This window comes from Phascolarctos cinereus, unplaced genomic scaffold, assembly GCF_003287225.1.
Source record: "Phascolarctos cinereus isolate Bilbo 61053 unplaced genomic scaffold, phaCin_HiC Scaffold_4;HRSCAF=312, whole genome shotgun sequence".
NCBI lineage: Eukaryota > Metazoa > Chordata > Mammalia > Diprotodontia > Phascolarctidae > Phascolarctos > Phascolarctos cinereus.
The window spans coordinates 104,110,124-104,254,302 of NW_027555847.1; the positions used below are offsets into that span (position 1 = coordinate 104,110,124).

General features: G+C 37.5%; 2 protein-coding genes across 2 annotated transcripts; both read right to left on the minus strand.

The window, feature by feature from the left end:
• Positions 1 to 14,085: 14,085 nt before the first annotated feature.
• Positions 14,086 to 89,609, minus strand: TMEM38B (transmembrane protein 38B). Its single transcript, XM_021002246.2, has 6 exons — positions 89,346 to 89,609; positions 61,594 to 61,750; positions 26,171 to 26,355; positions 25,146 to 25,233; positions 21,519 to 21,636; positions 14,086 to 16,109 (listed from the first exon to the last, which is right to left on the minus strand). Exons 1-6 carry the CDS (start codon positions 89,482 to 89,484, stop codon positions 15,909 to 15,911), a joined length of 888 nt encoding a protein of 295 aa, XP_020857905.1. The 5' UTR covers positions 89,485 to 89,609; the 3' UTR covers positions 14,086 to 15,908.
• Positions 89,610 to 134,242: 44,633 nt separating this feature from the next.
• Positions 134,243 to 134,604, minus strand: TAL2 (TAL bHLH transcription factor 2). The gene has a single exon (XM_021002204.1). It carries the CDS (start codon positions 134,602 to 134,604, stop codon positions 134,245 to 134,247), a length of 360 nt encoding a protein of 119 aa, XP_020857863.1. The 3' UTR covers positions 134,243 to 134,244.
• Between the last annotated feature and the right edge of the window lie 9,575 nt (positions 134,605 to 144,179).

Genomic DNA, 144,179 nt, shown 5'->3' on the forward strand with positions numbered 1-144,179 from the left:
AGCTAACCATCAAATCTTAATAACCATCAGAGTGGTCTCAAACTAGCACCCAACCCTGACTCTTCAGAACCATCAGCTTGGCTTCTCCTTTCCCTTTCATCTTAAGCAAAGTGGACAAGGAGTCTTACACACAGGGGAGACACACCAAGAGTAAGACAATAATTCCCCTCAAATTTTACAATCTAAAAATTTTAGAAACACAATACAATTTAACTTTTGTAATACAAACAATAAACTTCAGATAACATCAATTGCATTTCCATATTATCAAACACCTAGCCTTAGGCTCTTGTTAAATCTGAATTCAAATTCTTCTCAGCTCTTTTTCTTCTCTCTAACCATTACCCCTTTAAGTAAATGTAGGAACAATTGATCTAAGCATTGAGGAATCAAAGGGGCAGTCCCTTTATAGATAGAGATACAGAAACCCAAAAGAAAACAATAATGAAAAGTCCCTTTAAGATTCAGGAAAAAAGTCTTTTCTTATACAGCTGTCTGGCAGAGAACATCATCAGTGAAGTCCTCTGGTCCTTGGTATTTGTTCCAGCCATCTCCAGCACAGCATCTCAGCATCTTCTTCTTATCTTCTCGTAGGAACCAGCTTTCTGTCCATTCTCCTACAAGTGATCTTAACACAATTTTAAATTACCATTTCTAATCCTTATGACCCTGATCATTTTTACAAACTCAAAATTGGAATCATGGCCAATTAAGAAATTCACATGAGAACTCAGTGTCTCATACTTTACATTAATCCATTATTAATTTCCTCACCAGGGGGATGAGATTTCACTAAGGCATATCAATGTTTAACACAGTACATATAAAATCTTAAACTTTTAGTCATGCCTTGTTTCTTTGATGGCGTTTACAAAATAAACCACAAGCCATTCTTCTTTTAACATTATTAATTGTAACAAAACTTTAGACCAATATGATATTATCCAAATAACAAAAATAACATTCTCACAAGCCCCTAATTATCTCCATACCATTATCAAGAATTAAAGGACCCTAACTCAAAAAGGAACACACACAAACTGGAACACTAGTCCCAGTTCTATAGTAACCCAAGATGTTTCATTATTTATTATTTTAATAAATTTGTTACTGTACTTACAAAACCTAATTATAAAAACTAACTCCAGAATCAGTTGCTCAGACAGCCTTCCTTGATATTTATACCTGGAGTTAGACTCAGAAACAGTCAGTTGTTAGTCCCATTAAGTCTTTGAATAGCAAGTTCCAACAATCAGTTTAAAATATGACTATAATCTCACATTGCCTAAGGAACATCTCTAAAATGATCTCCATAGCTTGCATGCATTTCCACTCTTGTTCATAAAAGCTTACTAAGTTGATGCAAAAGTCCTTGAGTAACACAAATTCCAAGGTATTATCAAGAAACTGAATTCCTAGTTGTCACAGAATCCCTAAATATCACAAAATTCCTTGGTCAAAAAGGTGTTGTAATAAAGTCTCACATTGGTAACAGTAAGAGACTGACTACAGAAAAAAAAATACTACTGCTCTCAGAATTCTTTTAAACAAAGGGAACATCTCAAGGTGAGTCTTAAGCAGTTTGCATAAATTTCTGCACATGTTCTAGTTCTAGATAAAAATATTATTAGATTTCCCAGTAAGATAACACACACAAAAAAAGCTCATATCTTATACTGGCTACTTGCTCTGATCATAGAAACTTAGTATAGAAGGAAAAAGAGCAGGGACAGGTGACATATCAAATTATGACAGGATAAAACATCCTTAGCTTTGTTTAAATTCAGATAGAGTCACACTTCTCCAATCATGCAGTAGGTGTTTTTCCTCATAGCCAGACTCAGGAATAGTCAGGTGGGAAACATTCCTTTCCAAAGGAACACAATGGGGAAATTAAGCCAGGAGGATCCCATCCTAGATTGAGACTAAGATTGTCCCCGCTGCCTTTTCCCAAATTAGTCACATTTACCTCCACCTGTTACCAGTACAGAATCACATTCACTGGCATTTCTCTCAGATACTGATTTTAATGCAGACAACTATATCCAAATTCAAACTCAAAACTAGTTATAGTCCCAAGAGCCTTTTACCTCAAACAGCAAGTCTCACTAATCACAGCTTCAAGCCAAATACAGTTAATTTTGCTCTCATAGGATTGCAATAAGCAATAAAAATTTACCAGGACTCACATACATAAGAAATCTCACTTTACATCTTTTCTTCTCAAATTTAAACTTGTCCTGTACAAAAGCCAATCGTTAGAAATCATTTCTATCTATTGTCTTTGATGATCTTGCCCGAGGGATCTTGGCAAGTTTACAAAATAAGGGGGAATTGCCTGTACCCCAGAGAGGGCTGATATTGGTGCCACAATCCCTTTCTTTTCCACATACAATAATTAATTAACCATCTTAGGTTTTAGCATTAAAACAATAGCCCCAAATAACTTAGTTAACAATCTCACAAATTTCATAAATGATAACAAAACAATTTTAACTAAAAATTCAAATGCTCCAACAGCCAAATTTGTTCCTTTTTCTCTTTTCTCTAATTTCACAATTAATTTAACATTCCAGATTATAAAAGAAATTGCCCTTCCAGCAATTGACCCAAAAAAATCTTTCTTTCTTTCTAGACCCCTTCACCAGGTCCAGCAGTCTCCTGGGGCCACTCCCACCCCTACAGACTGGCTTCTTTTTTTTTCTATGCTCACCCATCATTGTCTTTTACTGGTCTGATAGCCCTAGACTACATCCAGATTCAGATTCTACCTCAATGCCATTCCCAATTAGGATACTTCAAAGCCTAGACTTCCCCAAGACCACTAGTCCCTGCCTTAAGAGACTGACTCAATCTACCCATCCCCCAACAAACCCGGTTGTTAGCCTTAGGAAAGAACCTAACAACATTTAGCTTGTATAAAAAAAATTGCTTTTCTGACAACACAGATGATACAGTTGCCTACCAAATTATACAATAAAGGAGTGAATTGTACCAACATCCCCTCACTAGACAGTAAATAAAACTTTCTTGGGGCCACATAGTTAATAAATTTCTTAATGCCAAATAACAGTATGTGCTCTTAAAATTATAAAAACATACATTTCCAAATTCAATACCCTTGGCCCTTTATAAAGGAATATTATCCACAAATTCATATATTTCTTCAATATTTCAGTCCCCCATTCATGTCCACTTTTTCTTGCAAAAGTTTTACAGTTTGGAATCACCTATTATAACCAAGTCAGTTTAAAATGTACTGGGCCAGTACTCTAACTACTACTTTTTGCTTTCCCTCCAGGTAGACACCTCTGGAGCTTAATAATTAATCAGCTACTACACAGCTTTCTTTTTTTGCATTTCTGAAGGGAGATAATTGAATCTCTCCCTCCCCCTCTCTCTTGCCAAACTACTTTTACAACTTTACTATGTATTCTGAATAATTCACTTTTTTCCCACTACTTTGTTTTAGTTTCTTTCAATTTACTTTAATAACATTTAAATTATGCAAAGCCACTTGACATAACAATACAAAAGTTTACCAATTTGCAGATCCTTACATTTTCCCAATTTACAATGTAATAAATTCTAAACATTACATTTCATTTTCTTGGCAGCTACCGAACCCAAACAAGAACTCGGCACAGCTCGCAGCTGCCCATAAATTACCTTTTGTTTGTGCTCTGGTACATAAAAACTTTTTCTCTTTTAGGTAAGGCAGGGAATGGTTAAAAACTTATTTAGCCTTCCTCCCTTTGATCTGATTTTTTTTTCCTCCTTCTCTCTCTCTCTTCTACATTCAACAATTTGGCCAAAATTGGAATGCGGTAGAGAGGAAGAAAATATTTTCCAACAACTATTCAAGAGTTCCAAATCTTTTTACTTTCAAAACCTCTATTCATACTATAAAGTATTTTCTCTCTTTTTCTTGTCCACCCCTCTAAGGCTGCTGTTACCAGGGAGGAAGGGGGGGAGAAACAAATTGGCTGCCTGACTGCAAAGGATCAGATTACACACAGACGCCCAATCATACCACACATACAAAGACACAAACACATAAATTAGACATATAACAAATTGCTGTAAAATTCTCAAATCATCAGATCATATTTAATCATTTTCTTTTATCTTCCCCTTTATATTTTGGTGGTTCATTCCAATTCTGGGACTGTTTCCTGGTATATCCGTGGTGCCACATTTAAACTGCTCATTACCCATTTTTAATTTTCTCAGGACTTCACCTTAGGCCCTCTCAGGTAATTTATTTAGGTAATTTATTCAGGACCTAGCCCTAGGCCCTCAGGGAAAGGTCTCGCCTTACTCCCTTCCCTCAGTCACCATGTGCTCACCTGTCAGCATCTCTCCAGGGATAATCCGTCCTATCCCAAAGACCCACAAGTTCTGGCACGTCCTCAGGTTCCCTCAGTCACCTGAGCGCTCACTTGTCAGTGTCTCTCCAGGGATCTCTCCAGGGATCTATCCCACAGACAAGTTCTGCAGGACCTCAGGTTATATGCATATAACTTACCTGCTTTCTCCACCGGCTGGAGTTTCACACTTGCACCACACTACCATTATCAGAGCTCTTTCTTTTATTTTCTTTTATTTTAAGTTTCTGTTACTCCGAGTTCCTCTCCTCCGGACTTCTGCCGCTCAGGAGGGAGACCAATCCCCAAGTCTGAGAGCCACCAAGAAAAATGGCTGGTGGGTGCCTGCTCTTGGCCCTTAGAGAGGGTCGACTCCTAAGAGGCTTATTTCCCGCCCAATGTACCAAACTGTGTGGGATGCCACTCAAATTAAAGAACACACAGAAGTATCCAAACAGAAACAGAAAATTAATTTATTATTATTATTTCAAACCTCCACCAGAATACTCTGATGAAAGGAGACACAGACAGAAGCAAAGGACCTGATTAAATACCCTAATGGGCAAATTCCCCACCTCCCACCAACTGGCCAATATTTGGCTCACATTCTCAATGTACCATAGAAACTGAAAACAAAACAATGAACACAATACACATATCTATATTTCTTAGTTTGCTGAAGTAATACCAAAGAAGCAGTTAAAGATGTGCAGTCAAGCTAGATGCTGTACTGTGTAGCCAGGTCACCATGACCGACAACAGGGGGGGCTTCTTCAGGAGTTTTAGGCTTGGCAAACTTTAACTACTTAACAATGGCATGGGGGGGTACTTGGGGTTGAATTCCCATAAATCAGGTGATTTCTAGTAAACTGAAACTTAGGCCTATCAGGATGCTATGCCTGCCTTAAGTCTAATACAATTTCTATTTATTCTTCTAAGAAGTTTTCACGGACCCCTCGTCCCACTCAGCCTTATCCCAAACCTTAATTACACTGAGGAGTCTTCACTGGGACATCCCATTCAAGAATTATGTATAAATGTTTAATATATAATTTTATATATGATATAATTACATATTGCATATAATTATATATAATATCATATATAAATTATATTATGTTCAAAATTAATGCCAGGTAAAGTACCTGGAGATATCAGGAGAGGTGTCAAATAGGAAGTGGAGCTTGAGCTAAGCTTTGAAGGTTTAAAAAGTGAGTCTGTTCTGGCCATAGGAGGAAAGGGCCAGAGATAGAAAAGGGAAAGTCATGTGGTAACAATAAGTAAGCTTGGACCTTGGACCCTAGAAAGCACGAAGGGAATTTCACACCTTAATTATTCCTCAGTAATAAGCCTGGAAAGGTAGATTGAAGCCAGGTTTATATTCTCTGAAGTTCCTTCCAGATCTTGGTCTTCCAATTCTTAAGAGTCTTTGTTTTATTTTATAAATTGAGGTAAAAGAATTATTTACCGACTAATGGAGCTTTAGTTCAATTTGTTTAATATCGAGATTCATTTTTATAATAATAAAGGAAAAACATGTGTAGCTCTACTTTGAATAATGCTGCCTTAATGGCTCAAACCTAGACGAATGAGGCACCATCAATTGACAAGGAATTATATTGATAATAAATATTGTCTTTCTCTAATCTGTGCAAATGCAGCTTAAATACAAATGACAGACATTATCATTTCACTTTGAAATAAAGTTTTCCTTCTACCCTATTGTATTTGCCTTATGGATAAAAAATAAAACCCTTCTTCGATTGACACGGCTTAGTCCATGTCATACCCCTCTGCTTCAGACTGCAGGGCCATGCTGCACACTACCAGAAAGCAGGTGTCAAGGCCCAAACTGCAGAGACAGCGAGTCCCAAGGGTCACAATGCATCTCTTTCAGTGCTGAAGCTGCCACACTAAAGACCGAGAATCATAGAAGCATGGACAATTAGGGCTGGGAGAAACCTTGGAGATCACCTAATGACTAACCCAGACTCTTCATTTATACATGGAGAGGGGCAGCAAGTCACCCTAGGGAACACAGTTTGAAAGCAGCTTCATCCAGTGCCAGGATCTATGCCAACACTCCTTAAAAATAGAGAATGATACAACTTTAGGATTGCCCCCAACCCTCCCAGGATCTCAGCTGTCACTCACTGCCTGTGGGACCTGGGGGCCATTGCTAATGATAAAAGCTAACATTTATTTATATAATGCTTTTACATTTGCAAAGTGCTTTACAAATAATTGTGTCATTTGATCCTTACAACCTGGGAGGTAGGTGCTATTATTATAATACTCATTTTTTTTTTTTAGGTAGGCAATGGGGTTAAGTGTCTTGCCCAGGGTCACACAGCTAGTAAGTGTTATATGTGTCTGAGGCCGGGCGGGTGCTCCATCCACTGCGCCACCTAGCTGCCCCTATTATATTCATTTTAGATAGGGAAATTGAAGTATACAGAATCTTTTGTCTGTTTGTTTGACTGGTTGGCTGGTGAGTTGGTTGGTTTTTTCAAGTGACATGCCTAGAGTTAAACAGCTATTAAGTGTCTGAGGTGAGTTCTGAATTCAAGTTTTCCTGACTCCAACGCCAACACTATCCGTTATACCACCTTTACTGCCTCTTGTCACTTAAGCTTGGTTTCCTTATCTGTACTTAAAGGTTGTATTAGATGACCTCTGAGGTCCTTTCCACCTCTAAATCTAGGACCCTATGATGTCTACACTCCACAGTAAAAGAGGGATTGCACTTAAAACCATTCCTCATGCTATCCTAAAGAGGACATAGTAGAATAGGACCACTTCAGGACGGAGACGAGAAAGAAAAGCTGAGGACCCAAGTTTACAATCTTTGAAGAAAAAGATAGTGGTTGGTAGTGGAGGAAAGTGAGTGGTCCAAGAATCAAAAGAGCTATATGTCAGCTGCTCTGGACCTGCCTCATCACCACCTGAGTGTCTGCGTCCACATCACAGGGTTGTCATGAGGAATGTTGGGCTACAAGAAGCAATAGGGTCCTGACTGCCTGAGGGAGGTGAAAGCCTTGCTTTATTTCTTCCTGGTCCGACCACATCTGGAGCACGATCACACCTAGGTGCCATGTTTTAGGAAGTATATTGACAGGACAGCCACCAACCCCACCTTGAGGCATGCCCATTCACAGATTGAGGGAGCCCTTCAACACCTTCCCCATCTCACCACTCCCCTGCTTTAGAGTGTGTGCAGGAAGGAAGTCTGCCACAAGATTCTAAGTACTTGCCTGGAAGAGGCCTGATAGTAGGAAATGGGACCCTTTCTTTAAAAAAAAAACAACAATAATTACCCTTCCACATTGGTAATTAATAAGTGATCAAATGGGTAACTTTTTAAAGATACAGCTTCTCATAGTTCTGGAAATCCCAGTAACAGAAATACTACAAAAGAAATTAAAGGAATAAAAATAAGTAAAGAGAAGATAAAACTATCCCTATTTGCGAATGATTTGAAAATCCCAGGGATTCAGCAATGATGTTAATTGAGATAATTAATAGTTTTCACGCACACTTGCAGGATACAAGATAAATCCTGAGCAGTCTGGAAGAAATGAGCCTTAAAGGGGCAGATAGGTGGCGCAGTGGACAGAGCCATGTACTTGGAGTCAGGAAGACCTGAGTTCAAATCCAACCTCAGACACTTGACACTTACTAGTTGTGTGACCCTGGACAAGTCACTTAACCCCATTGCCTAGCCAAGAAAGAAAGAAAGAAAGAAAGAAAGAAAGAAAGAAAGAAAGAAAGAAAGAAAGAAGAAAGAAAGAAAGAAAGAAAGAAAGAAAGAAAGAAAGAAAGAAAGAAAGAAAGAAAGAAAGAAAGAAAGAAAGAAAGAAAGAAAGAAAGAAAGAAAGAAAGAAAGAAAGAAAGAAAGAAAGAAAGAAAGAAAGAAAGAAAGAAAGAAAGAAAGAAAGAAAGGAGGCTTAGACCAATGCCTTAAATCATATCACCCAATACATTCTAAATATATATGTGACCTTAACATTAAAGACTGTGCTATTTAGGAATTAGAAGAGAAGCAGATTGTATGCCTCTCACAGCTATTGGGAGAAGGTGCATTCTTTATCTAAATAAGGGTAGAAGCAATTCTAGAATAAAGATAATTGGATAGAAGAAATTGTAAAGTTGCTATACAAACAAAATTAATATTCTAGGATAAGGAAGTGGTCAAGGGGGAAAAAATCTTCGTATCATATTTCTCTGATAAAGGGTTTGGTACATACCTACACATATGTGCATATATATGTATTAAGTATATGTAATGTGTTACCTATGTGAGTATACACATAAATATTCATGTGCATGTGCATGTGTGTTTGTGTGTCAAATCAAAATTCATTCTCCCATAAATTAGGGACGGATATGACCAAGCAGTTCTCAAAAGAATTGCAAACTATTCACAACTATATAAAAGAATGTTCTGGATCACTCATCATAAAGTAAATACAAATCAAAACAACCTTGACGTTTCACCTCACACCCTACAAATTGGCAAAGATGACCAAAGGTAGGAATGATCAATACTGGAAAGATTGTGGGAATATAAGTAAGTGGTGCATTCATTGTTGGTGGAGCTGTGAATCAGATCAACCATTTTTGAAAATAATTTGGAACTATGCAAATAAAGTGACTGAAATGTCCATAGCCTTCCATGCAGGGATTCCTCTACTAGGTAAATGGAATGCTGAAATAGTGAAGCCCCATCAGTGTAGGATCCCGCCCCATATTTCTTAGAAGCTGCCTCGCTGAGAAAGCAGAGTATCCCAAGTAGATCAGGTGACAGAGCCACATCCTGTTCACCGGATTCTATCCCTCCTCAGGCCCCCTCCCTAGTTGTTGAAGCAAACCATTCCCTGTTTTGGCCCTTTTTGTCCTTGGTGCTGGGGAGAAGTTTCCTTGTTTAGACTGTGAGCTCCAAAGCCCAGCCAATGGGAAGAAGAGCCAGTGGGTGGTTAGGGTCTACATGAACTTGCTCTGAGATTTAAGGGCCCACACACTCCCTTGCTGGCACCATCTTAAGCGACAGGGAGTGTGTCCTTTCTCATGAGAAAGCAATAAAACTCCTTTTTGCCTTTCTTAAGAAAAGTCTCTGATTATTACAAGGGGGTTCATAAATACCCCACACATAGGCTTATATGCCAAGAAAGTCACTGATCAGAACAGTCCCACATACACCCAAATATGTATAATGGCACTTTTTGTCCTAGCAAAAGACTGGAAACAAAGTTAGTGCCCATAGATTAGGGAATGGTTAAACAAATCACGGTCCGTGAATGTAACGAAACATTATTGTGCCATAAGAAATGACGAATGTGATAAATACAGAAAAGTATGGAAAGATCTACATGAACTGATGCAGAGTGAAAGAAGTAGGGCCAAGAATATGCACAATGACGATAACAAATGTGAACAGAAAGAACCAACACACACACACACACACACACACACACACACATCAAAAGTAAATGTTGCAAAACTATAAAGAACAAGAATGGCTCATTAGAAGAATATGAGAAGATATTCTTACTCTATCCCTTTGCAGAAGTAGACAGTCCGCAATACACTTTGCAGTTTCAGACTTTTTCCATATTTTGTTATTTTTGTCTTTAAAAAATGTTATTTGTAATATAATAGGCAAGACATCCATAAAAACATTAAAAAATAAAAACAAAATACAATTTTCCTCATCAGTCTATGAATACATGCTAATACTTCATGTGGCCAGCATAAATTTATCCCTTTTAAGTACTCTGGCTTTTTTTTTTAAACCATTTTGGATTAAAACCTTCATAAAATCTGTTACATTTGAGTCCTATTCTTTTAAAGCAGAAGTCACTGGACACAATTTAATCTTTTCATGATGCCTCAGGATCATTATTTATAATATTAAGTATATTAGGGCCAAATACAATCTTACCCTTTGGCCAAAATGGCCAAAAATGTACCAGGCCATTTTTTCCTGGTGCTAAATGGCCCCAGTACAGGAATGGCTTTGAGTTGTTTGCTTTTCAAAACATTTCTGTCTCTTTCCTTCTGGTCACTTCTTAACTAGAATAACTTCCTGCTTCTAGAATCCCCTCTCTTCCAATTGCTTAATCCCCTCCAGGCTAAGAACTAGATAGCCAAGCTTGTTAAAATTATGAGTCAACTAAGAATCAGTAAACTCTGAGGGAGTGCCTAAAGGGGGTTTCTTACGAATAATGTGGTCTTTATAATGTCAATTTTGGCTATTCAGGTGTTCCACTCTTAGTTTTTATTATGCTCTGCACAGCCAAGGCTGTTAGAAAAATGATAACTGGATTGCTGAGGTATTTTTATATGATAAAATATGCTACTTCTATTTATAAGCTAAATTTTGTTCCTGACCTACAGAGATGGTGAAAATGACCCCTTTGAAAAGATCACAAATCTACTGAAGCACTTTACCTGATGTCCAAGTTTCCTTTTCCATTGGGTCTTCCTCTAATGCCTCACTATGGAATGTGGATAAACTCAAGGTCTTATAGGCTGTGTTGGCAGATTACAGGCCTCACTAAATTGGAAAGCCTTCAAGCCTTGCTTTTCTGACAGACTCCATTATGTGTTTTCTGAGAACTAGCTAGGAGTACAGAGATTCACCAAAATTGGCTACCAATCACTCATTCTGGCCACAACTCACTAAACCATCCAGTAAGGTATGGAGGAGCTGCTATCTCTACGGGTTTAGGGTATGCCCACTCTAATGAAGTCATGAATTCTTTAAGTATTTAAATATTCATGTTACTCATACTGGTCCAACTCTTTTTGGTTGTTACCAAGATACCCCAAAGCTATGTACTAAATTCCAGGTGTGATCCAGCAGAGTTCTTTCTCTTTGTATGTAGCAGAAAATAGCACTGGCCTTTTCCGCTATCAAATTCCAAATATATCTAATGATCTGTCCATTCTGTCCTTTGGGCTTAATTACCACTTACCAGGTGTCTCCTAGATTCTGAATATTTGTGTTTTAAATCATTCTCTTCTAACTCTAAACTCACATTTTGCAAATAACACTGGTTCAGTCCTTTGAATTATATCTCCCACCACCAGTATTTCCAACACCCAGAGTCCTCCAGTACATTTCGGAAGATACTATCAAGCTACTTTGGTAGCTACTGCCAATGACGCTCGCTGTGCAGCATTGTCCTCTTTGAAGGCTACTTTGCATTTTGTATTTACACTATAGATCAGCAAATTTGCTGTCTTCACTGTATGTGTATATTGCTGTTTAAATTTTGCATATGTGTATAAAAAGGCTTAACCTAGGGATCATTTCTACAGAAATGTTTTGCGAATATAATTTTGTAGCACACTTTCAACAATTTTTTCAAATGAACCTTTTATTTCTTTATTTGGTCTTAAATGTAGCATCTCAGAAAACAAGACTCAAGAACTCTTTGGACATTGTTTCCATGAGCAGTCATTGCCAGTATTAACATTTCTGTTTAAGAGGTCAATTTTTTGATAGGGGAATGAGTATCACTTCTTTCTTCAGCAGCACATGCTAAATGTCAACTTAGTTTTAGTTAAAACTATTAGTCTTTAAAAATGGTTAAAATCGGGGCAGCTAGGTGGCACAGTGGATACAGCACCGTCCCTGAGGTCAGGAGGACCTGAGTTCAAATCCAGCCTCAGACCAAACACTTGACACTTACTAGCTGTGTGACCCTGGGCAAGTCACTTAACCCCAATTGCCTAAAAAAAAAAATTTTTTTTAAAGGTTAAAATTATAACTATTTGGATACATAGTTGTAATTATATCCACAGATAATTTTTTTTTGTCTACAGATAATTTCTACTTGGTACACAGAGTATTGGTTTTTTCAAAACATAAACATTTAACCATTTTTTTAATGCTCAAAAAAACATATTTTGGATAGTGATACAAATCGGCAAATTAAATATATACCTTAACAAACAAAAAGATAACGCCTACTTCTTCATTCAGCTCATTAAGAGTCAAATATAGTAATGTCTAAGACTAACCCCCTGTGATATCTAAACAGACAACTTCTTCCTTGGTGTATTATTACCTTTCCTTTACTAAGGTTTTTGGAAAAGGTTTCATGACATTATTTTTATGGAAGTCAAAATGAAATTTGAAGTCAAACCTAGTATCACTGTACAAAATGTTTTATAAAGATCCAAATACTATATCCTTTCCACTTTTGACTAGTAATTCTGTTCAACAGAGAGAAAAAGTGTTAAAGCTAATTAATTTGTATGTCCAAAGGGCTATAAAATTTCCTTATTTCTATCTAAGGCATCATGCTCCTCCCCGTCACCCAGATTTGAAACCTTAGCATCACCCTTGGCTCTTCAATTTTGCCCCTTGATGCATCCAATTATTTGCCAAATCTTATCTATTCTACCTCCACAACTCCTAACACTCTCTTTCTCTCCAGTGACATGGCCCCCATTCTAGTTCAGGCCCTCATCACCCCTCACTTAGACTACTGCAATAGCTTTCCAGTGGGGTCCTTGGCTCAGATCTCTCCTCTCCAGTCCATCCTCCACAAACTGCCACGTGATATTTGTTGGGTCTTTTGTTAGTTTTTTTGTTTTGTTTTGCTAGGGAATGAGGTTAAGTGACTTGCCCAGGGTCACACAGCTAGTAAGCATCAAGTGTCTGAGCACATGATATTCCTAAAGAACAATTATGACAACTTTAATTCCCTCCTTAAAAAGCATTAGTAACTTCCTATCACTTCTAGTATAAAATATAAACTTCTGACCTTTCAAGTCCTCCACAGTCTGGACCCAATCTACTTTTTCAGACTGATTCAGATTACTCCCCCTCATACTCACAGTCCAGCCATTTTGCTGTACTGTATTTGCTATTTATTTGCTATTCATCACATGGGACACCATCTCCTGACTCCAGGCATTTTCACATGCTATTCCGGATGCTTGGAATGTTCTTCCTTTTCATTTCTACCTCCACATTCTAAAACTCAGCTCAAACCTCATGTTCTGAAGGTCTTTCTGGCCTCCCCTCCAGTCCACTCTCATACCTTCCCTCTGAAATCATCTCCTGTAAAAAAATGTATAGCTCTTATCTGTATATAATTATTTGTATACTGTCTTACTCAGGATGAGAGTTCTTTGTGGGCACAGGCTGTATTTTTACCCTTCTCTGTATCCCCAGCACTTAGCACAATGCCTAGCACAAAATAAGTGCTTTATAAATGCTTGTTGACTAACAGGAACCCTTAGGATTCCTAGAGATTTACAGGAATACCGTAAGGGCCCATCTCGAGGGACACTCCTACGAGAAGCCTTGTCTCATCCTGCCCCCAAAGGGTTAGTGGTTCTTCCCATGGCCAAAATTATTTTGCATCTGTTCTGTAAGTACTCATCATTCTCTCTCCATCCCACCCACTCATCCCTGAGTAGAACATTTGAGCTTGCTGAAGGCAGGAAGTGACCTAGAAAACTGTCTAGTAGGTACTTGATAAAAGCTTGATGAACTGCATTCAGTTGTTCAAAGTCACACCAGCAGCATTGCCAGAATCTGTATTCCGGTCCTCTGATTTCACATTCAGCTCCTTTTACCCCACTGTGATTTGCTTGTGATCTAGAGAAGAGACTGGTAATGAAAAACCACCGAGATGCACAGAAGTGATTTCACACATTTAAAAAAAGAAGATGAAAAAGTCTTCCAGCATACCATAAGTGATGAATAAATTACTTTAATGTTAAAAAGTATGTATCTAATACAAACATAAAACAGCACACTGTCTGTTTCAGCTACAGTAATTCTGCAAACTTCAAGAATAGTTTTTAACACTTTGTCACACATAAACTTGGTGTAAAAATGACCAGGTAATATTTAGCCTGACATTTAGATCTCTTGTATTACTATGAAATGTTAAAACACTAAGAGTATCAAATGTTATACAAGACTCTTATTCAATGCTTTTTTAAAATAAAAAATACTAAAAATATACTTATCATTTCATGCATATCAAAAATCTGTGTTGTTCTTTTGCAAGTGTTCAAATCATAGAACCTGTAGTGTTGATTATATCTTGATAATAAAACATTCTGGCTATCTGTAAACCAGTTACTTGGATGGAATTTTAATGTTTCTGAGCTATCCAAAAATGCCCAGTACTTGTTAATCCTCCAACAGCAATAGGTCCACAGTCTGGGGACATGAAACCGTATCAGTAAGCCTCAAAGTGTTAACTAGCACTTGAAACTGCAATATAAAGCATGTAAATCTAACATTACTTCAAAAAAATTTTTTTTGCCAAAAAGGAATTAGATTTAATGCCATTATTCTGTGTTCAAATGGATTACTATGTGTTTTTATTGTTTTTGTTTGGGTATTTGGTCATAACCCAAAATCTAAGAGTTACTTAAAAAAAAATTGACATCTGGAGAGGGACATGCTACATTTTCACATGGAGGCAATTCATTTTAATTTAAATGATATATTTACCTGCATATTATAAACATTAGACTCATGAAAACTGGTTTTGGAAACAGGTAGTAAGGAATATTCACCTAAAAAAAAAGCCACAACAGAAAAGGATATCCAAAAGGGATTTTTTAAATTGCTATTTTAAAAATATGATGTACTTAAGGATTGGGATAACTCCTTTAAAATGACAACTACCACAATGTATTCAGCTTAAATTCTTTAGCCTTTCTTTGTCCTCAGTTATGTGAAATGTTGATAACAATTAATGATTTCTCCTACAGACAGTACAAATGTACTTTGTGAAAGAAAAGAAGGGACAAATTCTTAGAATGGAAAATATGAGATCAATAATTAATGAAAAAATCCCTGATTTATTTTGGAAGAAAAAAAAAGTTTGTTTTTTTTTCTTTTAAACAAAAGGTAGGTTTTAGCTAGGGACTCCACATCACTAATATCCAGTGTCAATAATATAATTACCTAAAATTTTAGATACATTTTATGGACAAGAGATAGAAAAATGTACCTGAAACAAACTGGTAATATAGTTTCAACTCATAATGTGAAATACCTTAGTAAAGTTTTATTCTCCCCCTTCATTGCTCCAATTAAATGACTGGCAAGCTTCCACACCTTTAAATTATAGAAGGTAATTAGCAGTGCAAATTGGAGGTATATTTCATATACAAATAAAAATGGTACATGAAAAACGCTAAGGAAAGTGAAAACTTTTTTTGTTATTTTGTAACTACCTTTTAGGTTTATTTTCCTAGCACTTGTAAAAATGTTAGCCTTATTTCATCAATATAAAACTATTAAAAATGATCACAATAGAATCTTTTACATTTAACTCAAAAAAACATTCTTACATGATACAAGAAATTACACTCTACATTGCCTCTTTTAAAGGGTTAATAGTAGCCCTCTCAAGCAGAAGGCAATACTTTTTGTCACCTGCATTTCCTTACATATCATCCTTTCTTCACATCATTTGCAACAGAAATATTTATCACAATTTGCGAGGTAAACAAGTAAGAAAATATTTTTGGCAACCCAGCGCTTGCCAAGTGAATTTATTCTGTCTTCTTATTATGTCTCCTCTTAGTTTCAACATTAGTTGAATAGTGTTGTGACCTTGTGCCTGTACCATTGAAAGATGATTTACACGGTACTGATGAAGTATCGCTCTGCCAAAAGCCAAACAGCATTCGACCCAGCATAATCTCAAAAGGAGTGAGGGGAGAAGACTCAGACTCAGTAAGCATCATGGCTATCTGAAAAAAACACAGTTAAATTTAAATTTCAATACAATATTTTGGTAGTTTCAATAACTGAAAAGAGATATGTAAAAATGATGCAAAATGTGTTTATTATAATCGACAACAGAAGATATAGTAAGAGCAAATATGTACTGAGTGTGTTGTGCACTGTATTAAGAGGCAAGCTCTAATTGGTGTGGAAGCACCATCAGAAGAGAGTACTGCCCGTGGATGGGAGAGATTGGGAGTAGCTATATGCCCTAAAGGAAGAGTAGGTCTTAGACAAGTGAAGATGCACACAACTGAGCAGGAAGACACTGTTGAGATAGAGAATTATAATTTTCTTATAAATGGATAGGTATAGTGTAAATGCTTGTGCAAATTATGTATTTTAAACTTTAAAAGTGAATAATTCCCCATAGTGCCCCTTATATTTGCTTACTTTTACAACTTTGTTAATTGATTTTATTTTATTTGTACACATACAGATTGAAAGGCAATGTGTTGCAGTGGATAGAAAGCCAGCCTCAAGGCAAAGAAGCCCTGTGTTCCAATCCCACCTTTGCCTCATACAGTCTGTGTGACCTTGGCCCAGTCACTTAACCTCTTGGGGCTCTTAAAAATATCTAACACAGTAAGTTGCAGAGAAGGTATAGCCCAAGAAGTTCCCTAAACCAATGGATTCACATTGCAGTCCTTATCCCTACAGACAGACTACAAAATTCAAAAGAAGAGAAAACATAATTTATACCAAGTACTCTACAGTTGGCAGAAAATGAATTACTCATTGGTCCTTAGGTGTCCCTGACTGATTCCAGGGTAGTTTCAGAGATGCTTGGGATAGGCCCGGGTATTTTCTGGACACTTGAAAATAGAGCTAGATTTATACTCAGGAGACTGTATGACCTACTTTGTTAGTCTTTAATATAGATTTTGCAAATGTGGATTTTTCAGCATATCAAATTTTTCTAAATTAGGATTCATTAGTCTACTTGCACTGCATTGCAGTTTCTCTTCCTCTTGAATGGGTATAGAGACAGCCCTCTGTTTTTCCATAGTTCCAGGTTTACTAATCAAACCTTTAGAATACCTCCTTTGAAGTCTAAGTTCTGGGAGAAAAATAGCCCTTGGATGCCTTCTTATAAAGAAGCTAGTTTAAATCTCAACAAACAATTTTTATTTTTCCCCACCAAATAAATTACTCCTAGTCAGGGTTCTGAAGAGAAGGGAGGCAGTTTCACTATATGTAAAGAGTAAAAGTGGGAAAAGTTATCTCCTCCTGATTGGGGAAAAATAGTTATATACTCTTTTGCTTCTTTGAAATAAAGGCTATAGAAAAGTTGAGAGCTAAAAGTAAAGTAAAGTTTCTTCTGGAGTAGCTGAGAGATATTAAAACAGTAGAAATCACCAGAAGTTAAACGAAGTTGCCCAGAGAACATTAGATACTCTCATGGTCTAGAACCTCAGGAACCAGCAAAAAGAACTCACAAGAGTCTGTACTCGACAGTAAGATGAACAGTATGAATCAGAAATACTTCAATCAGTTTGTGTGTAAGATTTGAATTGGAATAAACTATAAGCAAACTATTTAGGATTATCAGCAAGGTTGAATCACAGAATCTCAGAGTTAGAAGAGACCTAGCTCAGCACTGATATCAAATTACATAATTTGTTTTAAATGGTACTTTTTTGTTTTGCTTTTTGGTGAGGCAATCGGGGTTGAGTGACCTGCCTAGGGTGACACAGCTAGTAAATGTCAAGTGTCTGAGGCCAGATTTGAACTCAGGACCTCCTGACTCCAAGGCCAGTGCTCTATCCACTGTGCCCCTCACCGCCCCTAAATGGTATGTTAACAAAACTTTTAGATATTTTTTTTTGGTCTTTTGGCTAGGCAATGGGGTTAACTGACTTGCCCAGGGTCACACAGCTAGTATGTGTTATGTGTCTGAGACCGGATTTGAACTCAGGTCCTCCTGAATCCAGGGCCAGTGCTCTATCCACTGCACCATCTAGCTGCCCCTTAAATATTTAATTTCAATAAAGATCTAGAGATTATTTCAATTAAATTAAAATTTTATCTCTATAAAGATCTATACTATTTATAAATAGTGCATTAAAATTCAGTATTATAAATCAATGATGGAAAAGAGGTTATAAGGACTTTTGTTTAGAGCCATACATAAATTTTTAGTCTAAACATTTATCCTGTTCTTCAAACCAAATATCTAGGGTGCCACTCTATCTGGAAGAAAAATTCATCTTCACTGGTATTTTTTAAGGATTAATAAAATTTTAAGTTAAATGTGCAAACTCAAAGTTATAAAATGACAAAAACATGCCTCCCTCAAATTTTGGTGAGAATAAGAGATAATCAGAGGGGGAACATATAAGTTAGTAGGGTAGGAGGTTAATGTCCTTAATCTGTATTTTCTCCTCATTTGAAAATATTTTCTCCCATTTCTCAAAGAATAATATGGAAAAATGGTCTTGCTGTAATATAAGTGATCTTATCAACTCCTCTGGCATCAATAATTACTTCAAAGAATCTCAGAGCTGTTAAGGATAATCAGGGAACTCCAATTCAACATATAACAAAGAAATCCCTCCATAAAATCCATAACAAGTGATGGCTGGGAAACCTGTAGTGAAATGCAACTCTCTAATATTGAAGCAGCCCACTTTACTTTTAGATGGTTCTAATCACAAGGCAGTTTATATTAATCCGGCATCTCTCTCCAGCCCCTACCCATCACTCCTAGCTCTGCCTTTCTGGGACTACAGAACAGAGATCTTTCATTTGACAGTTCTTTAAATACCTTAAGATTATCACATTTGCTCTAAATCTCTTCTATAAGCTAAATATCCTCGGTGCTTTTACCTAATCCTCATCATCCTTTATGCAGGGGACTCTGAGATCTCCATTCTCCATTCCCAACCTGTCCCCAAAGCTTTAGTCCTACATTTCTAAATGGGAAAGGGGTATCTTGACCTGGATGTTCTGCTCGGACTTCAAAAAGGGAAAGATGGGCACACTATGGTGCAGTGTAAAGGGTGGTGGGTTTAGAATATGGCAGAGCTTAATTCTGTCACTGTCTCTGTATCCTTGAGCTAACTGCTTCCTCTCTCCAGGCCTCCATTTCCATATCTGTAAAATAAAGGAACTGAATAAAGTTCCTACCATCTCTAAATCCTATTAAAGAAAGGAAGAAAATACTCACATGTACAAAAAATTTGTAGCAGCTCTTTTTGTAGTAGAAAAGGATTAGAATTACCTATTAATTGGGAAATGGCTGGAGAAATCACTGTATTTAATAGAATATTACTGTAACATAATGAGGCAGCTAGATGGCTCAGTGGATAGAACACTAGGCCTGGAGTCAGGAAGAACTAGATTCAAATCCAGCCTCAGACACTTACTATGTGAGCTTAGGCAAGTCACTTAACCTGTTTGCCTTAATCCACTGGGGAAGGAAATGGCTAGAAAGACTTGTATGAACTGATTTAGAATAAAGTGAGCAGACCAAGGACAATTTATACAATAACAACTACATTGGGAAAACAAATAATTTTGATAGACTCAAGGACTCTGAGGAATGCAATGACCAGCCATGATTCTGAAGGACCAATGAGGGCATGCCACCCACCTCCTAACAGAGAGATGACAGACTCAGAAAGAAGAGTCTGACACATTTTTTGGAAATGGCTAATGTGGAAATAAGTTCTACTTGGCTATGCATATTTGTTACAAGGTTATGTTTTTCTTTTTTTTTTTCTAATGGAGGGAATAAAGGGAAATAAAAGAGACAATAATAAATCTATGTTCTAGGTACCAAGAATGACAAGAGATGAAACCCAAGTAGATGCCTACCAAAGTTCTTTTTAAAAAAGGAGGAAAGAGGCAGCTAGGTGGTGCAGTGGATAAAGCACTGGCCCTGGAGCAGGAGGACCTGAGTTCAAATCCGGTCTCAGACACATGATACTCACTAGCTGTGTGACCCTGGGCAACTCACTTAACCCCAACTGTCAAAAAAAAAAAAAGGATAGCTTTCAAGCCATGTTGTGAAGATTTTCTTATAGAAGATTTTTGGTAAAAGAGAGATGAGAACTGCACAGTAGAGATAAGAAGCTGTGGCAAGGAGAACACATGAAAAAGCCCATTCCCTCTTTGAGGTATCTGGAAGATGGCACCCAGAAAGGCAGGAACTACTGTGATGGAGTGTTGCATATAGCATCTGATGTGGTGTTCCTCTATCAGTGGATTTTGCTTAAGGGGTGTATCCAAAAATGCTCGCAATGTGAAAAAAAAAGAAGGCATCAAGAAACCTTCTTTTAAAGGGTTTATGATGTCTATCACTGGAAGGAAGACAAACAGACACACCACATTTTCCCAGTTCACCTAAATATGCCTTAAATGTTTAGAGTATTTGCATCACAGACCATATCAATGTAGAGATTAAAAAAGTCTTACGTCAATTGTTCCCTGCTGTTACATACCAAACAGTATAAAATACATTAATTTTTCAAGATCCCATAGGTATTTTTTTCAAAATGAGGAAGAGCATTTCTATTTAATTTGAGATACAATTGTGAAATTATTCTTGGTCTAGGCAAATTTCCTTACACTAAAATATACTTCCTGCTGATGAAGGATGAGGAATGATCATTCTTACAATTTACAAAAAGAGAAGCAGGTGATGGACTGGAAAGGGCACTAGATTTTCATTCATTCACTTAATAAACATTTTCTAAGTACCTACTACATGCAAAGGTACTGTGTTAAGCACTGGGAATACGAAAAACCTGTCCTTGAGAAAATTAAATTCTGTTGGAGAAATGCAACAGTTTTACTGCTAAGAAGACAACAAAATTTGTGGAGGTTGAGAGCGCTAACAACCAAAGCATTTTGGGGAGGGAGAATCTGTGTTCAAATCCCAGTTCAGTTAACTATCTGTACAACTTCTCTGAGTTTGAGTTTCTTCATCCATAAAATAAGAGCACTGAACTAGACAATCTCTAAAGTTCTGTCCATCTGGGGTCTATGATCCAATGGTCCACCCCCAAATGCTTCCTAGAGCTCCAGGGTTCTTTTTCCAAATGACAGCACATATGCCTGAATGAACCCAGCCCTGGGACACCACTGCCCTTTCCATAATAGGCAGTGTGTACCTGACCTGTCTCAAGCTACCCAGAATTCTTCTCTTCTGGTCCCCGCAAAAGCAAAAGGATATGAAGGGAAAGTAATGCTTTAAGAATGAAACTCTAATAACTGTCTCGGTGCCCATATTCAACTACCAATGTTCTATTGAGCTAGCTCAACCACAAAAAAATACTGCCGACACTTAAACTTCATGTAATTCTCCTAAGAAAGAGAACGGCTGATACAGGATTTGTAAAAATTAATTAAAAGGTATTATGGACTCTTACCTTCGTGACAACAATAAAAAAAGTGTAGCAGAACATAAGACTATGTTTTTCCATTGGCAGCTTCCCTGCGTGCTGTAATGTGAAGAGAACTGCTCCCACCAGACTTATCTTCACAGGGCTGAAAATAAAATTAATTTTAATTCAGTATATAATAATATATAGGTCATAAATTCATCCCAACCTTAAAGACATAGTTTGATAGTGTCAGACCAATAACTTAAGGGTAGAACTCAGATTTGTACAGCACATTAAGATTTCCCACGCTCTTTTCCCCAACACTCCTGTGAGACAAGTAGTGCAAGTGTTATCATCCCCACTTTATGGATGGATTCCCACAGGAGTGTCGAAGATAGCTTAATATTTTCAAAATTACCTTCTTGTCATATTTTTTATTTGTACAGAATTTTAATGATAGTACTATAATAAAATTTTATTTATCCATACTTGCAACTAAGGATAAACTCTATAAATAAGTAAAAATTACCAAAACTATGAAAATATCATATTGTATAAGCACTAAGTTATCCATATGTTTTATTACTCTGTGAAAATAATAGTTGGAATTGTTTTGTAATTTAGTCATTGAAAACTGAGAATATTAAGTCAAACAAAAGTTAGGTCTGGCCTACAGATCTTGAAGGCAGAAGTCCAAAATATTTGATGAGAAGGGATCAAGGTCTTTTGCAGAGAGAGACAGCATATGAGTTGAGCTAATTTCAGTACATGGCAAGGACTAGTTAGGAGTCTCTAGAAGCAGCTAAATATAAATCACAAAAGCGATTATTTGTAACTTAGTGTGAGAAGAAAGGTTTGATTTATTATTCTTAAATGAAGTGGACATTGAAAAATAATGTCTTTCTTTTGAAAAACTTCATTCATTTCAACATATCTCCACATCATTATTCCTTACAGCATCCACAGTGAACAGAATGTATCAATATACCTAATCCCTAATTTACAATTTTAGAAACAAATTAAGAAAACTTACATGATCTACCCAAGTTTCACATTATTAGTAGCAGACTAAGCACTGAAAGCACTGAAAAAACTATATGACATGGGGAAACAAAAGAGAACTAAGAATATTAAAATTTCAAACAATAATACTTTTATTCCAATTTAAAAATAAGAAAAAGGCTCATAGACTTTATTTTTCAACCAGAAGGGACCCACCCCAAATCTAAGAAATCTTCGTCAAAATAATTCAAGGACACTGACTTTAAGGAAAACAACATACTATTTCCCAAAAAATTTATATTTGTATATTTACATAAGGTTTTAGTCATCTTGAAGATCTAGCAGAATAAACAGAAAATGAATGGAAAAAAATAACTTTAAAAAATGCATTTGTGAGTCAGTAAATATAAAATTATAGTAAAAATCAAAATGTCAGTTGCCAAAATAAGAAATCAATAAAGCATAATATTTTTAAAATCGCTGATAAAAAGAAAACTTTCAATTTAGAAATAGCATTGCTAACATTTTTTGTCACCTTTTCTTACCAAAGACAACTGCATAAAAATGTAGGTCATGCTGAGATTACAGCTGATACTGTATCTTGAGTACTATTATTCATGCATTTTTTGGCAATCTCGATATACATTAATAAGTATACATATAGATAGCATTTTAGGCCTTAAGACTTCTTAGGAATGATTTAACTTTTCTTTTTTCTTACAACACTGACATTGGACTCTGAGAATAAAGCATATGATAAATACCATTAAAAAGAAGCATGATAGGTATACAATAAATTTATCTAGTGATATGTAGATATATTTAATTAATATTTAAGACTTAAGAACCAGATATATATACATACATATATCTCACTGGATAAATTTAATGTGTATCCTATCATATACTGTATACCTATATGTATGTATGTATGTATGTATGTATGTATGTATGTATGTAAGTAAGTATGAAACAACAATGGTCCAGTTATTTTGAGCAAGATAGAAACAACTAGTGCAGAATTATAAAATTACAGTAAATGGTTTTTTTTTTTACCATTTTGATGTTCAACGAATGTTAATTCTGCTGTTACATAATGATGCGTGACCACAGACTTTAATATTAATACAGAAACAATCACAAGTCATATCTTAATATATCTTACAAAGAACAGTAGAAATATACCAGGTTAGACTACCATTCCATAAATAAGAATGATGGTGATGATGCTGATGCTGATGCTGATGCTGATGACAATAACTCACATTTAAATAAGACAACATGGTATAGTAGAAAGAGCACTGGACCTGACGTTAGGAGACCTGGGTTTAAATCCCAACTCACATATTCTGACCTTGGGCATGTAATTTCACCTGAGTCTGCAAAATGGTTTTTAACACTGAAATGATTTTGTAAAACCTATTTACTCTGTCCATACATTTTTTAAGTTTATGAACTTCCATCTTATACTTCCTCACACTTCATTTTATTTATATTACAGAATCTTATTTTTTACAACTGTTTTCATTAGAAGCCCTCCACCACCTTGATTATTCTATAGTTCACTTCCTCTGAACCTTCTTCCTTCTTGGCATAAGGCCCCTGTATACATGACTTCATTTTCAGATGTACCCTAACCATGGTTAATGCCAGCAGGTGGCAGTGGAAAGAGCACTAGACTTAAGAACCAGCAAAGACTTGGATTCAAATGTCAGTCCTGACATTACCTGGTTGCACGACCTTTAAAAAGTCACTCAGCTTGTTTGAATCTGTTTCCTCATCCGTAAAACAAAGATAATGAAACTTGCAATACCTATCTCACAGGACTATAATGAGGAAAGCACCTGCAAACTTTAAAGTGCTATACAAACGTGACTTGCTTTTTTCTACTATTTCCTGATGATGTCCAATACGAGTTCTTTTGTCTGCAGCAGCACACTGGGCCAAAATCTTCAAAGAACATGTGACAATGACTCCAAGTTCCTTTTAATGGGTTCAAAATGACAGCTCAAACAACATCATTCTCTAAACACATTTTGGGTTATTTTTCTCCAGATACGTTCATGTATAATTGTTCACTATGAAATTCAACTGCCATTTTTTTTAAACCAATTCACAACATATTGTGATAACTGCTTGCTATTTAACTCATCAACTCAATATTTAACTATTGGGAGGGTTCCCTGGGTAACTTGTCATTGACAGCACTTACAAAAGTGCTTGGATGTCTTTATTTCCTATCTAGTGACAAAATATTCCCAATCCCATTGTAACTCAGGGGGGTTTATTTGTTTGTTTTTATTTTAACAAATCTTTTTGTAAAGCCTTCAAAAAATGTTTCAAAGACTAAAAAAGTTACTTTTTTCATAGATCTAGAATTGCTGCAAGGGACCTCAGAGGCATCCAGTCCAACCTCCTCATTCTGAAGATGAGGAACTGAAGCCTAAGGAGGTTACACAACATAGCAAGTCTCAGCTGTGGGATCTGAATCTAGGTCCTTTGACTCCAGGGCCAGTGCTGCTTCTACCATATCAGGTTGCTTCCTTACTCTATTTCCCAATAGCTATATGGTTTTAATACTTAAATTTCACAGGTTTAGATTTCTCAAATTCATGTCTAAGAAAGACATTCAATGATTCCAATAACAACAATATAGTTTCACCAACTTACTAGGACATCTTCAGCGATTTGCTCGTTTCAGGTTTCCAAGTCCCTCTTAGAAACTGCTCCAGATTTATGATTGCATTACTACCAGCACCTAAAACCCAGAAAGTAATGTTATTTAGATTTGGTTTATTGACATGATTAAGTAGAACCAAATGAAGATAATTCTATAACATCTTCCAGCTGAAAAATCTAATAAAAAGTTTCAAATAAGCAGGGTTAATTAAATCAGCATACAATTATAACCTAAAATTACCATACTTTCCAGATTATAACAAGATATCAAAAATTGGCCACTATATTAAGATCCTGAGAAAACTATAGTCTTGTTCTTTCACTGCCGTTAACACTTGCGTTTTATATTCCATTAGCAGGAGAAGTTAGGGCTACAAACCCAAATCTAAGCAGGGTTTTATAACTGACCAGAAAAACTGTCCAGATATTTCAAAAGGAAACTTCCCTATAAATCTTGTTACTTATTCCAATGTGTTCTATGGTCTAAAAATACGGAAAATTTATAATAATAAGTTATTTTCATTCATGCATGTACACTTATTCACCTAATGTGAAGTTGGAAGAATGTGCTAAATTAATTGTAACTCGAACATATAATAAAATTACAAAGTACCTGAGCAGAAAAACTGCACTGCTCCTATTAAAATAAAAAGTCCAAAAAGAAAATGCAATTTATCAAGGATAGTCCAATTTATATTACAGAAGAAATCAAGAATTTCAAGTGGTTCTAAATAATCGTTTCCCAATTATTATGTCACATGTTTAAATTGGCTTTATATCTAGCATTGAACCATAAATAGCTTATAGCTATGTGACTGTGGGGATTCCTAATTAAGTATGCCAATTTCCAAAATAAGATGACACTTTCATGTCCATAGAGAATAAGGAGTCTAAAAACAAAAATTTCTTATTTCTAAAACTTTCCCATTAATAGAGCAGGTGATTCCATTACTGTGACTAAAGGACTAATCAACAGTTCTGGTATATTAGGTAATAATTTATGACGTTAATATTACCTCGGGCCCATCCAACAGCTATCAACACCATCCAGGCATCTGTGTAATTGCTACTAGCATGTGTGATTCCACCTACGATTTTCCAAGTTCTGGTCACTTCCTTCATTCCTGTAGCCAAGAGTTTAACAGGCGGGAAACGATAGCACTCGGAAACTATGTCATATGGGCAATAAAATACAATATACCTGAAATAAAATTTTAAATATTTTATATGTGAATGGGGAAAGAAGCAGAAGAGAAATAAAAATACAATGTGTCATCATCAAGCAACATTTATTGAGTGCCCACACAGCATCTATTTGGAATTACAAAATAAATGGGGACATGGGACCTACCTTCAAGAAGCTTATAGAGGGGGAAATCTACCAAAAAAGCATTCAAACATACATAAAACAACAGAAATATAATATTGATATGGCCAGTCAAAGCTAGTTAATAACAAAAAAAATCATAATCCAATTGCATGGGTAAATTTTGAGTTTCTACAGATTTGATGTCTGACTGAAGACTATTATATGCACATGCATTGTGCTAGGTAATGAAAAAGATAAAAAATATAAAACATAGCTCTTCTCCTCTCAGATCTTACAAATTGTAGGGGAGGGGGCTAAGATGGCAGAGCATTAGGAAGTCCAGCTCTCTACCACAGCTCCTACACAAAGACCCAGAAAAGGTATCAAACAAAATCTGATTGGGAAATCCAAGGAAAAAAAAAATCAAAGTGATTCATTTTGTCAAGTCAGGTTGGCATAGTGAAAAAGAAAGTTCTATAGACACTGGGGATGAGGTCTGGCCAGGAACATGAGGCTGAGCAGAGCACTCCATTACCCAGCTCATTCCTGGAACAGGAAGCACAGGGCAGAAGAAGGTCCAAGGGAGTCCTTGAACTAGTATAACAGGATGCAAGACAGATGCCATCTGGCAACACTGACATTACCCAGTTCTTAGGATCCAAGTGGACTGAGACAAGGGGTCTGCATGTAGGGGCAGTGAAACAGTCAGTAGGCCTAAGTGAATAAGGAACAAGTTCAGGAGAGTTATTGTGTGGCTCCAATCCCAGGAGCACAACAGGGACTCAGTTCTACCCTTCAGCCCTGGCTAAAGTCTGCAGCACACTAGCCTGAGGAGATATTCTAGATCAAAGAGTCACCCTGAATCTGCAGAACCTCCCAAGAAGCCAACAGGAGCCAGCAGTATCTACTGAAAATGTCAACTGAGATCTTCCTCAGACCCAAATTTGGGTCAGGAACTCGCAGAGCTCAAAACCATGAGGGAAGTTAACAGGCTGAACTCCAGATTACAACACTTTGGGAGCACTGAAAGCTCACAGGTCCCATTCAGAGATATCTTTGAGACCCTGGAATAACATAATATTCAATGTCACAAGAAAGCAGCAGAAGAACTCAAGAGGACAAAAGCTCAGTCCAAACATCCTCCCAGAAGTAAGCAGAGCCCAGGTATAACATAAAGCCCAAAGTAGAGAATTAGGCTGAAAGAATGAACAATTAAAAAAATATATATTATGGCAACAGGGAAGATCAAGAAACAAACTCAGAAGAAAAGAATGATTCCGAAACATATACAAGCAAAGCCTCAAAGAAAAAATATAGTTTAGGTAACAATCCATCCAGAATTCCTGGAAGAGGTAAAGCAGAAATTATTTTTTAAAAAAAAAGCATGAGGGAGAGAAAAACAATGAGGAAAATTATCTCAAACAAATGGGGTACACAAAAATCTATACAACAAGGAGGAAGGAGTGGAGGGGGCAGGTGAAACTTGAACATTTCTTCCAACAATTAATATACTATGATTCATTCAACAAACATTTTTGGAAGCATACTATGTTAAAGACACTGGTACAGGCTTTGAGATATACAAAAATGGATAATAATCCTGGTCCTACACAGGACAGAGTTGTTTCTCATCCCACTAGTCATCAGTGCTTCTGGTTCTAGTTATCCATGCCTCCCTCGCTTAGCTTTAGAAGACTTAAAGTGGGCCTGAGCCAGTACAGTATCATATTTTGTCATTTGCTGTCAGCCAGCTACATTGTTGGGAATGTTGGTGGCTTAAAGATGAATTTCATTGTCACCATCATCAGCATCAAATACAATTGATTAAATGGTTATAACTGTGTGTTAGGGATGCCACAAAGCAAGTGACACTCACATGAACCTTGTCCTGGGTGAGGGTGGCACCTCCAAAGGATCAGGAGGAACAGGCAATAAAATAGGCAAATGCATAGCATGAGAATACAAAATGATATGGCTCTCTAGCAAATAACGTAATGTCAAAGAGCTACATCCTTCATTCTAGTATAGGGTCATGGAAGTTCTGAGCGTGCTAATTTCTGGAGTTGGGAGGGAGGTGTATAAACATCTTCACTCCTCTTTCTCTGCCTCCATATGGGATATTCAGGGAGAATTAGCACTTCTGGTGTGAGGGCTTACCAAGACATTTTTAGGGCTGCTCATTCACTTTTGGTGTCTACCTTCCCCCAACTCTCACCTGTGGCTCCAGGAAGCTGTAGCATACACAGCAGCCACACCCCAGTAAATTGTCTCAGCAGACAGGCTAAACTAGGTTGAGGGTAACCAACAGGGCTCAAACCTGTCAGTGAGTTAGAGGGATGTCTACCCAAGCATATAAAGACTTGCCCTGGTAGAATAAGTGGATGAGAACAATTTGTTCCAATGACCATGAAGGTGGCTGAAACAGGCACAGTGGAAATTAAAGATTCCAAAGTCATTCACTGCATCCCAGGCCATCACCAGTCATCTTGACTTTTGCCTTGTCACTGGACTTTGATGATTCTGGAAGAGAGAATGAGGCTGAAGACTCTCTGCAACTGTGCCTCACTAAAATCCAATTCATGTGCAAGTCAAGACATCAGCCATGATGTCATTGGTCCTCTTCAAAAACAAAGGACAAACAACAACTTTTCCCCACATTCTCCTTACTTCTAAACTTCCCTATTACTGTCAAGGGTACCACCATCCTCTACTCCCCCAGCCTCACCATCTAAATGTCATTCTCAATTCCTTATTCTTTCTCATCTCTCATACCCAATCTATTGCAAAAGCCTGTCAAATTTTACTTTTGTAATGTCTCTCAAATATGCTGCCTTCTGTCCTCTGATACACCATCATGGTATAGGTGTTCCTTCTTGTCAAACCTAGACTATACAATGGACAACTGGTTGGTCTGCCTATCACAAGAGTCTTTCCGATACTCTACCAGGGGTAGAGCCAATGTGGCAGAGTAAAGGCAGGGACTTGTCTGAGCTCTCTTCCAAAACCCTCCAAATATCTTTTAAAAAATGACTCTGAACAAATTCTAGTGCAGCAGAACTCATAAAAAGATAGAGTGAAACAAATTTCCTGCCCAAGACAATTTGGAAGGTCGGCAGGAGAGATCTGTTGCATCAGGCTGAGAGAGAAATGCAGTACAGCACAGGCTACCCTGGCAAGCCTGGAGCAGGCTTCAGGGCAACTGAATTGCTGGCAACAGTGACGGTTTCTGGACTTCTCAGCCTACAGACACCAGGGATAACTTAGAAGGTCAGCAGGAAGGCCCAGGGAATGACTGAAGCAGCAGCGGCTACTTCCCAGGGCTCTCAGTCCACAGACAGTAAGGGGGTCAAACAACTGGTCAGAAGGAGGTCTCTTTACCAGCACTGAGACAGGACTCTGTTGCTTTGCCCACACTCAGAGCAAGGTCCCAGCCCTGAGTGGCAGTCCCGGGAGAAGGAATAGCACTAGCATGGCAGAGCTGGCAGCCACAGTGAAGGGGGGGACCCTTCTCATAATTCAAAGACAGAAAAGAGTCCTTGTGGTAGTTCACAGACCAGAGCACAAGCCAGAAGAGTAGAAAATACCGCTCCTGAGATCATTCCTCCTTGGAAGAACAGAAAACTTTCAGGTCCCTAGAAGTATCTCTGAAAACAGCTGCTCCCCTGAAGCTTGGGACAGTGTGTACTTCACCCTGGAAACAGAGCCCTACTTTAACAAACAATTAAAAGTCAAGTAATAAACTGGGGAAATGAGCAAACAATGGGGGGAAAAAATCTGACTATAGAAAGTTATTTTGGTGACAAGGAAGATCAAAACACATACTCATAAGAAGACAGCAAAGTTAAAGCTCCTACATCCAAAGCCTCCAAGAAAAATATGAATTGGTCTCAGGCCATGGAAGAACTGAAAAAGGATTTTGAAAATCAAGTAAAGAAAAAAAAAGTAAAAGAAGTAGAGGAAAAATTGGGAAGAGAAATGAAAGTGATGCAAGAAAACCATGAGAAAAGAGTCAACAGCTTGGTGAAGGAGCCATAAAAAAATAAACACCTTAAGAAACAGACCAAATGGCAAGAGGCCCAAATGCTCACTGAAGAAAATAACTGCTTAAAAATTAGAATGGAGCAAACGGAAGCTAATGACTTCATCAGAAACCAAAAGAATGAAAAAAAAATAGAAGACAATGAGAAATATCTCATAGGAAAAACAACGGACTTGGAAAATAGATTCAGGAGAAATAATTTTAAAATTACTGGACTACCTGAAAGCCAAGTTCAAAAAAAGAGCCTACATATCTATGTCTTTCAAGAAATTATCAGAGAAAGTTGCCCTGATATTCTAGAACCAGAGAGTAAAACAGAAATTGAAAGAATCCACTGATTACCTCCTGAATGAGGTCCCAAAATGAAAACTGCCTGAAATACTATATCTAAATTCCAGAGCTCTCAGGTCAAGGGGAAAATATTACAAACAGCCAGAAAGAAACAATTCAAGTACTGTGGAGCCACAGTCAGGATAACACAAGATTTAGCAGCTTCTACCTTAAAGGATCAGAGAGCTTGGAATGATATTCCAGAGGGCAAAGGAGCTGGGATTACAACCAAAACTCACCTACCCAGAAAAACTGAGTATAATCCTTCAAGGGAAAAAAATGGAAATTCAATGAGATAGAGGACTTTCAAGCATTCTTGATGACCAAAGGTGAATAAGAAATCTGACTTTCAAATGTCAGATGAAGTCATCAGCTTCCATTTGCTCCATTCTAATTTTTAAGCAATTATTTTCTTCAGTGAGCATTCAAATGCCAGACTTAAGAGAAGCATAAAAAAAGTAAACAGGAAAGGGAAGTCATAAGAGATTTAATAAGGTTAGATTTTTTTTTTTACATTCCTACATGGGAAGATGATATTTGTTACTCATAAGCCTGTTCTCATTATTAGGGTAGTTAGAAGGAGTATATATAGACAGGGGTCACAGATGTGAGTTGAATATGAAGGGATGATATCTAAAAAATAAAATTAAGGGGTAAAAGAAGAACGTACTGGGAGAAAGAAAAAGGGAGAGGCAGAATGTGGTAAAAGAGGCAAGAAAAAGCTTTTACAGTGGAGGGGAGGGGATAGGGATACTCTCATCAGAATTGGCTCAGTGAGGGAATATCATACACAGGCTATAGGGTATAGAAATCTATCTTACCCTGCAGGAAAGTAGGAGGGGAAGGGAATAAAAGAAGGAAGAAAGGGTGATAAAAAGGAACACAGATTGGAGGAAGGGGTAGTCAGAAGCAACACACTTTTGAGGAGGGATAGGGCGAAAAGAGAGAACAGAATAAACAGGGGTAAGAGGAATAGGATGGAGGGAAATACAGTTAGCAATAGTTAACTGTGAAAAAAAAATTTGAAGTTTCTCTGATAAAGGCCTCATTTCTCTAACATATAGAGAACTATGTCAGATTTATAAAAATAAGAGCCATTCCCCAAATGATAAATGATCAAAAGATACAATCAGTTTTCAGATGAAGTAATCAAAGCTAGCTAGTGCCATATGAAAAAATATTCTAACTCACTACTGACTGAAGAAATGCACATTAAAACAATTCCAAGGTACTTACTACCTCATACCTCATATATTGGCTAATAAGACAGAAAAGGTAAATGACAAATGTTGGAGAAAATGTGGGGAAAATGCGACATTAATGCACTGCTGTTGGAGTTGTGAACTGATTCATCTATTCTATAAAACAATTTAGAACTATGCCCAAAGGGATATAAAACCATGTATACCCTTTGACCTAGAAATACCACTACTAGGTCTGTATCTCAAATGAGATAAAAAACAAAAAAGGAAAAGGATCTATATATAGAAAAATACAGCAGCTCTTTTCTGGGGGTAAGAATTAGAAACTGAGGGGATGCCCATCAATTGAGGAATGGCTAAATAAGCTGTAGTATGTAATTATGATGGAATACTATTATATTATAAGAAATGATGAGCAGGACGCTTTCAGAAAAACCTGGAAAGACCTGCTTGGGCTGATGCAAAGTGAAATGTACTGGGTACAAAATAACAGCAATATTGTAAGGTGATCAGCTGTGAATGACTTAGCTATTCTCACAATACAACAATCCAAGACAATTCTGAAGGACTTATGATGAAAAATGATCCACTCCCAGAGAAAGAACTGATGATGTCTGAACACAGATTGAAGCATACTTTTTAAATTTTTTCTTTATTTTTCTTGAGGTTTTTTTTTTGTCTCTTTTCTTTCACAACATAACTATTATGGATCTGTTTTGCGTGACTTTAAAAAAAAAAAAGTCTTTCCCACTCCAGTTCACCCTACACTCAAGCTACCAAAATGATTTTCTTAAAGCAAACGTCCAACTATGTCACTCCCATACTGAACTCCAGAGGCTTCCTGTCATCAATATCAAATATAAAATCCTCTGTATTTTAAATAAGTCTTTTATAACCTAGTGCCTCCTTAACTTCCCAGTCTTGCTACATCTTATACCCCTCCATGTACTCTTTAATCCAGTGACAGTGGCCTCCATTCTATTCTACAAACAAGACACTCCATCTCCTGACTCCGGACATTTTCAGTGGCTTTCCCCTATGCCTGGAATGCTCTTTCATCTCCACACCTCCAAATTTCCTCAGTTCCTGGATAAAATTCCACATTCTACAGGAAGGCTTTCCCAATGCCACTTAATTCTGGTGCCTTCTCTATATTATTTCCTATATTTCCTGCAGTCAATCAAATCAATAAATTTACTAAGTACCTACTAAGTGCTGGGGATATCTAAAGAGGTGAAAGGCCCTGCCTTCAAGGAGTTACAATCTAATGGGAGAAACTGCATGGAGCTTGTTTGTATACGTTGTCTACATGTTGTCTCTCCTCAAGAGTAGGAGCTCTCTTTTTCCTTTCTTTGTATCCTCAGTACTTAGTGTAGTGTCTGGCAGAGTAGGTATTTCATAAATGTTTAGCGACTGACTTCTGCTAAAGTTAAATAAAAAGTAGCAATTATCTCAGACAAAGCCAATAGCAAAACTAGACATGAGATAAACAGGAAAATTACATTTTGCTAAAAGGTACCATAGACAGTGATGTAGCATTAATACTAAATATATATGTCTGTTATGTCATAGCACCTAAATCCATAAAGGAAAAGGTAAATGAGGACAGGGAGAAGCTGTTATAGTGAGAGAATCAATTCATCCCTTTCAGACCTAGATAAATCTAACCAAAAAAGAAATGAAGGACCTGAATAGATTTTCATAAAAGTTAGATAGATCTCTGTGGAATATTAAATGGAAATAAAAAGGATTAGACATATTTTTCAGCTGTGAATTGTACCCTCACAAAAACTGACCACATATTAGGGGATTAAAAACCTCACAATCAAATGCAGAAAAGTAGAAATATTAAATGAATCTTTTACTGACCATAATGCAATAACAATGATATTAAATAAAGAACCTCTGAAGGAAAAATTACAAATTAACTTGAAACTAAATAACTTAATCCTAAAAAATGGGTGTGTCAAAGAACAAACACAAATAATACAAAATTGTATTCAATTCAAATTCATTCATATTTGGGATGCAGCCACAGCAGTACTTAGGGGAAATTTTATATCTTTAAACATTTTCACCAATAAAAAAGAGAAAGAACAGTTCAATGAATTGGACATGCAAGTTTTAAAAGCTAGGGAAAAAACCAACAAATTAAAAACCTTCAACTATACGCCAAAATAGAAATTCTGAAAATCAAAAGAGATTACAAAACTGGAAGCAAAAAAAAAACAACAAACCACTGAATAACTAAAACTAGGAACTGTTCTTTTAAATCACTAAAACAATATAAACCATTAACCAACTTGATTTTTAAAAAGAAAATCAAATTACCAATACGAAAATGTGAAAAAAAGCTAATTCACAACCAGAATTAAAAAAATTAGAAGCTATTTCTCCCAATTATATATCAATAAAACTGACACTCTAAATGATACGGCTTAATATTTACAAAAATATAAATTGCCCAGATTAACAGCACAGAATAGAGTACTTAAATAACTCTATCTTAGAAGTAGAAATTAAACAATCCATAAATGAACTCCCAAAGAAAAAGAAAAAATCCCAAGACCAAATGGATTTACAAGTAGATTCTATCAAACATCTAAAGAACAATTAATTCCAAAGACACAAAAATTGTTTCAGAAAAACTGGAAAAGGGATACTAACAAATTCCTTCTATTACACAAACTATGGTTTTGATACCTAATCTAGGAAGTCAAAAGAGAGAAAGGAAACTATAAATATCCCTAATGAATACTGATAAGATGTTAAATAAAATATTAGCAAAGTGACCATAGCAACATATGACAAAGATTTTAATCTTTGACCACAGTGTCCAGTTTGGATTTATGCCAATAATGCAGGACTAGTTCAATATTAGGAAAGCTATAAACATTACTGACCATTTTAGTAATGAAAAAAATCACGTCAACAGATGCAGAAAAGCTTTTGACAAGATACAACATCTATTCTGTTAAACACATAAACACATACACACATAAGAAAGCATTGGAATAATGGAAGCTTTACTCAATATGATAAATAGTATCTACCTAGAACCAAGAGTCAGTATTATCTGTAATGGGGATAAACCAGGGACCTTTCCAATAAAATTGGAGTAAAAATGTCCATCATCATCACTGGTATTAATATAATGCTAAAAATGCTACCTACAGGAATAAAACAAGAAAAAGAAACAAGAAATATGTGTAGTCAAAGAGGAAATAAAATCATCACTTATGAAGATGACAGTTTGCTTAGAGAAACCTAAACACTCAAGTAAAAGACTAGCTGAAACACTTAACAACTTTAGCAGAGTTGTAAGACATAATATAATCCCACATAAATAATCAGAATTTCTGTATGTTAGCAACCAAATCCAGCAGGAAGAGAGAGAGAAAAATTGTATTTAAAACAACTAGAGATAGCATAAAATTTGAGAATCTACCTGCCAAAACATACATAGAAATTATATGAACACAATTACAAAACAGCCTTTATGCAAATAAAGACAAATCTAAATAACCGGAGAAATATTCGCTGTTCACAGGTAGACCAAATCAATATAATAAAATTTATTGCTTTTCTTTGCATCCCCATTGTTAAACACAGTGCCCAGTACATGTTGTTGTTCAGTCATGTCCAACTCTTCATGACAACATGGACCATAGCATGCCAAGCCCTCCACTATCTCCTAAAGTCTGTCCAAGTTCATATTCATTGGTTCCATGACACTATCTATCCATTTCATCCTCTGCCATTCCCTTTTCCTTTTGCCTTCATTCTTTTCCAACATCAGGGGTTTTTCCAATGAGTCCCATCTTCTCATTATGTGGCCAAAGTATTTAAGCTTCAGCTTCAGTATCTGACCTTCCAGTGATCAGCCAGCATTAGTTTCTTTAAGTATTGATTGATTTGATCTCCATGCTGTCCAAGGGACTCTCAAAAATCTTCTCCAGCACCACAATTCAAAAACATCAATTCTGTGGTGCTCTGCTTTCTTTATAATCCAGTTCTCACAGTAAAACACTGCTACTGAAAATAGCCAAAACTTTGACTATATAGACCTTAGTTGGCAAGGTGATGGCCTTGCTTTTTAATAAACTATCTAGATTTGCCATAGCTATCTTTCCAAGGAGTAACCACCTTTTAATTTCTTTTTTTTTGGTGAGACAATCAGGGTTAACTGACACGCACGCAGCTAGTAAGTGTCAAGTGTCTGACACTGGATTTGAACTCATGCCCCTCCTGACTCCAAGGCCAGAGCTCTATCTACTGCACCACCTAGCTGTCCCAACACCTTTTAATTTCATGGCTGTAACTGCCATCTGCAGTGATCTCTGAGCCCAAGAATACAAAATCTGACACTGCTTCCATTTCTTCTCTTTCTCTTTGCCAGAAAGTGATGGGGCCTGCTGCCAAGATTTTAGCTTTGGGTTTTGGGGGGTTTTTTTAACGTTATGCTTCAAGCTAGCTTTCACACTCTCAGCATAGTTCATAGTTTCATTGAGCTATGCAAGCCTCTCCACCATGATAAGGCAGAGATGAGGCGGCAAGCCTGGTACACAGTAAGTGCTTAATAAATGCCTCTTGATTGACTGAATGAATACAAATATTCTCTCCAGTTTACTGAGGTCCTGAAACATAGAGTTTAGTAAATCACCATGTCTAGTTAGTGGCACAGCCTGGACTACATTTCCTCTTAGGTAATTCAACTTTAAAATATTTGTATCCATCCTCCCCACTGCTAAGCACAACAGTTCTCAACACACACCTGGATGAGTGACTGAATTTATCAAATATGCATAAGAACCATCTAGTGGAGAAAAGAGGAAATTGCTTCACAATTAGGTGAAGATACCATACAATCAAGTAACTCATTTCAGAGCAAAAGTTGCACATGATATATTTCAAATTCTGTGGGTTGAAATAAAGATAATTTCTTAGAGTTGGAAATTCCTGACAATAGTGAAGACAGCAGAAATGATGAAATTGAAGAATGACAGAAGAAAAGAAGTATGAGGCAGAGTAATAAAGTATAAGAAAAGTAAAGATTAACTTAGGACAAATTATTAGTGAATAGCTTATTACTATAGAAGTTACAAGTGTTTCATATACCTGTGTGTATTTTTTAAAGGAAGGACATCTTAAATTCAATATTTTTTCCTTTTAGGTTAACATTACTTTAGGTTTACATGACTTTAGTCTCTATCTGTTCCAATCCATCTAGTTCACTGCTATTAGATTAATTACCCTAAAATTCTCATTTCATCTTGTTACTTCCTTTCTCAACCCCTTCCACCAGCTCCCCAAATAAATCTTCAGTGGTTTATTATCTCAGTGGGTATATGGTATGTTCCAGAAGGACTAGCACCTCTGGTGTGAGGGCTTGCCAAGCCATTTTCAGGGCTGCTCATCCACCTTTGGTGTCCACCTTTCACCCAGCTCTCTCTCTCATCTGTGGCTCCAAGACACTGTAATAGGCATAGCAGCCATAATCTGGTAAACCATCTTGGCAGACTGGCTAAACCAGGTTAGGGGTAATTGACAGGCCTCAAACCGGTCAGTGAATCAAGGAGATGTCTATTCCAAGCATGTGAAGACTTCCCCTGGTGGAATGGGCAATGAGAACAATTTGCTCCATTGAATGTCCATGAAGGTGGCTGAAGTAGGCACTATGGAGAGCTTAGAACTTAGTCACACATCAAAGAGACCAAAATCATCCATTACATTCCAGGCCAGTGCCAGCCATCTTGACTTCTGTCCTGTCACTGGACTTTGACGACTACGAAAGAGAGAGTGAGTCTGACAATTTTGCGTGACTCTACTTCACTTAAATCCAATTCATGCATGAGTAAAGATATCACTCATTATGGCACTGATTCTCTTCAAAAACAGAGGACAAACAAACAACAACAACCTCAGTGGTGGCAAAAAAAATGCCTAAAAATTTAGTTGTGAACAAATCTATCCTATAAGTATGTAGCCTTGCATTCTCTCTTGGTTAGATCACATTTGGGATATTGCACTTACTTTGAGGTGCCACATTTTAAGAACAGCATTGATAGAGCCAACCATTTTGGAGACCAATTTGGAACTATGCCCAAAGGGATATAAAATGTGCATACCCTTTGACCCAGCAGTAGCACTTCTAGATCATACACATGGGAAAAGGACCCACATGTACAAAAATATTTATAGCAGCTCTTTTTGTGGTGGCAAAGAATTGGAAATTGAGAGGTTGCCCATCAATTGGGGAATGGCTGAACAAGCTGTGGTATATGAATGTAATGAAATACTATTGTGCTGTAAGAAATGATGAAAAGTCTAACCAGAAAAACGTGGAAAGACTTATATGGTCTGATGCTAAGTGAAGTGAGCAGAACCAGGAGAATGTTGTACACAGTAACAGCCACCTTATATGATGACTAATATTGATAAACTTAACCCTTTTCAGCAATACAAGGATCAGAGACATAACCAGAGGCCTCGTGATGGAAAACGCTATCTGCATCCAAAGAAAGAACTATGGAAGTTGAATCATTTTCATTTTTTTTCTCTTCTGTTGAGTTTTGTTTCCTCTTTCTGATGGTTCCTCCTATTGGTTTGAATTTTTACTTACAACTTCACTAATGTGAAAATATGCTTAATAGGAATGCAAATGTATAGCCTACATCAGATTACACGCTGTCTTGAGGAGGGTGATGGGGAGAAAGGGGGAGAAAAATTTTAAACTCAAAAGCATATGGAACCAATTGTTGATAAATCAAAATAAGCTAATAAAAATTTTTTAAAAAGGAATGTATATGTATAGCCTATTTCAGATTGTGCGCTGTCTTGGGGAAAGTGGTAGGGAGGGAGGAGGAGAAAAATTTTAAACTCAAAAGCATATGGCAGTGATTGCTGATAAATCAAAATAAATTATTTTTTAAAAAAAGAATAGGCTTGATAAACTGAAGATCATCCAAAGAAGGACAATCAGGATGGTTGATAAAGGACTCTGAGTTCCTGCCATATGAGGAACGGCTGAAAGAATTGGGCTTTTTTTGCCTAGAAAGAGAAGATTTTAAGGGCAAGGATGGGAACAATTGGTATCTTCAAATATCTGAAGAGATGTGATGTGGGAAAAAAAGAATATACTTTGCTCTTCTTGAGCCCAGACAGCAGAGCTAGCAATAAGAGTTAAAAGCTACAAATAAGCAAATTGAGGTTTCATGTAAGGAAAAACATATTAACATTAGAAGCATCCAAATTAGAATCGTCCAAAAGTGGAATAGGCTGCTCTAAAAGGCCACAATACATACTTCCTCACTAGAGTTCTTCAAGTACAAACAAGGGGGTACTGCCTAAAGCCTCCTGATTCCTCATAATTTTTTTAAGTTATACAATAATAGCTGGATCTAAGAATAAACATCTTAAATAGGACTGTGGACACACAGGTGGGATAAGTGATACAAGCTAGAGAGAAGTGGATGCCAAACTAATGGTACAGAGAAAAACTAAGCCATTATAAGCTGAAGTTCTGAGGAGAGTTGCAGTTAACACTAAGAGTTGGGTTGGAAGATGGGCCCAAAGGATAGACCACACAGAATTAGATTAATCCAATCTTGAAGCTAAAAGGGAATTTAAAATATCCTATAATTGCAAACTTGTTTAAGAATTAATTTTCTAAGGGTTTTTTAAAACTACCTTCACAAATTCTACTCAATTGCTTCTGCAAGTAATGTCATTAAATCAGATTTTCTCCTCTAACACATTCTAGCCATGTGACCCTGGACAAGTCCCTTAGCTGCTCAGTGCTGTGGACAATTCTTTTAAGACTATAAGATGCAAAGAAGGTGCTGATCTCCACTGGTAGAGGGAGCTTTCTCATCCGAGAGTTCAATGAAATCATAGCTCCCTATGCCCCCACCCAGTCCCTACATAGATCAGTCACAAAAAGACTTCATGTTAGTTCAACATGAAAGCCCTACTCAGGCAAATTATCAATAATAATAATTATAAACTAATAAATAACAAAGTCTAACTCAGTTATTACTATCAATAATAATTGTAGTAATTATAATAATAGTTTCTGTAAACATTCCCATCCTTCACTATGAGGCAATCATAGAATGACAAGTCCAAAACACATTTAATACAACTGTACTCTTAGTAATGTTAAATATAACAAGTATGGCAGTTGAGAGAGTAGAAATGGTGTGATACATGAACTAATCAGTAAATGGTAAATAAACTAATAAGTAAAATAGTTACCACATACAGCAATGAAATATTCATATTTCTCAAAAATTTAATTTTTAAAGTATAAAACATCACAAATACATGCAATCTTCCCAACATTAGTTATCATAAGTTATTGTTCCTCATTACCAGTAGATGGTGCTAATCCACAAACTTAAGTCATGTGATTGTCACTACTAAAGACAGATCTTTTTCAACTAGCCATATGGAGGATCAACTGGGGCTCACAGTCCACCAACCCAAAGTACCACATGACTATTTACAAGCTAGAATTAGATGAGGCAAAAGCCATGATGTACTAAAAATAAAAAACAAGAGGATATAATATTATCATCATTAAGCAACAATTATTGGGTGCTGACTGTTTTAGACACCAAGAATGATCTAAAGAGGTATATGACAGTTTCTACCTCAGAGGAACTCTACAACCTAAACGTGCTTAAAAATAACTGTAGTGTCTAAACTTTATGAAACAAAATAGATGTAGCTATGAAGAATTATAATGACAGAATTTTTTGTTTTAAATACTAATTTCAGGAAAGTTTTTGAAGATAGATATTATCTCGATCTCACATTATTCAACAACACTGTATTTGTGAATTGTTACAAAGACTAGTATTCTGAGGGAGAGGATCCACAAGGTCTGCTATACATAACTAAAATTTCTAAGTTGATATGAAGATGGGACAAAATTTTGCAACACTATAAAAAATTAAGATCCTAATTCATCATCTCTCTAATCTTATCCCAGTGACAAATTTTATCAGAAATATGAATTATAAATCAATACATACAATGACTAAAACCAATATACACAATGGACAACAATCATGTAAATGCAAACAAAGAACTCAGAATCAATATTATCATAATTTTCATTTATATAGTTTAAAAACAAAAACAATAAAAATGTACAATCTAATACTCCTTCCAAATTGCTTTAGAAAAATTATAAATTGATACACATAATTACAATTTGTATAAATGGAAAAAACAACAACTAAAGAAAAAACCCTGACTCTTCTATAATTATAGTAAGGAAGCTTGGCATCAAATAAGAAATGAAAAACTTAAGCTACCTTTCCCTCACTTCTTTGCAGAGTTTGGAAAATAACTATGTGGTTGGAATTATCAGGCTCCTTTGATATCTGAATTACTTTGAATTATATTCTCTCTCTCTCTTTCCATCTTTAGAGAGGTACAGAGAAGGAAAAAGGGATAGATTTGAAAAGTAAGGTATTATACAAACAGAAAATAATAATAAACATTTTAAAATATATATAAATCACAAAAAGAACATTCATCTTCTGCATATGCATTCAGCTAAAACATTTGCATAATTACAGTATTTTAGAACTGAAAGGTTTACAGGGTCATAAGTTTACAGATAGGGAACCTACCCCAGTCCTTCATTTTGCAGATCAGGAAACTAAAGCACAGAGATGTTCAGTTATTTGCCCAAGGTCACATAACTAACAAGTGGAAATACTAGGATTCAAATCCAAGTCCTCTAACTCCAAGTTCAGAACACTTTCCACAATCCTATGCAGTTTCTAAAGAATCTTACAGGACTTCCGCTTCTGGGAGCCAAGATGGCAGAGTGAAAAGGTAGTCACTCTCACCCTCCCCTATCAACCTCAGAAAATCCAGAAAATATCACCCCAGAAAAAAAAAAACCCCGGAACAGCTGAACTAGAAGACAGGGGACAGCAGTGCAGCAGCCCAGCAAACGAGTCTCTCAGTACCTCAGCAAAAATAAGGGAAGCAGCACTACAAAGGACCCCAGGCAGATAAGCACCCTGCAGCATTCACCTGAAAGGAGCTGAAGAAAGCAACCTAGAGTCTTCCAAAAGTCCCAGCCTTGCTGATTCAAATCCAACTCCAGGTAAGCTGTCAGAAGAACCCTACAGCCTCCAACTGTCAACCAGGAGGAGATCCTGAAGCCCAGGTGGTAGAGCAGGCAAACACCAACACCTGGACCTCTGAGTGCCTCAGTAAGGGTGGGGAACTGGTGGAAACCAGCTGAGAAAACCACCAGGTACCTCGGCACTCTATTGCAAAGGAATCTCCCAGTGCATTAGCAGAAAGGAGGGAGGCAGCATTGCAAGGGGCCCCAGGCAGATAAACACCCTGCAGCACCTCTAAAAGGAGCTGAAGAAAGCTAAAGGAAAGGAAAAGCAGGCAACCTAGAATTGCCTGAAAGTTCCAGCCTTGCTGATTCCAGCCCAACACGAGGTAAGCTGCCAAAACCCTACAGCCTCCAATTGCCAACATAAGAGGCCCCAGCACACAAAGCCAGTGACCAAGACCTAGGCTCCCAACACAAGAAGCTTGGGTCAGTGCCCTCTGTTCCCCAGCAGGAGAGCTCAATCTCTTTAAAGGCCAGGGAATAAAGAAACCATGAGTAAAAAGAAATGTACCATAGATTCATATTATGAGAAGAGTGAAGATCAAGACAGAAATTCTGAAGAGGACAACATTGTCAACAAACCCACATCTGCAACATCAAAAGGGAATATGAACTGGTCTGAAGCCCAAAAAGCCTTCTTAGAAGAGCTCAAGAAGGATTTTAAAAGTCTAATGAGAGAGGTAGAAGAGTCCTTAAAAATACAATTGGCCAATTGGAAAAAAAGTACACTGAAGAAAACAAGTCCCTAAAAAAACAATTGGCAAACTGGAAAAAAAGTACACTGAAGAAAACAAATCCCTTAAAAATACAATTGGCCAATTGAAGAAGGAAGTACAAAAACTAACAGAAGAAAACAATCTGTTAAAAACTAGAATTGGACAAATGGAAACTAATGACTCTATGAGAGAGCAAGAATCAGTCAAACAGAAACAAAAAAATGAAAAAATAGATGAAAACATAAAATACCTCATCGGTAAAACAACCGACCTGGAAAATCGATCCAGGAGAGACAATTTAAAAATCATTGGACTACCTGAAAATCATGATGAAAAAAAGAGCCTGGACAGTATCTTTCAGGAAATCATAAAGGAAAACTGCCCGAAGTCCTAGAACCAGAAGGTAAAATAACCATAGAAAGAATACACCGCTCACCACCTGAAAGAGATCCCAAATTGACAACCAAGGAATATAATAGCAAAATTCCAAAATTACCAGATGAAAGAGAAGGTGCTGCAAGCAGCCAGAAAGAAACAATTTAAATATCATGGAACCACAGTCAGGATTACACAGGACCTTGCAGCTTCTACATTAAAAGACCACAGGGCATGGAACATGATATTCCATAAGGCAAAGGAGCTTGGATTGCAGCCAAGGATCAACTACCCTGCAAAAATGAGCATGATTTTTCAAGGGAGGAGATGGATATTCAACGAAATAGGGGACTTCCAAACCTTCCTGATAAAAAGACCAGAGCTCAACAAAAAATTTGATCTTCAAGTACAAGATTCAAGAAAGACATAAAAAGGTAAATGGGACAGAAAGATACAAAATGTTGTTAATAAGGGCAGACTGTTTACATCCCTACAAGGGAAGATGACACTTGCAACTCTTGAGAACTGTATTGTTATTACACCATGTTAAAGGAGTATACATAAAGGGGTGGATATTAGTTGACTTTGATGTAATGATAAAAAAAAACTAATCAAGTGGGTTAAATGGATCCAAGTAAGTGGATTAGTCTGATCTTAGAAAATGTACTGAGAAAGGAGGAGGCAGACAAGGGTAAATTACATTACAGGAAAAGACAGAAAATCCTATTGAGGGGGAGAGGTGAGCATTGTTTGAACCTTACTCTCATCAGATTTGGCTCAAGAAGGGAATAACATAATCAGTTAGGTATAGAAATCTAACTTGCCCTATAGGCAGTAGGAGGGAAAAGGGGAAAGAAAAGGGAGGGGGGGATAGAAGGGAGGGAAGAAGCAGTAAGGGCAAAAGGGAAGAAAAGGAAAAGGGATAATAGAAGGGAGGAGAGACTGAAGGAGGCGGTGGTCAAAAGCATAATACTAGAGAGGGGGAAAGGAGAAAGGAAAAAGAAAAGCATAAACAGGGCGAAAAAAGGATGGAGAAGACACAGATAGTAATCATAACTGTGAAAGTTGAATTACTATCTTTTTTTTTCCTCTTCTGTTGAGTTTTGTTTCCTCTTTCTGATGGTTCATCCTATTGGTTTTAATTTTTACTTACAACTTCACTAATGTGAAAATATGTTTAATAGGAATGTAAATGTATAGCCTATAGCAAATTGTGCCGTCTTGGGGAGGGTGGTGGGGAGGAAGGGGGAGAAAAATTTTAAACTCAAAAGCATATGGTAGTGATTGTTGATAAATCAAAATAAATTAATAAAATAAATTTTTAAAAAATAAAATGCAAAAATAAAATAAAATTTCGTTCCTCAGTTTCCATATTACTCTCCCAAAAAAAAAAATCTTACATATCATCTTGCTATCACTTTAAAAATAAATGAGTAGCAGAAGTGTTATTTAATATACTATTGTGAGGTTGCAGAGCAATGTGCTAGGTTTTGAGGGTACACACATACACACACACACACAATATCACACCTGCCCTTATGGCACTTACCTAGAAATATACACAAATATCTATAATACAAAAGAGAGTATTATAAATACATAATAAAGGTCCAAAGTACTGTATGAGGTCTTAGGAACCCAAAAGCAGAGAACAAAGAGGCTTCATAAAAGAAATGGCACTTGAACTAGGGTTGAAGCACGCACATGAATTCAAAAAACAGAGATGGTGGAAGGTGGTATTCCAATACAGCACATAGCTTGAGAGAAGATATACAAGTTGGAAAAGATAAAATTTATTCAGAGGATTGTGAGCATGGAGACTCCAGGGTTGAACAAGATAAAGCAACAACAGTAGGGTGACAAAAAAGTGTGAAAGGCTCCAGACTGAGTCTAGACTTTATTCAGAAGGCAATAAAGAGCCACTGAAGGGTTTTGAGCACACATGACATAATCAGATCTGTGTACAAGGAAAATGAATATGGCAGCTGTGAGAGACTGGAAAGAGAAAAGGCTTGAAGCAGAGTAACTTAAAAGACTAATGCAACAGCTCAAGTAAGCGGTAGTGAATGAGCCCAGCCCTCCCATAAACTCCTCAGTGGCGAACTAAAAGGGCATCACAGGAACAACAAAGAAGACCAAGGAGAAAAGGCCAATAAGCTCCTCTATCCAGTCCAGGACTGCACAAGATAGTCAAATATATGTGGGTGCTTAAGAGAAGAGACAGCCATGGAGGCAGAAACTAGCACAAGCCCCCATAAATGGGACTCAGGAGCAACAGGATGTTGGCCCTAGCTTGTGGGCACAAACAAGAAGATACAGAACTATCTTCAAACAGGTAATTTTGCAAGGAGAAAAGGCTAGAGTATAAATTTGGGAACCCTAAGAAGGCAGAAGCCAGTGCTCTTGTTAAGGCCATGGCAAAAGACAGGGCCAATGAAGGGAGTGTGAGTAAAGGAAGACAATTTCAAAGACCTGAATCCAACTCTCCTTTCACAGCCAAAGCAGAAAAGAGTACCCACGTAGCACCTGGCCAGGGACATCTACAAGACTTGAAGCCAGAACTCTTGCCAGAGCCATGGGAGACAGGATACCCTTGGTACTCAAGTAGTTCTCATGGTAGTTGGGGAGAAGGGGGGAAGGAGTGAGGTCAGAATGGCCATGACACAGGATAGACCACAAGCCACAGCAGGATATGGGACCAATGCACAGGGAGGTCTTCTAGGAAGCCTGTTACCAACATGATCTCCAAGATTTGATTAGGGCCTGTCAGGGACAGAGCAGAGAATGAAGCCAACTCCTAATTAGGGATTATGCAAAGAGAATGGTATTCAGAACCATGGCCAAAACCCACATTGGGCCACCAGCTGAGAAAAGCATAAGCCAGGAATTATGGCAGAGGAACTGAACTAATACCATCCAACCCATCCAAACTACAAAATGAAAAGGATCAAACAAAATCTTACCCACCCCATCCAAAAGTACAGGGAAGAGAAAAGCTAGATCTTGGCCTTGGCCATAAAGTCCAAATGCAAGAATGGAAGCTAGAAATACACATCAACAGAAGAAAATTCTGAAAACAATGAAGAAATAGTATGGCTTAAGAGAAGCCTAAGAGATAAATTCAGAAAGAGGTCATTCTACAACAAGCCTAAGTATAGCCTCTGAGTGGAGAATGACTAGTTACAAGGACACTAAGAGTAGCTGGGAGAAATAAAGCAAAATTTTTAAAAATGAAATTAGCACTCAAGGGTGCTAAATGGAGGAAGAATAAACAGCTTAGAACAAAAGGTAAAACACTTTACTCAAGAAGTAGTAGACTCCCTAAAAAATAGAACAGAATAAAGATTAGTCAGTTATTTCATAGCACCACAAGAACAATGAAAGGACTAAAAACTTAGAAGAAAATGAAAGAGGAATCTACTATCAAAACAAAAACAAATGACCTGAAAAACAAACAGAAGAGAGATCATTTAATAATCAATGAACTTGGGGGCATCTAAGTGGTGCAGTAGATAGAGCTTCAGCCTTGGAGTTAGGAGGACCTGAATTCAAATCTGGCCTCAGACACCTGACATTTACTAGCTATGTGATCATGGGCAAGTCATTTAACCTCAATTGCCTCACCAAAAAAGGGGGGGGGGAAGAATCAATGAACTTCCTCAAATCTATGACCAAAAACTTGAATACCATATTTTATAAAATCTTAAAAGAAATTGTCCCAGAGCTATTATAAACAAGACAGGTAAAAATTAAAAAATCTACCCGTCATGTCCCAAAACTCTAAATTAAAAACATTCAAGAATGTTACAGAATGGAGCAGCTAAGTGGTGCAGTGGATAGAGCACCGGCCCTGGATTCAAAAGGACCCAAGTTCAAATCTGGCCTCAGACGCATAACACTTACTATCTGTGTGACCCTGGGCAAGTCACTTAACTCCATTGCCTAGTCAAAAAACAAACAAACCAAAAAAAAAAAGTCACAGAATTCAAAGTTCCAAGGTCAAAAAAAAAAAAGTATTACAAGCAGCCAGAACGAAAGAATACATATTAAGGAACCACAGTCAGTATTATACAAAACTATTCATCAACTACTATAGAGAAGATATTAAAATAATATTTACCAAAAGGCTTACAACTAATTATATCTTACATATAAAAAAGTGACATAAGCCTAAACTTGGCGGGGGATGGGGGGGAGGGAAGAAAAGGGATCAAAGAAAGGGAATGGATCTTTACCATAATAGCAGACTTTCAATCTTTCTTGACAAAAAGACCAGAGCTGAGAATAGTCTTCAAAATGTATTCAGAATAGCAGGAAGCAGCCTAATGAACTCCCATCACCTTGCCACTTCCACCTCCCAACTCCCAGTCAAATATAAAAACCCTCAAAATATAGGTAGAAAATGCCCCAGACCTAATTTTAATGGACAAATCCAAGAAAAAAATCATAATGAGTTATTTGTCCAGCATAGGTCAGCACAGAGAGACAGAGAGATCTGCTGACACTGCAGATGGGGTCTGATTGGGAAGCATAAGCCTGTGTAAAATATTCCATCACCCAGAGAGAGGCCATGAAACAGGGCAAGACAAGGTCCCAGACCCATACTGAGGCATCATGTACAAGGTATGGGAAAAGGTGCCAACTGGTAGTTTTGTTTCTTGCTACCATCCTGGATTAGACATACAGAGTGAACCGAGGAAGGAAAATGGGGTGGCATTCTGCAGCCACACCTAAGCTGTGTACTGAGCAAGAAGCGAATTCATTAGTGGCAGAGGTCAGATCCCAGGAGTAGAGTAGGGCTTCCCTTCCAGCTTCTAGCCCAGTTTGAAGCCTGAAGAAGAACAAGGGCAGGAATCTCAGACCAAAGGGAAGCCTGTAGCTCTAGAACTCTGAAGCAGGAGAGGTTCCCAGCTGGCTGATAAGGGCTCAGACCAGCAGCAATCTATTGCTGCTCAGACCCAAACCCAGGCCAGGAACCTGCAGAGCTCAGATCAGAGCAGGTAGTGATCATACTCTGCCCTGCATTAGACTACTGTGAGAACATTGAAAGCTTGCAAATACCAAACCTGAGCTGTCTCTAAGATTTTGGAATAATAACAACATTCATAACCCTAAGAAAGCAACAACAGGACCAGCCAAGACCTTCCCTCCAGAAGTGCACAGTAGCCAGCTCTACATCAAGTCTAAAGTCAGGAGGAAGGATGGAAGAATGAGCAAACAGCTATTATGGTGTTAGGGATGATTCAAGACACAAATTCAGAAAAAGAGAATGATTCCAAAATATATACATGGAATGTTTCAAAGAAAAACACAGCTTGGATAAAAATTGAACTAGAATTCTTGGAAGAGATGAATCAAGAATTTTTAAAAATATTTTAAAATGTTTTTATCACTGAAATGAGAGTACTAGAGGTTAAAAAAAAGTTAGAAAAGAAATGAGAGCTATAGAAGAAAAAATTAGAAAGGGAATTAAACATTTGGCACAAGAGGTACAAAATTCTGCCTAAGCAACAAACTCCCTGAAAATTAGAACAGACTAAATAGAGGCCAGTGATTCCATGAGACAACAACAACAAAAAAAACTTAAAACAAAATTAAAAGATTGAAAAAAATAGAAGAAAATAAAAAGTATTGACTAGCAAAAACAATAGGCCTGGAAAACAGATCAAGGAGAAAAAATCTTAAGAATCATTGTATTACATAAAGACCAGAACCAAAACCAGAGTCTAGACATTCTATTTCAAGAAATCTCAAAATAAAACTGCCTAGATCTCTTAGAACCAGAGAGCAAAGCAGAAAAAGAAGGAATCTTCCAGTCATCTCCTGAAAGAAACCCCAAAATGAAAACTCCCAGAAAAATAAAGCCAAAATCCAAAGTTTCCAGGTAAAAGAAAAAATATTGCAAGCAGTCAGAAAGAATTCAAGCAACAAAGAACCAGTTAGGATCCCATATAACTTAGCAGCTGACACTATTTAGAAATGGAGAGCTTAGAATACAGTATTTCAGAAGAAAAAAGATATAAACTTACAGTCAAGAATAACTTACCAGTGAAACTGAATATAATCCTACAAGGAGGAAAAAATTGATCTCTGATGAAAAAGACTTCCAAGTATTCCTGATGAAGAGATCAGAGCTGCATAGAAAAAAAATCATAGAAACAACTGCTAGTAGAAGGGAATGAAAATAAGACAACATACTACAATTTATAGGATGCAGCTAAAGCAGTTCTCAGAGGAAAAATTAGCTCTGAAAAACATATTAACAAAATTTAAAGGATAGCATTAATGAATTGAGTATGCATTTTTAAAAACTAGAAAATTAACCAAAAAAACCCAAACAGCAAATCTTGAAAAGTAAAGCAAAAATAGACACAACAGAAAAAAAAACCTAAAAAAAGGTAAACTAAAAGTTGATTTTCTAAAAAGACTAACAAACTTTAGCAAACCTGACTTTTAAAAGAGAACAGATAAACTACCAAAATAAAAAACAAAATGAAATAACAAAAAAAGGAAAAGGAATAACAGAAGTTATTTTGCATAATTAGATGCTGGGAAAGAGAATTTAAAAGAAAGAGAAATACAACATAAAATCCCCAAATTAACAAAAGATGAAATAGATATCTTAAATCGAAGCATAGAAAATGCAAGAGGAGAAACCATGAAGTAATTACCAATTCTATCACATCCATAAAAGGCAATTAATATCTGTTATACAAATTATTCTCAAAAACTCAGAAAGAACACATTACCAAACTCCTTTTATGAGATAAATATGTTTCACTGACCCAAAATAGTAAAGTTAACAGTAAAGAAAAAAGACCATCCAGTCGTTTCCAAAGTGGGTGATACCACCCCTGGGGGGCACTGAAAGGATCCAGGGGTGGTAGTAGACTCAGGTGCAATTGACAGGAGCTGAATAAAAATAAAGGGTCAGTGAAAGCATAAGGAAAGAGAAGAAAAATTTTTTGTTCTGCCTTTTTTGGCTAGGCAATGGGGTTAAGTGACTTGAACAGGGTCACACAGCTACTAAGTGTTATGTGTCTGAGGCCACATTTGAACTCAGGTCCTCCTGACTCCAGGGCTAGTGCTCTATCCATTGCACCACCTAACTGCCCCAGAAGAAAATTTTGAAAAACCATTCGTACACGTCTCATCTGTTGTGTAACAGAGTTAAAGTCGTAGTGATTACATTATCTTCCAAATAAAAAAACAAAATGCAAGTTACAACCAATCAGTGGTCAACTCCACCACGATGCTGAGAAGTCCAGCATGCATCGACAGGAATATGTGTGTGAAATGACTTGCTTATGATACGATACTATACAGTTAGATGTGCCCTTTTTTAAAGAATTTTATATTTTTTAGAAATGATACAAATTTCAAAAAAACCTTCCAAGGGTTAAAGATTTCCAGGGGGGCACTGAGTAATTTTTTTTTAAAGGAGGCAGTAGGCCAAATAAGTTTGGGAATCTCTGCCATAGGTCATCATCACTAATGAATATTATTCACAAAATTTCAATAAAATCCCAGCAAAAAGACTACAGTAATATAATCAAAAAGTTATTCACTATGACCAATGTGGATCTGTAACAGGAATGAAAAGATTCTTCAAGATTAGGAACACAATTAAAATAGTTATTAAAAAACAAAAAACAAAAAAATTATAATTCAAATAACATGATTCTATCAACAGATACAAAAAAGCCTTTGACAAAGTAAAATTCTCACTCATGCTTAGGAAAAAAGATCTATAAAACATAACTATAGAAAGGTTAAATATTTAAGAAAAATCTCTTAAACCAAAAATATAGCATTAGAATGAGAAATACTCAAAGTATTCTCAATAAATAGAGGTATAAAGCAAAGATACCCCATTTTCCCAATTATTATTTAACATTGTTCTAGAGATACTATCAAGAGCAATAAGACAAGAAAAATAAATTAAAGGCATAAACAGTGTTATGGAAAACACAAAATTAATCTATGAAAAAGTCATGATGATTTACTTAGAAAACCCCAGAGAATCAATAAAGAAACTGAAACAGTTACTGGCTTCTGTAATGCAGTAAGGATACAAAATAACAAAATAAATCACCAAGATACTGTTAAGCACCTACTACTTGCCAGGTACCCTGCAAAGTGACAGAAACAAAAAGACAAAAATGAGAAGTCTCCGCCCTCAAGGAGCTCCCAATACATTGGAGGACGAAACATAACACAAACATAATGAGCTGTATTCACTTAAGTTCTCTGGACTTCCATTTCCTCATCTTTCTAATGAAAAAGGCTGAAATAGACATCCAGTGAGGTCTCTTCAAGCTCTAGATCTATGACTACATCATATATCATAATGTATTTCTGGTCCAGATCTGTGATTTTATTGTTTAGGAAACTCTCAATGAGTATGCTCCCTCCACCTATGCAAATCAGCAACTACTTTGCAACTTAACAGTCTTAAAGAATGATCTTAGAAACTGAAAGGCTGGAGGATTCCGGAAAGATGGCAGAGTAAGGCAGGAAATTAACCTGGATCTCTCAAATTCCCCCACATATAATTTGAAATAATGCTTCAAAGTGAACTTCAGAGTGGTAGAAATAATCAAAAGTCTGGTAAAGCAGTTGTTCAGCCTAAGACAACTTGGGAGGACGTTAGGAAAAAATATGACCTTCTGGAGGAGTGGTTCGACCTGGCTGAAGTGCAGACACCTCTACATCAAAAAACAAGAAGTCTTGGGGGCAGCTGTGTTGGTGGAGGTATTGCTGTCCCAGGCTGTGGCTGTGGATGAGGAGGAGCAAGCATATGCTGGTGCGTGCAGTTGCATGAGGGTGGGGCCCTGCTGCCTGTGGTCACTTGCAAGGGAGCACAGACCTTGGTTTTAGTTCCTGGGTAGAGGAGTAAGCTGAAGCTTGTAGCCGCTGGACCAAAGGGAGTAAGAGTATTTGCAGTGACAGCACTGCTGGAGGCCCAGGTCATGGCTCAAGGGTAGAAAGGAGTACCTGATGTCACTCACACATCAAGGCATAAGAAAGAAGAACAGTGACCACACCTGGCCTTGGATTACAGAACATTTGAAGAAGCAAGAGGCCAAAGGCTCCTAGACAAAGCTCACAAAACAACAGCATGAAAAACCTAAAGCCTGAGACATTATCCCCCACACCTTGGGACTACAGCCCAACTTCCAAATAAAATTTACAGCCAATAAACAGGCTGCTAAAAAAATTAAAATGAATAAGCAAAAGAAAGAACTCGACCACAGACAGTTACTATGATAAGAACTCAGTGAAGTTAAAACAGTTACTTCTAAAGATTCAAAGAAAAATGTAAAATGGTCACAAGCTCAAAATGAGTTCTTCAAGGAACTTAAAAAAAACCTTAAAAATCAAATATGAGAAGCTGAGGAAAAATTAGGAACAAAATAAGGGTAATGCAAGAAAAAAGAAAATTATGAAAGTCAACCAAATGGAAAATGAGAATAAATAAATTATGGAAGAAAATAAATTCTTAAAAATTAGAACTGGATAAGAGGAAGCTAATGACATCATAAGACAACAAAAAATAATAAAAACAAAATCAAAAGAATGAAAAAATAGAGAATGTGAAATATATCATTACAAAAACAACTGACCTAGAAAACAGATCAAGGAGAGAATAAGAATTGATGGTCTACCTAAAAGCTGTGATCAAGAAAACAGTGTAGACACTATACTTCAAGAGTTATTAAGGAAAATTGCCCTGAAGTTTTAGAACTAAAAGAAATCCACCAATAACCACCTAAAAGAGATCCCAAGATGAAAATTCATACTATAGCTAAGTTTTGAAACTCCCAAGTCAAGGAGAAAATATTACAGGCAAATAGAAACAATTTACATTTTGTGGAGCTACAATCAGAATAACACAAGAATCAGTACTCCTATGTTAAAAGATTAAAGGCTATGGAATATGATATTACAAAGAGCAATGGAGCTGGGTTTATAACCAAGAATACTTGCCCAGCAAAGCTGAGTGTAATCCTGCAAGGAAAAAAATAAATTTTAATGATTTAAAGGACTTTTAAGCATTCTTGAGGAAAAGACCAGAACTGAACAGAAAATTAGATATGCAAGAATCAGGAAGAATATAAGAAGTTAAACATGAAAGACCAATTATAAAGGATTTAGTAAGGTCAAATTGTTTACTTCTTATATGGAAAAATGGTATCTAAAACTCTTAAGAGTATTATCATTACTTGGGTAGTTTGAAAAAGCACACATAGATAGAAAGCTAGGAGTTTAGTTGAGTATGATGGGATGATTCTAAAAACCAAATTTGGGTAGGGAAAGATAAAATGATAATAATAATCTCATAAACAAGGCTTGAATGGAAGAACTGTTACAGTGGAGAGCAGGAGTACATGGAAGGCTAGTAGTGGTAGAACTGGGAAAAGAATGAATAACATACATGTAGAATGGTAAGTCTTAATTTACAGAGATATAGTAAATCAAGGAGAGAGGATATGGGAGGGACTCTTAGAAGAGGTGTGCATTAGAGAGGCAGTGATCAGAAGTACATTATATATCTAAGGAGGAATAGGGAAAAAGAGAGGGAGAAAAGGATAAAGGGTGAGGAAAAACAGGGTGAAAGGAAATTCACAACTAGTAATTATAACACTGAATGTGAATGGGATGAACTCACCCATAAAATATAAACGGACAGCAGAATGGATCAAAAAATCATAATTCAACAATATGTTGTTTACAATAAAGACATTTAAAAGTTAGAGACACATCAAGCAAAAATAAAGGAATGGAGATGCATTTAATATGTTTCAGCTGATGGAAAAAAAGGAGTAGCATTTACGATCTCAGACAAAGTTAAAGCTAAAATAAATTGAAATAAAAGAGAAAATCAAGGAAACTACATTATGTTAAAAGGTACCATAAATGATGAAGTAATATCAATACTAAAGCTATAAGCACCAAATGCTACAGCATCCAAATTTTTAAAGGAAAAGGTAAATGAATTACAGGTAGAAATGGAAAACAAAGAGTAATCTTCTCAGAACTGGAAAAATCTAACCAAAACAAAATAAGAAAGAAGTCAAGAAGATGAATAGATTCTTAGCTAAGCTAAATATGATAAATATCTGGAGACAATTGAATGGGAATATGATGGAATGTAATGTTTTCTCAGCAATACATGGTACCTTTACAAAAACTGACCACAGAGAAACTTTATAATTAAATGCGGAAAATCAGAAATGATAAATTATCCTTTTCAGATCATAATGCAATAAAAATTATACTCAATAAAAGACCATGGAAACACAGATTAAAAATTAATTGGATGCTAAATAACTTAATCCTAATGAATGAGTGGGCTAAAGAATAAATCATAGAAACAATCAATAATTTTTTTAAAGAGAATGGTAATGAGACAACATACCAAAACCTATAGGATGCAGTACAAGCAGTAATCATAGGAAAATTTATATTATTAAATGCTTATATCAGTAAAATAGAGAAAGAGCAGATCAATGAACTGGGTATGCGATTAAAAAAAACTAGAAAAAGAACAAACTAAAAATCCCCATATAAACACCAAATTGGAAATTCTGAAAAGTAAAAGTGAGATTAATAAAAGTGAATGTATGAAAACCAGTTATTAATAAATAAAACTAGGAGTTGGTTTTATTTAAAAAAAACACACAATAAAATAGATAAACCATTGGTTAATATGATTTTAAAAAGAAAAAAGAAAACCAAATCACTGGTATCGAAAACGAAAAGGGTGAATATACCACTAATGAAGATGAAATCAAAGCAATTATTAGGAATTATTTTGCCCAACTATATGCCACTAATATAATATTGTATGCCAATAAATGTAACAATTTAAGTGAAGTGGAAGAATACCTACAAAGATATAAACTGCCTAGATTAAAAGAAGAGGAAATAGACTAAATAAACCTATTTTAGAAAAATAAATTGAACAAGTCATAAATGAGCTTCCTGAGAAAAAAATATCAGGACAGATGGATTTACAAGTGAATTCTACCAAACATTTTAAAAGATCAACTAATTCCAATATTAAACAAATTATTTATAATAATAGGCAAAGAAGAAATCCTACCAAACTCCTTTTATGAATCAAATATGGTGCTGATACCTAAACCAGGAAAATTTTTTAAAAAAGAGAAAATTATAGACCAATTTCACTAATAAATATGGATGTAAAAATTCTAAACAAAATACTAGTGAGGAGACTACAACATTACATCACAATATTTGCAACCAAATGGGATTTATACCAGGAATGCAGTGATGGTTTAACATAAGGAAAGCTACCAACACAACTGACTATATCAATAACAAAAGGAACAAAAGTCATATGAATATATCAACAGATGCAGAAAAAGCTTTTTGACAAAATACAACACTCATTCCTATTAAAGCATAAGTACAAATGGATTTTTTTCCTTAAAATGATAAGAAGCATCTACCTAAAACCTTCAGCAAGCTTTTTTTTTTTTAAGGGAATGGGGGTTAAGTGACTTGTCCAGGGTCATACAGCTAGTAAGTGCCAAGTGTTTGGTCTGAGGCCGGATTTGAACTCAGGTACTCCTGACTTCAGGGCCGGTGCTCTGTCCTCTGCACCACCTAGCTGCTCCCAAGCAAGCATTATTTTTAATGGATATAAGCTAGAAGGCTTCCCAATAAGATCACAAGTAAAACAAGGACACCCATCATCACCAATATTGTTTCAATATTGCATTACAAATGCTAGCAATAGCAGTAAGAAAAGAAAAAGAAATCAAAGGAAACAGAATGGGCAATTAGGTAATAAAACTATCTCTCTTTACAATTATATCATAATAATGATATACCTGGAAAATTCTAGAGATTAAGCTAAAAAAAACTAGTAGAAACAATAACTTTAGTAAAGTAGGAGTATATGAAATAAATCCACCTAAATCATCAGCATTTCTATATATCACCAACAAAATTCTACAAGGAGAGACAGTGAGAGATAATCCACTTAAAATAACTGTAGACAGCATGAAATACCTGGAAGCATAGCTGCCAAGGCAAACCCAGGAATTACATGAACAACACACACCACTTTTTAAACAAATTAAGTCTGACTTAAATAATTGGAGAAATAACAATTGTTCATGGGTGGGCAGAGCCAATACAAGAAAAATGACAATTCTACCTAAGCTCATCTACTTATTCAGTGCCATCCCAACTAAATTACAAAACAACCATTTTTGGAGGAAGAAATCAAAGCTATATATACATATCATATAAAAAAGCTCTAGATTATTACTGATTAAAGAAATGCAAATTAAAACAGCTTTGAAATATCATCTCACACTTGATTGGCTAAAATGATAGAAGGGGAAAATGATAAATGTCTGAAGGGACGTAGAAAAATTGGGATACTAATACAATACTGGTGGAACAACTCAACAAAAAACAGCCACTGTACTAATAAATAAGCAATGGGGATACAAAATGATACAAAAGAAAAGTGAGGCAGTCCCTACTCTCATGGACTTTAATTAGAGATGACAACACATACAGGAGAAGACAGCTGCAGAATGAATAAAATGGCCCAATCATCCTCAGAGTTTAGCAACAAGGCAGATGATGATGCTCAGGGGTTTGAAAGGTATAGCAGTACAGAAGATGTTATTACTCCCATTATATTGTGAGTTCCTCAAAGGTACAGAATGTCTTTTGCCTTTTTCTGTATCCCCAGTGCATAGGACAGTGCCTGGCACATGGCAGGAATTTAACAAATGTTTACTGATTAGTAAGGCCGAATAAACAAGGTGGAATAATAGCAAGGAACACAGTAAAACCCAGTAGTATCTAGGGTGCTATAGCAAGGCCAAAGAATTGTACCTAAGCTCTAAGAATATCATATTTTGTCAGCCCTACAGAGGATGAACTGAAGGAGGAAGAAACTTGAGGCAGGGAAACCAATCAGGAGGCTACTGCAATATCTACATGAGAAGTGATGGGGACTGAACTAAGTGGGCGATTTGGAGGTGGGAAGAGGTGGACATGAGAGTGGAGAGAAGGTGATAAACATGAGAAATGAGGTGGTTAAATTGACAAGGTTTGTCAAAATTGATTGTGGAGTAAGGGGAAGGTAAGGATTCAAGAATGATTTCAAGGTTAGGAACCTGAATGACTAGAGTGAGGTAGTACTCTGCACAGAAAAAAAGGGAAGCTTAGAAGAGGGGCAAAATTTTGGGAAAGATAATGAGTTCCATTTTGGACAAGCTTAATTTGAGATGTCTATGAGATTTCTGCCTATTCAATACCCAATACACAATAGATGTGGGCCTGACTAAAGACAACCATATGGCTTTGGAAATCATATACACAGAGATGACAATTGAGGTAACCAAAGAAAGAGTATGTCTAGGAAAAAAAAAGTAAAGAGGACCCAGGTCAGAGACTTGGGGTATACCACAGCTGGGAGTCAGATATGAACGATGGTCTAGCAAAAGAGACCGAGAGGTCAGAGAAGTTTGGAGGAGGGGGTCAAGTGCCAGGAGTGAGAAAGAGCATAAAAGTAAGAGTGAGACAGGGGTTGTGAAAACCCAACATCCAGGAAAAGACAGTAGACCACAATATCAGATGCCTTAGTTAGGTCAAGAAGGATGGGGACTGACATCATCAGACCAGGCTAAGTAAATTTGGAAAAAGAAGTTTCCCCAGTATCTCAGAATCAATCCACAAAATACATTGGTTTTTATACAAACAATTACAAAATACTGTTTAGTAAAAGAATGAGTTAAATGTCATTGTTCCTGGTTGGGCTGTGACAATATAATAAAAATTATGTTGCTACCTAAATTAATGTAGAAATGTAATGTTAAACCAATCAAACTACCAAGGGCTACTTTATGAAGATGATAATAATAATGATAAAATTCATTTGGAGGAAAAATAAGGTCAAGGAAATAATTTTTAAAAATAGGAATGAAGGGGGCAGCTAGGTGGCGCAGTGGATAGAGCACTGGCCCTGAAGTCAGGAGGACCCGAGTTCAAATGTGACCTCAGACCAAACACTTGACACTTACTAGCTGTGTGACCCTGGGCAAGTCACTTAATCCTAACTGCCTAAAAAAAAATAGGAATGAAAAGGGAATTGCACTTCTGGACCCCAAATTATATTATAAAGCAGTAATCATCAAAATTATTAGGCACTAGTTAAAAAACAGAAAAACGGATTAATGGAATCAACCAGATAAAATCAAGAATCAAAAAAAAAAAACACTCAATCACAGTTCTAGTATACAACTTACTCTCAGACACATACTCTTCTATTCAGTAACAATGGCCTCCTGGCTATTTCATGAACAAGATTCCACCTCTTGATGCTGAACATTTTCAGACAATCCCTCATGCCTGAAAACACTTTCCCTCTTCAGCTCCATCTACTGACCTCCCCAGCTTCCTTTAAATCCTTTGTTTTACTGGAAGCCTTTTCCAAATACCTTTCTTCTGTTGATTTTTTTTTTACTTATCCTATATATAGCTTACACTGTGTGTATTTGTTTGCATGTTGTCTCTCCATCATATCGTAAGCTCTTTGAGGCAGAAACTATCTTTTGCCTCTTTTTGCATCCCCAACGTTTATCACAGTACCTGGCCTATTATAGTAAGCACTTAATAAATGTTTACTGATTAACTGATCGGCAATAGCAATAGAGTGCAACACTGGTTCTGGAGTCAGAAGATATGAATTCAATCCTTTCTTGGATTTTTATTTACCCATGTCACTATGAGAAAGACACACTCTCTATGGATCACAGTTTCCTCATCTGTAGAATAAAGAAGTTGGACTAGATGGTTTCTGAGGTCTCACTTCACTCAAGATTTATGATCCTATGATCAGTAACTCCATTTTCAACAAACCCTAAAACATGAAACTATGAGGGGAAGGAGTCTCTATTTGGCAAGAACTACTCAGAAAGTTAGTAAGCAGTATGGCAGAAATTTAGCTTTAGACCAACATCTTATACCATATATCATAATAAGATCCAAATGAACTGAATGTAAATAATCTAAATATAAAAGATCAAACTATTTAAAAAATATGACCATAAAAATGTAAAGAAAAACAATTTTAAAAGACTACTTTACTCTTATCAACGCGATCATGACTTCAGAAGACGAATAATGAATCATGCATGCCACCCCATTTTGGCAATGTGGTAATGAACTAAAGGTATAAAATGAGGCATGCATTTTAAAACACGGCCAATACGTTGAACTGTTTTGCTTGACTATACTAATTTGTTATAGGAGAGACTTCTACTGAGGGGAAGATGGTTTTGAGGGAGGGGAGGGTTTTACTGGGTAGAGATAAAGATCAAAAGGGAAGAAAGACGGCCAATAAAACATTCAAAATAAATGAAAAAAAAAATCTCAGAAGGGAACCCATATAAACAGGGAAGTTTTCTTACTATCATGTTAAATTTAACATATACTTTTTTAAAAAACACTATGTAACAAAGTTCAAGGTTCCATATACAAGCCTCCTTTTTGTTCTTTGTACACAAAAATGTATGTTGATGGCATATAGTAGGCACCTAATAAATGTTCAGTGATTATCATTTAATAAACATTTATTAAGTGCCCCCTGTACACCATGTTGTTGATGATTAAGTTTATAATAAAAACAATTTTTTAAAATTACAAATATGAAGAATTCATAGAAATTTGACAGGACTTAAACTGATGCAGCATACAGCAAGGAAAACAAAATACACAATAAATACAATAGTAGAAAGAACCCCCCCTTTCTCTCCTCCCCCCCAAAAAAGAAACAATACTACATAATATTCAAGTTTGACCGCATAGAAGAGTTGAGAAAAGTACCTACCTCCCTCCCTTAATGGCACAGGTGAGAGACTATGGATATAGGATTTAAAATATGCAGCCACACACAGTTGATGAGTTGGTTAATTTTGTTGAACTGCCTCTTTTTTTTTTTAAATCTTTGTTACAAGGGATAGCTCACAGGTAGGAAAGTGAAGGAAGAAGACATCTCTGGGAATGATTGTGATGTAAAAGCAAATGACATTAAAAAAAAGATGTTTTATAAAAAGAATTAAACAGAAGGAAGACAGTGGGGTAGAATGAACATGGGAGATCATGCAAACCTTTCTATAATACCCATCTGCTACTTGACACAAAATTCCACCACATTAACACCAATATTCTCTTGGTAATGTTCTGTGGCTATAAATCATAGTGAACACTCCAAGCTCCAAGAACTCAAAATGGCCAGTGGCTAAAAGAGCAATGAAGAGAGATGCAAGGATAGGTATAAGCGTGCTGCAGCATGTTACTAATAATTTATGCAATAAATTATGTAAAATTACAGAAAAGTATGGTCAGAAAAGGGGGTGGTTTGATCATGTACTGAGAATCAGTGATAAATGATAGCTATCTTAAGTGTTTTTCTCACAATCATAAAATGCTAAAAAGTCCTAGAAAAATCCTTCTTCATACTAAGTACATTTCTATGAGGGTTTTAGGGGAAGATGTGAACAAAAATAATACAGGATGAGAGAGAGTAAATGGGTTACTACCTGTAAAACTGAAAGGTATACAGATATCAGTGAGATTCAAAATCCAATGAAGCACTGAAGTATATCATAACTAAAGGCTAAGCAATTTTACTTAAGTGGATAATTAGTACCACTCAGGGTTTATATTTATATTGTCTGAACACATCTGAAAAAGTATTTCCTCTTGGCTCTTCCTGTTAAGAAGTTTTACTAATAAATATAAGCATGTACTGCCCATCACCATTAATTGGGTTTGAATGTGGTAAGAGGAAAACAATGTCATACATAAACAATCAGCCAAAAAATATCATTGTAAAGTTTTATGATTTTATACCAGATTTTGACTATAATTTCTTAATGGGTGTATTATTAAGTTGTACTGGTCGGGGCAATATTATAAGGAGTATCTTTAAGTAATGAGACAACCAATGTGACTAAAACATTCAATTACAGAATGAGAATGATCAATAAAATATGAGTCAATTCTGATGTATCTTAATGTGTTTTTAACATAATTATTATCCATATGAATAAATTTGTAAAGTGTTTCCACAGGAAAATTAAATGAACATAGACGTCAGACTGACAAAGATCACCCCATGAAGTAACTGGTGGAACTCTTATTTATAATTCTTATGATTCCTTAGGGATTTTTCAAATTTGAGATGCTTTCAATACAAGAGCAGTTCTGAAAACATTTTTTATGAATGTGTCATATTCTCCTATAACTGCTACTTACCAGATTGAAGATGCCAATAAGACATTTGTGTTATTTTCAAGGAATTTTACTGGAGCCTCTCCAAGCAAAATAGCAGACAAAATTCCCCCTCCAAAGCAGTACATCATAGCACTAAACCAGCTTACTAAAGGATTCTGCCATGCCACTGCAAGAGCTCCTGAAATGAAAAATCAAAAAGGTGGGTGTCTCAGATAACTATACAGTTTTTAAAATACAGACATGTCAAATATAACTAGTATAATAACCAAACCATTAAAAAATTTTAATAGCCTATAGTTCTCAAATATTCAGCAACTTTCATTTTATAGGTCAAAAAGTTAAATATCCACATTTAACAAATGTTTTGATTAAAAGGTAATCTTATTAATTACAGCTGTCTGGACAAACTAATAACATTTTGTTCTCTATTAGTTTTATTACTAACTACATTTTCAAAAAATTACACTAAGATTCATATTTTTATTTAACACAGAGCAGATATTCTTCCAGTTCTATCAATAAGTATTCCTGAATGTCTATTCTGGGGCTAACAATTAATGAAGTAAATGAATTATTTTTAATTAGAGAGCTATTTTCAGTGTCACTCCACAAAGTCCAATTCCAATGCCTCTTAAGTGGTGTGGAGATGAACTGAGGTTCTCAGAGGGATGCCAAAAGAGTACAAGCTCAAAGCAGAATCTACTGTGCCTAGAACTGTGGTGTCAGCAAAAGACAAAGTCAGTTTTTGAAGTACTGACTTATTTAAATACAGAAATGCACATCATTATGAGGCTGGCCACTTAAATTCATTGGCAGTCCACAAAACAAAGACAAATGTGAAATGACTTTTGAGGCCTCTGCAGGCTTCTTTCACTTATGTTGGGATAGAGGCACAGTAGTAGCAATGGCAGCAGAGTGCTAAAAATCATGAAGTTTCTACACAATATATAAGTGCAGCTTATCACTGCTATTGGAACTCTAAATAGTAGATCTTTGTCCAAAGAACAAAAGCGGACATACCATTAGAGGAAATAATAGTATCGATCTTTACTTTCTCACAATAAACAAAGGCTGAAGAAAGAAGAAACCTATAGCAAAATGTAAGTAAGGGTGACTCACAGGTTCTCCTTGTAAAGGTAAATAAATAAATCCCAATTCCCTCAAACTTTCTAGGATCTTCCCTTCCTCAAAACCACATTTAACCAGCTTGTGTTCATTCTATATATATTTACATAAGTACATGTAATTCCTCCCAAAAAACATCATTTCGTAAGACATTCACATGACACACACTGTTCCTAAGTTTTGGCCAAAATAATGAAAATAATTGCAGCTTATGAAATACAGAGAAAGAATTTCCACAAAGGAGCAATAACAACCTCTGAATTAAATATAATTTAAACATTCGGTGACTTCAGTGAAAAGGTACAAATGGATGAGGATGAAAAGATAAAAATAAACAATTCTCAAAAGAATTACAAACTATAAACTATACAGTGTGAAAGATCATTCCAGGTCACAAATAAGATAAATGAAAGTCAAAACAACTTAAGCTTTCACCTCAAACCCCGCAAAACAGCAAGGACGACAAAAGATGGGAATGTTCAATGTTTAGGAGCTATACAAAACTAACACACTGCTGCTACAGCAAAGATTCTGAAAAGCAATTAGAAATTACACTAAGAAAGTGATGACAACAGCCAAACCCTCTGACCTAGAGATTCTACTGCTTGGCATATGCCCCAGGGAGATCAAAGATAAAAAGATTCTATTTATACCAAAATAGTTACGGCGGCAATTTTTATCATAGCAAAAAAATAGAAACAAAGTTGATGTCTATGGATTGGGAAGGCTAAACACATTGTAGTACCTGAATGTAACAGAATATTATTGCTGTACAAGAAATAATGAATATAAGGAATATGGAGAAACATAAACAATTATTAAGAAAATTATTAAGAACTGATAAAAGTGAAGTGAACAGGGCCAGGAAAAGCAATATACACAAAAACTATAATGATGTAAATAGAAAACAAAAAAAAAGGAAATAATATTTGACCAACCTTGTCCCCACAGAAGAGATATTAGAATGTACTTTCTCCCACCTTTGAAGAGGTGGGGGACTAATGTACTATGTACTAGAGAGTGAGAGACAAACAGAGACAAAGAGAAAGAGAGAGAGGACTGTTATAGGACTTGGTTGACATGTTGGTTTTTTGGGTGTTTTTTTTTTTACTGAACTGTATTTGTCTTTTCGGTTTTTTGTTATAAGGGATGGCAGGGAGGGGGAAGATATATTTGAAAATGAAGGTGATAGAGGCAACTAAGTGGCACAGTGGATAGAGCACTGGCCCTGGAGTCAGGAGGACCTGACTTCAAATCTCACCTCAGACACTTGATGCTTACTAGCTGTGTGACCCTGGGCAAGTCACTTAATCTCATTGCCTAGCTGGAAAAAAAAAGAAAGAAAATGAAGGTGACATAAAAGATAGCAGTATTTTGAAAAAATAAAAATGTTTATGTGTATTCCTTCCCTTTGGAAGGAATACCACTCACTACCAAATGCAACAGCCTTCTTAGTTCACATCCCTGACTCAAGTAATCTTAGATATGGAAGTAATCTATCCTAACTCCTACCTGAAGAATAAATCCCCCTACAATATACCTGATAAGTGGTCATTTTATCTAAAATTTTGGATCAATATAAATTCCATAGAACCTAATTCCTGATCAAACAAGTTAACATATGTAAAGTGTTTTACAAAATTTGAAGTACTACAAAAATGTTAGCTATCATTCATTGCACACACCCTACTCAACTATACAAATCCATTATTTTTCACAATGTATGGATTCATGCAAACACAGCACTTTTGTTCGGCTCACGTAATCCACCTCAGGATGCAACAATAAGTACACCTCCTTACTTAAAAACACATCTACCATACTTATAACAAAAAGCATAACAGCTTTTTTTCAAAAACCTAACAAAAAATCATACCCCTATCCTCCATGAGCATGCCAACTATGTAATCAAATCTAGACACCAAAATTACCATAAGAAAGTTATATTCAAACACACATATCAATCAATCAAATATTTGTTATTTTTCCCTACATACTAGGCTCTATGTTAAGTGCTGGAAATAGAAATATAAAAGACAGAATAATAACCCTTGCCCTGAAGGAGTTATATTCTACAGGGGATGCAGCAATGTTCATAGGTAAGTAAATTCAGAATATATAAAATAAAGTAAATGCAATCTGGTTGGTGGTAGGTACCGCTAATAACTGGTAAATCACAATAAACATCTTTCAAACAGTTGTACTTAAGCTGAGTCTAAAAAGGAAATAGGGATTCCAAAAGGTAGAGGTAAGAAAGAAGAGCTTCCCAGGTCTCAAGGACAGAGTCTGTTCAAATGCACAGGAGATAGGAGATGGTATACAGGATATGAGAAACAGCAAGTAGACCAGCGTGCGTGGTGCATAGGCCAGAATCAGAATGTAAATTTGGTTTTGAATGGCTAACAAAGGAATCTATATTTGATCGTGGAGGCACTGGAGTGTAACTGCAGTTTCTGGGTTGAGAGTGGCATAAATATTCTCTCACAAAATGTTACACAGCCAAAATGTCCATATCCTAAAAACTAACTTTAATTACAATGATGCTTCAAATGACACAAAGAAGCAAGAGTAATCGAATGTTCTCATTCTCCAAAGAATATTGGTATTGCAATGATCCAAGACAACTCTGAAGGACTTATGATGAAAAATGCTACCCATCCCCAGAGAAAGAACTGATGTTGTCTAAATATAGATTGAAGCATACTTTTTTTTACTTTATTTTTCTTGAGGCTTTTTTAGTCTATATTTTCTTTCACATCATCACTATTATGGATGAGTTTTGCATGACTACACATGAATAACACAGAACCGAAAACAAAGTAGATAACTATCAACTGAAGAACAGTTGGGGGGTTTTAAATTGTGGTAAATGAATGTAGCAGAATATTACTATGCTGTAAGAAAATATGAGGATGATGAAGACAAAGCATGGAAAAATTTACACAATCTGATGCAAAGTGGATTAGGCAGAGCCAAGATACAATATAAACAATGACTACAGTAATGTATATGGAGAGAACCACAGAACAACCAGAAGTAAATGTTGCAAAATTATGAAGAACGTGCATGGCTCAAAAGAGATATGAAAAGACATCCATCTCACTCCTTTGTAAAGCTGGGTATTACACTGTACATATTTTCAGAGTTTTTGCAATATTTATCAGTTTTGCTGATTTTTTCTCTTCTTTTCTTAAAATATTGCTATATGAGATGGCTCTCTAGAAGGAGAAGGTAGTGGGTAAAATTTTGGTGATGTAAAAAAAAGTGTCAATAAAAATACATTTGATAAAAACTAAAAATTATGGAAACAGGTTTTATATGACAAAAATTAGGTTATAATTGGAACTATGGGATAATTCCATTGACATAGACTTGGCTATCAGACGATGGATAAGTCATATAACCTTTGTCAGTGCCTCAGAAATTCTAAAACTGTAAGCTACAAAACAGTTGCTGCTATGTATTAGTACAAGAAATTTCTTCCAGGGAACTCATAACACCAATGAAATCACAGGTCTAAACCAAAACAAAACACAAGCTGTACCTCTGGGGACTCACAGTTAATAACTGGATAAAGATGACCTCTCCACATCATACAACCAAGCAGTCTCTCCCCTCTCCAATCCATTCTCCAGAGATCGCCAAAATAATCTGAGACACATGTCAGACCATGGCCCTAGTTTACTGCTCAAGAACCTTCTATTGCACCCTCTTACTTTTAGAATAAAATACAAATTCCTCAAGTTGGCATTTAAAGTTCTTTATAATCTGGATCCAGCCTATTTTTCCCAAGTTTCCTGCATATAATTTCCTTTACACACTCTATATTGAAGCCAAAATAGTATACTTGCTGTTTCCCATAACATGGCACTCCATCTCCTGCCTCTAAGCCTATGTAGAGGCTAACCTCCAAACAAAGAATACAATCTCTCCTTATCTCCACCTCCTAAGAATCCCTAACTTCCTTCAAAGATTAGTTCATACATATCTCTCACCCTGTGGTTTCCAAATCTTATTTAGCACTCCACCTTTTTTAGACATAAAATTATCTTGTGCCTATCACCACTTTTCACAAAAGAATCTACTCAATTTTCTTACCTCACATTTTGTCAAAATAAAACTAAGTACTTGAATATATGAGAAAAGCAATGTAACATACAGATATGTATTGATAACATCCTTTACAGTCTTCATATCAATATCACAAAAATAAGAACCATAATTATAATATTATTAATGTGATAGGTAGGCTTGATTTTGGTAGTTTCTCAAAACGTGGTATTACTGGAGATAATGCCACTTATAATTATTTTTCAGCCACTAAACTTTGATCTTTACAACAGCTATAGCAGCTCACCAAGTTTTATACCAATAAAACGTGAGAATCATAGATTTAAAGCTGTAAGGAACCTTATGGGCCATCTAGTCCTACCTTCTCATTCTATAGATAAGGAAACTGAAGCCCAGGGAGGTTACTTGCCCAACATCACAGAAGTCGACACTATCAGAGCTAGCACCTGAAGTCAGAGGCAGTGCGATAGATTTGTAACAAATTATATGATAAGCCAGAGAACTCTTTGTTTACCAACCAGCTCATAAGACTTTCAAGTTTAAATGCTTGTTTCAACATACAGGACAAGTCCATGAGCCACTGTAATTCAGAGAGTCAAATTAAATGTATCAAGTATGCCTACAGCAAATGGTTTCCTAATTGATTCAAATTTACAAATACCTGGATCTTTAAAACAAAATAAGAATTATTTCTGAAGACTGGCCAATTGATTAATATACAGGTTTTCACTTTCTTCCATTTCATGTGCAGGACATTCATTTATAGTCACAAATAATTTTGTAAATGTATTAACCATAGCTTTAATATTTCTATAAATCCAGTACCTTTATGTTTCTGGATCAGAGTATGAATCTGAGAGTCTTCCACTGATTTAGAGTGCTCAATTTTTTCAAAAATATCCAATGAATGTGCAAGCTTCATAAGAAAAATCTGACTGAAATTTCTTCATCTTTATAATCATCACTGTGAAAAATGGCAATTTTTTCTTTTAGATCAAATAGGCTTTAAAGTAGCACCACAGACTTAGAACCAGAGGAAACCTTAAAGATCACATCAAATCTAACCCCCAAATCTTACAAATGAGGAAACTAAGGCTCAGAAAGGCTAAGTGATTAATTTGCCCAGGATCACTGAGCTAGTAAGACTTTTAGCACAAGTAAGGCAATGTCATGCATGTCCCACTAATGGGATTTCCGGAGATTGAAAACTTGAAAAACTATATATAGCTCTTTATTTATATTTACCCCCAAAAAAGTAATTGTAAAGCATGTTTAATTGCCATGTTTGTTACTTGTGTTTTGTAGACCTACATTTCATCCTGACATCAATTAAGCTGGTACAGCTTAATAACTAGTAATAAAAATATAATAACTAGTAAAGTACAGAAGTCCAATGCAATTCATGTCAATTTTCAATTCTGCCAACTATACTAAAAATTTCTCCTGACATGGCAATGGCATCAACAGGTTTACAAGGTAACAAACCCCACAACTCCAAACAACAAGTTCAACAACATATCTTCCAATATATTATTTTATCCACTCAAGCAATGACACGTTAAGTGACTGACCTGAATTTTCATTCCCACTGCATTTACTTACAAGTCAAACCAATGCCAAGAGTCATTTTAACCATGTCAATAGTCGCAGGTAGCACCAGAATCTCTTCTATCTAATGAGGCTTTTTATGCTTAGCAATTCTGTAAGTACCATTATGTGATGAAGCAATCCTTGGGAGGTCACCAAAATGGCTTTTGAACAAGTTTGGGTTTTGCTAAGTAAAAGAACCTAATTTTCTCCAGAAAAATGTCACTGCATACTACATAGACACTTTCAAGATGTCATTTCAAGTTATTAAATTCCATGCTATCTGGAGCTAAAGCATTTGTACTAAGCTAACAATGACCTTTCGGTCTCTATCAGTAATACCACTTGCGAATCCAATGAAAAATTTAGCAAATGATATCTTATGGACTTGGTCTTTTTAGTTTCTTTTAGCCTCTTTTTTAGCTAATAATTTTATATTGTCTTTCTTTATACTAGTTTCAAATACTTCAACAGGCATTCTCTTCAATAAGTTACATAACTATCATAAAGAGATATTAACTTTTAAAAATTAAGCAATACAGGCAACTAAGTGGCACAGTGGATAGAACACCGGCCCTGGATTCTGGAGGACCTGAGTTCAAATCCGGCCTCACACACATAACACTAGCTGTGTGGCTCTGGGCAAGTCACTCAACCCCAATTGCCTCACCCAAAAACAAACAAATAAATAAATAAATAAGCAATAAAATGTGATAATTTTTAAATGTTGCCTTCGGCAGGGGGCAGCAAAAGAAGAAGCCATTTTATTATATATATTCTACTTATTAAAATTAATGATCTTGAGAAAAATAACACTTTTTTGACTCAAATTTCACTGAGTTTGCACACACAGTATTACACAATAGCTGCAAGAATTTACTGAATTTAGGTCTTCTGTTGATTTTGATTTGAACTTTGTTTTAATTTTAAAAGTAGATGTATTTACTCAGAAGTTGAAAGTATTTCTTTTTTAAAATGGCCATCGTTTCACTCTTCCCGTCTCGCAGTTTGATGCAATCAAGACAGTGTTACCTGCCAAAAAGAGAATTTGGAAGATCTCACCATCCACAGGATCTACAACCTAGACTCTTGCCCTGGATCTGCTTCATGACAGTAGTGAATACTTGTGGCAGGCATGCATCTCCTTGTTTTATGCCTTGATGTTTGATTATCAGAGAGTTACTGAAAATGGTTATTTACTATTACATCTTCTAAGGCAGGTCTACACAACCTGTGGCCCACCAAAGGATTTTGGGTGGTCTACAAAAAATGTAGAGGAAAACATTCTTTGTACATAGAGGAAATCCTCCGGTAGGCCACAAGTGGCCTGCAGGCTGCAGGTTGTGCAGGCTCGTTCTAAAGAATCCTATATAATGTTGATATACAGAAGACACAATGTTATAAAAGGATCTATAAGACAGCACTTTGTTGTACATGATAGGTTTTGTTTTGGTTTTTATTTTTTGTTTTGTAATGAACAAACTATAAGCCTAAAGGATTTTATATTCTCTGTATGCTTTGGTCAACTGAGAGATGGCAGTGACGTGATCACAATTGTTGAATATCTTGCAAAAACCCTCTTGCTCTCTAACATACTTCATAAAGGATGCCCCAAATTTGTGCATAAGTGACCTCCATAAAAATTTTGGTATAGATAAGAATGTAGGCTTACAGATTAATAATACATAATACAGATGATCTCTCAGCAATCTATATGCCAGGCACTGTGCTAAGCATTTTACATTTATTATCTCATTTGATCCTCACAACAACTCCAGGAGGAAGGTGCTATAATTATCCCCATTTTACAGATAAGCAAACTAAGACAAATAGAAATTAAGTGGCTTGCCCAGGATCACATGGTTAGTGTGTAAGGCTGCATTTGAACTCAGTTCTTCTTCCAGGCAAGGTGTTCTGTGCCACTTAGTTCAAGATTTTTTTTCATGACTTTGGTATCTTTGGTTTTTAAGGTACGCTGTATATCAACCGCTCAATGTGCTCACAACTGTGTCTCCTCCAGCACTGATATCCTCTGTATATAGTTGATACAGTCCAGCTGTTTTTCACATTTTTGTTCACTTCAGTGACATTTCTACCTCCTCTCCAAGGGAGAGTGATGTTATGATCCAAGCACGGTGGTTCAACTATTCATGATGAAGAAAGAGAGAGACAGAGACAGAGAGTATATGCTAAAATGGTTTCTGCAATCTTTTCCTTCTTCCATTTGTAGTCCTCTTTCTATTTTCATTCATGAATGTCCTTCAGATGACTGTTTACGTAGTTGGGTATCTTACTAGACTTTTTAAAAACTGGTTTTATTCTACTTTTTCCTCTGCTTTATAACATAATATTGCCTATAACTGTCCATCATCCTTCTTCACAAGATTTTATAGGCAAGTTTATATTCTGACACAATGTAACTATCTCTTCAGTTCAGCAAGCAAATAAGCTAAGGTGTTTTCCAGACTCTTTTGGTCTCTTGCACAGAAATTTATATGTATATATTATAGATTATATATTTATTTATAATTTATATTAGTTTAACTTCTGAATGAAATTATTACAATCTGTGTTGATGTCATTTCATTACTGATGTCCATTTTCCATTTTCAATAGCTATGTTTAAATAATTCAGGGTTAAACTTTCTTAATTGTAAGCCATATCTTTTTCTCATTCTTATTTTTTATTTTTGTTTATTATAAATCCTCAGTTTACCTCCGCACAGAATGCCAACTCAGGGATAACTCCCATATCAATAAGTCTTTTCCTTCCTGTTGAAATGTAGTCAATTTCATACTTTGTGATATTATGTCCATCACCTAACTTCCTTTTTTTTAATAAAAAATATTCATATATACAGGTGCTAGGATTCTGTATAATATAAAAGTCTTTAGCCTCTCTCATTTTTCTTTTGTATCATGCTTTCCTATATATTTGTCTCCACCATCTCCTTTTTTCCCACCTTTGCACTGAAGTCTTCAAGTATCAACGTATATGTTGATTTGATTTAGACAGTCTTACCAAGACCCTCTTACCAAGAATTTCTCTACCACTTAATTCTCTACAACCAGTGTTGGTCAGTATTTTGTAATTATTTTGGTGGTGTCTTTTTACAGATACTTATTAGTTCTGCAGTACATGGTTTCCCTACCTTCAAGGACCTTACACTCTAACGGGGAAGGATGACACATTAAAGGAAGATGAATGGAGGGAGGCAAGGAAGTACATAGAGTGCAGTCTGGAAAGGAATAAGCAATTACTCCTATAACACATCCACTTACTAGTAACTGAACAAGGCTCTCACATTTAGAGTATCAACAGTCAAATTAATGTCGATTAACAGACTAAAACTGTGATTCTAAGCACTCACTGCCCCCTTTCCCACAATTCTGCAGAAGCAGAAGGATGTTGCACAGTTGTGATGGCCATTTTCTATCTTTCTTTGTTTTATAAGTTAAGAGTTTTTGGTTTAGGGATTCTTTGTTTTGTGTGGCTTCCAACCACACTACTCTATTAGAACGGCTCTTTCCAAGGTTACCAATAAATAAATTTAAAGCCCTTTTCTTCTTCAGCCTGCCCATCCTCTTTTCAGCTTTGGACACTATCAACTATCTCCTCTTCCTGGATATTCTCTTCTCCCTTAGTATCTGACACCACTTTCTCCTGCTTCTCCCCCTGCTCTCTGTCTAAGGGTTCTTAGTTTCTTCTTCTTTAACAGCATATATTTCCTGCCCACTAAGTACTGGGACTCTACCAACCTCTAACCTCAAGGCTCAGAGCCTGACCCTTTTCTTACTCTTAAGCTCTGCCTTAGAGTTATTATCTCTCACATGTTCAATAATCTTCTCTATGCAGATGACTCCCATATCTATCTCTTAATCTTTCTACTGAAGCCCCCAATAACTGCATGTTAGACATTTCTATCTCGAATTTCCATTGACATCTGAATCTCAACAAGTCTAAACAACTCATTAACTTTCCCACTAAACCCATACCTCCTCCAAATTTCCCTTTTTCTATTGAAGGAAATCTTTCTTCTAGTAACTTAGGATTGTAAAGCCATGACACATTCTTGATGCTTACTTCAAGTGAGATATCTATAAAGCATTTAGCACAGTGCCTGACACTGACATGTAAGCGCTTAATAAATGTTGGTTCTCTTCCCTGCCTTCTTCTCCTTCACCTCCCATATACAATCAGCTACCAAATCCTGACAACTATACTTCCACAACATCCTTCAAATCTGTCTTCTCTCTCTCATCACATGGCCAGTATTCTAAATGAGGCCGCTATCATCTCTCACCTGGACTCTCTCTGCTTCAATTTCTTCCTTTTCCTTCTAGATTTCTAGGGGAAGCTATCCAAACTGTTGCAAAAACAATCTTCCTAAGGCACAAACCTGACCACGTCACTCCTCTGCTTAGAATCTTCAGTATGGGGGCAGCTAGGTGGTGCAGCGGATAGAGTGCCAGCCCTGAAGTCAGGAGGACCTGAGTTAAAATCCGGCCTCAGACCAAACACTTGACACTTACTAGCTGTGTGACCCTGGGCTAGTCACTTAACGCCAACTGCCTAAACAAAAAAAAAAAATCTTCAGTATCTCCCTTGTTGCCTCCAGGATAAAATACAAGTCCTTAGCCCAACACTTAAAAACCTCATAATCCAAATTCCTTCTATATTCTTCCTGACATTTTATATTATTCTTGCACACATTCTTCATTTCAGCCAAATTGACCTAGTAATCCCCAATTTGATATTACACTTCCAGTTTCCATTTCTTTGCACCAGGCATCCTTCATATAATCTCTCTTTTCATTTCTGCATTTTGGATCCCATCAAATCTTCCAAGGTTCAGCTGAAGTACCTTCCCTCATCCCAACTGTTAGTGCTTCCTCTCTCCTACCATTTTCTTAAATTCACTTGTCTGTGTACATGATACAATCCACCCACTTCTCAGTAGACTGTAAAAAGGGATTATTGTTTTTGTTTTTGCCAGAGTACCTTGTACATAGCAGGTGTTTAATAAACGCTTGTCTCAGTGGTTTTTTCAAAGCCCAGATCAAATCGTACCTTCCCTAAGTTCTCAGAATTGTTCAGCCAACACCGATCTCTCTTCTTTAAAATTCTTCAGCAGCTATAAACTATGTTACCTGATTTAATACTATTTTAAAACTATTTTTTATAAAGCCACCATGAAATGTTGTGAAAGAATCCAAACTTGAACAACTGATGGGTATGGAATATTGCATATGCTGGAAGACACAGAAAAGGTGCCGCTGTGAGTTTGTTAAACTGTCTTCTTCCCACTTTTTAAAATTTTTGTTTCAAGGAATGGCTCACCAGGTAGGGGAGGCAAAGGGATGTATTTGGAATTTAATGTGGTACAAAAACAAAAGACATTGATAAAAAGAAAAGAGGACTTGAAAGAAGGGATAATTTGGATAGGCCAAGCACTGGGAAGGATAGTGCAGGGTACTTGCAGTGATACAGTTACCACTGGAGTTGCAGATAAGAGTTTAAATTAATACTTCTAATTATTTCTGCTTCTATCATTAACACTGTAGTTACCTAAGATGAATTGTATACAAGGCTGACAAGAAACTGATCTGGATGAAATTATCAGAATTGCTTAATAGCAAAAGTGAAGTGTATAAGCAGTATCACTACAAGGGGCAGCTAGGTGGCACAGCAGATAGAGCTCTGGCCTTGGGGTCAAGAGGACTTGAGTTCAAGTCCTGTCTTAGACATACAACACATGACACTTATTAGCTGTGTGACCCTGGGCAAGTCACTTAACCCCGATTGCCTAGCAAAAATTAAAATAAATTTTTTTTTAAAAAAGAAGTATCACTACATCACTAGGCAATAAGTCAAACATACACTTAGATTACAGTCAGCAAAGAGACAATTTTTTTAATATTACTAGTTAGTAATTTATATATTTTTCTAATAAAAACTAACAAAATCAATAAAATCTGAAGAACTTTCTCTAAATATCTGTTTAATGTGGTGAATCATGTTCTCCACTACAAGATAAAACTGCTCTAGTTTAGAACTACGCCCAAAGGGCTATAAAAATGTGCATACCCTTTGACCCAATAATACTACTTCTGGCTCTGTATCCCAAAGAGATCATAAAAATGGGAAAGGGACCCACAAATACAAAAATATTTATAGCAGCTCTTTTTGTGGTGGCAAAGAATTGGAAATTGAGAGGATGCCTATCAATTGGGGAATGGCTGAACAAGTTGTGGTATATGAATATAATGGAATACTATTGTGCTATAAGAAATGATGAACAGGCTGACTTCAGAAAAACCTGGAAAGACTTGTATGGTCTGATGTTAAGTAAAATGAGCAGAACCAGGAGAATGTTGTACACAGTAATAGCCATGTTGTGCAATGACAAACTTTAGACTTAGGTCTTCTCAGCATTGCAAAGAACATCTCCAAAAGTCTCATGATGGAAAATGCTATTCACATCCAGAGAAAGAACTATGGAGTTTGAATGTAGATCGAAGCATACTATTTGCTATTTTTTCTCCTTCTGTTGTGTTTTGTTTCCTCTTTCTGGTGGTTCCTCCTATTGGTTCTAATTCTTACTTACAACATCACTAATGTGAAATTATGTTTAATAGGAATATATATATAGCATAACGCCATCTTGGGGAGGGAGATGGGAAAGAAAGGGGAGAAAAATTTAAAACTCAAAAGCTTATGGAAGTGACTGCTGATAATTCAAAATAAATTAATAAAAAAAAATTTTAAAAAGAAAAAAAAAGAAATGATGAGCAGGTGGACATCAGAAAAAACCTGGAAAGACTTACATGAACTAATGCTGAGTGAAGTGAGCAGAACCAGGAAAACACTGTACATAGTAACAGCAAACTTGTACGATGACCAACTTTGATAGACTTAGCTCTTCTCAGCAATACAATGATCTAAGATGTAATGCCAAGGACTCATGATGGAAAATGCCATTCACATCCAGAGAAATAACTGTGGAATCCAAATGCAGATCGAAGCATACCATTTTCTCTCTCACTGTCTTTTTTGTTGTTGTTGTTTGTTTTTTCTCATGGTTTTGCTCTTTGGTTCTAATTCTTCTTTATAACATGGCTAATGTGGAAATATGTTTACTATGATTGTACATACATGGCCTATATCAGTTTGCATGCTGTCTTGGGGAAGATGGAGCAGAGGGAAGGGGAGAAAATTTAGAACTCAAAATCTTATAGAAGTAGATGTCGAAAACTAAAACAAATAAATAAAATTTTTTAAAAAGATAAAACTGCTCTCATTCCTATCACTGAATAGAACAGAAGTAGGCAGGAACAAAACCTCTGCAAAGTTTATTTCTGAAGCTGAAGTAAAATTCTAAATCAGAAACAGGTTGAAAAGGAAGAATTAGATTTATTAGGCAATACTCCTCAGTTTAAGAAGCCAAACTGCCTAGAGCTACAAGAAGGCAATGTCTATGTTTCTCTCATTTCTGCAATCCAGTCTGAACAGCTGTCACCTCATCCCTTCCCTTGTACCAACCACTTCCTAAAGATCTAAGGACTGCGAAATCTTTTGAGATCAACCAATTTCCCCTACCAAATTTCTAATGGTTCCTGAAAACTACAGATGACAATGCTCAAACACATACAATACAGATTGAGTTTGTAAAGGCAGATTTGAAATTATTAATTTGATTTAATTGATTTGAATAATTTAACTATCAGGTTTTATTTTTCATTAGGGGCAGCTGGTGGTGTAATGGATAGAGTGCTGAAGTCAGGAAGATGCACCTTCCTGAATTTGAATCTAGCTTCAAACATTTACTAGCAGTGTGACCCTGGGCAAATCATTTAACCCTGTCTGCCTCAGTTTCCTCATCTTTAAAATCAGCTGGAAAAGGAAACCACAGTATCTTTGCCATGAAACTCTAAATGGGGTCATGAAATTTTGGACACAACTGAAAAAAATTGAACATTTTACATTATTTTAGTAATTTAATCAAGATCCTTTACTTGAGTTATGCCTACATAAATTCTTAAATAGCATCACACATCACATACAACGAATTAAGCTACTAATGAACAAAGAACCAGAAATTCATTAAGGATTTCATTGCTTCCCAAAGATAGCACTTCTCAAACCTAAACATGCTAAATCTAAATTTCTAATCTTGGTCTCTCATTCACCATTCTGACTCACTTTTTTATTGTTTTTAGTTTTTTCTTTCTCATGGTTTTTCTCTTTTGTTCTGATTCTTTCTTTTACAACATGACTAATGTGGAAATATGTTTAACATGATTGTACATGTATAACCTACTGTCAGACTCTTGCTGTCTTGGAGAGAGGGGAGAAAAGGAAGGGAGGGAGAAAAATTTGCAACTCAAAATCTTACAAAAATTAATGTTGAAAACTATCTTTATGTGTAATTGGAAAAAAATAAAATACTATTAAGTGCAAAAAAAAAAAACAGGTTCCCTTCTCTCCAAATAGGATCCCTTCTCTCTACTGACATGGCCACCACCCTAGGTCAGTCCCTCACTAAATCTCACTTGGACTATTACAATAGTTTCCTAATCCATATCTTTGCCTCCATGTCTGTCCCCATTCCAACCCATCCTGCACACTCTGACCAAAGTGACTTGCCTAAAGCACAGATGTGACCATGTCACCTTCCCCTTCTCAATAAATTCCAGTTGCTGCCTATTATCCCTAGGATGAAACATAAATTTGTCTCTGGCATTTAAAGCTCCTCACAATCTGGCCCATTCCTATTTCCCAGTTTTCCTGTACTTTCCTGTACTCCATGTACCTTCTGCCCCCTGCTACTTCTCCCTCTGATGGGCTGGTTCCATCCAGAACCTCCATTTTAAGATGCCTGGGCCAACCCAAGCTGCACTATGACTCTCCAGTAATTTCTCTACAATACCTAACTCTGGGTACTTTCATCTCTTCCACCTACCCCTTTTCAGCTGCCTTCCCCCATTAGAATATAAGCACTCTGAGGACAAGGATTGTCTTCCTTTCTGCTTGTATTTGTATTCTCAGTGATTAGCACACTGCCTATGGCATAGTAAATGCTTAATAAATGCTTATTGACTCAACTTGATATATCACTTAAGGTTACTAAGGAATCTATTTATCAACCTGACATAAATAATGGAAAGGTATGCCATCCTGAGGCAAGTATATGGGACATGACAAAGAACCTCCAAAGAGTTGTCAAATTTAATGTTTACTACAATCTTCAAGATCAATCAAATAGGGAATGAATGAATCAAGTAGGGTCAAATGATACAATCTGAAGGAACCTACAACGTATTGCTAAGAATTTTGAAGTTCTAGGCAAAAAATAAAATAAAATTGAGACCTTAGGAGCATAAGTAATATATTATCATTGTTGTGGTAGGTGATTAAAAAGAGAAGAACAGATATGGAAAACCAAAAAGTGTTAGTTAAAAAGATGGTATCTGATACTAAGCTGCAGTTACCTACAGGACATCCACTTCAAGATGTCTAATAGTAAGTTAATGTTGTGGAACTAGAACTGAGGAGAGAGACTAAGGTTAGGCAGACATGAAGATCTGGAAATCATCAGCACAGAGATGAAAATTGAACCTACGGAAGCCCAAAAGATCATTAAATAAAAGAGTATAAGAAAAAAGAAAGAGAGAGAGCAGAGGATCAAGGACAGTGCCTTGCAGGACATCCTCAATTATCATGATATGAAGAATCAACAAAGGAGAAGGAGAAGGAGCAGTCCCACAGGTAAAAGGGAAACCGAGAGAGATCAAAAAGCATGAGCATTGACAAAAGGACATTAGTTGTACAATTAAGAGATCTTCAGTAGCTTTCGAGAAAGCAATTTCAGTTTAAAAATGAGATCTGAAGCCAGATTTCAGATGATTTAGAATACAGTGTGAGGCGTATACCACATTCCTATCAAATGCAGAAAGTTTTTTCAAGGAGTTTAACTGAAAAAGGGAGAAGAGATAAAGAATAAATTGTTAGCAGACATGATAGGATCTAGATGGAGGTTTTTTTCTGAGATTGGGGAGATTTGGCCATGTTTGTAGGCAACAAAGAAGAAGCCAATGGAAAGGAAGAGACTGAAGATTAGACAAAGAGTGGGGATGATAGTAAGGGCAGTCTACTGAAGACAGGAGGGTTGTGTGATCAAGAGTTAACATAGAGGAATTTGTCTTGGTTAAGGGGAAAGGCTGCCTCTTCTGAAGAACCTGGAGTGAAAAGAGTATAGTGTGGGATGACATCTGAGTATTATGAGATAAAGAGGAGAGAAGAAAGATATCTGGGTGAATGGCCTCAACTTTTTTGGTGAAATATGAGGTGAGATGCTAAGAATAGCTGGAGGAAAAAAAAAATAAGAATTTGGTTCTGGATGTGCTGTGTTACATTTCCAACTCTGGCCTCTATTGTTTTCCTACATCTTTAGAAGAATGAAATTATCATTAAGGCAAGTTACAGATTTATTAGCTTCTCTTACATTGACACAGAATAAGCTCTTGGTAGCAGATGGCAGGTATAGCTGAAGTCTCCTGACATTAATTATGACCTAATTCTGAACCAAATTTCTCTCTCAGACTTTTCACCTAATTCTTCTTCCCTTCCTAGTCTATAGTTTGTAGTATGCTCCACAACAGTTTTGCTTCTGTTTCCACTCTACTTATCCTTAACAAAATGTTCTTATGATATGGGAGAAATCTTGACAGATTTCTAGATCTCTTGATATCTGCATATATTCTTGATAGATAATGCTACTCCACACTCCCTTCCTTCCTTATCCTTTTAAATAAGATATATGTCCATCCAGAACCAAATTCTTTTTTATGAATTTGACCCTTTCAAGACTCAGCTGTTATTGGCCATTCAATGAGAGCCACAGTGATTTAGGTTTAAAGTCAGAGTTAAGTATCTCCACTTAAACACAAAGGCTTTCTTAAAGCCTGTTTTTTCAGGGCTATATTTCAAGAAATCACAAGTGAAAACTGTACAGGACAAAAAATAAACTGTCCCAGCTTTTTGAAAAAGAGAAAAATAATGAAGATAAAAACAAATAGAATTTGGTTTAATTTTTTTTTTAATCTTGGCCCTAAGCCCCAAAATGTCTTACAAAATATATGACTGGGTAGCTAGGTGGCACAGAATATCAACAGAGCACTCACTTGGTTTCAGAAAGACTCATTTTCATGAGTTCAAATCTGGTCTCAGACATTTACTAGCTACGTGACCCTGGTCAAGTCACTTAACCCTGTCTGGCTCAGTTTTCTCATCTGTAAAATGAGCTGGAGTAGGAAATGGCAAACCACTCCAGTTATCTCTGCCAAGAAAACTCAAATGAAGTCATTAAGAATCAGACACAACTGAAGAACAACAACAAAGAAGCTATGTGACTATGGTTAAGTCACTTAACCTCTACATGCCTCAAGTAACTCTTGAGGACTAAGTCATAATAAATTAAATATACATTAATATAGCATAAATTATGTATGTAAATAATGAGAGGAAAAGAAATATGAACTGAACAGATCACTTCAAGGGTAATAAGCATGCTGCCAGCACAATTAAGTTAGTAGTTTCAAAACCATATATCTCATTTTTTTAAACCATCCAAAGTATTTTTTTTAAATAGATGATCTACTTTATAAATATTTTACTACTTCTCTTTATCCAAGAAAAATCTATACCAGCACTGCCCTTTTAACAGCAACTGTCCCACACATGCTATTTTAAGTACAAAAGAAGCTGGTTTTTTGCTGATTTGTTTAAAGTATGTTATGCTATCTAAAAAAAGAACCTCATTTTCTTCTTTACAAAGAGTATGGGAAAATCTAAAACATGAGTCACTGGTAGTACAGTTAATACAAATTACTTATAATGAATCTAAATTATAACAGATTTTAGAATAAAATATTTGACCATGACAAAACAGAAACGTATATTCTAAAACAAGAAGAATCTGGGCTATCATAATTACATGTACCTCTCAAACCGCTGTTACCATTTATTCCCCTACTTTGTAAGAACTAAAATTTCTCCAAATTAATAATTCATTTTCTCATATTAAAGAAGCAAAGAGAACTGAAAACTATGCTGCTTAGCACAATATGTACTTTCAATAAGATCTAAATGTTTTCTAAATCATGTATGTATTTGTCATCTCCCCTGTGGTTACTGTTTATTCATTTTATCTGTATCCGCAGATCCTAGTAAATAGTAGACTCTTAATACTTGCTGATTGACTGACCAAAATTTCATTAAACCACTTGTCCCAATACTTTGAGAATATATTTTAACATTCTAGTTACAGAAATCCTTCCACGAACAAAGATGATACACAAAGATGTCATTAATTTGTAGAAATCATTCAGAAAGCATAAGGATTTCAGTATGTCAGAAACGAGGACTTATGATATGAAAACATAACACTAACAAAAATAAAGCCAATCTGAAGTAATGCTATGACTAAAACTTATTCACGTTATAATTATTAAATTCTAAATACTAATACTGGATCCTCACTCATGCTTAAGGGGAAAGGAGAGCAGGGATATTAAATAGAGAATAATTTAGTTCTCTAAGTGACAGCTGGATAGCACAGGGACAGAGCACTAGGCCTGTAGTTAGCAAGACCTGAGTTCAAATTCAGCCTTGAATACTCATTAGCTATATGACCTTGAGCAAGTCACTTAAACTCCATTTGCCTCTGTTTTCTTCAACTATAAAATGGTGGCGATGATAGTGCCTACTTTGTAGTATTGTAAGGATCAAATGAGATATCTGTAAAGTGCCTAGCACAGTAGTACCTGGCGCTACAAAACTGCTTACCCCTTTCCCCTTCTTTATTACTAGGGACCACAATGACTACTACAAAAACAGTCCTGAGTTTATGAAAGAAGGAAGGGTGACAAACAGGCACTTCCTGTTTCTTTTGCCTTATCAGAGTCAAATTTGTATCATGTCTACATGTGTCCATCACAGGAACAGGACTATAAGTTCCTGGTGGTAGAGGTCTGGTTTTAATTTATCTCTGTACCTCTCCCAGCCCCTTGCACACAGTTGACTGTACAGAGCAGACACTAAGTAGGTGGTGGCTGAATTAATGTTGTTATGTTAACCACAAATGACTGACATAAATTCCTTTCACCAACTGCCACCACTGGACAGGCAAGCAGGCCTAGGAAAAGCAGCATGACATCCGGAGGCAGGAGGAAGACGTGGGATACTCAAACCACTCGATTCCCCTCAGACCCCAAACAGGGAAACCCAGGACCCAGCAGCCAAAAACCCCTGGGATAGCAGAGCCCTACACAGCATCTATGCTGGCATAGATGTCAGAAGACAAACACATTAATATTCTGTTGGCAGAGTGACAAAATCATTACAAGCCATGCTGGAAAACAATTTGGAATTATGTGAGAAAAATAACCAACCCGTTCATATCCTTTAACCTAGCCAAAACGTTACTGGGCATATACTCCCAGGAAGTAAGAGAGAAAGAAAGGTCCCTTATATGCCAAAATACGTACAAGCAAGCAGGACAATATTGGCACTGTATTAAATTACATGCTTTTTTTTAAAAATTAGTTGCATTTAATAGAGTCACAATTTCACATACAACCCTCTTTTTCTGTCCTCTGTATATGGAAGTATTCATGCTTGCTATTTAAATCCATAATTATTAAAAAAAGAAAAAAATTTTAAAAGATAACTCAAAGATTTTGTATGGCTACAACAGTATACACATGTGTCAGTAGTCATTGATGTTCTTCATCTTACCTTTTTTAATATCAATAAAGTCAAAGATTTGTTCCACAACTTTGGTATCTTCCTCTCCTTCAGATACCTTATATAAAAATCCTTCAATACACTCACAATTGTGCTGCCTCCAGCACAGGTCTCTTCAATATTTGGTCTAGTCTGGCTGCTTTTCCAGTCTTTGTTCTCTTTAGTAGCTGCTACATATCACTACAGATCACTGTCATCATAGTAATAGTAATATTAACATTGATGACATTTATGTAGTACTTTAAAGTTTACAAAGCACTTTACAACTATCTCATTTTATCCCTCACCTATGAATTATTTTACATTGCAACTGAGAAGCAATTTGGCATAGAATGAATAGAGTAGTCAAATTAAGATTGACCCGCCAAGGCCCAACTCAACTGCCTTTCCTCATCACTAAGGCTGAAAATGAACCTTCAAACCCCTGAATTAATCTAAAGCGCTTTGAAGCTTTCCTTTAACTCTATCATTCTGCTCTATATGGTACTCATCTACGCAAATGTCACATTCTCCCAGCTAAAAGGTAAGCCTTTTGAAGTCAAGGCCTGTCGTTTTGCATATTAAGTGCAGAGCACACAGCCTGGCACATATAATAGGCTTGCTGAATAATAAAGTGTTTGCTGAATTGAATTTTTCCTGCCTCCATCCTTTGTTCTCATTGAGACCTCCAGTCTCTATGCCCTCAATATTTTCTTAAAATCATTATTCCTACTCTGACTTCACTTTCATCAACTCTTAAAAGAGAGAAAGAATGAAACCAATGAATTGGGCATGTAACTAAAAAAATTTAGTAAAGAAAATTTTTTTAAATCACGGGAAAAAATTCCTGAATAGTTGGATTTCCAAATGAATTCTATCAAAATGCTAGCAAATGTTAAAAGAATGCTTAAGTCCAATACTAACAGTTTGCAAAAAAAAGGGGAAAATAAAGGATCCTACCAAATTGCTTCTATGACCCAAATGTAATCTTGATACTTAAAGCAGGCAGAAACAAACAAAAATCTACAAGCCAACACTGTTAATGAATACTAATGCAGAAAAAATAAATAAAATATTGGCAGAGGCTACAACAACATATCAAAAAGATTACACACTGTGACGAGTTTGGGTTAATAACAAGAGTGCATGGCTGTTTCAATACTAGGGAAAACTATATAATAAACCATATTAATAAGAAAAATAATAGAAGTACAGTATTATATTAATATAATAAATAGATAACAGAAAAGGCTTTTGACAAGACACATTTTTATTAAAAACACTAAAAGCAAAGGAATAAGTAAGCCCTTCCTTAACATAAGCAGTATATATCTTTTAAAACCAAGCATTAACATTATAATCTTCCCAATAATAACAATAGTAACAACAATAATAACTAGCATGTCCAAAACACTTTGCAAATGTTATTTCATCTTGCAAAATAATAGGAAATAAGTACTAAGTGCCTAACAACCTTGGAAAGCAGAGGCTATTATTATCTCCATTTTAGAGATAAGAAAACTGAGAGAGAGTGGTTAAGTGATTTGCACAGGTCACACAGTGACTGAGGCCACATCAGAATTCTTCCTAACTCCAAGATCAAAAAGATAAAGCAAGAATGTCCATTATCAAGTATTTACTTGACTTTAGCTATAGGTACAAGCTAAAGCAATAACATAAGAAAAAGAAATAAAGGCATACGTGAAGAAAACAAAATCATTTTTGGAGATAATATGATAGTCTACTTAGAGAAACTGATTCAACTAAAACAATTAACTGAAACAATAACTTCAGTAAAATAGCAGGACATAAAATAAATCCATGTCTAAGTCATCAACTCTTCTGTATATTACCATCAAAACTCAGAAGGAAGACACAAATTCCATTCAAAATAACAACAAAATATTACAAACACAAAAAAGACAATATAAAATATTTGAAGTTCATCTAACAAGACACACACACACATACACACACCAGTCAGTCAACAACCATTTATTAAGTACCTACTAGGTGCCAGGAACTGTGTTAAGTGCTGAGGACACAAAGAAAAGCAAGGAGCTTACAGTCTACAGACAACATGTAAATAACCATGCACAAACAACACCTGTGTATGTATATCTATGTATATCTATACATATGTGCATATATGTATATCTCTACATGTGTGTGTATATTAGTCAGTAAACTTTTATTAAGCACCTACTATGCACCAGGAAGTGTACTAAGCCCTGGGGATACAAAAAGAGCCAAAAGGCAGTCCCTGCCCTCAAGAAGTTCACCATCTAATTGAGGAGACAACAAGCAAACAAATATGTATAAATAAGCTATACACAGGAAATGATTAAGAGAGCGAAGATGCCCTTAAGAGGGTTTGGTAGAAGATGGAATTTTGGTTGAGATTTAAAGAAAGCCAGAAGAAGATGAGGAGGGAGGGCACGCCAAGAAAGAGGAACAGCCAGAGAAAATGCCAAAAGCCAAGGGATACAATGTCTTATTCATGGAACCACCAGAAGCTCGCTGTTGCTGGATCAAGCATATGTGTCAAGGAGTAAGGTATAAGGAAACTAGAAAGTAGGAAGGGGATGGCTTTGAATGCCAAAGAGAGAATTCTGTATTTAATCCTGGAGGCGAAGGGGCCACATGGTCAGACCTGTGCTTTAGGAAAATCACTTTGGGAGCTGAATAGAGGATGGATTGGAGTGGGGAGAGACTAGAGGTAGGCAGAGCCACCAGGCTATTTCAATAGCCCAAGTACATGACAAGGCATGCACTAGAGTAGTGGCAGTATCAGAGGAGAAAAAGGGGCATATTTGAGAGATGTTGCTGAAGTGAAATCAGCAGGCCTTGGGAAGAGATTAAGTATGGCGAGGTGAGACAGAATGAGGAGTGATGACATCTAGATTGCCAGCCTGAATGCCTGGGAGGACAGAGGTACCTTTGCCAGTAAATGGGAAGTTAGGAAGAACACAGGGCTTGGGAGGAAAAATGATGAGTTCCATTTTGGACATGTTGAGTTGAAGATGTGTGAGAGTTTAAGATGGGACACCCAGTTTGAGATGTATGGGCAGTCAGATGAAATAGGAGATTAGGAGAGAATTTAAGGGTGGCTAAACAGATCTAGAATCATCTGCAAGTGAGCTTATTATGATTGAATCCATGGGAACTGACAAGATCACTGAGGGAAAGAGTTTAAAGGGAAAAGAGAAGAAAACGAGACAGAGCCTGAAGGAACACTCAATATCAAATAAAGATCCAACAAAGGAGATTAAGAAGAAAGGTGGTTCAATAGATAGGTGCACAACCAGCAGACAATGTCACAAAAGCCTAGAGAGAAGCATCAAGAAGAGAGTTAATACTGTCAAAGGATGCAGAGAGGTCAAGAAGGCTGAAAGCTGAGAAAAGGCCAGTAGATTTGGCAATTAAGAAATCTTTGGTAACCTTCTAAAAGAGCAGTTTCAGTTGAAAGATGAGGCTGGAAGTCAGACTGCAGGGTTAAGAAGAAAATAAGAAAGGAAGTGGAGATACTAATTTTAAATGGCTTTCAGCCTTCTCCAGGATCAAATATAAAATCCTGTTTGACACTCAAAGCCTTTTTTCACCTGTTTCTCTCCACCTGTCCAGTCTTCTTACACCTTATATTCCTTCCCCTATACCTCCTATGTACTCTTCAAACCAGTAACACTGGCCTCTCCCAACTGATAATCCATCTCCCAACTCTGGGCGACTGTTTCTCCATTCCTGAAATGTTCTCCCTCTTCATCTCGGCTTCCTGACTTTCCTGGCTTCCTTCAAATCTAAAATCTCATCTTTCAACAGAAAGCTCCTCCCCATACCCTTCAATTCTAATGCCTTCTCTCTGTTGATAGCCTGCTGGTAGACCTGCCTAAGCCAGCTAGGTGGCACAGTGAATAGAGTCACTTCACCCATCTGCCTCAGTTTATTCATCTGTAAAATGGGCTTAGGGAAGGAAATCACAAAGCACTCCAGTGTCTGCCAAGAAAACCCCAAATAGGGTCTTGAAGAGTTGGACACAACTGGAAAAAAAAGACTAAACAGCAGATCTGCATACCTCAAAGTCTCTCCCTACTCTATCCAATCCATTCAGCCACTAAATTTATTCTCCTAAAACTCAAGTCAGGGAACCCCACCCCCCACACCCCGCCACACCCCCATCCCTCTCCCAACACATATTCCTTCCCTCAGTGAACTCTAATGCAATAAACTCTAATAACTCCCCACCCCTGCTCTAATGGCTTCCTTGTTGCAGCTAGGAGTAAAATCAAAATCCTGTTTGGCACTCAAAGCCCTTCATAACCTAGCCCCCTCCTACACCTTATACCTTCTTCTTACACCTTATTCCTCAATATGTATTCTCCAATTCAGTGACACTGGCTTCCCAGCTAATCTACAAACAAGATACTGATTCCTAGGCTCCAGGTACTACTCTCTGTGTGGAATGTTCTCCTTCCTCCACTCCCAACTACTGAGCTTCCTGGCTTTTTCTAAGTCCCAACTAAAATCCCACCTCCTACAAGAAGTCTTCCTCAACCCCTGTTATTTCCAGTGCTTCCTCTCTGTTAATTATTTCCTACTTATCCTGTATATAGCTTGCTTTGTATATATCTGTTTGCACGTGGTCTCCCAGGTTAGATTGTAAGCTCCTTGAGGGTAAGGACTGTCTTTTGCTTCTTTTTATACCCCCAGGGCTTAGCACAATGTCTGGAACACCGAAGGTGCTTAATAAATGTTTACTGAATCCAAATGATCATTTCCAATTTATCCTGTATATATCTCATTTGTAAATAATAATAATAGCTAGCATTTATATACAGCCTATTACATCCCAGGCACTGGGCAAGCCCTTTACAAATATTATCTCACTTGAGCCTCACAACAATCTTGGAAGGTAAGTGTAATTATTATACCCATTTTACAGATAAGGAAATTGAGGCAAAGAGAAGCTAAGTGACTTGCCTAGGGTCACATAGCTGATAACTGATCTTCAACTCAGTTTTTCCTAACTCCAGGCCTAGAACTCTATCTCCTGCTGCCACCTAGCTGCCTCTACTACTATACAGTGGTTTGCATGTTGTCTCTCCCACTAGATTTCAAGTTCCTTGAGAGCAGAGACTGTCTTTTACCTTTCTGTTGGTATGCTCAGCACTTAGGACATTGCCTGGCACATAGCAGGTATTTAACAATTTACTGATTTGTTGGCAATTATATATGGCCCTCAGCCTTCTCAAAGCATTTAGCCACGAAAGGGAAGACATGGGACGGCAGCTAACAGTATGGGATGACAGCTAGCAGGGACAGATAAAGTGAGGGTTTCTTTGAGGACTGGAGACATAGATGTGTTTAAAGGAAGAAGAGATGTAACCATTAAGTAGATAAGGAGCAACTGAAGATTAGAAAGAGAATGGAGATGATAAAAGGGGCAATCTGATAGTGAAGAAAAGATGGAACGAAATCACTTGTGCACAGAAAACAATTTGCCTTGGCAAGAAAAGCTACCTCTTCATATGAAACAAGGGGGAAGTAAGGCACAGAAGCAAAAGACATTTGAGAGATATAAGATGAAAAAGAGATGATAAATAGGAGTTCTAAGCAAATGTCCACAATTTTTTCAGTAAAGTTTTTCTCCCAATTTTCCACCAGTTCAACTGATTTTGGACATCTTTGGACCTCTCCATCTGCCTTCCTTCCCCAGGAAAAGGCATCACTGGGAAATCTCATTATGCTGCAAGATTGAATCTGCCTGGTCTTCACATCTCTTCGGTGCCCTCTGCCCCTCTGACTGGACCCTTTGACTACAGTGAGGGCATAGGCTTCAAGGCCTCTACTTAAAGAGGAGGCTCAGCACAGTTTTCCTCCTGATTTCCCACTAGCTCCACTGCTTTAGTACTTCTCTACTCCCCATAATCTTTCCCCGGTCTCCTTCAATTCCTTTAATGTGCTGTCTTTCCCCATTAGATTATAAACCCCTACAAGGCAGGGACTCTTTGTTTCTGCCCTCAAGGAGCTTACAATCTAAGGTGGGAGACCACATGCAGATACATACAAAGCAAGCTATATACAGGAGGGGAGGTTCCACTTATACTTACATTTCCACACCTTAGCATAGTGCCTGGCACATAGTAGGCTCTTAATAAATGTTTATTGACTCTGACTGAAATATAAGGCAAATTCTCAGCTGAAAGAGCAAGGGGAAGAAAAGCCAAAGGAGGTATGAAGAAGGAAGAAAAGGTTTGCAGAAGACATACTGGAGAAATCCTGCAAATCAGATAGTAATTCAAACTCTACAATTCTAACTTTTGCTTTCAGACTGTTATTTTAAAAACTTACAGAACTTTCAGAGTTGCAAACTGCCCTATAACTTCTTGAATATTTTAAGAGATGTCTTTTTTTTAAGTGAAGATAAAAAATTTCAAGCACACTTCTGATTTGCAATTGTCAACTGTGAACCTTGTGTCTCAGCTTTTAAATGCTTTACAAGAACATGACTTTAACACTGGGCAAAACTTCAGATCCTTAGATTGCAACAGAAACATTGCAGCCACACATTCTGGCTGTAGGTCACTTAGCCACCTGTCTTAAATCATATCAGAGGCAGCAAGCCCTTCCCCACAGGCAAGGGCCAAGACTGCATGTGTTTCCTGGACGGCCGCAGTTAATTATACACAGACCGGTACACAACACCCCATTTGTCAGTGGTGCTCCTTACCCATTTCAAGAACGTATCCATTAAGCACCACGTATGGGCAAGATTCTATGTTTGACCCTGAGAAGAGGGGGGAAATGGAGGGGGCCCCAAAGAGTGGGAGGAGGACCTATATTATCCGTACAGTTTACTTCCTGGTAGGAAACAACTCTACCGATAAAATCGCTAACCCTTCTACTGCCTCATTAAGATATGGAAAGGGTTTTACAAACATTGCCAGATTTTACGCTCACAACCTGGGGAGTGCAGACAGATATAATCACAGTCGCCAGTTCCAGGTCGCTCATTCTGAGAGTGCTAAGCACAGGTAACAAGGGCCAGGGAAAGGGGGCGTGGGTCAGGAGAGGCGTTAGGGGGAAAGTGAGGCGGAGAGCGACGCCTCCCCCGGGCAGAGTGAGGCACTGGGGGCCGGTCCGCGTCCCCCCGCAGGCAGCCCCTCGCCCTGGGGGTCCCGGGCTCCTCCCAGCCAAGGGGACTCACCGTGCTGCTGCCTCAGTGTCATCACAGACACCAGGTAGTGGGCGATATCGAAGAAAGGGAACATGGGGACCCGGGAAAAGGTGAGGGTCACCTCCTCCCACACGTACTCCATGGCGAAAGCGGAGAGTCCTCCGCACATCCGCGGGGCTTGGGTTCCAGCTCCAGCGGTCCGCTCCGCTCCGATGGGGGCGTTCCTCCGCCGCCCGCCCCCTCCTCAGCTCACCCACTAGAGCGCTCCGCGCCTGCGCTCAATGCCCCACTGGCCCGTAGGGGGAGGGGTGGAGAAGGGGAATCCGGGGGCGGGGCGGAGGCCTGGCGCACGGACGGGGGCGGGACGCCAACAGTCGCAGAAGGCGGTTGGCCAGGCTAGATAGGCCCGCCTCCTCCCTCCCCTACCCCCGTGGCCACATAAGGTCAGGGCAGCGGGAGGCAGTTGTCGCTGGGCGGAGTGACTTTAGCTGTTCTTGGAGGTTCCAGGTCCCGAAGTGGGAGACCTCCCCCACCCCACCTGGTCCAGAACTGGAAACGCCCTGAGAGCCGACTTTCTAGTGTTACACTCCGTGATTCAACGCCCTACACCCTCCTACACACCTGCACCGCGCCACACACACGCCGGGCCTTAGAAGTCTGCGGATAATTGAGGCGCCCAGTGGCGCCGTCTCACTGGCTTTGCACTGGGGAATCTGGCCCGAAGCCGGGGCCGGGGCGACCTAAGTCTCTGGCTGTCTGCCTCGGTTCCCTCCCTCCTGGGAGCCCTGATTAGAATGATTTCCCATTTCAAAACTGCCCCTCTAGAGTCCAGAGTTCCGTGCAGAGATTTACTTTCATTCAGTTCATCCGCAGATGTATTACCACTGTGTGAAGAGTCAAGAAGCATTTATTAAGTGACTGCTGTGTGCAAAGCCCCTTTTGTGCTAAGAAAGAAAAACCCCAAACAGGCCCTGCTTGCAAGGGGCTCAGTCTTTTGTGCTTAGCTTTGGAGGAGTTTCAAAGTTTAGAATGAGACTGGTTCTCTTGCCCTCAGGGAGCTTGGTCTCCAGTAGAGACACAATCAAATCAAATTAACAAGCATTTATTAAGATATTAATGTAATATAATTACTCTGGGCCAAGCACTATGCTAAGCACTGGGGATACAGAAGAATAGCAAAAGAACAGGCTCAGTTCCCGCAGTGCACACAGTCTAATGGGAGAGAGCACACGCAAACTACGTAGAAGCCGAATAAACTGGATATAATCTCAAAGGCAAGGAACTGAATTTAAGCGAAAGGCTTGTTGCAGAAGGTGGGACTTCAAATAAAACTTGAAGGAAACCAGGGGGCGATGATGAGGAGGGAGAGAAGTTCAGGCAGCCCGTGAAAATGCCACGCAGTCCGAAGATACGGTGTCTCTTGCTAGGAATAGAATTTAAAGTTTGCAAAGCATTTTACACGAGTTGTCTTATTTGATCTTCATGACAGCCCTGTGAGGAAGATGCTATTATTATCCCCAAGAAATTTACATTTTTTGCTCAGGGTCACATCCTAGTAAGTGTACTGGCTCTGATCTTTATTGCTCCAGGTCCCCAGCACTCACCACAGAAACAAGTGATTCCTTAGCAAGTGAGAAGATAAGAGAATTCCTTTGAAAGAAGGCTTCTCTCTCTCTCTCTCTCTCTCTCTCTCTCTCTCTCTCTCTCTCTCTCTCTCTCTCTCTCTCTCACTCTCCCTTTCTGTGTCTCTTTCTGTCTCTCTCTCACATACGTACATACACATAACGCACACACACATATCTCTGCCCCTACCAAGAGACTGTTTTCTTGAGTGCTATTATAAACAAAGCATATAAAAATGGAGAGGCATTCAGAATGTAAATAGGCAAAAGTTAAAGCCTTTCCTAAGTTAGTACAATGTATTTGTGATCCTCCTTAGTTCTAGTACCTTCCCTCTACTGATTATCTCTAATTTATCCTGTATCTTGTTTGTACAGAGATTACTTTCATGTAGTCTTTCTCATTAGACAGTCACTTCCCTTGCGCTTTCCTTGTATCCCCACTGCTTAGCCCAGTGTCTGGCCCAGAAAAGGTGTTTAATACATGCTTGTTGACTGGCTATTTGATTTATATTTGACACCTCGTTTTATTGGATCAACCAAATAGGTTTTGATACTTTGAGGTTGGTTTTGCAATTTTCTTTGTTTTTAATACTGTATTGTGGATTTAAGAATTATACCTGGAAGTCATTTAAATCCTAAAATAAATTGTAATAATTAAATGTCAAAAACATTTGTTTCATACAAACATGGAACCATAGGATCATAGATTTAGGACTAGAAGGAACCCCAAGGACCATCTAGTCCAACACCCTTATCTTACTGAAACCCAGAGAGATTAAGGGATTTTCCCATGGTCACACCATCCCTATTAAATTTCAAACTCCTGAACTTGGATTCAAAAATTCAGCCGCCTAAGTACACAGAATATGGGAAATGTTTAATTGCAGCTCATGTCCATGTGCCTGGGCACATCAATGATTTGAAAAGGTCAAAGTGTGTCGAGTGACACTGCTCTATGTGGGAAAAGCCTAGAAATTTTAGTGCAAGGTTCAACGTAAGTAACTTAAGTGTAACAGGACAGTCAAATAAGGTAATACAAACTTTTACTTCATGAATAGAAAAGTAGTATTCAGAATAAAGGAAGTTAGTAATTATGCCGCACCCTACTCTGGTCAGACTATGTTTTATAGCATAGTATTCACTCCCAGATCAGGGGGATACATCCTAGGAAGTACATTAATAAGTTGAAATAAGTTTTGGAGATTCTACACTTCTATATTTACATAAAGGTAATAGTTGTGAGGTTCCTATGACCTCACTTTCTCCTTGACATATATTACAATTACATGACTTCTTTATTCACTTTTTAATAGTATTTTATTTTTTCCAATTACATGTAAAACCAGTTTTTAACATTCATTTTTTTATAAAATTTTGAGTTCCAAATTTTTTCACTCCTTCTTTACCCTCCTCTCTACCTAAAACAGTAAGGAATTTGAAATAGGTTATATATGTGGAATCATGTAAAACCTATTTCCATATTAGTCATGATGTAAAAGAAGAAAAAGTATGCAAAACAATTACAGTTTGCAAAAGGAAGAAACTACAAAAAAAATAAAGTGAAAATAGTATGCTTCAATTTGCATTCAGATTCCATCAGTTCTTTCTCCAGATGTGGACAGCATTTTCCATCATGCCTTTGGTCTTGTCTTGGATCATTGTATTGCTGAGAAGAGCTAAGACAATCAGTCTTCATTCACTTTAATTGTGTGGAGTTAAAAACTAAAAAATCATTCAAGTTATTCACTTTTTAAAAGTAGATCCCTCATTTATTGATCTATAATAAACGTTATTTAATAAAAAAAACTTCCTTGATGACCCTCTGGGTGAGGTGAGGATGTTGATGGTGGATTGGCTGAGGGATCCGGTTGCACCAGAAGAGAGATTTGTAAAGTGCTTACACAGTGTCTGGCACATAGCAGGCACTTCATAAATGCTTGTTTCCTTCCCTCCTTCCTTCCTCCCTTCATTTAGCCTGGAAATTAGGAAACAGGAAAATGGGTTCTCTGACTTTAGGTAATAGAAAAGTCTATCCCATGAAAGAGGGATTCAGCTGGCCCTATTGGCCTCAGGAATAACATAAACCTAGGAAGGATAACTAAGGCTAGGTTGCAGAATAAAGATACGATAAGATCTGAGGAGGTTAGAATACCCTGCCAGGTTTAATTAAATGAACTTCAATAAGGTGAAGGGTAGGCCTGGGTTTAGAATGAATGCCAGCCTGTCAAGTACAAGGTGTGTGGTAGTATGCTACTCAGCTACGCAGTAATTCATCTGAAAAAGATCTGGGCATTTCAGTGAATTGTCAACTCCCTATCAGTTAAAAGTATATGGCGGCCCAAATAACTAATGCGATCTTAGGTTAAATTAAAGCCACACAGCACCTAGGGTTGGGGAGGTGATCGTTCCATTGTACTTTGGCTTAGTTAAACTACATCTGGAGTCCTGTGTTGGATTCCAAGCACCACATTTTAGGAAGGATATTGATCAGTTAGAGAGCCTCTCAAAGAGGAGATAAAGGTGATGGAGAGAGTGCCCCGTGATGGGCTAAAGAAATAAGTATCCCTTTGAAGAGGTCATCTTCAAGGACCCCAGGGGCTACAACTGGGAAGAGGGAACAAAAGTTACAAAGAGGCAAGTCGTGGCTTATTGGAAGGGAAAACTACCTAACAATTTAAACTAGCCGAAAGCAAAATGAGTGGAATAGAGACCACTTACCCAAATAAAAACTCAGAGGTATCTCCAGGTAGAAGACAGAAGGTTTTATTCTAGCAAGTCTCCAGGGAGAGTTGGGCATCTCCTACCCAGGGCAGACCGGAGTAGTGAGGTGAAGCTCAAACAACAGCAAGCAGTATAATATAGTCTTAGACAAACCACTCCAAAAAGCCCCCCTCCCCACCTGTTTGTCTCCATCTCTTTATCCTCATTGGCTGAGGCAAGAGACCTCACAGTCTATATTTAGAACCCAAGAGATACATTTTACTCAAAACTAGCTTGGGAGCTAGAGGATTGCCTTATTTGGTAAAGTTAAGACGCAAAACAACAGAGGGGGTGGTTACAAAACAAGGGAGGGGGGTGGGCAGCTAGTGCACAACCCCCTTCCCCAGAAACAAAAGTGAAACTTAGGCCAGCTCATTCTGAAGCCTTACTACATTTATGGAGCATAGCTTACATCTTACATGAGAAACTTTCACTTGTCCCATACACAAAATAAGCTACCTTAGGATTCCTAGGTTTCCCCTCACTAAAAGTTTTCAAACAAAGGTGAAATATTTTGTAGGTATATTGTTGACTTCATTCTTGTTCAGGTTGAGGTTAAACTAGAAATGGTTTCTGAGGTTCCACTCATAGGAATTCACAGTACCTCATCTGGAAGGAACCTCTCCTTTATCTCCTCAGTTTCTTTATTTTTTTAAATTTATTTATTTATTTTTAGTTTTCAACAATCACTTCCATAGGCTTTTGAGTTTTAAATTTTCTCCTCCTTCCTCCCCACCTCCCTCCCCAAGACAGTGTGCAATATAATACAGGCTTACATATACATGTCTTTTAAACATATTTTCACATTATTCATGTTGTGAAGAATTAGAACCGATAGGAGGAAACACCAGAAAGAGGAAACAAAATAAAACAGAGGAAAAAGGAGCAAATAGTATGCTTTGATCTGCATTCAAACTCCATAGTTCTTTCTCTGGATGTGGACAGCATTTTCCATCATGAGACTTTTGGAGATGTTCCTTGCAATGCTGAGAAGAGCTAAATCTAATAAAGTTTGTCATTGCACAGCGTGCCTGTTACTGTGTACAATATTCTTCTGGTTCTGCTCACTTCATTCAGCATCAGACCATACAAGTCTTTCCAGGTTTTTCTTCAGTCCCCTTGCTCATCATTTCTCACAGCACAGTAGTATTCATATACCACAACTTGTTCAGCCATTCCCCAGTTGATGAGCATCCTCTCAATTTCCAGTTCTTTGCCACCACAGAAAGAGCTGCCATAAATATTTTTGTACATGTGGGTCCTTTTCCCATTTTTATGATCTCTTTGGGATATAGCCCTAGTATGCATATTTTTATAGCCCTTTGGGCATAGTTCCAAATCACTCTCCAGAATGCTTGAATCAGTTCACAACTCCACCAGCAATGCATTAGTGTTCCAATTTTCCCATATCTTCTCCAACATTTATCGTTTTCCTGTTTTGTCTTGTTGGCCAGTCTGACAGGTGCGATGTGGTACCTCAGAGGTGTTTTGATTTGCATTTCTCTAATCCATAGTGATTTAGAACATTTTTTCATATGACTATAGATAGCTCTAATTTCTTCATCTGAAACTTCCTGTTCATATCCCAAGCTTTCTGGGCTATAAGACTGCTGCTCCCTGTCTTTATGCTGGTTCAGCTGTTCCAGAGTTTTTCCTGGGGCAATATTTTCTGCACTTTCAGAGGTCAATAAGGGACTGTGAGAGCAATTTACTTCTTACTCTGCCATCTTGGCTCCTAGAAGCAGAACTAATCGACTCAGTTTCTTTATATAAAAAATGAGGATAATAATAGCATCTACCTACCAGGATTGTTGTGACGATAAAATTCAATAATATTTGTAAAGCCTTTTTCAAACTTTAAAGGGCTATATAAATGTTAATTATTATTATTGATATAGTTGAATTTCCTCCCAGGGAGTAACCTGTACCAATAAAATCATGTTTGTACCAAATGTTCTTTCTGTACTTCCTTAGTAAATACTCATTTCTAAAAGGTAATTAAGTCTGGCTGGCTAATTGATATCAACTGAAAAATCAGTGGGGGAAAGCACACTGCTGGGAGCTCAAGAGTTTTGTACAGCATTAGGAAGATACTCCTAACCCTGGAGCAAAAAGGCTCCTAGTGCTGATGAGTGTGGGCTGGGAGAAGGGACCCCAGAGCCTGAGCTATACCTGACACCCTGAGGTATCCCTTCTAGCTCTGAGGTTTTATGCTTCTGTCATTAATTCTTGATTCTCACCTACTATGTTGTAAGTGTCTTGGGGGAAGAGGGCTTGAGAAGGAAGGAACCAGACAGGCTCTTGTCTTATTTCTCTTTGTGTCTCTTCTAGCACCCAGCACTGTGCATTGTGTATAGTAGACATTCTGTTCGCTGAATGAATGAGTTGATGAATGAATGGCTGAATTCACACTAGTGGAGGGTCACAGTAATATTTACATTAGAAAAAATATTCTGGAAATATTATTTCCCCTTTATCAGATATAGGGCATGTGCTTAGCAGTAGAGAGTCATCAGAAATCAATTTATACTCTCTCAATAATTTGAAATTTTTAATTTGAAATTTTGTTAATTTGTCCATGAATTAATAGGGGTTAATTTTAAAACTGCAAATAAGTACTAGCCCACCTGCCTAGGGCCTAAAGAAAACAAAGAAGACCTCAGGGAAATGAGATCATAATCCTACAAAGGTTAGAATCTTTATATATTTGCCAGAAGGCTTAGTGTATTTGATCCTGGCAGATGCTTATGTTTTTAGCCTAGTGATAGGGACACTAACAGAAGGAAGTGGGGACAGTAGGAGGGAAATCTAGCTTAGCAAAAGTAAATGAGATTGAGGCTTGTATAAATTTTGTGAGCCAATTCAATTGTTTTTCTCATTTCTGAAAACATATTTTTCTTCTTTTTTTTTTTACATTCCTATTAAACATATTTTCACATTAGTAATGTTGCAAGTAAGAATTAGAACCAATAGGAGGAACCACCAGAAAGAGGAAACAAAACTCAACAGAAGAGAAAAAAAAAGAGCAAATAGAATGCTTCGACCTGCATTCAAACTCCATAGTTCTTTCTTTGGATGTCGATAGCATTTTCCATCATAAGGCCTCTGGTTATGTCTTAGATCCTTGTATTGCTGGGAAGGGTTAAGTTTATCAATATTAGTCATTGCACAATATGGCTGTTATTGTGTACAATCTTCTCGTGGTTCTGCTCACTTCATTCAGCATCAGACCATACAAGTCTTTCCAGGTTTTTCTGAAGTCAGCCTGTTCATCATTTCTTATAGCACAATAGTATTCCATTACATTCATATACCACAACTTGTTCAGCCATTCCCCAATTGATGGGCATCCTCTCAATTTCCAATTCTTTGCCACCACAAAAAGAGCTGCTATAAATATTTTTGTACATGTGGGTCCTTTTCCCATGCGTATGATCTCTTTGGGATATAGCCCTAGAAGTGCTACTGCTGGGTCAAAGGGCATGCACATTTTTATAGTCCTTTGGGCATCGTTCCAAGCTGCTCTCCAAAGTGGTCAGATCATTTCACAACTCCACCAACAATGCATGAGTGTTCCAAGAAAACTTATTTTTCAAAATACAAAGTTAATACCTACCATTGAATTAATCCATTTAAACATTATATCGGCTATGATTTCATATCAATATGTAGAAATGATAGATGAAAAAGACTAAATGAAAGGCCTCAGAGTTTTTATGTGTGCCATAGTAGATGGAGCACTGGGCTTGGAGTCAAGAACACCTGCTTTAAATCCCATCTCTGACACTAGCTATATAACCACGAGCAATTTGTTTAAGTTTTCTGAGCTTTAAGCTGCTCTAATACTATAAATTATAAGTGAGTTGATATCTGTGGAGAAAGTTGTCACACAAGGAGTACCCACAGCTATGAAATCATAGGTCCTTGTTTTAATGACATAAGCTTTCTGTACGGAATTAAATAGCTAGGTGGCACAATAAATAGTATTGGTCCTAGAGTGAGGAAGAGCTGAGTTCAAATTCATCCTCAGAAACTTACTAGCTGTGAGACCTTGGACAACTCACTTAACCTATTTGCTTCAGTTTCCTCAACTCTAAAGTGGGGATAATAATAGCATTATTAATAGATTATTATATTATAGATTATATAGCATAATTAATAGATTATGACAATGAAGTGAGATAATATTTGTTAAATGCTTAGCCTGGTTCCTGGCACATAGTAAGCACTATATAAATGCTAGCTGTTATTATCATTATTGTTAATAGTAATAATATTAAATCATTTAATGCTTACTTTAATGTATCTTCCATTATTATCTTTATTAGGAAATGAGCATTTATTAAGAACTTGCTATGTGCCAGACACGGGGCTATTATTGTCCCCATTTTAGTGTTGAGAAAACTGAGGCAAAGAAAGGTTAAATGATTTGTCCATGGTCACACAGCTAGTATGTATGAAGATAGATTTAAACTCAGTTGCTCCTGACTTTGAATCCTATGCTCTAGCAAGGCCAATGTGACCCTCTAGGTCCTCAAGTGCAATCCTTTAACTGAACCCAAACTTCACAGAGCAAATTCCCTTAATAAATGAATTTATTCTGTAAAACTTGGACTCAGTCAAAAAGTCACATCCAAGGACCTAGAAAACCCCTATAGTTATCCACTATAATCCACTATATGTCTGAAGGTATATAGTTATAGATATAGAAAGTTATATTCATGTCTTTTAAATGGAAGCTACCACCTTGACCTTTTGCATTAAGTAAACTAACTGGGCAGGCAATATTCGTGACACAATTTATCACATATATTCTAGTTCTGTGATAATTGATCAATGAAGGAATTTTATTCTACCATTTACCTACCCCCATACTCAGTTGATTAGCCAAAGCCTAGTACCAGGAATTTGTTTAGTTTACTGACGCAGAGACAAGTTGAACTATATCAAATAGAAAAAGTAGGTGTTTGAAAGTTGTCATGTTGCCATGTGTTGCCATGGCCTCCAAGAGAAATATCAAAACTCAACTGTAAAGCAGTCTGGTGAAGGTGATCAACTAGCTATTGCTCACCATTATGACTCCTAACATTGAACCAAAACTGATGGCATCTCCAGACAGAGGCAAACTGAGGTCTGAGATGGTTATGTAGGAATGCTCAGCTAAGGGTCATTGAAGAAGTACTGAGCACCATGTGGGTGGCATGCTTGTGGCTTTACTGTGAACTCGTCTTTTGGTTTAAGTCCCTGATAAATGCCTTTGGGCTTTAAATGTAAGTTCACTCATTCCTTTTTTGTATCAAAGGTCTAAATAAGAGTCAATGAACTATGGCACCTTTCCCACTGTTAGTAAGTACCTACATTCTCAGGCAAGTTACTGAACCTTCCTGGCCTCTGTTTCCTTACCTATAAAATAAGTATGTTGGACTGTCCCATCACTAATATAACTTCTGGTTCTAGCATCTCTTCGTCTGTATAGCTTAGCTCTAGATGGCAATGACCAGAAATTCTACTAGTTATTTTTATCTTGCAGTAATGTTTCTTATCCACTGAGTGGCATTAGCTTCATTTCTGGGAAATTAGTAAAACCAAGCACATATTTAACAATGACAGTTTTTTAATGGGAAAATCCACATTTAGGAATTCACAGTAAAAGTTCTAATTGCATTATTAAGTATAAGTATTCTGATTATAGATTTCATATGTATTTTTGGAAAACTTGAGGGCCATATTATTTCAAATTATGTTGTGTAGAAATGTGACATATAGGCTTCAAGCTATGATGTTTTATGTTATTTGAAAACTTTTTAAATGTTCAACGTAAGTAAGAAAATTTAAATCACTCTTTATTACCTTTGAGATACATTAAGTTCTAAGTACTGCCTACATCTGAATATTATAGGCCCCAGATATATCTGAATATGCAGTAGTCACACTTATTTATAGAAACTCAATGCAGTTTTACTAATTGTGCTCCTGAAATGGTACATTTGAAAAGATGAGTTGTTTCAACTGTTTTTCTATTCTGGACACTGTCATGATTTTAAGTATAATAAGTATTACTTATACTCTTTCATACAAACTAGTAGGTTAAAATAGTGTGCTATTGCTTAGTATCACAAATTATATTATTAATATGACTACATGCCATATTTCCTCCCCAAATCCAGCTTATGTGAATCTGAATGTGGCCTGTAATGGAGGGGTGGGATGCAGGGAGAGAAGGGGTTTTTTCATATATCCATATGCATTACATAGGCCTAAAAATTACTTTCCTTTCAAAACTCATTCTAGGATGACAGCCTATACTCAGGATCTGTAGTAGAAGAAAATTTAATCAACTAAAAAAAATCTTTCTGACATAATTGTGTTGATATTGTTTTTAAACATCTTGATAGTGTCGAGATTATTAGAAGCTACTGCCATTTGTAAAATAATTGTCAAGTCCCCTTAAGTAACAAAATTCAGAACTACCATAGACTTTTTATCTAGAAATATTATTTGCCATTTTTGCTAATAATACCAATGACAGCTTCTACCTCCATACTTGCAATCTCTTACAGACATTGGTACCTCAGGGATTTTTTTAGAAAATCCCGCTAATAACTGCAACATTGACAGAGGAACACCTATTGTAGCACCAAAATAGGATAGCTTTTTTCTTCTTACAAGTACTCAGTGATGTGCAGTGACTTCTAGTAACTTTAACTTCTGTCCTACCAGGGTAGTAGGTCACAAGAGGATAGGCAGAAGCCAGGACTAAGCTGACTGTTGAGTAGGTGATCCAACATATGTATCTTGAATGGGTACTACAGATGAGCTATGGCCTGGGTCTAGAACTACCTAGAAGAAAAAGACAGATTTCATTTAGAAATTGTGTGAGTCTTTCAATTATCTCTAACTGCTTCCCATTTCAAAAAACATCTTTTGGGGGCAGCTACGTGGCACAGTGGATAGAGCACTGGCCCTGGAGTCAGGAGGACCTGAGTTCAAATCCAGCTTCAGACCTATAACACTTACTAGCTGTGTGACCCTGGGCAAGTCACTTAACTCTACTGCCTAGCCCCCCCCAAAAAAAAACCACATCTTTTGGCACTGATATTCTCTCAGTGATGCTATTTGGCCAAAAATCATGGCATGCCACAATCTCTGAGGAATCCAAATTTTCCCTAAGAGTGACAGGTAGATTCATGGTAGGAATAAAGTAGTGTAGATCATATTAACAATTATGACTTGCTCATTAGAAGTGCCATGAAAGATATAAAGAAAGGAAAATATAATGGGTTAGTTATGTAGTAAGAATGGAGTTCTGCACAGTGTCACATATAAAAGGTTAAAAGATCTAGAAGCATTGGATAGCACCTCTTTGTCAAATACATATCAAGACATTAACAAGAATGACATAGGATGAGAAAGTTTGGCTGAGTTATAATCTACACTAGTAGAGAGAGTCATCACATAAACAGATCAAAGATATCAAATTATCAAAGTATGTAATTAATTTGCAAATTTTCTTACCTTCTTGAAAAAGAAAAGCACTGTCAAGGAGAGCCAGGAAACTGTGTGATTCAAGCCAACTATATTAGGACCCTGATCCCAAGAGCCCCAGGAACAGCAATGACCCCCAGAACATCAACCCTGCTTCCAGCCTGGCCCAGGCATCCTCATCAGCTACAACTACTAAAGACCTAGTGGGGGTTTGGGGGGTGAAGTGGAGAGGAAGTTCTTGCCACTAATGCAATTGACACTAACAAATGGTTCCACATCATAAGTGGAAATGCCATTAAAGAAAATGCATTACCATCTACTTTAACGCCAAACCCTAAGCACGCCTAGACCTGTCCTTCTGACTTGAAACTGAAACCTCCTATATGTTCTATCTCCCACTATTGGAATGTGAACTCTTTTGCTTTTCTATTTGCATGCCCAACACTTATTCTTAGTGGTCTCTAAATAAATGCTTTATTTATTTATTCATTCATTCATTCAATTAGGGCATATTGCAACTAGATGGTAAGAGTTCCTCATTAATTGCCACATGGCTTAGCCAATAAATCTTATACAATGAAAACGTTTTCTCAGAGCTAAGTAGTTAATAAAATGAGCACACTCATTCCTTTCTAAAATAAAAAATGTAACTACATATTAAAAACTTTGACTTATTTTATCTCACTGAAACTGTGTTAAAAATTATAAGCATGAAGAATTATTTTAAAGAAATAAACCCTTGTTATAATGTAGTATCTTTCTTACTCATTTTAATTACTTCCAATGATAGCTTAATGTAACACAGGTCTTATCTCCTTTTAAAATTATCACTAATCCTTTTCTTTTCTTTTTTTTTAATTTTTTTTTCTTTTGGCTAGGCAATGGGGTTAAGTGACTTGCCCAGGGTCACACAGCTAGTATGTGTTATGTGCCTGAGGCCAGATTTGAACTCAGGTCCTCCTGAATCCAGGGCCGGTGCTCTATCCACTGCACCATCTAGCTGCCCCTCACTAATCCTTTTCGGAGTGAGATCCCTCCAATTCTCCTGGTAGTTTGTCCTGAACTAACAATGGTTTCTCTCTGCTACAGTAAGAAATTAATAATTCATTTTGTTTGGGCTATTAGATTTGGTTAAAGGAAAGGCCTTAGTCTACTTTTGTAGCACAATTTATTAGCTAGAACCTTTCTTGACTCCTCTGTTCCCTAATATACAAGTATTTTTTGGGGAGGAAGTACATTATGTGTGTATGTATGTGTATATCATATGTGTATGTTGTGCGGGGTGTGTGTGTGTGTGTGTGTGTGTGTGTGTGTGTGTGTGTGTGTGTGTATACTCTACCAGCAACTTGCTTTCCTGCCAACTTGCTTTTACTCTATCACTAACTGGCAGTGAAACTTAGATTAGTTACTTTCATTCTACGGTTCTTGGTTTACTTGTTTGTAAAATAAGGGTGTTATAATAGATTATCTTTAAGGTCCCCTCAGGTTTTAAGATCCTGTGATTTTTATGACAATAAAAGGTCACAGGCCCCTTTTAGTTGCAATATTGTATGAATTCTACTTGTTTGTTTTTTCTTCTTCCGAGAAATGACATCTTCTTCCCCACTAGATCCTTATATAATTTGCAAAGATTAGTTAGTAACCACCCATCATTCTCTGCACACTTGGCATCACTTCTGATACAAGCTATTTTTATCTTTTACCATACAGTGCTGCATCTTCAACATATAAAAACAGAAAAGTTGGGACTTGAAAAAAGAATGTTAAAATGGTTTCTGTTAACTGAACAGGGAAACAGCACCATGGCCAGCAGTTAGTAGAAAACTGGATTAAGCAATTCAAGATTAGGTTTTGAGCCGTAGAATGCATTTATCCGTCGTTGGACCGGGGTGGTGGTGGGGGGGGGGGTGTTGTATTAACTACCATATCTAAGGAAAATCAAAGGCAGTAACCAACACCAGTAAATTTAGTTAGGCTGGCTGATTTATTTTTGTAATTGATAACAGCAAGAGTAAGCCTCATAACCCTGAGGCACTATTATATCTCTTGGTTTTCTGGTTTAAGAAACAAAAACAAAAAACTTTGCGGATATGATTATATCTTTGTGTTTCTTCTTTGGTGTGCTAGCTGGGAGGAAGCCAAGTGTGCTCATATGTGTATCTTTGCTCCAAGTGTCTTGAATACTTGGTACCATACCTATATGGCAAGGGGTATAAAGTTCCAGTAAGGGTATAGTCTGTAATAAGAAGGCCTTTCAAATACCTTCAGTTGTATTCTTGATTTGATCATTTTTCCAAGGCTCCTCCCCATCACCTTTATTGAATATGTTGAGACTTGAGATGTAGCAATTTTGTGAAAATCCTTCACTGTCTGTTCTCTACACACTCAGGAAGATACTTTGGAAACATGCCATGAGCTCAAAGGGTAGAAACATGGATGGGCCCCAAAATATTCTGTTTCTATTGTTGGCTTTACCATAATCTTCTTATAAAAGTTTATAATATCTTTTAGTGAAACATTCATGTTTTTAGGAAGAGGAGTAAAGCATAGTAGCTGCAAGGTTCTCCAAGGAATCTGTTGAGCTTATTGCTGACAGGCTGTGACTCTGGCTTAGCTTCAGAGACAAAGTATTTTCAGGTCCAACCTCTATATCTCTACAAGGAGGAAGACTGAAAAAAAAGCATGTGCAGTCTAGCCCTAAAAAAGTACTCAGCATCCTCCTTGAAAGGTTTTCAGGATCAAAATAATGGGACAGAACATGAAATTCAAAACATCCTGACAAGCAAACACTATGATAAAAATAAAAGCTTTTTCAAATATTGTACTCATAAAATCACAGAATTAGAAGATACTTCAGAGATCATCTTGTCCAAAAGAATCTGAGCAGAAGTGCTCACAGTATCCCTAACAAGTGGTCATTAATCCTCTGCAGGAATGAGAAACTTACTACCTTATGAGGAAGCCCATTGTTCTTTGGACATCTCTAATTATATGGAAGTTTTCTCTTATTCTAAGCCAAAATCTGTCTCCCTATAATTTCCATCCCTTCCTAGTTCTGCCCTGAGGGACCAGACAAAATAAGTCAGATCCTTCTTCAATGTGAGAGATCTTCAAATACATGGGGGCAGCTCTCATTTACATCACCTCCACCCTGAATGTTCTCTTTTCCAAGATAAGTATACCTAATGCTTTCAAATAATCCACCTACAACATGATATGAAAGTCACTAGTCCTGGTTTCCTTTCTATGGACAAGCTCCAGTCTATCATCGTCCTTCCATCACTTTGATGCCTAGAACTAGACTCATACTATAGCTATCACCTGACTCAGGCAGAATTCTATAGAACTATTACCTCTCTTGCTGTAAACACTCGGATTCTACTGCTGTGACTTAAATACTTTTAGGTTACCATACCAAATACTTTTAGGTGACTCAAGTTGAGCCAGCCGTCCACTAAACTTCCCAATTCTCTTTCATATGAACTCCTTTCTAGCCCTAGTCCCTATAACACTCTGGGCCTTGAGGACAGCCATCACAGTATCATTTATAATCAGGAACATTTGGAGGACATAATCATCTATGGTCTTTTGCCACTTGGATTCTATGTTTGTATAAACTCTGTGACAGTTGAAAACACCTTTGGTGAATGTATGTCTTCTTATTTTATGCCTCTTTTTATATTAATAACCAGACACTTTTCAAAGGTATCAATTATAAAATCTTTCAAGGAATCTTACATAGTTTTGAAATGTATATGAAAGGCACTTTATTGGAGAAGAGCCTATGAGGTAACATTTTGCTCCACTGAATCAGATGCTTTTTCATTCTTTCAGCCAATTGTGATGTGGTCTTCTATAAAGACTAATTTTTATAGACCAAAAATAGCTAAAAGGACACAGCAAAAATGGTTTATATGTAGTTGAAATCAAACATAGTGAGATACTAAGAGAAAAAATAGTTGTCCTTGATAAGCTCAACTCAACAGACCTAGATGTACTACACCTCAAGATCCTGAAAGAACTGGCAAAAATAATTGTTGAGCCATTGTCAAAGGTGTTTGATCATTCCAGATTAACGGTATTTACTTTTTGAACAAGGTTACTAGACTGAGGGAATCGGTGAAATGTGATTGATACAATTTATATGACAAATATATGACAAAGTCATTCATACTATTGTTGTTAACAAGATAGATGTTGGCTAAAAAATAATATAGCTAAATGAATGGATTTAGAGCTGTTTAAATGGTTGGACCCAAAGAGCAGTCATTAATAGTTTGATAGGAGTGCCCCAGGGATCTATTTGGCCCTATGCGATTTATGTTTTTAATCAACCATTCGGATAAAGGCATAGGTTGTAGTCTTACTGAGTACAATCTATGCCCTGAAATACAATTAGATTTGTACTCATTTACAGATTGTAGTGTGCAAATGACACAAGGCTAGAAGTTGTGAATCTAAGTTGAAATTTAATAGAGATGAATATAAAAATCTTATACTTTTATTGGAAAAAAATCAACTTCAAAAGCATAAGATAGAGAAGTTGTGTCTAGATAGAAGTTTATTTGGAAAAATATCTGGGAGTTTTAGTGGATTGTAAGACCAATATTGATCAACAATGTGATGTAGTAAGCAAAAAAGCTAATGAGATCTTAGACTTCATTAAGAGAGGTATAATATTCAGAACTAGAATCATAGGAGCATAAATTTAGAGCTGGAAGATATCTTGCAGGTCATATCAGGTGTGAGATTTGGCAAATGACTTAAACCCTCTTTGTCTCAGTTTCCTCATCTATGAAATGACCAGACTGGACCAGAAGATCTATAAAGTCCCTTCCATTTATAAATCCCATGATCTAATTCAGCAATTCGCTGACTTTTTGGTCTTAGGACCCCTTTACACTTTTAAAAACAAGTGAGGATCCCTCTCCAAATAACTTTTGTTTATTTGGGTTGTATCTATCAATATTTCCACATTAGAAATTAAAATATTTTAGTATTATTAGGAAAATAGTTTTGAAAAAAAAGAAAATAGTTTTGATCTTATGGACCCTGAAAAACAACTCAGGGACACCCAGGGATCCCGAGACCACACACATGAAGAACTTCTGTTGTATTCCAACCCCCTCATTTTACATGTAAGGAAACTAAAACCTAGAAAGACAAGGTGATTTGTCTAAGATAAGTGTTCTGTCACATCCAACTCTCCATGACCTTGTGTACCATAGCATGCCGATGCTGACCATAGGGTTTTCTTGGCAAAGATACTGAAACGGTTTGCCATTTCCTTCTTCAGTGGATTAAAGCAAACAGAGGTTTTGACTAGTCCCTGGTCACACAGTTAGTAAGTGTCTGATACTGGATTTGAATTCAGATCTTCCTGACTCCAGGCCCAGTACTTTATCCACTAAGCCACCTACCTGCCTCCTATCTAAGTTTATGCAGCTATTAAGAAGAGTCAGAATTTGATCGTCCCATTGTACCCTACTCAGAATATGTCTGACATATCTGGATACTGTACTTTAAGAAGGATATTTATTAAGTCAAAGTAGGCATCCAGAGAAAGGTGAGAAGGACAATGAAAGGCCTTGAGATCATGCCATGGGAGGACTGGTTGAAGGAAATGATCAGCCTGGAGGAGAGAAGATTTGGGGAGGCCATGATATCTGTCTTTGAGTATTTTTAGAGCTATTGTATTAAAAAAATGATTAGAATTGTTCTGGAGGGCGTCACTAGAGAATGGATAAAAGTCACAGAGAGGTAGCTTTTGACTTGATATTAGGAAAAGTTTTCTAACAATTAGAATTCGTCGAGAGTTGAATGGACTACTCCAGAATGTAGTGGTTTTTCCATCAGTAGAGATCTTCAGGCAAAGGCTTGACCTGGCACTCATTGGCTATATTGTAGAAGACAGTCTTGTTCAAATACAGATTAGAATGGGTGACTCTAAGGTACCTTCCAGTTCAGAGAAGAAAAAACTACCTCCAGGCCCATGCCTTTGGTTACTTTGGGGTATCATCTTTGTATGTGAAAAATAGCATTAATATTAGGAGGAGATGAATTAGGAGCTTGGAAAAGCTAGTGTTTTGGACTCAGGAAGTAGATGGGCAGAATAAAGGACATCTTGAGATACTTGAGAGGATGTTTCAATTAATAAACATTTATTAAGTATCCACTATATGTTAGGCACAGTCCCTGCCCTCAAGGAGCTCACAGTCTAATGAGGGAGACAACAAGCAAATATGTACAAACAAGGCATAAGTAGGATAAACAGGAAATAATTAACAATGGGAAGGCTCTAGAATTAAGAGGGGTGGAGAAAGGCTTCCTGTAGAAGATGGGATTTTAATTGGGACTTAAAGGAAGCCAGGGAAGCCAGTAGACAGATAAGAGGAGGGAGAGCATGCCAAATATGGGAGACAGCCAGAGAAAATAGTTTTTCAGATGGTAGAACTATGATTACCTGCTCTAGGGGAGGATTGTGAGGAAAAAGACTAATCACTTTTCCTTGATCCTTGTTGTACCCTCTCTTAACTCAATCTCCAACTTGCCTTAGCTGTGACAAGTTGAATCCCCAGGTGGGTGACTATTATCTTGAGTTCTAGGGGTGACCTTTTGGTGATGACTCCTAGTCTGATTAACTGAATCAAAAGGCTCATTTAATTCTTAGCAAAAGTATTTACTCAAGTAACACTGAAAGAACAGGAGTTACAAAGCGTATTTCCCAAAACCTGGCATGCACTCTCCTACAAATGCACAGATAGAGGGCGGACACAGAATTAATACAATAAGGTTTATGTGAAGGGAATACCATGGCCAAGGCAACTCAGAGTTCTAGAACTATAGGATCACCAAGCTTTTACTTCAGAAAATCCTCACAAAGTTCACTATAGGGTGTAGCATCAGTGATGGATGAATTACTCCATGATTCAGCTAAGATGGTTCCTCTCAGGGTGTGGTGTCTCAGCTGAACAGGTGAATCAGCTGAGCTTGCTTCTTGCAGGGTGTGAAGTCTCTGCTAGACAGCTCTGTCTGCTGCTGGGCCAGCTTCCCCCTGACCATCCCCTATAGGTGCTGCCAGGCTGGGCCAGGCAGGTCATTTATCTAGCTGAGCTGGACAGGTCTCTTGGATGGTATCTCTGCCAGACAGATTGATATGGGGGACTCTCTGGGCTCACTCTTCAATGGGAAGCTTCATGCTCCACCACCTCCAACCTCTGGCTCAACGGGGCGTTACTGAGCTTTGTCTGCTAGGGTATTCCAGTGCTGCACTCTTTAATAAAGGGCAGAATCACTTGTTCTAAAGTTGGCAGAAACCTTTCATCTTTGCCTCCCTCTAAGGTTTGTCACCTCCCAGGCAGGAAGTGGAAGATAGCTTAGCTTTTCTAGCTCAACAAGCCTGCCTGGTTCCCCCAGTGAGAAACTGTACTCTTACATATGTTGACCGGTCAGCTAAATTGCCCAGATTTCTTTTTAGATCTTAAGCAAAGTTTCTAGGGACAAAGATATTGAGGCAGTCTGTGCTCTGGATCTAGTTTATTTTCCTTGTTGGACTTTTCCTATGCTATTGAGCTATTCAAAGCTCAGATCCCTTCCAAGGTGTGAAAAGCAGGGCAGCCAGGTAGTGCAGTGGATAGAGCACTGGGCTTGGAATCAGAAAGATGCATCTTCCTGAGTTCAAATCTGGCCTCAGACATTTACTGGCTGTGTGACTCTGAGTGAGTCATTTAACCCTATTTGCCTCAGTTCCTCATCTGAATCAGCTGAAGAAAGAAATGGTGAGCCATTCCAGTATGTTTGCCAAAAATCCCCAGAATGGGGCACACAGTCAGACACGACTGAAACAACTGAACAAAAACACCCTGAAAAGACCTCACCTTACATTTCATTGTCTTTGTCTTTTCTCTTCAATTTTGCTGAAATTTAAACAGGGTGCACCCTTATACCATGTTTCACAGAATTTAACACTGGGATAGCAAATTCAATATATCATGTGTATACACATGATATATTGATTCATTGGATCTGGCCTAAGAGAGAAGCTCAAAAGTAGATTTGTATAGTATACACATACAAATTCTAGTTGAACTCCAAGGAAAAAACAATATCTTTTAGAACAGGGAACAGAATTTTGAGATATGGGGTTTAGGGGTTTGCTTTATTTTTTATCAAATCTGTAATTTCTTTGTTTTAAGGAGCAACTTCCTTGGCAAGCGCAGGGTGGCAGAAGCCATCTTGAATCCAGGTATTCCTGATTCTGAGGCCAGCTCTCTATCCACTATGGAAAACTGCCTCTCATGGTTAAAAGTGAAAATATTTAATATTTTATTTTTTCCTAATTACCTTTGGCTTTTTTAAATTTTGAATTCCAAATTTTCTCCCACATTCCCACCCTTCCGTCCCCCCTCATTGAGAAAGCAAGCAATTTGATATAGGTCATACATGTGCAGTCATGAGAAATATGTTTCCATACTAGTCATGTTGTGAAAGAAAAGACACCAAGAAAAAAGCAAGAAAAATAAAGTTAAAAAAAAGTATGCCTCAATCTACATTCAGACTCTCTGGAGATGGATAGCATTTTACAACATAAGTCCTTCCGAATCGCCTTGGATCGTTGAATTGCTGAAAATAGCTAAGTCATTCACAGTTGATCATAATTATAACATTGCTGTTACTGTGTACAATGTTCTCCTGGTCTTGCTCACTACTCTTTATGTCAGTTCATGTAAGTGCTTCCAGGGAAAGTGAAAATTAAAAAAAAAATGAGTATTTTTAGGTGAATCATAAGTACTAATAACTATAACATCATAGGCTCATAGATTTAGAATTGAAAGTGACCTTTGAGGTCACCAATCCTACTCCTTTATTTTACAGATGAGGAAACTGAGGTTCCCAGAAGTTAAGTCAAAAAGCATTGATTAAGAACTTACCATGTGACAGGCTTTGTGCTAAGCAGTGGGAGCATACAAAAAAGGGGCAAAAACAGTCTCTGCCCTCAAGGGATTCACTTTCTCATGGATGATACAACACATAAACAACTAGGTACATATAAGATACATCCAGAGTAACTTGAAGGCAGTCTAAAAGAGAAAAAAAAACCCTCAGTTTTGGGGGGGATTGGAAATAGTCTCTTGTAGAAGGCGAGGTTTGATCTAGGAATTGAAGGAAGCCAGGAAAGGGATTTGTATAAAGTCATGAAAGCAGTTCTAGGGGTAACCATCAGGTGTTCTACTTGCAGTCTTTTTAGTCACTGGTCCCCACTAGTGCACTCCACATCAATAATCAACCAATTGACTCCATTGGCTTTTAGAAATAAAAAGACTTGCTGAGAAGGTATAGTATGAATAATTAGTACAACACGTTCTCCCAAGTGTTTAGGGTACATTCTTCCATAAAAATCCAAAGGGTTCATGGAGAGAATGGGAATTAACAAGATTGTGTTCACTTTAAAATAGATTTTGTTCTTTAGTCTATACTGTAAAGTACAATGTTAGTGAGGCATGTATGTAGAGAAAATGTACGGTGAAGGAGTACCTCCCAACTCCTGACCCTGAAAGTCTTTTTTTGTTTTCCCTTTCTGGAGTTTTCATGAAGCTCAACATGGAACATGGCATCAGTGACAGAGGATCATTCTGCAGCTCAATTGGGCTGGTTACTTGAAGAGCTTATCATCTCTGCTGGATGATAAGCTGGATTTAGGCTGATCTGATGCCAAGCTAAGCATATCCACTGGCCAGATGGCTTCTCCACTAGGTCAGTCTGTTCTGCTGCTGCTGTTGGTATTCTCCTCCAGCCCCCCACCTTCTCTTCTGGTATTGGGGAAGGAAAAGTCACCAGCGAATATCCTGAAATCTCTCCAGATCTTACAGTGCTCAGAAGGTGGCTTCCTGGGCATGTTCACCTCAAGGTTAATGCTTACTCTCTCCCTCCTCCTGTGGATACTGCTACCATGTTAGGTAGGCAATGTTACTGCCACCATTCAGTTCTGATTCCTAATGGGATCTTTGGATTTTCCAAATTCACAAGGACGCTGCTTGGACAATGCCATTTTAAGATGTTCGTTCATCTAAGATGAAAGAACAAACACAAAAAGAAATAGAAAAGGCCACTCACAGTCACCATTGCTGGTTAGGGGAATGAAGCAAGCTTCCTCCCTCCCACCTGGCTCTTGGGACCAGCTCTAAATAGTCCTGCATTCTCACAGCTTCAAAAGAAAAGAGGAGAACTACAAAAGAGCAGGTCACCCTTTTTGTAGGCACACTGAGTCTTAGCTCAGCAACCCCCTGAGCCATCAGTTCTCCTGGCTCTAAAACCAAATAGAAGCCTTTTTGTCATTGCACAGTGCCAGTCCCTCAGTCACACATGACTAAAAACAGACTCACACTGAGTTTTCATGTAGTTGTTGAACTAGAACCAGGCCGGCAATATCTGCACACGGTTTAAGGGCTGTCCTCCCCTTCCCATAAGCCAGCTCATCCCTATTACACTTTCTAATAGCGTAAGACAACATGTATAGGAAAGTGGTAGACAACGAAGGGTATTTTCATTCCAGGAAGTCACTAGGATGGTGAATGGACAGTAGAGGAATTGGTAGTGTTGACTTGATTGCAATTCTTAAAGCAAGAGGTAGAGGGGAGGGTACCAATCACATCTTATGCTAGATAAACAAGTCACTTGGTGGTATCAATGTTAATATTTTAAAAGATTACTGACAGCATGATATTTTTATAATCTGCCTGAAAGATATCCCAATGATCGTAAACAATGGAATCTGCTGTACAAAGTGGAACCTACTGACATAATAGATTGTTATTTATTTGCCTGTCACTCTGTCTGATCCTGGATTAGCCATTTCTGTTGTAAAGGTATTTGTACTGATGAAGCAGCAATCCTATTTGCAAGGGGGAAATGTTCGTAAGCTGCTTCTCAGAGGGCACTGAGTGGCATGTCTGAATGTTAGATCAGTACCAGGTAGATAAGTGGGATTTGGTAGAAAGGACTGAGAAGACAGTCCAGTGAAGGTTGTGAGGGGGGCCTTCCTGACTCTTTCCCAATTGTTTTCCTTCTGTTGAAAAAAAAAAAAAAGGAGGAACATAGAGAGCTAGCCCTGGAGTTAGGAGTACCTGAGTTCAAATCTGGAAGACCTGAGTTCTAATTCAGTGACAGACACTTGACACTAGCTGTGTGACCCTGGACAAGTCACTTTAACCCCAATTGCCTTACCAAGAAAAAAGAAAAGAAAAAAGGGAAAATACTTTCTTGACTACAGGCCAGATACTATGATCGTTTTTTTAATGCCATGAATTTTTCATATTAAACTTCAATCTAGCTTTTACACTCTCCTCTTTCACCCTCATCAAGAGACTTCTTAATTCTTTTTCATTTTCTCCACCAGAGCAGTATCATACGCATTAAAGATTCTTGATACTTCTCACAGCAACATTAATTCCAATTCTTAATTCATCCAGCCTGTCATTTCCCATAATGTACTCTGCATATAAGTTAATTAAGGTGACAACATATAGCCTTGTCATACTCCTTTCCTAGCCTTGAACCAGTCAGTCATTCCATGTCCCATTCTAACTGTTGCTTCTTGACCCACAAGTAAGATGATCTGCTACTCCCATCTCTGAGGACTAGCCACATTTTGTTGTAATCCATACAATCTAGTTTCGTGTAGACAATGAAACAGAAGTAGATGCTTTTCTAGAACTCCCTTGCTTTCCTCATAATTCAGCAAATGTTGGCAATTTGGTCTCTAGTTCCTTTGCCTCTTCAAACACCAGCCTATACTTCTGGTAATTTTCAGTTCACATATTGCTGAAGCCTAGCTCACAGAAACTTAAGCATATCCTTGCTGGGATGTGAAATGAATGCAATTGTTCAATAGTTTGAACATTCTTTGGCACTGCCCTTGTTTGGGATTGGGACATAAACTGACCTTTTCCAATTCAGTGGCCACTGTTGCATTTTCCAAATTTGCTGGCATGTTGAGTTCAGCACTATGTCAGCACCATCTTTTAAGATTTTAAATAGTTCAACTGGAATTCTGTCACCTCTACTAGCCTTTGTGTTAGTGATGCTTCTGAAGGCCCACTTGACTTCAGTCTCCAGGTTGGATGGTTCTAAGTCAGTAACCATACCACCTGCTGGAAAAGGAAATAGCAAACCACTCCAGTATTTTCATCAAGAAAACCTTATGGATAGTATTGCTCACTGCACTTTCCAGCAAAACTAAACCACACCCCACCTCTCCTTCCCCTGTCTCATCTTACCCTCTTGAGCAGGCTATCCTCCATGCCAATAATGTATATCATGATCTATTCTCATTTCCAACTGTTGAAATGTTTATTTTATTTTTAGAAATTCTTTTTATTCTTTTTTTTTTTTGATTTGGTCTTCCTATCTCACTCTGGCTAAAAGTGAAGGTCCCACTCACTGATATGGGAGTTCTGACCTGTTCTAGTTCTTGACCTGGGCCAGTTCTCCCCTCCTTAGGCATCCTGGTAGCCCCCTGCTCCTAGTCCCAGGTTTACTGCAGAAATACTTGAATGACTTCAGCAAGATTGCAACTCAGAACTCCCAAGCTCAAGCAATCCATTAACCTCAGATTCCCCAGGAGCCAGAATTACAGGCCTGCACTGTAATAACAATGCTAAAATTTTACTTTCCTTCAAGGCCCAGCTCAGGAGCTTCCCCCTGCATGAAACCTCACTGGTCCACATAGTTCAGACTTAAAGCCATCTCTTGACTTCCTCAAATTTTCCTTAAACATTTTGTCTGGATTTCTCCCCTACCTCTTTCATTCTACCTTTAACATACTAATTTGTGTATCTGTTATATCCCCCTGTTAAATTGAAAGTCCTTGAAAAGCCGAGATCGTGTCATTTTTCATTTTGGCGTACCACTTCTGAGGATACAATTCTTTTTAATCTCTCCCAGTGCGTATCTAGCCAGTTATTTCAAATACCACTTAATAAATGTTTGTTAACAGAGTTACTAAATGAAAACATGCTCATTGTATCTGCCAATGCCACAAAGTCGGGAGAGAGAGCTAACCAATTGGATAAAATATTTCACCTTGTGCATAGAAGAGGCTTAGAAAATATTTTTCTGACTAAATTTACACCTGCAGCTAGCCTGGCAAAGCACCTCACAGAAACAGTGCTTCCTGCCTAATAGGCATTTAATACATATTTGTTGAGTTGCATTGATAAACATTGAACTGTCTACCGCAATAGGATTCATCAGCTAAAGAGTCTGCCAGAGAGGGAGGTGAAGGGCAGAGTGTTGAAGCAAGAGGAAGAATCTCACTTTAAAAAACAACAACAGGAAACAGTCTTTCCATTATGCCACTTCTGGTACATTCACCGTTGTGCCTTTTCTGCTCCAATGGTGAGCACTTTAAACTGTCAAGAGCTATGTGGGCTTCCCAGAGTAGCAGTCTTTGTTTTAGGATACAAAAGACATACTCTTTTCTTGCAATGTGTTTTTGGTGGCCGTTGTTGTTGTTAACTGACTTAAACTCATTGTCCCTCCCTCCCCAGCCTAAGCAGACCCTCTGCAGATCCCTTACACTGTTTGGGTTCATGAAGTACAAATTAGCATAATCCGATTAACTGCTCAGGGGTAGCCTTCAGTCTGAAAAGGAGAGCAGAGAAAAGGTATCATACAAAGAGGGGAGCCCGGAGGACTAGGAGGGGGGCTGGCAATAGCTCCTATACTGTTGGGCTGAAAGCTTGCACCTGCACAAGCCCTCTTGTAAATAAGGACTCTCAGATGGTATTAAACTTGGAACTAAGGGGTTGGGGTTGGGGGGAGAGAGTGTGGGCTAGGGAAACATTGGGAAGGAGAAAGAAAGGCAAGCAGCCTTGCATCCCATTAATTGATTTATCTGGCTTGGCAAAGCAGGGGCTGCTGACAGTGGAGAATGTCCCTTGATTCCTACTCAGCATGTAGAGTGGGTGAGCCCCATAATCTGGTCTATCGAGATAAGCATTTTAGACTCTCTGCAGGAGACTGATAAGGGGCTTGTGGGAAATACAGTCCACTGGGTATTTTATTTCAGGAAATTCTCTGTTAGATTTGTACCCCTCATTTATTTTTAAGATATAACATAGATGATGGTGGCTGTAGGTATTTGGACAATGGATCCTTTTGAAACTCCTGAAATACTGAATGGGGGAAGGAAGGAAGGAAGGAAGAAAGGAAGAAAGGAAGGAAGGAAGGAAGGAAGGAAGGAAGGAAGGAAGGAAGGAAGGAAGGAAGCAAGGGAGGGAGGAAGGAAGGAAGGAAGGAAGGAAGGAAGGAAGGAAGGAAGGAAGGAAGGAAGGGAGGGAAGAAGAAAGGAAACCATTCAGTTCAAGTGAATCTGAAGACCAGAGTGGTTCTGACTACATGTACCGTTCTCAGTGACCAGCATCTTGAGAGCACAATTGAGTTTTTTACTACTTCCAAAAAGAAAAGAGTGATACGACTCCATGCAAACTAACCATTTTGGTTTCAAACAACTGGTTTCTTTCATTCTTTCAAGATTTGTTTTTCTCACGAAGATGAAGGAACTAACCATAGGAAAAACAGAAGGTATTGGTTTTTTCAGTTGCCAGATTCCCTCGATTCAGTCATCCTATAAACTGATTTACATGATTCTCACTAACTACTTAATCCCTCAGTAGTTTGAAGGGAAGCTCTTTCTTAGACCTGTTGTACATAGAGCTTTGATGAATGACAACAATCAGAAGAGGAAAAGACCTGAAAAGTCATGGCTTACCCTAAAAAGAATTGTTCCATTGGATGAATCCTCTTTGCTTATATCCAACCTGATTTTATTCTAAAGAGGTAGTATGATGTCATGCCAAGAGCCCTGGAATCTGAATCAGAAGATATGGTTTCTAGCTTTGGATTTTCTATGAATATACTGTATCTCCTTGAACAAGTCAATTCTCCTTGATATGTCTCTATTTCCTTATTATACAGTTAAGAGATCAGAACTAATGATCTCTAAGGCTAATCCCAGCTTGAACTATCTGTGAAATAGAACTTTAGTAATTTTCTATGGAGCAGCATGGTTTTCAGCATCAGAAAGTCAAGCATAGGGGAATGAAGGCCAGCCAGCCTGGGCAGTTTCATAAAATGGAGGCCTCAAGGGGAACTCACCAATGGGAAAAGGGGGCTCCAGGGATACTCCAGGGTGAAAAGGCTATAGGAATAGTTGGATATTCTAGGTGCTGAGAAAAGTTCCAGGATAAGACAGAAGATAAAGAATGATTTTGAAATCTGGGAAGTCAAGATCAGAGCTTCCTGATACAGAGTGAACTGGTATCAAAGGCTTCTCACTTTAATCTTGCATTTCTTTTCTGTACCTCTTGTTCTCCCACTACTGTCTCTTCCTGGATCAGTCTTGTCAATGAGCATAAGGGACATGCCTCAGCCCTTGTATCATCTGCAAATATGATAAGCATGCCATCTGTGCTTTCATTTACCAATTCAATTTACTTTTTTTTTTTTACATACCTACTGTGTGTGGAGTACCTTTCTGGGCTTTTGGAGAGGAAAAAAATAGAACTTAATGCCTAGAAAAAATGTTTTTACTTGGTAGGCAATAGAGCACCACTGAAGATTTTTGAGCAAAGGAATAATATAACAGATTTGTGCATAAGGAAGATGAGTCTGGTAGTGGTATGCAGGATGAATTAGATGAGAAGAGAATGAGGGTGAGAAGACCTCTTAGGAGGCTATTGTAATTGTTTAGGTGGGTGGTAACGGGGTCTATCCTAGAAGGATGGCAGTAGGCATAAACAAGAAACAACAGGTACAGCAAATATCATGGGGAAATAATTAAAAGGACTTGGCAAATGATTGGATGTGAAATATAAAAGAGCAGAATCAATGAAAACATCCACTTTGCAAGCAGAACATAATACAGAGGAATAATGGAAGGACTTCTGTATAATAGGAGATAAGAAACTGACATGAGATTTTCTCAAATAGCAGACCCTCTGAGAAGGAAAGAGATGCTTATCCTCCAAGGAATTATTGTGTGGACACATAAGTGTCATTATCCAAAAAGTAATTCAGTAAAAGTCAGAAAAAGAAGAGAGTCCTAGTGGTGGTTGGTGACTCCTTGTTGAAGGGTCCTGAACCAGCTCTTTGTTGACCCAGCAATAACTATAGAAAGATGTATTACCTTCCCCTAAGTATGTGTTCAAGATATGACAGAGAACCTCCTTAAACTTATCAAACCAGATGGTAACTATTGTCTTCAGGTGATTCACATGGTCACAAGTAATACTGCCATGAAGAATTTAAAAGGCATTGCTAAGGATTGTGAAATCTTGAGCGTGAAACTTAAGACATGAACTTCTAACAAGACGGATAAATGAGAGAGGGTGTATCTAAACACAGCTCTCACTGGACTCAAAAAGAGCAAAAAAAGCACCAGAAAAAGTAAAATCATAACAACTAAGAGAGAGAAAGAAAAATAAATCTTTAACCCTCCACCCCCCAAAAAAAAAATTCCCACAGGAAAAACCCAGGAAAAACAATTATAACAACAAACCAACCCTCTCCTAACACTATGGAGTAAAAGTGCCAGGAGAAATCTCCAGAAAATGATAATCTTGTATTAACTATAACTAGAACAGCAGAAAAGAGAATAGAATAATCACAAAAATACCTGGGCACAGGATGGGAGGGGGGGAGCTACTGGAGAGAGCCACTTAAAAGCTTAATTTTAAAAATTAAGGAGGGCTAAGAAGTAAAGAAAAACAAGCAAAAGCTGGATAGTTCCCAGCTGTCCTTGACAAATTCCAGTCACCTAGTCCAGAACAGGAATTGAAGTAAGCGGCAGGTATGGTTGCTAAGCTACTGTCAGTAATGTTGAAAAAAAATCATATAACCATGGAAAAGAGGAAAGGCACCACAATATTGCCGAATGTCAAATGTCCCAACTTTCAAAAAGAAAAAAAGGCTAGATACATACCTATTTAGGGACAAGTTATCTCCCCCGTTGGAATGTAAGCTCCTTGAGGGCAGGAACTGGTTTTATTCTTCCTTTATGTCCCCAGCCCTTAGTACCATGCCTACCACATAGTACGAGCTTAATGAGTGCTTGTTGATTGACTATATGGCAGTACAGTGAGCCAGATCTGAATTTTGGAAAAACTATAGAATGGATCATTAAAAAGACAGCTGTGAAATGAACACAGGAGTGAAAATGGTTTCAACCAAACCAGTTTATGCCAGACCAGCCTTATTTCCTTTTTTTGACAAGATTACTAATCTAGTTAATGAGAGGAATGCTGTGGATATAGCTCACCTAGATTTTTGCAAGGTTTTTGATAAAATATCTTGTACTGTTCTTGTAGACAGGATGAAGAACTCTGTATTAAATGATGATACTATTTGTTGGATTCAGATCTGGTTGGATGGCCAGACAAAGAAAAGTCATTCATTGTTCAAAGTTAATATGGCAAGAGGTTTCCAGTGGAATACCTCAGAGGTCTATATTCGGCCCTATGTTGTTTAATGTTTTTATCAGTGACTTAGATAAAAGCATACATGGCATGCTCATTAAATTTTCAAATCATATAAAGTGAGAAGGGATAGCTAACACACTAGATAATAGAACCAGAAAGCAAAAGGATTTTGACAAGCTAATGCACTGGGCTGAATCTAATAAGGTTAATTTCAATAGGAATAAATTTAGTTTTACAACTGGGTACAAGAAACTAGCTTCCCAAGTACAAGGTAGGATAGGCATGACTAGTAAGCAGTTGTTCTGAAAAAGATACTGTGGATTTAATGGACCGCAAGTTCAATATGGATCAGCATCATGAAATGGCAATCAAAAAAAGCTAATGCAATCTTGGGCTTCATTAAGAAAAAAAAAAGAATATCTTCTAGAAATAATAGGAAGATAATACTCCCACTATACTTTGTCTTCATCAGACCTCATTTAGAGTACTATACTAAGTTCTGAGCACTACAGTTTAAGAAGGATGGTGAAGAACCTTGAATCCTAGTCATGAGAGGATTTGGTTGAAGGTATTAGGCATACTTAGCTTGAAAAAGAGAAGACTCTGGAGGAACAAGATAACTGTTTAGTTAGTGGTTGAAAGTCTATCATTTGGAAAGAATAGTATTGTCTGTTTTACCCCAAGGAGAAAAACTAGGAATGCTAATCATAGGTAAGTTCAATGATTTTCTAAAAGCCTTAGACAAACCTAACAAAAAAAAAATAAGAAAGAAATTCAAGATCTGAAAAAAAAAGGTTAGAAAAATTAAATGCAATAGATCTTTAGCACTTACTAAATGGTAATCTTAAGGGATATGCCTACTTGTTGGTACTGCACAACACTTTCACAAAAATAAATGTGTTAAGGCATAAAGGACTCATAAATAAATGCAGAAAGGCAGAAATATTAAATGCATTCTTTACCAACTATAATACATTAAAAGTATAATTGATAAGGAACTAACCAAGATACAGGCAACTAGAAGCCAAATGATGAGAGGATGAAAACATAAATCACAGAAACAATTTTTAAAAATTATATTCAAGAAAATAATAAAGATGAGAAAACATTACAAAATTAATGGACCCCAACTAAATCAATATTGGACCTGGACAGATTTTAACAAAAGAGAGGAAAATAAGACCAATGAATTGAACATATAACTAGAATGTAAAAAAAAATCAACACATTAAAAATCTCAAAACAAATAAAAGCAGGAATTTTAAAAATCAAAGGAGAGATAAACAAAATTATAATTGCACTGATAAAGAGTTGAATTAAAAACAAAATAGATAAACTATTAGTTAATTTGAAAAGTCTTTTATTCTTTCTGTATAAACAATGGTGGGGCCAAGTTTCCATGTAGAGTGAGGACTCAACTAGCCATCTTGTACTGGAGAATCCTGGCTGCCTTACCTCTCAGTTTGCGTTTCATTTCCTTTAGTAACTTCCTTGTAAAATGCAAAGATCATAGAAGGCCTGTCAATGCCAGCAACAAGAGCAGACTTGAAGTAGCAACAACAGTAGCAGAATCAGGCTGGTCACAAGGAGAAAGTAGCCAGAAAGGGAGGCCCCAAAAAGAGAGTCCCAGTAATGTTTAATCTGACTGTGTTCACTGGAAGTGAAGTTTAAAATGGCTTCTTCTCCCTGAGGATTAAATGTTGGCTTCCCAACCATCTGTACAAGTGAGATGAATTTAATGGATTCTGCTTTAATCATTCTACAATTTTTAATGTGTAGTGTTCCCTTTTCTACGTGAGAATAAACTACTTATCTTACACTCTACCTTCCCCAGCAAAAAAAGAAAATGCTAGATTTGGAATCAGTGGACCTAACTTCAAATCTTGGCTCAGCCATTTACTATCTGTGTCACCTTAGACAAGTTACTTCCCTTTTCTGGGCCTCAGTGTCTTCATCTGTGAAATTATTGAGATCGATCATTTATTATTTATTTATTGATCCTATTTACAATTAATTGATTTTTTTTTCCTATAACTAACTCTGTCCCTGAACTTATTTCAGAATTCAGCCAGTCTGTAATGAGTTAAGTTTAGAAATTCTGTTCTCTTGATGATCATTGTTCTGTTCTTGAGTCAAGGAATTTAATTGATCTGGGGGGGTACAGTTTGCCATAAGGGAGTTGGGCCTAATATGTTTACACCACCAAGCTATCCTTCAATGACGTCTGGTTTGCTGTCCAAAAAAATTTGGGCCATTATCTCCCAGGTGGACTTAAATAATGAATACTTCTTAGTCACAGGAGAAAAGGAGGGGGTTGTTGCTAGCCCTTCATTACCAAACTTCCAACCAATCATGTTGTCCTCAACCCCATGATGTCATCTACCCTATTCTGTTCTTTGTTCTATACTCCCCAAAGCCTATAAGGGAGCTATCCCTTTGCTCAGTGTCTTTGGCATAAATGGATGACAGCTATGTATGTCACTGTTAATAAATGTTATCTTGTGTGGAGAAATGTGCCTTAGTTTACCCTTTTGTTAAAGTTCACTCACAACACCTGTAAAATATGGCAACTGGACCAGATAACCTGTAGGGTCCCTTCTTGGCTCTAAATCTATGATTCTACACTCCAAGATAAAAATAATAATAATTTAATCAAGCCTGATAAGGTCTACAAAAAAATTTTTAAATATCAAGATTATTTGAAATATGGAGTCATATGTAATTCATTAACAATGAACTTCACCCGAATGGTATATTGTACCTTGAGATGATAAATTAATAATAGGATAAAGCCATTATGATTAGCCAGACATTTAAAACTAAACTTTTGTTGTCAAAATTGATGATGTGTGGCATCCATAAAAACTTTTGAGTCTGCACACTTTAAAAACTTGGAAATTCTGTTTTAACCTACTTAAGCACCTTGCAAAAAACAGGTCAGTGCATTTTGAACTCATTAAAAATATAAAAATCTAGCCTCTCCTGATTTGTTCATAAGAACAACTAATTGACATCAAGGAAGATAGGAATTTGTTAATCAAATTTCATCACAAACCTTTGCATAAAGGATCTAAGACATCTCCAAAAGTCTCATGATGGAAAACACCATCCACATGCAGAGAAAGAGCTATGGAGTTGGAATACAGATCAAAGCATACTATTTGCTCTTTTTTTCCTTTCTGTTTTGTTTTGTTTCTTCTTTCTTGTGGTTCCTCCTATTGGTTCTAATTCCTCTTTACGACATGACTTATATGAAAATATGTTTAATAGGAATGTATATGTATGGCCTATATCAGATTGTATGCCATCTTGGGGGAGAAGGGGGTGAAGAAGAGGGAGAAAATTTAAAACCCAAAAGATTATGGAAGTGATTAAAATGGAAATGGAAAACTAAAAATAAATTAATTTTTTTAAAAAAAACCTTTGCATAGTTAGTAGATGGGATTGAAAATGAGTATCATGAGTTAATAAGTACATTAATATAATTCTTCCATTTGAATCTGCATATCTTTATTAGGTTTTTTTCCACAGTATGACAGAGTTAAAACCAAATATCAAAATAAGCCAAACTTAGAATAAAATGTTTGAATTATTGTGTGATAAAACGTTAAACTAAGATTTTCAGAAATAATGAAACATTTAATCCCATTGCTCTCACAAAAAATATTAATAGTATTTAAGCAAGAGCCAAAAATGGATTTTATACCATTAAAACATAAAATAAAATATTCTTGCAATGTCATTTCTTTTTCTTATCTCTTCTCATTTCTATCTTTTGTATATGTTTTATAATGTACATGCAGCACCCTCTCTGAGGCATTCCCCCAAATTGCACTCAAACACATTAATTTGGTCTTCAAAGAGTGGCTACTCCTCCCATAAGTTCTAGGGACCCCTTGAAGTTGGTTGGTCCTAATAGCATAGATCACAAACCTCCCAACAGTGTATTTCTTGTTAACAATAAGTAGACACAACTAACACTTAGCAAAGACATTTACAAAGATGGGATAGTAAAAAACAGTAGCTACAAAACATTCTGCAATGCGCACAACTTGGGATACGCTCTCCCACGGTTACAGAGAGTGTCCACAGGAAGAGTGGTTTCAGACTTAGAGTACCCTACTAGAGGGGCATACATGTAGTGAACCCATATGGCCACAGCAACTCACCACTGCAGTGTTACAAGACCCGCAATGTCTTTACTAAGTCCCTCCTGTGTATAGTATTTGCACTGAACAGGACACTTAGCTTGGTTCCCAGAGTCTGATCTTCTCTACAACTTAACTCTTGCTTGTCATAGCTTTCTCTTGAATACCTAGCCAGCTCTCTTTTCTACTGCCAGAGGTCTCACACCTCAAAGCTACTTCTTCCCTGGAGTGACTGCTTCTCTGTGTCGATGTCTGTCTGCAGTGTGTGCCTCTGCTCCCTCAGCTCTTCCTAGAACTCAAACTGCTTCTTCATCTACTAAATGGAGTTATCTCATTCTTGCCAGGTGCCTCACTTCTACGGCTGATAGGGGAAAGGAGAAATAAATCCCTTACTTCTTCCCTGTAAAGGTCTCCTCTACAGTCAGTGCCTGGTCTCCACTCATCTAAACTGCCAAACGCATTCAGGGCTCAACTATTTAAAGCCTTGCAAATGTTCCAGAAAATAGTTTTTAATTATGTGAGAAAAGTCAATTATTCATTTCCTTTCATCCAGTAATCCCACTAATGGGTATATACCCTCAAAGAAGCCAAATACAGAAAGAACATTTCTAGATGTTATAAAATATTCATACCATTTCTCTTTGTAGTAGCAAAAAACAAAACAAAACTAGAAACTGTTTTGTTTAGGAAATGGCTGAATAAATTATGGCTTAATTAATTAACTAGCTAATTATGGCATAATATAGTGATAGGTATCAGATTTGTAATTTCATTGGTATAGGGAATTTCCAAGTGAGGAAACTCCTTCTACTAATACAAAGTGACACCTTCTGTACAACTTAGAATCTTCCAGATCTGCCAAGAGGCCTGAGAGGTTACACAAACAGTACATATCAGAGGTGGCACTTGAACCTAAGCTTTCTGGCTTTGAGACCATCTTACTACCTGTGTGACGCTGAGAAAGTCACTTAAACTCTGTTTGCCTCAATTTATTCAACTGTAAAAGGCCTGTTGTGAGGGTTAAATGAGATAATATTTATAGAAATGCTTAATACAGTGCCTGGCATGTAACAGGCACTATAGAAATGCTTCCTTCTCCCTCTCCCTATCTATTGTGTCATATTGACTCTCATTTTTTTTTAAAGTAAGTTATAAAGAATAGAGGATTTGAGGAAAGGACAATGAGTCTTGTAGGGAACCTTTGAGTTTAAAACATCCACGAGATATCTACTTGGAATTATCTAATGGCAATTTAGGGCTTTCATAGAACATAGGGGAATGTTGTTAAACTTTAAGAAACAGTAAATATGAGAAATTCGCAGAAACATGGGAACACATGTATGAACTGATCCAGATCAAAGCAATAAGAGCCAAGAAAACAATCTACACAAAAATAACTAAAATGATGTGAATGAAAACAGTACTAAAAGGCAGTTGAAGTCAGATTTGCTGCAGTTTCTAGGCGTGGTCCTAGACAATCAACTTCTCTCCTCTTAGAATGTCGCATGTAGCTGTGTCCACTGTGGTTGTCTTGTCAGCTGGTTTTGCAAGGTATTTTCATTTGCTTGCTTTTTTAAAAATCATTGTTACAAGGAAGAGTTAAATGGAGGTCCAAGGTAGAAAGGTTAATTGGGAAATAACTGTGTGTAAAAAGCAAAAGTCATTAATAAAACTTTTTTTTAAAAACTCCCATCACTTCAATATCCTCTGCTGCAGGGCTGGCATATAGATGACTACACAATGATGAAAAATGAAATATTAGGGCAGAACTGCAACAAGTGGAAGAAAAATAGATGTCATTGTTCATCATCTATTCTCCTGAACATTGAAGTTCATTTTAATTCAAAGGAAATTTTAATTTCATTTCTAATTGAGTTTCCTTTGACAATAGTTACGACTCCCAGCACTTCTGCATAGAAATGATGCTCAAACCCACGAGAATTGAGGAATTAAACCAGCACTGAGAGTGTAGAGAGAGAATATGGCCCAGAATAGAACCCTGGGTACATCTGCACATAAGTGGAGGGATATGGCCAATGATCACACAGAGAGGATTGGAAAGGAGATGCACTGTATTGGGGTTGGAATCACTGTACAGTTACCCCAGTGTCATCCAGCCTGATCTCATAATCGGTTGTGAGCCCAGCTTTTCTGTCTGCTATTCCTAACAAAGACTCCTCTACTGATGGACTAATTTAACGGGCCATCCATCCAAATGCTTGGTGTAATTTGCAGTAAGCATTTTTCATACTCTTTATTTTTTTCAGACAACTCTTTTGAGTAATTACAGATTTCATCAAGGAAGTTTTGTAGTGTTCCAAGACTTGATGCAATGAGTATAATTTCAGCTTCAAATAAGAGCATATGGAGAACCTTGCCATCAATGGGGAGTCCTATTTTGATTTTACTTCTCTCCATTACGTTGGCTAACACATTAACCAAGCATATGTCTACCCATTTTATGCTTCATTTGATATGATAATCAGAGGATTGCTGAACATAATTATCTCCATGATTGCATCTGTCAAGAACTCTTGTATGATTTTAACATATGTATGGGAGACATATCATTTAAGGAGAGCCTTGAAGGCTGCATTCGTTCTACCAAGTTTTAATTTTAGTTTCTCTGATTATTAGTTATTTTGAATAGTTTTCTCAGCCATAAAATGGGGATAATAAGTCTTCACAACCAATTTTACAAGGTGGTTATGTGGAAAATACTTGGTAAAAGTTAAAATGTTGTATAAATGCAACCTCTTATTATGTGTGTGAGGCTTAAATGAAATGCCTTGCTCTCTTTGCAATGTCATCATGGTAGTCTGTCATCAACAAAAGAGAAAATTGAACGTTAGCCCTGCTTCCAACGTCCATGTATTCAGGGATATGTCCAGCACCAACACAGAAATCAGCAACGGTTTTAACTTATGCATTTCAGAAAGTGTGGGATTTTCCCCTAAAGAATATTCCACTGATCCCTTCACTCTCATTCATTACTTGACATTCCTTTCTTAGCACCTGCTACTTTCAATCCTCCCTTCTCTGCATTGTGACTGGACTTATAGAGCTGGCCCTGAATCTGAGCTCTTGCTTTAAGGCCCTGACTTTTAACTGCCCTCTGACCTACAGGTCATCAGTTAAGCTGTCCATTCTCCCACAGCCCTTTCATCTTTCAGCCTTGAAAGAACAAAAGTCAGTGGCACATTAATTATATTTAATTTATCAACTGAGCCACCTTCAACAATTCCAAGAGGTTCAGTCTGATGATAAGCCAGGTGTTGCAAGGGACAGAGTTGTGATTTGCTTCTTAATGACACTTTTATGCAAAATAAACCTTTGAGGAATGTTTTCTACTTAGTTTTATGGGAATTCTGCCCATATGTGTTTCATTTGGATGTCAGTCTTTTATAAAAGAGGGATTATTAGCGATCATTAGCAGAAGGGTCCCTCATACATTGAAGGTCAGAGCTTGAAGGGGCCTTAAGCAATTACCCAGTAACACCCCTTCATTTTGCAGATGAAGAACCCAAGATGCAGTAGTATTTCATTTACCCAGTGCCCACTGTACCACATTGACATGTACACCTCTGAATTTTGACTCCAGAAGTTAGTCTGGGGCTGTTGGCAGAGGCAAACTCAGTTGTGCTCCTGAAGCATTTATCTGCCATTATTCCCTGGGCTTATATAAAAAGTGTCAAGACGTTTTCTCATGGCTTATGTTCACAAGAGGTCATTGTAGAAGAGTTTAGTATGTTTTCAGGGGAAGGGTGAGTAGGAGGAAAGAGGCCTTAATGGAGAAAAGAGAAAGGGTCAATCCCAAAAGTAGCACCCATGCATTGGCAGTTTATTCAAGAGACTGAGTATAAGTGTGGGTGTAAATATTAAGATTTATTTTGAGTTTTGTGTCCTTGTGCCCTACTTCTCCCCCTATGCAGAAATTCCAACATTAGGAAACTATGACCATGAATCCTGGTCAGATTCTAGATCCGCCTGGCAAGTTCCTCAGCGGCCTATAGCTGCATGGGCATGGCAGTACTACAGTTTGGGGCATGAGTGACAGCAGCATCATTGGTGCATGAGCAGACCTCATATCCACTGGAAGATAATTAAAACTGACCACCTCAATTATTTTGAGCATTTGGGATGTAAATATTTCTAAAAATGTGTGCAGAAATTCCTGCCTTCTTATACGGAGTATACTAGATATAATTTACTATTCTTTTGATGATTTGGGCTCATTATTATGACAATCTTAACAAAATGTGTGCGGTAAGTCAATGCATTCCTAGATTGTGTTAAGAGAAATGTAGTGTCCAAGACTACAGAGGTAGTGGTCCTGCTATACTTTGTCCTAGGCAGAGTTCATCTGTAGTATTGTGTTCAGTTCAAGGTACCATATTTTAGGAAGGAAATTGATAAACTGGAAACAGATTGGGGAAAGGGGAGCCACCAGGAGGGTGAAGGAAGGGATGCTCAGCCTGGAGGAAAAAAGATTTAGTGGAGATAGGATATCTGTCTACCAGAATTTGAAGGACTGTCATGTGAATGATTTAATTTAGTATGACAAAGGGTTATCCTGTTAATTATACACTGGTAAACTTAACTGTAATGACAAGTAAGATACTAGAAGTAATCACACAATAGTTTACTACACTGAAAAGGGGCATTAGTTCTACTTAGGAACTATAAACTCACAAGCCCATTTAGACTTCAACAGGTGATAATGCTAGTAGAGCATGGACTGTGCTTGGAGAACAATCTCTGCAGTGCACCTGGTGAGAGGTGAGACAGAAACTCTCATGAGACACAGGAAGATCTGAGCAGGGTACTGAAACAGAGAGACAGGGAAAATTGACACAGAGCCATCAGTCTGCCCTGAAACTTTGCCTCAGTACTGACACTACGATGACAATAAGTGTTTTCCATATTTTGTGCCAGAGAGCAATGGTGGCAGATATCCTCTCAGCTTCATTTCTCATCTTGAGAAGCCATGGCTGCAAGACTTCATTGTTTCCCCAACATGATGCTAGGACACAATGCATTTCAGGTTAAATTATTATCTTTGTGAAATTAAAATAAAATAAAAATTTAAAAAGATATTAAAATATCTTTGTGAAATACAAAAATGATTAAAGTGATTTCTTGCTTTCTCTCCTTCTGTAGAGAAGTGGTTCTCAAATTTTTGGTCTCAAGACCCCTTTACATTCTTAAAAATTATTGAAGACCCAAAGAGCTCTTATTTATGTGGGTTATATCAATCAACATTAACCATATTAGAAATTAAAACTGATAATTTTTAAATGGTAATTCATTTAAATATAACAATAATAAGCAATAATAAATCCATTACATGTTAACATAAATAAATTTTTATGTAACAAACTACATTTTCAAAAACAAAAAAAATAGTGAGGAGTAGCATTGTTTTACATATTTTTTGCAAATTATGCCTGGCTTAATAGAAGATAGCTGGATTTTCATATTTGTTTCTGCATTCAATGTTGCGATATTATTTTGGTTGAAGTATAAAAAGAAAATCTGGCTTCATGCGAATATATAGTGGAAAAAGGGAGAGTGCTTTAACAAGCAAATAGCATCTTGCTATTATTATAAATATAGCTTTGATCTTCCAGACCCATTGAAAGGGACTTGGGCACTCTTGGGGTCCTTGGACCACACTTTGGGAATCACTGCTATAGAATATTTCAAGTGGTGGACCTGCAATAAGTGTACCTGATGTTGTGATAGGGGCTGCAAAAGCCTTTCCTCTACTCTGTCACCCTGAGGGGGCAATCCAAGGCACAGGGTAAATTTCTAAGGAGAAATCAAGATGAAGAAAATGTTCCTTTCCTTTATTCTCATCTCACTCTCAATGTGACAGGGATGCTCTGCCCAAATCTAGAAACTTCAAAGCCATACTGTGGGGATGGGATGAGGGGTGGAGGGGGAAGAACAGCAGCAAATTAAAAGATTAACAGTTGAGTTTACAAGGGTCATGGGGATTTAGGAAAAGCCCAGGCTGCTTTAAATGACATCATTTACTGAAGCAGCTTCCTATCAATGACGGCATCATCATCATCATCAAACATTTATTAAGCACCTACTATGTGCCAAGCACTGGGGATGCAAATACAAATAAAAAGAGCTGACAATCTAATCTAAGCAAACTGATGGTGTCTACACATATATCACACTCCCTACCACAAACCCTCATTACACAAGTATTCTTACAGTTAATCATGATCTTCATTACTCAATAGCTCGTATTTCTGTGGTACTTCAAGGATTACGAAGTGCTTTTCTTATGATAACCCTGTGAAGTAGGTGTTCCAATTATTATCCTCATTTTACAGGAAAAGATATTGAGGCTCAGAAAAGATATGTATTTTACTCAGGATCACACAGATGAAAAATGTCAAAGCCAGGAACTTAAACTCAGATGTTTTGGCTTCCAGATGAATGCTTTTTCCCACCAGATCATGCTGCTTTTCAAGCCGAAGGATATTTGTTCTACTCTCCATAATTCCTCCCTGCCTTTCTTCTATTTCTGAGATAGCAGTTGGTTCTATTCCGTGACTACAGACTGTCTGGTTGGCTTAGGACTCTCATTGTCAGTTTCTATAGCAGAAATGTATGGTCCTAGAACAGTGCCTGCAACAGTACCTTGTTCCTAGCATGTACTTAATAAATGTTTGTTGATCTTCATTGAATCTGCTTCTTCAGCTCTCAATATTTGTATATAGGAGTCAAAAGTATAAACAAGGGCTTTCTGTTTACCTCTCCAGCTCAGTGATCTCAGATAACCGTACCTTCAATCTATGGTTTGGGCCCTGGAAAAACCTCTCCTGCCCCACCCCCATACTTCAGGCAAGAAACAATTCTTCCCCCTCTGGGCTCCAAAACTTTCAGTCTGACACTGCCTTGCTCACCTGCGGATCTCTAGCCCCAAAAGAAGCTGCTAGATTTCTTATCTTCTCTCTATTTAGATGGACCCCTGAAGCAGATTCCATAAGGTGTTACTGTGATTAATTGGCTGGCCCCTTGATGAAAAGGTGACCCCTTCTACCTGACTCTCTTAGGCCCTATGCCATTTGACCTGGGTCAATAGGTCCTTTCTAGACTTGTATTTCCATGGCCTTGCTCTGTAGCTGCTGCCATTGGCTAACTTAGTATTTCTGAACTTGTGTTCCCAGGTGGGCCTATAGCTATCTACCAGATATTGATTGAACTAAACAGATATAGCCATGCACTGATAGAACCTGGCAAGTTCCGCACTTCTTTCAGTCAGCAGCCTTTCCAAAAAATGCCTCCTACATATTCCAGGATTTCAGTCTCCCACCACAATGGGATGTCCCCTGAGGTAATATTCTTCCCTACCCCCACCCCCATCCCTACGCACCATATATCCTGAGCTCCAAGCTCCTCATTGACTTCCAGAAATGCCAGCTATAATTCTATTAGATTTTAAGTTTCCAGTGGGCTGGAACTTTGTCCCATTTAGTTTTGATTTTGAATCCTCAGATTCTAGTAGTGCTTTACACATAATAGGCACTTTATAAATGTTTGTTGAATCCCAGTATGCTTAATAAATCCTATTATGTAAAGATGTCTTGTGTATGATTTTTAAAATAAGAACAATTCTTTAAATAATTTATTCAGAATAAATTAAGAGTTAAATAGCATAATTCACAAAATAGATCCACAAACAGAATCTTTGGTCAATACAACTAATCACAAGTAAACCATAGAGCACAGAAATTAGTTAAATAAAAATAAACATGGTTACAAAATGATAATGCTATTCTTTTGTAAAGGCATATAAGAGAAATGGTATTTGATTGAACCTTTTTGTCTGTTTCTAGCCTTATTAAAACAGATGCATTTTCTGGAATACATTACCAGTGAAAATAGACTTTTGCAAGCACAGTATTTCTTCACCCAAAAGCTTAGACAGGATTTATATAGATTATGGTAATTTTGGCTGAGCAACTAACTAACCCAGAACCACGCTGCCTGTCAAACAGGTAACAACTGTAACCTTTCATCTTAACTATGTGAGATCTGGAGGTCTGAGGGATTCACAGAAACTGTGTTCTTTAAAGATGAGCACAAATTCAGCCTTCTCCAGGAAGCCTCCTCCCTTCTCAGACTTTGCTAAAAGAAATAACAATGAGATCATAGATTTAGCTCTAGGAGGGACCTTAGAGATCATCTAGTCCAGCCCCGCTCATTGTATGGTTGAAAAATCTGAGACCCAGAGAGGTTAAGTATTTTTTCCAAGGTCACCCATGTAGTAAGTGGAGAATTGGTATTTGAAGTCGATTCCTATGACTGCAGATTTAGTACTTTTCATGTTACACTGCATGTAGGGCAGCTAAGTGGCACAGTGGATAAGATCCCAGGCCTGGAGTCAGGAAGACTCATCTTCATGAGTTCAAATCTGGCCTCATTTTATACTGTATAACCTTGGGAAAGTCATTTAACTCTGCATCAGTTTCCATATAGTATCTTTGCCAAGAAAACCTCCAAAAGGAGTCATGAAGAGTCAGACAACTGAACAATGCCACATAATATTTTGCTTTGTAGCCCTCTAAAGCATTAGTGTAATATTGCACATTGTAATTATCTGTGATTGCGTCTTATTCCACCCATATCGCACCCCCAAAGTAAACGAAAGCAAGGACTGTGTAATCTAAGCTTTTTATCTATAGGGGCTAATCTAGTGATTTGTATACAGTAGATGCTTAATAAATGTTTGTTGAATTTGTACTTTAATTTCTGACTGCATTGATTTCCATTATGATTCTTGATTGCATATTTGTAACTACAGATCTGATACCTTAGCAGATTTCCCCCTTCAGCCTCCAATCCAATTGGTAAAGGTCAAGACACTGACCCCACCCAAGAGGCTGAAATCCAATCATTAAGACTTTCAGAAAAGAAGAAATTAACTGAGCTCAACTTCCTATAAAGTAGTACTTTATTACTAGTAAAGGATCATAGGATTATTGATCTTGTATATAGGATATATAAGACAACAACTGGAACCAAAAAAATTTTTTTACATATCCCTGCTTGTCATGCATTTTGATATGAATTAAGAAGAGTTGCATGGGATACATCTGCCTCTCTTTTGGGGCACAGTAAGAAGGTATTTTAAATATAGTTATGACAACATACAAAAATCTAAACTTACAAAACAGATCATTATGAGATAATGATTCACATTATTAAAGAATTCTGCATTTTACAAAAGGATTCAGGATTCCACTAAAAAGCCGTTTCCTCTAGAGCATACAACATAATTCAACTTACAGAAATTCAGTTTCTACTTAACTTTTTGCAATATATCCCTCATACAAAGTGTGGCTACACTTGCATTTCCATCTTACTAGTGAGGCCAGCATTCTGAAGAATATAAAACTCTGCTAATTCTTAGCAGGTCATATCACCTCCTCCTCAACTGTACAGTGAGACTTTCTTTCTTCCTCAGATACAAATTAAAAGTAAAGTGAGGTTTGAAAAACCCTAAAAAGATTAGAAGAGCAAGTAAGTAATAGGCTGAGAGCTGACTTTATAGCAAATGAGAGAGGTTCTTATCAAGAGACAGGGAATGCATTTAGTCTTTAAGGTTTAAAATCAAACAATTGGTAATGAAAAAAATTTTGGACATAGTTTACATAAAGATCTTCACTAGGATGCACATTTTGGAGAAAATCCGTTGTCTTTCATGCTTTTCCTAGGGAAAAAAACTCTAATGCATTTATCAACAATTTTGACAGAAAACTTGTTTCATGTCGTAGTTACTTGTGCATGTGTCAAATAGTGTCAAAAACATCTTCCTGTTTGGGGAGGACACCTCATCCAGTCTTTTTCTGATGGCTGGACCAAGGAAATGAAGATGCAAGGCTCATTTTATTCTCCCCAAAATAAATTACTTTATTTCTGCAGTGACAGGAAATTTAAATTCAGAGATGTGAAAAGTAGAAATCTCTAATCTTAAATCTATCAATTTCTTACCTGCAGCTCAGAAGGTTGTTTTTTTTTAAAAAATGACAACCAATGGACTGCCAAGAACTTTAAGGAAACAAAATGTCAGAGACAGTCAAATGAAGTGACTTATATTCTGTGTTGAGCAGGGCGATTCATCTTAGAATCTAGGTACAAGAGTGGTACACAACAGCGAATTCTGTCAGGTCCATACGTTTGCCTTGCTTGCTGTATTACAGTAATAAAGATAATAGCTCACATTTACATAATGATTTAAGGTCTGCAATGCACTCTACATACGTGGTCTTATTTGATCTTCATAAGGATTGAGCTAATGTTCTATGGTAGGGAAGACAAGCTAGCAAATCAATTAATTAGAGTTTTGTTTTACAACTCCAATCATTTACTATTTACATGAAATGCTTTCACTGAAGTTACTAGCACTAGTCAGTAAATTATAGTATTTGAATCCCCTCTCATATGTTACAATTGCACATATCTCATGATCAGAGGTCTCAGGCTCAATTGATACTTAAAATACTAATAATACATGCAATTAAGGAATTTTATAATTAATGAATTATTATCCACAAAAATAAACATTGGATCTGATTTATGTAGGAAGCTGGATGGTATAGTAGAAAAAAATTAAAGACTCAGAGAACACTTGGGATTAAATCTCAGTTCTGTATTTACTGTGTACAAATCATTTTACTTGTCTGGGCCCCTCAATTTCTGATGATCTGTAAAATGATGGGGTTACTAGACTAGGTGGCCTTTAAAACCTTTCCAGTTTTTGGGACTCTTTAATTGTTCTTCCTTTATTACAGACATTGTCTATCACATATGCATGAAGTAGGAAGGCCCTCTTAATCAACAAAAGTTATCACATGGGTGCCTCTGTCTTTAAACTGCTGTCTCCTAACTTATTCTCTCTGGGAATTAATTTTGAGTTTACTGGCTCAGGTGTAACTTGTCGTAAAAGCCGGTTATTGCTGAAGCGTTTTCTATTCATCTCTCTAACCCACTAGCCAAGGGAATCATTTCTTTTTCCTCCTAAATAAGGAGTTCTTAACCCTTCTTAAGTCATGGAACACTTTGGCAGTCTAGTGAAGACTATGGACCCTTTCTCAGAATAAGGTTTTAAATTCATAAAATAAAATACATAGCATTACAAAGGAAAACAATTACATTGGAATACAATTATCAATTTTTCTTGTTAAAGTTCAGAGACTCCAGGTTAAGAACTCTTGCAAAAATGGAAACTAGATTAACATAATCTAGGGTTTCAATAAATATTGTGCCTGTGTAGTATCATCTCTTATAGTTTATTCATGAAACAAATAAGGAGTAAAATAAGACTATTGAAAAAGAGGTTGCTTTGGGGGGGCAGGGGGAGGGGGTTGGGGGTGGAGAGGGGTGCGAAGAAAACACAGAGGACTCTCCCTGCTCAGTGCTCTGTAACTGAAGGTTCTGGCCAGCATTGTGGGAGGTGGCTGTCTGGCTCAGGTGAGGGAGCCCTAGAGTCTTCCAGGGGACTGATGTCCTCTAGGCTCCGCAAGCAGGGCACTTGCCGGAATAGTCCCAAGACGCTCCCATGAGGTGCCACTCCTGTCTGCGGCAGGCCTTGCTCCCCCAGGACGGTGGCCAGGAAGTTGATGTACCTCATTGCTAGTCGCAGGGTTTCATTCTTGCTCAGCTTTTTATCTGGGGGGTGAGTGGGGATGAGCTTCCTCAGCCTGGCAAAGGCATTGTTGACATTTTGCTGCCTCCACCTCTCCCTGGTGTTTGTGATGATCTTCCTGGCCATCTTTGACTTCCTGGGGTGGGGGGGGGGAAAAAAAGACAGACCAGGAGAACCAAGCAAACAGGCTGGAAGCTCTTCGGCAGCCTCGTGGGAAGTTATGTCATCCCCCAATCTACCTGGCGTGATTGTATTCATTGCTACTCCAAGAGAGCACTGGCTTCTATGCAGACCCTCAGTTCCCGAGGTTTTCCAAGAGCTCCTCATGCCTGATGGACACCTTTCTGCCTGCGTGACTTCCTAGTACCTGAAATTCAGATTCCTTAACTTGAATTCATCCGCCCCCTAAAACCTGCTCCTTCCACCAACTTCCCTATTTCTGTTAATGTCACCATCATCCTTTTAGTCATTCAGTCTCAGACCTTGAAATCCTCTTTCCTCTCCTTCACCAGTCCCCCCAATCCACTGCCAAAAACAGCCTAATTCCAGCCTTTATCTTTTACCAATTAGACTATTGTAACAGCCTAACAAATGGTCTTTCTAGCTGTAGATTCTCCTCTATTTAGCTTATCCTTCAAACTTCTGCTGCCCCCTGTGTAATGTCCTTAACTCATCACTTAGATCATGCAACTCTTCCACTCAAGAACATTATGTGGCTCCCCACTGCCTAGCTATTGGCAGAGAGGGTAGATCACAGGGTTGTTTGTTGCTTTTATTATTATTATTATTATATTATTATTATTATTATTATTATTATTATTATTGTTTTATTTCTTTTTCTTTTTTTGGCTAGAATAACTAACAAAACATGGAGGGATTATGATTTGTAATGGTAGAAGGAGTAAAGACACCGATGAAATTGTAGATCTTTTGAAGCATTAAGAAAAAAAAGGGTGGTGGTGAGAGGAGATTTTATAGAGTACCTGGTATTTCACTGTACTGAAAGAGTGCATATATCTGAAGCCTGTAGCACTGAACAGAGGGAGGCAGATGCTCACCAAAGCACCATTATGCTCCTCTTCCTCTCTCTTTTTAAGTCTGTAGCAATCCCTCTGTGCTAAGGACAGGGCATTTCAAGGTATAACTTTTTCTTGGCAATGTAATGAGTATAAAAGGATATTCAAGAATGAGCATTTCGTAGTCTGAACATGGATGGATTTTGAAAATCAGGGAACACAAAATAATTATCTTTAAACGTTATTCTCTTCTCCTCCCCCCCCAACCTTTTCATCAAATAAATGTTTGATCAGTGAATATCTAGACTGTGGCACCTCTGGGTACTATATAGTCTTTTCATTAGAATATCCTGTTATACACAATAACCAATCATAATTCCAAAGGACTCCTGAAGAAACACACCATCCACCTTCAGAGAGTAAGCTGATGGGCTCAGAGTGCAAATTGAAGGGTTTTTTTTCTTCTTTCATAGCCACCTCCCCTTTTGGACATGGCTAATATGAGAATCTGTATTGCCTCACCATGTATCTGTAACAATTTTGTTTTTCTTACCTTTTCAATGGGTAGGGGAAGGAGAGGAGGAAAAGAAAGGATTTGGAACTGAAAATAAAATTAAATGGAAAAAATTAATGTAAAAATAGTTTTTAAAAGAATGCCCTGTTACAGAAGCTTCTGTAGGGCCCACAGGGTCATTATGGCTTTCTGGGTTAACACTGATGGTCTGATGTGACTACAGAGTCACCCAGCTGTGAGAATCAGTAATTTGGATACAGCCTGATTTCATAATGTCATTCTTTGTACCGTTCCATAATCATGCATATTCTGAGGCAGGAAGCATATTTTTACTTTTTACCATTCATATCACTTAATTTCTCAATGCCTCAGACAACTCCAAGACACAGTAAAGAAGAGCAGCATCAGTGGAAAGAATTCCCACAAAGGGAATGCTTCTACTGTGATAAAGTCACAGGTCTGGACCTCTCTTCCACTTTCTCCCCCCACCCCACTCTCCCAATAAAACCTTTGGGACAGGGATTATAATTGCATGTGAGAACACTGAAGCGCAGAGAAGGACATTAAGTGACTTGTCCAGGATCACAGAGTAAATCAGTGGTAACTTGAACCCAGGTCTCCTGTCTCTTAATTTGATGGTCACTGAATTGTTTCTCATAGGTCCAATACCCTCTTTGGATATCCTGGCTTTAGTCTGCACAGTAAACTTTTCTATAATTTTCCCTTTTCAAGTTTGATTCTTCAAGGCGCAGATATGAGATTCAAGTCAGCTAAGCTAAGTGAAGGGTTATAAGTAAACTCGATAACCATGTGTTCCTAACCCAGCCTTACTGTGATTCCCCTTGCAAATTTGAGTAGGCCATTTAATCTGTTATGCTCAACTTTCCTGCTCAGAGAGTGTGGCCTGAGCAAGGTCTAGTCACTCAATAGTGAAGACTAGATCTCAGAAATGAAAGGGTGTTTGGGGCTCTTCATTATGGCAGAATGGATGAATGGGAATTATGCACTTCCTTTGAAGCAGAATAAGGCAGAGTCATCTACATCTTGGAGGGGACTGTTGTTTGGCAATAGTTCATTAAGTTAAGGGATTTTTTGTTGGTTTGGTTTGGTTTTTTGGTGAGGCAATGGGGTTAAGTGACTTGCATAGGGTCACACAGCTAGTATCATGTGTCTGAGGCTGGATTTGACCTCAGGTCCTTCTGACTCCAGGGCCAGCTATCCACTGCACCACCTAGCTGCTCCCAGGGATTTTTTTAAAGGCAGAGATTTCACAGTGTGGAAATCCAGGGACCAAGAATAGGCCACAAAATGCTTCCAAGTAGGCTATGGGTCAGTGCCTTGTACAATCCCTAATGATATTTTTTTAGTCATTTTCAGTCCCTTCTGACTCTTTGTGAGGTTCTCTTGGCAAAGATACTATAGTGGTTTGCCATTTCCTCTCCACCTCAATTTTTCACAAGTAAGAAAATGGGGACAAATAAGGTTAAGTGACTTGCCCATAGTCACATGGCTAATGAGTGTCTGAGGCTGGATTTGAACTTTGGAAGATGAATCTTAATTTGATTCCAGTCCCAGTGCTCTATCCACTAAGCCACCTACCTGTCTGATGACAAGAATGGTAGTTATTATTATTATATCTAAACTTTACTTACATTTACAATTTACAACTTACTTTTTCATGCATTACCTCATCTTACAACCTGAGGTAAGTAATAAGTATTACTACCCCCATTTTTGCATGAGGAAACTGAGGTTCCAAGTGTTTAAGTGATTAAGGTATTTAAGATTCAAAATGTAAATGTAATAAGCAGACAACTGTAAGTGGCCAAGCTGGGATTTGAACTCAGTTCTTCTGCCTCCAAACTCAATGTCCTTTCTACTGTGACACAGCTGGATAATAAAACAATTCCTGTAACTTGGCTTGTGACAGGAATTCATCATCTTCCCCCATACAGGGAAATGAGGGCCTAAGGCAATTACCCACAAAACTGAGACTAAATCAAAACTACTTGCCTTTCTTATTATGAGGATAAATGCTTTACTGCTCTCCTTTGAACTCATGGATTAAAAATAGCTCCTGGGAACTTCTCTTGATGCTCCCTGGACATCAAAACACCCTAAGAACTGATGAGCTGGGCAAGGGAAAGAGAACAATTTAAATCATCAGACGTAACAGTCTTAGAATCCAAATTAATTTCCTTCACCTGGAGTTGAAGGAACCCGTTACATGGAAAATTTTCTTAGACCCAGCTCCTCAACAACAAACTTTTCAATGAATTGAACAAAAGTCAAATTTTTCTCCCATCTCTCTCTCTACAAATAGGTACTCCCATCACTGAAAGTCAAGCCTTTGTACTTAGCAGTTACTTAAGGCAAATCCAACTTTAGTAGTATGTCTGAAGCACAGGTGATGTACTGGATAGAGGTTTGGATTTGGAGTACAGAAGACGTGAGTGAAAATGTAGTTCTGGACACTAACTAGCTTAACCCCTGCTGGCCTTAGTTTCCCCATCTAAAAACAGAGATAATGATAGCACCTACCCCTCAGGATTATTGTGAGGATGAAATGAAATAATAATTTAAAGCACTTTGCAAACCTTAAAACGTTATATAAATGTTAGCTATTAAATGAATATGAATTCATAGCGAAAATACGTATGTAAAAGCTAGTTGAACAATTAGATAGGTGCAAAAACATAGGAGAGAAGTTCATGTTCACAGGGCATGTCTACTTTCCCCATCTAGAGAAAGCCTAGTCTATCTGATGGGTCACTAATGATGGATCCCTAAAAGGCCCTGGACTTTCCCACAAGGCCCAGGTCCTTGGCGATTGCCTGGGGCACCTGGCCCTTCCCAGTTAATAATCCTTTCAACTGCTCTTTCACTGTGACCCTCATTGTCTGTACCTGGCCCCACCCTAGACTGCCACTCCTTAATTCCATCTAGACCCCTTCTCAGTTACCTCCCAGTCACCCCCAAGCTATTGGCCACACTATAAAAAAGGTCAGGCTCAGCTACCAAATTGCTTAGATTCCTTGTGTCTGGACCACTTGTCCACACAAGTGTCATGATAGCGCAGGTTCTTAAAAAGCCTGCCCATTTCTATCGGCAAAACAATAAACCTTATTTCTGCCTGAAAGAAGGCTTGAGTCAAATTTTTTGCAGGTTGGATCTGGGTCTTTTGCCCTTGAATTGAGATTCCCAGTGATGAGGATGGGATCTAGACCCCAAAAAAGAAAAACACTGGACTTTCCCACAAGGCCAAATCTCTGGCATTTGCCTGAGGCTATAATCCCATCAACTGGCCTTTTGTTATTGCCTACACCCAACTTCCCAATTCTGTTACTATTAACCTAGCCTTAGCCCTCCATGGTCTTAACTCCCTATGGCCCCAGGCCACTTCCCACCCTAAATCCTATCTAGGCTCCATTCTCCGCTCCAGTTTCCTGGAGTTCTATTACTTCATAGACTACTTGGCCATTCCTAGATCCCTCTCATAGTCTTTCTGTATATAAGGTCCATCTTTTCTCCATTAAGATGCTTAGATTCTTAAAATCTAGCCAATAGCTCGCATTCAGACTCCTTATTAAGAGTCTGCCCAATATGACAGATGTTCTAATAAGCTTTGTCTTTGGCTGAAAGAAGGCTTGGGTCAAGTTCTTTCGGGCACGATCCATGTTTTGTGATTTTGGGGTCCCAGCACCCCTAAAACCCTAAACCTCAACACCAGCACCCCTAGACCTCAACATATCAGAACTATTTATTTATTTAATGCAAGCATTTCCAGACCATGATCCAGTGACCACTCACTGGTGAATCCTGGGGCTTTTCCAAATGTTCTATGTAGGGATTCTTGTGGTATTCCTAGGACAACACCTATCCTTTTTAACATGGCATAAATGGTCGGAGAGGCCGCATGATGTACCACTTAGAGATCTGGCTTCAGAGTCAGAAAGACTTGGATTGAAGTCCCACCTCTAACACCTATTGATGGGGTTGGGATCTAGACACCAGAAAGGAAAAACCCTGGACTTTCCCATTTGGCCATATCTCTGGCATTCATCTGAGGCTATAATCCCATCAACTGGCCTTTCATTGTGGCTACACCAAATCTCCCAATTCTGTTAATCTAGCCTGGCCTTCCTTCATTTTAAGTCCCTATGTATGGCTCCGGCCATTTCCCACCCTTAATCCTAGCTAAACTCCATTCTCACTTGGCCATGAGGTCCAGGTCCCAGGAGTTCTGTTCACCTCAGTTTACTGGCCACTCCTACATCCCTCCCCCAGTCTTTCTGTACATAAGGTCCACCTTGTCTCCATTAAGATGCTGGGATTCTTATAATCTAGCCATAGCTCAGATTCTTAAAATCTAGCCAATAGTTTACTAACATTCAGACTCCTTAAGAGTCTGCCCAATATGATGGATGTTCTAATAAACCTTGTCTTTGGATGAAATTCTTTTGGACAGGACCCATGTGTTGTGATGTTGGGGTTCCAGCACCCCTGAACCCCTAAACCACATCACTACTGGCTATGGTACTCTAGGCAAGTCGTGTACTCTGGGCAATTCTTTCTGAGTTGGAAAGACCTGAATTCAAATCCTGCCTCAGATATTTACTCCCTGTAACCCTGGTCAGTCTCTTGGTTTCAGAGAACTCTTAAGATTCTAAGATTTACTAACAGATGAGTTCTATCTTTGTTGGTGGAGTTCCTTATGCTCATGACGTCCCAGATCCTCTAGGTATTCTATATAACTCTATTATAAACTTAATTACAATTTCAATGAAAAAAACCAGTGCCTATAACTTGGTTTTGTTTATGATATTGTGAGAAATGATTATTAATAACCAACATCTTGGGGAGATTCAGAGGCTTGCCCCTTTTCCTAAATTCCTCATTTCAAAAAGTTCCTTTTCCTTGAAGGACATTACTGATAATGAGATTGCATTGACTCTCTGGCTTGACGCCATTCTACCTGGCCAGGAATTTAATCTAAGGTAGGAGAGCCCATTGTGTTCTTCTCAAGTTCGGGTGGGTTACACACTCTTTGAATCGGTAGCCTAAAGCTATGGGTGTTGTGGTATAGAGATACTTTCCCTATCCAAGAGATACTCAGCCCTTCATTTTAATATCAGAGGTGGACTATATTAAACAATTAGATTTTATTACTATTTGATAGACCACCTGTTTTGAAGGGTATATAAACTGTGAGTCCACTGCCATGATTATCTGTGGTCTAAGAAAAATGACCAGATGGCCATCTTTTTATTAATAATCTGCTAGCCTTATTAATAAAATGATTAAATTACACAGAAACTATGTATCTCTTTTACCTTTTTAAATGTCACAACAGGAATGAAAAATTCAGTGCAGCAGAGAGAAAGTGGCCTGGGAGACAGGAGACCTGGAGTCTAGTTCTGCTTCTTCCACTAACTGTATGGCTTTGGGAAGCTTGACCTCCCTGACTCTCTATCTGCAAAATAAGCTTTGGGCTGGATTACCTCTGATCTGATTCCAAGACTCCAAAACTCAAATGGAACCATGATTCCATCAATGTGGGTTCTGGTCAGACTTAGTCCTGGTCATGTCCTCCCATGAGCTTGCCACAAGTAATCCCTACAACCCTCTGATGACCTTCTTCCTGTCATCTTGACATTGTGTGTTTGAAGATCTGAATCCCAGCTCTGCCACCTACCAGCTAGGTGAACTGGATATGGCTCTGGGCCTGTTTTCTCATCTGTAAAATTAGGAGCAGGGACTAGAGGGCTTCTGAGGGTCCTTCCAGTTTTAAATCCATGATACTAAAGTCCTTTCCTGCTCTAACCTTTTATAAGACTCATCTTTACAGAAAGAACAGAGAAAGATCACTATACTGAGCACATCTAGAGTTTGTATGCATCTGCAAATTTTTTCATTAAGTGAAGGGATGTCCCAGTGAAGACTTCTCAGCATAATTAAGGTAATGAGTTCAGAAGGTAGTGTGAGAAATGAATTCTCAGAAGTGAAGGTTCCTCAAAGGGTCAAATAATTCTTGATTACTACTTTCAAAATCCTCCCCCACTCAGACCCTGTTTTTAAGCACTTAACAGAAAGAATAAACCCTGCCCCACCCCCAAGCTGAGCCATTTGTCCTTGGCTTTGAATTTTGTGGTGGAATGTAAGCCCCACCTCCCGGTTAAGGGGATAGGAAAAAACTTTCAAGCTTAGAATGTAAGCCCACCCCCAGTTAAGGGGGTAAGGGACAGTGGTGGGTGGAGACTTGTTTTCATGGTGGGTGGAGATTTGCTTTTATAAGGCGGCCCCTGTTAGGCATATATTTTCTCTCTCTCTCTCTCTCTCTCTCTCTCTCTCTCTCTCTCTCTCTCTCTCTCTCTCTCTCTCTCTCTCTCTCTCTCTCTCTCTCTCTCTCTCTCTCTCTCTCTCTCTCTCCCTCTCTCTCTCCCTCCCTCTCCCTCCCTCCCTCCCCCCTCCCTCCCTCCCTCTCCCCCTCCCTCCCTCCCTCTCCCCTCCCTCCCTCCCTCTCCCCTCTCTCCCCCTCTCTCTCCTCCCTCCCCCCTCCCTCCCTCCCTCCCCCCCTCCCTCCCTCCCTCCCTCCCTCCTCCTCCCCCCTCCCTCCCTCCCCCCCCCTCCCTCCCTCTCTCTCTCTCTCCTCTCTCTCTCTCTCTCTCTCCTCTCTCTCTCTCTCTCTCTCCTCTCTCTCTCTCTCTCTCTCTCTCTCTCTCTCTCTCCACCCCCCCCCACGTCTATCAGAGGAGCAGACAGCCATCTCTGAGATTGTAATAAAGGTAACCTTTGCTTTCCACCTTGAGAAGTCTCTCAGTTTAATTTGGGTTGGGTTGCTGTCCCACACAGAAGAAATTAGTGGTTCAGTTTCAGAGTCGTTTACTACTCTGAGTTTAGCGACTCCAGGCACTTTAGGGAATGGATTGTATAGCTCAGCTAAGGGGTTTGGGGTAGAGTGAGGAAGGGAAACAGTCATTAGTTCCATATTGTCATTCCTTAAGTATGGAACAGAAAGGAAAATAGGATGGTGGTTGTACCTGAGGATTCTTTTCCTATTATAATAATAATAATTATTATTATTATTATCATTTTTGGTGAGGCAAATGGGATTAAGTGACTTGCCCAGGGTCACACAGCTAGTAAGTGTTAAGTGCCTGGTCTGAGATCAGATTTGAACTCAGGTCCTCCTGGATCCAGGGCCTGTGCTCTATCCACTGTGCCACCTAGCTGCCCCTAATTTTATTTTTATTATTTTTATTATTGTTGTTATTATTATTATTATTATTATTATTATTATTTCTCTTTGGTGAGGCAGTGGGGTGAAGTGACTTGCCCAGAGTAACACAGCTAGTAAGTGTCAAGTGTCTGAGGCCAGATTTGAACTCAGGTCTTTCTGAATCCAGGGCTGGCGCACTATCCACTGCACCATCTAGCTGCCTCACTTTTCCTATTTTTAATTTTCTTTTTATGGGAATGTATATTTTGGTGTTTGCTTATTTATAAAGATAAGGAAATTTTAAAATCATATATGTATGTGTGTGTGAATGTGCATGATGGTAGGCAAAACACCAAAATTCATATTCCTATAAAAGCTCAATTAAAAATATCAGGAAAAGAAATACTCAAGTTTATTAAGTCTTTGTTGAATTAATTAAAATCATTTTTATTTCATTCATCTAGAAATAATGCGTAGTGCCTAGTATGTATATATTATAAATTTAATTACCTGATTCATTTAAGATTTGTTATGAATATCATATATTTTGGTAGTAGGAGAGAAGTGTTTCTATTTGGCATGGAGGTGATTACAGACACAGACACACACACACACATACATACATACACACACACAAATACATTACATACCCATATATCTAAAGTGGGATTTTGTTCTCCTTCCAGCAGCCAGCTCAGTTGAAATAATGACTGAGTAAAGAGGTGTTAATGTGTTAACAAGGTAACTCCCCATGATCTTTTTACAGAGATGTAAACAAGTCCCTGGAGTGGATTAAAAAGAGTAACCACACTGAGCTAGTGAGAATTGGATTGAGCTTTGCAGGGTTTTAAGTATCTAGGAGCTGCTCAGTATTTCAAGGACATAAGGGTTCAAAAGATGTATGAAATAGACCTATGTGAGGAAAAACAGGCAATTTGTGTCTCCTCACAAC

Excerpts from the sequence above, each read along its gene's own strand:
- TAL2 (XM_021002204.1), bottom strand. The coding sequence starts at position 134,604 with ATGGCCAGGAAGATCATCACAAACACCAGGGAGAGGTGGAGGCAGCAA.
- TMEM38B (XM_021002246.2), bottom strand. The coding sequence starts at position 89,484 with ATGTGCGGAGGACTCTCCGCTTTCGCCATGGAGTACGTGTGGGAGGAG. Across the intron at positions 61,751-89,345 it reads GACACTGAGGCAGCAGCACG|GAGCTCTTGCAGTGGCATGG; the intron begins GTGAGTCCCCTT and ends TTTTCATTTCAG. Across the intron at positions 25,234-26,170 it reads AGCTGTTGGATGGGCCCGAG|GTGCTGGTAGTAATGCAATC; the intron begins GTAATATTAACG and ends TCTGGGTTTTAG.